This window comes from Corylus avellana, chromosome 2, assembly GCF_965113065.1.
Source record: "Corylus avellana chromosome 2, dhCorAvel1.hap1.2, whole genome shotgun sequence".
In the NCBI taxonomy this organism is placed as follows: Eukaryota; Viridiplantae; Streptophyta; class Magnoliopsida; order Fagales; family Betulaceae; genus Corylus; species Corylus avellana.
Window position 1 is genome coordinate 21,736,519 of NC_142491.1, and position 144,179 is coordinate 21,880,697.

At 37.1% G+C, this 144,179-nt stretch overlaps 7 protein-coding genes, 2 long non-coding RNA genes and 5 pseudogenes across 16 annotated transcripts; 9 read left to right on the plus strand and 5 right to left on the minus strand.

The window, feature by feature from the left end:
• Positions 1 to 17,974: 17,974 nt before the first annotated feature.
• On the minus strand, positions 17,975 to 18,811 carry LOC132167071 (germin-like protein subfamily 1 member 11). The gene is made up of 2 exons (XM_059577964.2): positions 18,673 to 18,811; positions 17,975 to 18,510 (listed from the first exon to the last, which is right to left on the minus strand). Exons 1-2 carry the CDS (start codon positions 18,809 to 18,811, stop codon positions 17,975 to 17,977), a joined length of 675 nt encoding a protein of 224 aa, XP_059433947.2.
• An 11,501-nt stretch (positions 18,812 to 30,312) lies between these two features.
• Positions 30,313 to 31,187, plus strand: LOC132191306 (germin-like protein subfamily 1 member 7). The gene is made up of 2 exons (XM_059606258.2): positions 30,313 to 30,451; positions 30,638 to 31,187. The coding sequence occupies exons 1-2, from the start codon at positions 30,313 to 30,315 to the stop codon at positions 31,171 to 31,173; spliced, it is 675 nt and encodes a 224-aa protein (XP_059462241.2). The 3' UTR covers positions 31,174 to 31,187.
• A 1,361-nt stretch (positions 31,188 to 32,548) lies between these two features.
• On the plus strand, positions 32,549 to 36,167 carry LOC132167677 (uncharacterized). Its single transcript, XM_059578687.2, has 5 exons — positions 32,549 to 32,829; positions 33,371 to 33,607; positions 34,026 to 34,109; positions 34,842 to 34,971; positions 35,573 to 36,167. The coding sequence occupies exons 1-5, from the start codon at positions 32,558 to 32,560 to the stop codon at positions 35,834 to 35,836; spliced, it is 987 nt and encodes a 328-aa protein (XP_059434670.2). The 5' UTR covers positions 32,549 to 32,557; the 3' UTR covers positions 35,837 to 36,167.
• A 1,947-nt stretch (positions 36,168 to 38,114) lies between these two features.
• On the plus strand, positions 38,115 to 40,216 carry LOC132187043 (protein DMR6-LIKE OXYGENASE 2). Its single transcript, XM_059601200.2, has 3 exons — positions 38,115 to 38,640; positions 38,939 to 39,266; positions 39,663 to 40,216. The coding sequence occupies exons 1-3, from the start codon at positions 38,177 to 38,179 to the stop codon at positions 39,918 to 39,920; spliced, it is 1,050 nt and encodes a 349-aa protein (XP_059457183.2). The 5' UTR covers positions 38,115 to 38,176; the 3' UTR covers positions 39,921 to 40,216.
• A 6,246-nt stretch (positions 40,217 to 46,462) lies between these two features.
• Positions 46,463 to 49,076, plus strand: LOC132183250 (fe(II)/2-oxoglutarate-dependent dioxygenase 4). Its single transcript, XM_059596656.2, has 3 exons — positions 46,463 to 46,991; positions 48,108 to 48,435; positions 48,587 to 49,076. Exons 1-3 carry the CDS (start codon positions 46,519 to 46,521, stop codon positions 48,839 to 48,841), a joined length of 1,056 nt encoding a protein of 351 aa, XP_059452639.1. The 5' UTR covers positions 46,463 to 46,518; the 3' UTR covers positions 48,842 to 49,076.
• A 3,917-nt stretch (positions 49,077 to 52,993) lies between these two features.
• Positions 52,994 to 59,271, plus strand: LOC132183260 (fe(II)/2-oxoglutarate-dependent dioxygenase 4-like; annotated as a pseudogene).
• Positions 59,272 to 63,749: 4,478 nt separating this feature from the next.
• On the minus strand, positions 63,750 to 65,405 carry LOC132173624 (uncharacterized). The gene is made up of 3 exons (XR_015911367.1): positions 65,285 to 65,405; positions 64,083 to 64,154; positions 63,750 to 63,951 (listed from the first exon to the last, which is right to left on the minus strand). It is a non-coding gene; the product is annotated as an uncharacterized LOC132173624 (long non-coding RNA).
• Positions 65,406 to 70,085: 4,680 nt separating this feature from the next.
• LOC132167508 (fe(II)/2-oxoglutarate-dependent dioxygenase 4-like) lies at positions 70,086 to 71,785 on the plus strand. Its single transcript, XM_059578502.2, has 3 exons — positions 70,086 to 70,558; positions 70,996 to 71,323; positions 71,443 to 71,785. The coding sequence occupies exons 1-3, from the start codon at positions 70,086 to 70,088 to the stop codon at positions 71,695 to 71,697; spliced, it is 1,056 nt and encodes a 351-aa protein (XP_059434485.2). The 3' UTR covers positions 71,698 to 71,785.
• Positions 71,786 to 72,101: 316 nt separating this feature from the next.
• On the plus strand, positions 72,102 to 78,706 carry LOC132166246 (histidinol dehydrogenase, chloroplastic-like; annotated as a pseudogene). Its single transcript, XR_015911316.1, has 12 exons — positions 72,102 to 72,158; positions 73,243 to 73,372; positions 75,307 to 75,428; positions 75,544 to 75,596; positions 76,079 to 76,151; positions 76,300 to 76,393; positions 76,453 to 76,571; positions 76,700 to 76,771; positions 76,846 to 76,908; positions 77,029 to 77,070; positions 78,102 to 78,161; positions 78,293 to 78,706. The product of XR_015911316.1 is annotated as a histidinol dehydrogenase, chloroplastic-like (transcript).
• Positions 78,707 to 82,796: 4,090 nt separating this feature from the next.
• On the plus strand, positions 82,797 to 85,881 carry LOC132167987 (fe(II)/2-oxoglutarate-dependent dioxygenase 4-like; annotated as a pseudogene).
• Positions 85,882 to 87,143: 1,262 nt separating this feature from the next.
• LOC132167072 (histidinol dehydrogenase, chloroplastic) lies at positions 87,144 to 97,774 on the plus strand. 7 transcript variants are annotated; one of them, XM_088513416.1, is made up of 15 exons: positions 87,144 to 87,271; positions 87,890 to 88,005; positions 89,980 to 90,101; positions 90,218 to 90,270; positions 90,408 to 90,480; positions 90,629 to 90,730; positions 90,811 to 90,912; positions 91,055 to 91,126; positions 91,201 to 91,263; positions 91,385 to 91,426; positions 93,004 to 93,063; positions 93,189 to 93,299; positions 95,937 to 96,107; positions 96,308 to 96,398; positions 97,211 to 97,774. In XM_088513416.1, exons 3-15 carry the CDS (start codon positions 90,009 to 90,011, stop codon positions 97,492 to 97,494), a joined length of 1,317 nt encoding a protein of 438 aa, XP_088369542.1. In that variant the 5' UTR covers positions 87,144 to 87,271; positions 87,890 to 88,005; positions 89,980 to 90,008; the 3' UTR covers positions 97,495 to 97,774. The 7 variants fall into 7 exon arrangements, with proteins under 7 accessions (XP_088369542.1, XP_088369543.1, XP_088369544.1 ...); XM_088513417.1 differs by having other exon boundaries at positions 87,894 to 88,005; XM_088513413.1 differs by having other exon boundaries at positions 87,191 to 87,271; positions 87,876 to 88,005.
• Positions 97,775 to 110,810: 13,036 nt separating this feature from the next.
• Positions 110,811 to 112,045, minus strand: LOC148587485 (uncharacterized; annotated as a pseudogene).
• A 12,840-nt stretch (positions 112,046 to 124,885) lies between these two features.
• On the minus strand, positions 124,886 to 125,974 carry LOC148587486 (class V chitinase pseudogene; annotated as a pseudogene).
• A 2,072-nt stretch (positions 125,975 to 128,046) lies between these two features.
• On the minus strand, positions 128,047 to 128,958 carry LOC132168121 (uncharacterized). Its single transcript, XR_009438760.2, has 2 exons — positions 128,817 to 128,958; positions 128,047 to 128,375 (listed from the first exon to the last, which is right to left on the minus strand). It is a non-coding gene; the product is annotated as an uncharacterized LOC132168121 (long non-coding RNA).
• Between the last annotated feature and the right edge of the window lie 15,221 nt (positions 128,959 to 144,179).

Here is a 144,179-nt window from a genome sequence, read left to right on the forward strand (position 1 = left end):
GAAGGGGGAGGTTGTGGAGTTGAATGGAGTTTAATTGGCATATATGATGCAGTAGGTAAATGAGAAGGTATCATGACTAAGGAGTTACTTGGAGAGGCAGTGATCTTGCAGGAGCTTTGTGAGAGAGACATACCCTTGGCTTATATGATGCAGTAGGTAAATGAGAAGGTATCAAGACTAAGGAGTTACCTGGAGAGGCAGTGATCTTGTAGGAGCCTTGTGAAAGAGACATACTCGGATCAAATGTCACTCTCCTCAATGTCGACAAAATACTAGGCCTCAACACCTTAAGCATATCATTGGCTCGCATTGACTTTGCTTTGTACGGCCTAAATCCTCTCCACATTCACCCTCGTGGAACCGAGATTCTTGTAGTCTAAGAGGGTACTCTATTAGTTGGCTTTGTCACATCCAACCCAGACAACCGCCTTTTCTCCAAAGTTCTAAATGTGAGAGATGTCTTTGTCTTCCGAATTGGTCTCATTCACTTCCAATTTAATGTAGGGAAAAACAATGACATTGCATTTGCTGGTCTCAGTAGCCAGAATCCTGGGCTCATCATCATAGCAAATGCTGTGTTTGGATCTAATCCTCCCATCAATCTTGATGTTCTCGCCGAGGCCTTCCAACTTGACAGGAATGTGGTCAATTATCTTCAGAAAAAATTCTAGTGGGACAATAATTATAGAAATATTTGTAATACCCAATAATGAATCATTAGATGGTTCGGATCCGAGTTTGTTATTATTTAATTCCCTTATTGTAACGTCATAGCAATAAATTAATTGAAATAAAATGATAATTTCTTATATTTACTCTCTCTCTCTCTTTCTCTCTTTGTCATTGAGTAATAATGGGGGAAGAACAATTGCACGATTGGGTCACGACCTGACCCATGGCAGGGTTTGGTGGTGACCCCGATGTGGTTCTGCTTCATGACCAGACCTACAGCGAGGCCTGGTGGTCACCACATTGTGGGTGTACTGAGCCATGAGTCACAAGGTGGGTATGGTTATCCACTAGGCCATTCTCTATAGTTTTTAAAAAAGAAAAATTAAGCGTATTTGTAAATTTCACACCCCTCCATTAGGATTTTTTAGAAGTCCTTAATAGATAGGTGACATTGCAAAAAATTAAAAGTACGATGAGAATTTTTAAACTTTTGGGGGGAACATGCAAAAGTGATGGAAGGTAAGGGGTATTAAGCGGTTATTTTAATAGCTATGACATCTTGGTAGCAAACTTTGTTCCAAAAACTCTGTATAATGACATTTGTTATTATAAACATTGATTAAAGGTATTTTTAAGTGAGGGCTCATTTATAAAAATTGTTAGTATACTTATATTTATTGAGTCATGAACTCACACATCTACTTGTAAAATTGGGGTAATTTAACAAATGTCTCTTAAGAAAGCGAAAACTAATAAGTGTATTTGGACTTTTGTCCGAGGGACTAGAATGAGGCCACTATCTTTGAAAGGGCTGACTTGAGCAAAGTCAATTTTTACTATAGATGTGAGAATATATATTCCTCACGTGGCATGTTTTGATAGTTATGTATAAACAATATGGTTTAATTTATATAATGACATTATGTTATGTATTAGAAACTCTGGTATATTTTATAAGTGAGTTTGTAGTGCCAAAAAGAAAGGAAAAAGTTTTTACATGATTTGTTTAGTGAGTATTTAGTAAGTAATCGACTCACGTGGAAAATTCAAAGTTTTCCTACTGACGGCTTGTAAAGTGTATCCAAATTCCTTTGATGGGTCTAAAAGGTGATTTGCTTTTGGCTTGGAAGCATGGAATTGAGCTTGAGCCTATTGATCAGGACTCTCATCAAATTTCTTGTTTAATTTATTCAAATCCTCTACATTGCCCTTGGTTGTTCTTGTTTATTTATGCTCCTCACCTGAGCCATAAGAGAGTGGTGTTTTGGGAGAAGATTACGGGGGTTGGCTTTTCCTTCTAGGGTTCACGACTGCTGCTAGGGGATTTTAATTGCATCCTATACCCATCGGAGTCCTTTTTTATGTAGGACATGAATAGTTACCCATATTTTCGGTGAAAATGAAAATAAGAAAAATATCTAAAATAATGCTGGAATAGCGTCGCTTGATCAGAATTTTACATATTCTAAGACAATGGAAATACAAAAGGAAAGATTGTCACAATTTTCGCTGATTGTCAGTTATATTTGATTTTTTATTTTAGAATTAGGATTTTATTTTTAGAAGATTTTATTTGATTTCGACTTTATTTTTTTCCTTATTAGGATTAGATTTACTTTAATTATTTCATTTCCTTATTAGGATTATGTTTACTATTACTACTAGTATTTGATTTACTTTCTCTACAAGTATACATGTGTGTGTGTGTGTGTGTGTGTGTGTGTGTGTGTGTGTGTGTTTGTAATGTAAAACAGGGAATCAATTGAATTATTATCAAGTTAGATAACTTCTCTCGAACACTCTGCGAAGCTTATGTTTATCTTTATTTTAAGGCTACGGACTCTTTTGGTCAAAATACACGTACGCTTCTGATTGTGGTTACTTAGTCTTCCGCTATGTCACTTTTGGTAATGCTTCCCATCAATCCTTTGAAGATTTTTTTCACACAAATGCTTTGTTTGCTTTGGGGTTTAGTAGGAATCATTTTACTTGGAGTAATCGTAGAGGTGGCTTAGCCAGCATTTGAGAATGTCTTGACAGAGTACTGGCGAACCAAGGTTGGATTCATCTTTTTCCTAACTCTATTATTACCCATCTCCCTGATATGGAATCAGATCATTGCCCTTTCATCCTATATTCGGTTGGTTCTTATCATAATCTTCGCAAAACCTTCAAGTTCCATAGCCGCATTTCCCAGTGAAGGAGGTTTGCTCTGGATTAAGTTGATGTCAAACATAAGAGACTTGATTCATGACTGAGTCCTCCCAAAATTTTGATGGTTCCATGCCAAGTGCTTGCGACAATGTCATGACTTAAGAGATTTTATGGAAACAGAGTCTAGGGAGCTTTGACTTACTTGTACTGATCTAAATACCAAGTTTTTCCATGCTTACTTCCACAGCATGTTGAAGAAGGTATAATTCTATATCTTTCTTAAAAATTTATGATAGTGCTATTCTTAATGGCAGGAATGATATTGGCTTGAGTAATGCTATGAGTCTTCCTAGAGTCTTCATGGAGTCATCCTAAATGTGATGTGGCTTTTAAAATCACCAATAGATCAAAGCTCAATATATAACATCTCAAATTCAACGGTAATTTTAAAAGTCACATCACATTTAGGAGGACCCTAGGATGACTCTGGAAGGACTTATAACATTACTCTATTGGCTCATATAAGGTGAATCACTTTACAAATTTGTTTTCAACTATTAATCATGTGCCGGATGATTCCTTAAATGATTTGCTTTGATGTCGTTATTGTTAAATCACTTTTCCCACAAGTTTAAGTAGATAGAAATAGGTAAATTTAATTACTTAATCATTACTTCCACACCCACCTCACGTGTGGTTTCAAATTCTCTTTTAATAGGTGAGATGCCCAATACGTGAAATAATTAATTGAAATGAGAGGTAAATGACAGAGTCAAAGTTCGATCTCTGGACCTTCGGCTATGATATCATATTAAATCATCACTTTTCTAAAAAACTTAAGCTTTTGAGAAAAGTTAAATTTAATTACTTAATATTAATTTATCATTGATGAGGAAAATTCTGTGTCATGTGCTATCCCTAATGAGGTTGAGATTTTCCAAGCCATTTATTGGGATCCAAATCTTCCTCAGTCCATTTTGGACCGGAGAATATCCAGTTAATGGCGTCCTGAGGCCATAAATGGGACATCTATCCCATTAATAAAAAATAATAATAAAATATTATATATATTTAAAAAAAATAATAAAAAATTACAAAATATATTAAAAAATAAAGCTGGGGCTGTGGGTGGCTTCGGCCACCCTATGGCCGTTAAGGGTGGCCGGACCACCCCTTTAGTTTTTTAATATGTTTTTTAATATTTTTATTATTTTGTTTTTTTAATTATTTTTAAAAAAATATATAATATATATTTTTTATTATTATTAATGGGATAGATGTCCTATTTATAGCCTCAAGATCTCTCTAAAGAGATTCTAGCCATTAACTGGATATTCTCTAGTCCATTTTGGATTGGAGAGGATACTATTGAGGGAGCTAATTAAAGCATTAATGATAAATATATTATAATCAAAGTTTGGCGATCATTTATCACAAGCATTAGCTTCCGAATTTTGTGCAATTTCTTTTGAAAAACTATTAATGTAGTATGTTGTTCTATAATCTACAAATAAAATTGAACGGTCACATTATAGATATACTCGCACAAGGAATAATAAAATATAGTACAACTTTAGGATGATTTTGAGGAAGATGCTAAATCATTAAGTTGTTCGTGAATGGGTCAATTGTATTTTGAAATATCAAATCATTAAACTATGAACTTCTGAATTTTATAAACAAAATATTTCTTAATCGAAATGTTGAAGCACAGTTTTCCTGATGATGACATGGCACGCCTGCTGAGTCTGAGTTGACCAACACACAAGTGGTTTGACTGCACAACAAAGAAGAAGAGAAGGATCGAAGAGACCGGGGGTGAGCCGGCGGGGACACTCCGATGCCTAAGTCAGAATGAGAGATAGTAGACAACGGAAGAAGTAAATGACAAAGTTGCACTTACCCCCTTATGAAGAGATCATAGGTCTTTTATAGACATGAAGTAGTGGAAGTCCCTTCACCAACGAATCACTCTTCCCTGAGTTTCTGCGATGCAGTTACTGACAAGGGATTTTGGTGATCATCCTCTTCGAGATCTTAGGGGATCAAGATCATAGGGTTTGGTGGTTGCATGTACCACTTGATTTGAACATTTGTAAATGATTGTTGGATAATATATTTCATTTGCATTTTAGATAGATATGGCAGCTTTTGAATAAATAAGATCACTTATCTATTAACGGCTATATCTTTTAAGATACCCGAGTTATCCTTGTAGGCGAGACCTGTGTGTCCTGAGCTAATCTCGGACTTAACGATCTCGGCTTAAGGGTCTCGGATCCCATGGGTCTCGGATTAAGGGTCTCGGATCCCATGGGTCTTGGTCATGAGGGTCTCAGATATGTAAGCTCAGACTTGTTTCCTCGAATCCTTACTGGGCATGGGCCGTTCCATGATTAAGCTAGACCCGAGGATTACCGGGTATTTAATGGTTTGATCTATGACCCAACAATTACCCCCCAATTTCCATGTTTTTAGAACCAAGGAAATTCCATGTCTGTAGGAATAGGTTTATCTTCCGAGGCTGTCCCTCATATGGAGCCATCCAAGACGACTTATGATTTTCCGGGTCTCGTCTTGGACGACTGAGGCGGGAAAAACTTTTGAAATTTGAATTTCAAATTTTTGGCGGTTCAATTTTTAGATCTTGACGGGAAAATTTGAATTTCAAATTTTGAGTGGTGTCGGTTGGTATTCCCGAGACCCTGTCGGTTCATTAAACCAGGTACTCGAGTACCTTCGCATGTCACCTGCAAAGGCGTGCTCCTCTAGGCGCATTTAATGCGCATATTGCCGAGGTCAGTCTTTAAAAGGCGGTAGACTTCCCTTTTTCCACCTACTTCCTCTATTTCCTGGTCAGAGCTCTAGCTTTCTGCTTTCTCTTTGTTCTCCGAGAGCTTTCTCTCTTTCTTCTTTTCCTTACATCATCATGTTTGGCAACGAGGGATCAGGTTTCGACGGCCTCGGCGGCAACACCTATCTAGCCTGCTGGCGGCTAGCGTTAACCAAGGCCGATGAAGCCAGAATCTGGGAGGAGTGTTTTATTCCCAAATCAGTGGAGCTGCAATTTGACGACAAACAGGTGGGCGCTATAGTGTGTTTTGATGCGCACGAAGTTTGTCTGTACGAGACTATGTTTCGCGTTGGTTTCTGACTGCCCTTCCCGTCGGTAGTGCGAGAATTGCTGAGCTATGTGAACCTGGCTCCACATCAGATTGTGCCCAACGCATGAAGGGTAATCTATGCCTGCATGTTGCTTTGGCCTATGGCGCTCAGACCGGGGCATTATCTCTCTTCCCTAGAATTTTTATGGGTATATCGGCTCCAAAAAAACCCAAAGTGCGAGGGCTTATATAACTTCCAATCACGATGGGGGAAATTCATCCATGTAGATGGCAAGTATTCCAGCAACCATATGTGGAAAAGTAAATACTTTTTCGCTACAGGTCAGTGGGAGTTCCATCCTACTGAAGTTGCCAAAGGTCCGAGAGTGCCTCGGGAAACATTCGTTCCTATAGGGAATGCGTCCAAAGATGAGCAGCGCCGTGTGAACGATGTTTTGGCGTGGACTCAGAGACACGAGAGTCTACTAAACTATTCCTTATTAATTAGTACGGCCTCGGAAGAGAGAGGCCTCGTCACTCAAGGAGGTGCCGGTGGAGCAAAAAAAAGGCTTTCTTCCGTGATCGTCCGGGACCCAAAGCTTGTTGTCTCAGACCCTCTGGCAGCTAACACCCGAGGAGCTACCCCGCGTAAGCCCAGGCTTGATAAAGGGAAAGGCAAAGTAATCGAGCCACCTAAATAGAAGAATTTCCCACTTCGTACAAGTGGGGCTTTGAAGATAAGTGGGGAAGTGGTCCAACCTGCTGCTCCACAATTATGAACTACAGGGCCCTTGAAAATGGAAAATGGATGCTAGGGCTAAAAAACTCAACACTCCTCCTCGGGTAGCCAGGGCTTTGCGCTTGGTAGATGAGCCCGAAGAGCCCGAAGCCCCTCAACTGAAAAAGAGAAAGCTGATAAAAGCGGCAGAAGCAAGGGTGCAAGATCAATTTGCCAACTTCTTGGCTGCCAGGTGAAAGACCGGTCCTGGACCTGTGGTGAAACCAGTGGCAGAGGTTGAGGCCTTCCTTGCAAATGAGCCCGTCCTGACGCGGCCGTGAAATGCTACTCCCTTGGCCTCGGCTAGAGCTGTGGCTGGGACCGCTATTCCTATTAGGTCTATATCACTTCAACCCCTAGGCTCAAATATCCAACATATCTTGGATGAGATAGAGTTAGAAGTGCATTCAGATAGTTTCGTAGGGATGGTGCATGAAAGCACCCAGGGGCCTATTTGCAGCTGCCGTGGAAGCTCGACCTCTACCCCCCAAAGCTGAGGAGGTACAGGAAGCTCGTGCTTCAAAACCTGCAAAGGCTCGGCCGCCGACACCCAAACGTGCCAAGAAGGTTGCTGCTGCGGAGAGGGCCTCAGCTGTTGAGAGAGCATCTGCTACCGAGGCCTCGTCTTCTTCCATCTCTCCAATAAGGCCTCAAGGGGTGGATTGGACTGTCGGGGGGCCCCTTGCAAAGTTCAGTGGTGACCTGAAGGGCAGCCCTTTTTTAGCATTGGTGGATTTGATTCCACACGAGAGTCTTACAATGGAACGTGACACATCTGCTCGAAGCATGACTGAGCAGATGATTTTCTTCCAACTTTTTGTAAGTATAATATCTTTCTCTTTCTTTCTCTTTATATATATGTATGCTAATGAAATTCTTGTTGCAGAGCATCATGAAGTTGCTGATCTTGTATTGCTACTTTCGGAATGCAGAAAAGGACTCGGCCACCAAGACAAGCAGTCTCGAAGACAAGGTTACTGATCTGGAAGCTGAGAATGCCAGGTTGAAAGAGATGGTAGCTACGCAAGATGAAGAGTTGCTGCTCTTAGGTCAACAACAGTCAATAATGCAAGCCGAGACTTCCGAAGCGGCTGCGGCTCAGGCAAGGGCTGAGTCAAAGGTCACAGAGCTATCGGCTGAGATTGAAAGTCTTCGAGCTGAAGTAAACCGGCTTCAGGAGGACAATTCTATCTTAAAAGAAGACCTAAACCAGCTGGAAGAAATGCACGCGGGGGTCTTGGATCAGCTGAAATTGGCTCAGGATGAGATCTTGGATAAGAGAGCCTTAATGGTGAAGGCGAATGAAGCCAAGGTGGTTGTCGAGGAGAAACTCAAATTCTTCAAAAGCAAGCACGTCTAGGTGAAGGCTCAGCTGAAGGAGGCCAAAACCCGAGCTGTCAATTATCTGCGTCAATTATCCTTTGCCTCATGGGTTCGAAACTCTGCCTGGGCCGACAGGCTTATCCTGGGCTTCGAAACCTTTCGAGCATGAGCTAAGGAATCGACCCGAAGAATAAATCTTGACAAGGTGAAGATCGAGGACATTCCTTGTTCAGATGCAGCTATGGCGCAGCTGGTAAACCTAGGCCAAGAACAAATGCCTGATGCAGCAGGGATACAAGAATTTTTCTATGACCCCGTCTCGGATCAACAGTGCCAAGGTACTGAGTCTGCCCCGGGTAATGCACAATCTGCTGAGGCCAATACTGCCGAGTCCACATCTGTCGAGGCCCCTGAACTTGCTCCTACTTCAGTCCCCAAAGAAGAATGATGTAAAACCTTTTACGGATTCTTTGTATATATCAAATCTTTTAATGAAATGAGTTTCTGTGAATACTTTTTGTGTTAAAAGTTCGGAAGAATAACATAAGTCTATCATAAGGTCTCAGAATGATAACCTTTTGATGTTCGCCTGTTGGTTAAGGTAGTTTGAAAGAGCCCATAATTATTTTTCTCCGAGTTAGGTCTCGGGAAATTTGATTTAACCTTAGTTATGCTTCTCTGAGTTAGGTCTCAGGAAATTTGATTTAACCTTAGTTATGCTTCTTTGAGTTAGGTCTCGGGGAATCCCTTGGGTTTTTTGACTTAACCTCAGACTTAACCATAGTTATGGTACCCTGAGTTAAATCTCGAGGAATCCCTTAGGTTTTTGATTTTTGGGTTTTGTTTAGAGAAAGCTTCTTTCACTTGCATCTCTTTAGAGCTCGGAAAAGCCTTTTCAACTGTATTTTCCGAGACTCATAAAACTTTTTAATTTGTACTTATGAACATTGAATGCTGCTTAACTCCAAGATACTTTATTCATCGAAATGAAAAAGAAACCACACATTACAGCATTTTAAACATAGTACTTTTTGAGGTGCTCAATATTCCAAGGCCTCGGAAGAGCCTTACCTCTGGAATGCTCCAAATGGTATGCTCCTACCCTTTTGCACTCCATTACCCTGTAGGGTCCTTCCCAATTAGGAGCCAGCTTTCCCTCAGCTGGGTTTTTGGTTGCTAGTGTGATTCTACGTAAGACCATATCCCCAACTTTGAAGCTTCAAGGTTTGACTTTCCTATTAAAATACTGAGTCCCTCTTGCTTGATATTCTGACATAGTCACTTGGGCTTGATCCCGCTTCTCTTATAGCAAGTCCAGGTGGAGCTGTAAACCCTCGTTGTTACTCGGGCTGGAAGGTCTCTACACGATAGCTATCCAAGCCTACCTCGGCCGGAATGACTGCCTTGGTTCCGAATGCCAAGGCATATGGCGTCTCCTCAGTTGGAGTTTTTCTGGTTGTCCGGTATACCCACAAAACTTCAGGAAGATCTTCAGCCCAATCTCCTTTACGATCATTCAGTTTTTTCTTCGAAATTTTCAAAATTGTTTTGTTGGTAGCCTCCACTTGCCCGTTAGCCTGGGGATGCCCCTGAGATGAGTAGTAGTTCCTTACCCGGAGCTTGGCACACTAGTCTCAGAATGAGTCGCAATCGAATTGCCTGCCATTATCCGTGATGAATGCATGGGGAATGCCGTACTGGCATATGACGTTCTTCCATAAAAACCGTTCTATTGCCTTGGCAGTGATATTTACTAAGGCTTCAACCTCCGCCCATTTAGTGAAATAATCCACAGCGACAACCGCAAACCGTACACCTCCCCTGCTTTGAGGCAATGGTCCCACTATATCTACCCCCCATTGTGAGAAGGGCCAGGGTGAAGAGATTGCACTCAGGTCTTCAGGGGGTTGGTGAGTGACATTAGCGAATCTCTAGCATTTGTCACAATTTCTGACTAATTCTGCGGAGTCCTGATTCATGTTGGCCCAATAGAAACCCGCTCGAACTGCTTTGTGCGTCAGTATTCTAGCTCCAAAATGGCTTCCGCAGATCCCTTCATGGATCTCTCTGAGAATATAATTTCCCTCTTCTTTCGAAACACACTTGAGGAGTGGTAACATGAAACCCCTCTTGTAAAGAATTCCATTTACCATCGTAAACCTTGCAGCTCTTATTTTCAACTGAATAGCCGACTTTCGATCTGGAGGGAGGACTCTTTTTTTCAGGTATTCCACGATTGCCAGTTGCCAATTGGGTATGGTCTCGGTTGTCGAGACCGACACCGTCTCGGTAATGGATGACTGTGGAAGAATTTGGACAGGCGTCTCATCTTCAATCTCCCCATTTGCTGTCGAGGCTATTTGGGCCAATCTGTCTGATCTCTCATTCTCTAGTCTCGAAACTTTGACAATACTGAACTTCTCAAATAAACTCTGCATTTCTTGTACTTTAGAAAAGTATAACTTCATCTTTTCTCCCTTGGCTTCGAATTCACCGCGAATATGACCAACGATGACTTGAGAATCACTTCGCACTTCTACGAATTTAGCACCCATTTCACGAGCTAAAATGAGTCTTGCCATAACTGCCTCATACTCGGCTTCGTTATTTGTAGTTTTAAATTTTAACTTCAAAGAACAGCATAGCTCTTCCCCATCCGGAGTAATCATCACTATTCCAGCTCCACCGTGCTTCTTTGTAGATGATCCATCTACATAAATCACCCATGTCTCATCATTCAGCCAACCGGTCACATCTGGCAAATTAGTGAACTCTGCTAGAAAATCAGCCAGTGCTTGACCTTTGAAAGAATTCCGAGGGAGAAACTCAATGTCAAATTCTCCCAGCTCAATTGCCCAGTTAGCTAATCTTCCCGATAGATCTAGCTTTCTTAATACCTTCTTCAAAGGATACTCAGTCAATACCCTTATAGTATGAGCTTGAAAGTAGGGTCGGAGTTTTCTAGACGTTATAATCAAAGCGAAAGCCAGTTTCTCCACTTGTGGGTATCTTCCTTCAGCGCCCCTTAAGGCTCTGCTGATAAAGTACACAGGCCTTTGAATTCCTTCTTCTTCTCGGATTAATGCCGCACTCACAGTCATGGGAGACACAGCTAAGTATAGATATAGTACTTCTCCAAGTATCGTTTGGCTTAGCAAAGGTGAGCTCACTAGATACTTCTTTAGCTGTCCGAAGGCTTCTTCACATTCATCCTTCCATTCAAAGGCCTTTCACAAGACTTTAAAAAATGGAAGACACTTATCGGTTGATCGTGAAATGAACTGATTTAGTGCCGCTATCCTTCCCGTCAATTGCTGGAGCTGTTTCAAATTTTTTGGAGACTGCATATCTAAGACAGCTTGTATCTTCTCGGGGTTAGCCTCTATTCCTCGGCTCGACACCATGTAACCAAGGAACTTTCCCAACGAGACTCCAAATGCACATTTCAAGGGATTCAACTTCATCTCGTACTTCTTCAAGGTTGCGAACGTCTCTTGCAAGTTGAGTACATGGTTCTACGGTAGCACACTCTTGACTAGCATGTCATCAATGTATACCTCATATTTCGTCCGATCTGATCTCGGAACATTTTGTTAACCAGCCTCTAGTATGTTGCCCCTGCGTTCTTCAAACCGAAGGGCATGACTTTGTAACAGTACAAGCCTCGGTTGGTTATACATGCGGTTTTCTCACGATCTTCTAGATGCATATATATCTGGTTGTAACTAGAGAAAGCGTCCATGAAGCTGAGTAAGCCATACCCAGCCGTTGAGTCCACCAATGCATCGATACGGGGTAATGGAAAGCTATCTTTTGGACAAGATTTGTTGTGGTCGGTAAAATCCACGCACATCCTCCATTTTCCATTGGATTTTTTAACCAATACTACATTGGCTAACCAATCGGGATAATAAACTTTCTCAATGAAACGAGCCTTGAGAAGCTTCTCTACTTCTTCAGCTATAGCAATATTCCGTTCAAGAGCGAACTTTCTTCTCTTTTGCTTCACTGGCTTCATGCTCGGATCCATGTTGAGTTGGTGAAGAATGTCTTCAGGACTAATTCCTGGCATATAGTCATGAGTCCACGCGAAAACGTCTAAGTTCCGTCGAAGGAAGGTGACAAGACTGTCTTGGACCCTGGGACTAATTTGTGTCCCAATTTTCAAAATTTTGCCTTCACTTTCACTGACCACTACGTCTTCTAAAGGCTCGGCTGGCTCCCCCTTAGGCTCATTTCTACCCTTACCACCTACTATTCCAATTACAATAGGAGTCTGGTCCGAGGCCTTCTTGAGAGATGTATTGTTACATCTTCTCGCCTGAGTATGATCTCCCCTTACTTCTCCAGGTCCTTCCTCAGTTGGGAACTTCATCATCAAGTGGTACATTGAAGTTATGGCCTTCAACTTATTCAAAGCGGGACGACCTATGATGGCATTGTAGGCACCGGGTCTGTCAATGACCAAGAAGTCTACCATTACAGTCTTCTGCTTGGTGCCATCCCCGCTGTTACAGGTAATGAAATAAGGCCAATTGGCTGGACTTGCTCCCCTGCAAATCCGACCAGGGGAGAATTAAATGGTTCGATCCTGTCGCGATCAATACCCATTTGCTTAAAGACCGACCAATACAGAACATCGGCCGAACTTCCATTGTCCACCAAAATTCGATGGATCATATGGTTGGCCACTGTCACTGCCACTACTAGTGGATCGTCATGCTGCTGCATTACCCCCCTAGCATCCTCTTCAGAGAAAGAAAGAGTCATTGAATCCTTCCTTGGAACCTTAGAAGGTCTTTGCACAGTAAGGACCTCTTCAGTCTGTATTTTTCTCACATAAGCTTTTCTGGCCGAGTTGGATTGTCCTCTACCAGCTATTCCTCCGGCAATAGTGTGGATTTCACCTACCACTCCTTGGTCCCGAGGAGCTCTCGGATCCTCTCTCGGACCATCCTCCAGCTCACGTCTCGGCTCTCGTCCTCTTGCGTCTTGGTTTGCATCCAACAGGAGGGGTTGTTGGTGAACCGCATCTCAATTCCTCTCTCCTGCAAGGAATCTCACAAGCCTTCCATTTCTTATGAAGGTTTCGATCTCCTGTCGTAGGGTTATACAATCTTCCGTCAAATGCCCATGATCATTATGATACTCACCGAACTTTGTTCGATCTCGCTTCCTCGGATCACCCCGCAACTTACTCGGCCACCTGAAAGCTAGGTCCCTTCTAATCTCCATGAACACTTCGTTGACCCCAACATTCAAGGGTGTGAACCTTCAATCTTCACGTCGCCGAGGCTCTATCTTTGAGAAGGATGGTACAGTCTTCTTCACCACTTTCTTTTGGAATTTCCCTTCTTTCGGAGTGGACGTTAAAGGTATCTTCTTCTTGCTTTCCTCCTTTTCTCAGTCTTCTTCCTCCTGACCTTTCGTTAAAGCCTTAATCATTTCCTCCTGATTGATTTATTCCTCCGTCTTACTGATAAACTAGCGAAGAGTTATCTCTATCAAACTCTTTGATACTTCGGCCATCCGAGGCCCATTTGGCCTGACTCCGTGCCATAATGCGGATAATACCGTTTGATCACCTGGGTTTTCCACTAACAGCTTTTCTTTATTAAACCTGAGCATGAAATCCTTTAGACTCTCTTCCTTTCCCTAACGAAGGGATAGTAGACAAGCTAAAGGCTTCTTCCTCTTCCGGGTTGCTAGGAATTGGCTTAAGAAGAGGCACCCGAGTTCTTTGAAATTATCCACCAACTTGGCGGGAAATCTGGCGAACCAATCCTTAGCAACTCCTTCTAAAGTAAGGGGAAAGATTCTGCATGCGGTTTCATCCGGAAATCTATGAAGGGAAAAATGAGCGCTGATGCTTTCCATATGTTCAGAAGGATCGCCATTACCGTCAAACTCCTTGACACGAAGCATCTTGAAGTTGTCAGGCAAGGGGAAACCCAACACTCGATCAGTGAAAGGCAGGTCGGTGTTGTCCATAAGCTCTCCAGCAGGGCTTTTCTCCTTTTTGGCAGCCAACTTGCGAGTTAGCTCTTCGCACTTCTTTTTAAGATCTTTCATGTCAGCATTCATCTGGCCCTCATTCCGCCCATTATGGTGGTCGTCGTGGTGAGGTTGCTCCCGTCGAGGCCTAGTATGCTGAGACCTCTTTGGGTTCTCCTGCTCACGACGTTCCTCATTCTGGACAGTCGGTTCAAGCCAGCCATCATACGACTGTCCAGAACAAGGAACGTCGTGAGCAGAAGAACCTAGAGAGGTCTCAGCATACTAGGCCTCGTCGTGAGCAGGAGAACCCAAACAGTCGTATGACGTTCTCCTGCTCACGCCTTTCTTCACGCTTCTTTGCCCGCCTTCCCTCGCGCTCTTGGTCCCTCCGGCTATTGTGGCCTTCAGCAACCGTGAGCCTTGTGGCGAGGTCTTCATTCTGCTTCTTCAGGGCCTTCATAGACTCGGTCATCTGCTTCATGAACTCAACTAGGTTGGATGGTACTGGTGCATTGGAGGCTCCGGTAGTAGAACGAGTGGTCACCATAATGGATTAATGGATGGTAAGAACTGATAAAAATCGAGTTCCCACAAACGGCGCCAAACTGTGGAAGCACAGTTTTCCTGATGATGACGTGGCATGCCTACTGAATCTGAGTTGACCAACACACAAGTGGTTTGAATGCACAACAAAGAAGAAGAGAAGGATCGAAGAGACTGGGGGTGAGCCGGCGGGGACACTCCAATGCCTAAGTCAGAATGAGAGATAGTATAAGCAACAAAGGAAGAAGCAAATGCCAAAGTTGCGCTTACCCCCTTATGAAGAGATCATCTGTCTTTTATAGGCATGAAGTAGTGGAAGTCCCTTCACCAACGAATTACTCTTCCCTGAGTTTCTGCGATGCAATTACTGACAAGGGATTTGGGTGATCATCCTCTCCGAGATCTTAGGGGATCAAGATCATAGGATTTGGTGGTTGCATGTATCACTTGATTTGAACATTTGTAAATGATTGTTGGATAATATATTTGATTTGCATTTTAGATAGATATGACAGCTTTTGAATAAACAAGATCACTTATCTATTAACGGCTGTATCTTTTAAGATACCCGAGTTATCCTTTTAGCCGAGACCTGTGTGTCCTGAGTTAGTCTCGGACTTAACGGTCTCGGCTCAAGGGTCTCGGATCCCATGAGTCTCGGCTTAAGGGTCTCAGATCCCATGGGTCTTGGTCATGAGGGTCTCGGATATGTAAGTCTCAGACTTATTTGCCCGAATCCTTACTGGGCCTGGGCCTTTCCTTGATTAAGCTAGACCTGAGGATTACCGGATATTTAATGGTTTAATCTATGATCCAACACAAAACATCATGAATTAACTGAGTGTTTGCGTGCAGAGCAAATTTAACACCAACAGGCAGAAACAGTAACATATGTATAACAGAACAACAAAAAAGGGTGTATGACTCATCAGTATTCATCAAATAAAAACATTCCGTGTATGCAACATCATGAAAGAATATTGTAAATTATATTTCTGTCTCAAACCTGGTCGTTGGAGGAATTTATCATGGTGTTATTGGAAGACTTCCCTGGAATTTATCAAAACGACAAGGATTCGTGGCTCTTATATATATATTCTAGTTTTAAGTAATATTTTTTGTTACAAAAGGTTGGTGAAAGCAACATTAGAACTACACTGTTCCATTAATTGAAGTGGTCGGATTTGGCTGAATTTATAAACGAGCAAATTAAGTGGATAAATAAAAACTCGATAACTTACTAAGTCTTGCAGCCTTGCCGGCTCCATCTGGTGAAAAGCACAGACCAAATCCCTATTTTGCCAATTTTAAAATTTTGAATCCACAAAGCGTTTGGGATGGTATCTCTAACTTCTCTTGACACGTGGCCATCGCTTCCTCTTTTCTTCCTCTTATCTAAAAAAGTAAATTGATAAACATTGAAATAAATTAATAATAAAAAGGAGAGAGAGCATATCGGAAAGCTTGCAAGTAGTAGGTCAAATCACAACAAAAATAAAAGGAAAGTCTGCATTTCTGCCATTTAATTCCTGCTGGTTACTAAATACCACGAGGTGAGAGTAAAAAAAGTATGATCCTAGCAGATAACATGTGTCAGGAAGTGGTGACAATCTCTCAAAAAAAAATTTTATTTTCCCTCTTTTATTAAAAGTTTTTCAAAGAAAGTTAACTTTAATATTTAATCTTGACCATTATTTACACTACAACATACATGCTGTTATTTTAATAAAATAATAACATGTAAGCTAGATCCTACCAAAAAAAGAAAATGTGTGCCAATATGCACATAGCTCGTGTGTCAAAAAGTATAAAAAATAACAATCTAAAATAAACTTCCCGGCACATGACAAATGCCTAGGTAATTTACACCTGAAATGACGTTTTTTTTTTTAGCGAATATATATATACAGTATTTATTAATGGTAAAAACTACATTTTTATATTTCAAAACTATCCAACAATATTGACAAACTCTTCAATTTATCACCGTTAAAAAAATAAAAATCTAAGGGTTTGTTGAGAACCATATAATCAATATTGTTTGAATAATTCTGAAATAAAAATATAATTTCTTACTGCTGTCATCTTTATTTCCTTTCATTCCAAAAGTGTCAACTTCTTGTGTCGATCATTTCTTCGCTTTTCCTCCCCAATATCATAACTAGCAGTTAGGATCAAAACATTTAAACAGCTTGCAAGTGTGATATAAATTTTTAATTTATTTTTTTATCAATTTTTTGAAATGAATATATATACATATCAAAATAGAGCATGCTTTTCTATTAAAACAATACCATAGATACATGCGCAGCAGAATTTGCCTCCGTTAGAAAACCGCCAATTACACATCATATTAAGAATTCCTTGAGAATCATCCAAAATTTGGCTGTACCTACTCCAGTGCTATCTCTTTCCACTATGATTTGTCGAAGGCCTAGATCTCTGCAACATGTAGGGCTCCCAAGGCTTCAGCTGCATATGGTTCTAAGGGTTCTTGATTCCCCAACCTGGAAAGCAGTTTCAGAGCACGGTACGATCACCTAGCTGTGAGCTCATTTTCTTTTTTTTGGGGTCAAAAAATCCGTCATTTTCACCTCTAAAACCTTATTTTAACCTATCCATTCCCATTTTCCGAAAATACTTATTTCTTTTACTTACTACCCCACATATTTTGCCGAAACACCCTCACTTAACACACAGCCTATGTGAACTTTCTTCGATACCCTACTTTTCCTTTTAGTTTATAATTTTCTCAGGCGCTACAATACAAGCGAGAGTGTAAAACATATATATTCATAATAATATGTACACTACATAATAAAAACCATACATACAGAACATAAGTACGTAAAAATAAAAGGTGCAATGCAAAATATTTTTAATACCAAATTTGGAGAAGTGATTAGCAAGATGAGAGGAACTAAAATGAGAAATAACAAAAGATGCGCCATTTCTTACTCCAACCTGATCCTTGCACAAGATACTCGTGATGAACAGCCCCTACACTGAGGATATTGCCAACTTATTAAATAATAATGGAGAAGACTCTGGGTCTTCTCTAACAACATTAATTCACCCTGATTATTATTGAAGATGCCACGAGATAGCTCAGTTAGAATTAAGAGAAGATTGTACCATAGGTTAACTGTTTGATTTAATGATTTAGGAGTTTGGAGTTATATCTCGAACATTGTGGATTCAAAACTTTAATCGTGCAATTGTTCTTCCTCCATTATTACTCAATGACAAAGAGAGAGAGTATATATAAGAAATTATCATTTTATTTGAATGAATTTATTGCTATAACGTTACAACAAGGGAATTAAATAATAAAAAAACTCGATCCGAACCATCTAAGGATTCATTATTGGCTATTACATATATTTCTTTAATTATTGTCGCACTAGAATTTTTTCTGAAGATAATTGACCACATTCCTGTCGAGTTGGAAGGCCTTTGCAAGAACATCAGGATTGATGGGAAGATTTGATCCAAATACTGCATTTGCTATGGTGATGAGCCCAGGATTCTGGCTGCTGAGACCAGCAAAGGCAACAGCATTGGTTTTCCCCACATTAAACTGGAAGTGAATGAGACCAATTGGGAAGACAAAGACGTCTCCTGCGTTTAGAACTTTGGAGAAGAAGCGGTTATCTGGGTTGGATGTGACAAACCCAACTAATAGAGTACCCTCTAGGACTACAAGAATCTCGGTACCACGAGGGTGAATATGGGGAGGATTTAGGCCGTACGGTGCAAAGTCAATGCGAGCCAAGGATATGCCTAGGGTGTTGAGGCCTAGTATTTTGTCGACATTGAGGAGAGTAACATTCGATCCGAGTGGATTTGAGGTGTCTCTGGGAGTGTCTAGCCCTGAGAAGAAGAAATCATTGGCAGTGGCAAGCTTGGGGTCCTTGCAAAACTTTCCGTTAACAAATACTGCAATAGGAAAAAACACAAAAAAAAAAAAAAACCAATTGTTATATATCGCAGATCACAAAGGGCTTTCAAATGATCAATGGTTGAAATATATATATAGTATGTAAAGTCCTAAGATGCATGAGGGGAAAAGAAGAAGATCAAATGAGTGATGATATATACCAGCATGATCAGAAGAAGTATCGTTGATGGCAACACAGAAGTCTTGAAGAGGACTGGGGTCGAAGGCAGAGGCAAGGGAGAATGCCCAAGCCAACAAGGCCACAGTTAGTAGCAACGTCTTAGGAACACCTTTCATCATTTTTGAGGTTATCTCGATCACCACCTTAATTTGAGTGTATATGCTATGTATTCGATCTTGCTGTGAGAAATGTTGCATTGGAAGACGCCTATTTATAGATGGAGGGGAGTCACTGATATGAGGGAAGGGGTCTTATGTTTTGACTTCAACGGAGATTGAAGATTTCTAATTAAGACTTGGTATGTAAGTCTTCATCAATGGATATATAATTAATTAATCGGTGAACCATTCTTTCAACCACTATTGACATTTTCTATTAAAAAGCCATTTCAAGAGAATGATAGCCCACGATTCGACATCTAAGAACTCAAGAGAATCATGCATAATCCAATTATTCCAATACTAGCATACTATTTTTGACCTTTTCTTTGCATCACACAAAATTTAATCGGCAAAGTTAAACAAAACGTACATTCCAAAATTTTGATATCGAATTAATGTGCGGTTGTAGGACAAAACTGTTATTTTGTATGTGTAGCACCAATCCTAAAATGGCCCATGGTTATAACTTATTTGATTCCTTAAGTTGTCAGCTTATGGACTTAATGTTGTAAGTGCACTTATGAGTATTGAGTCACACATTAAAAAATTATAAAAAAATAAAATAAAATAATACTTAATATACATAAGTGAACCTAAGCCCATTAGCTTAAACTTTTAGGTTCGAGTGGTGTTCAATATGTATATTAATATACTCTTAGTAAAAACTCCCAAATCATTTATCTCTCCAACACTTAGTCATGGAAGTTTCTCATTGTATGAGAGAGCGGACATGAAAAGCCAAGGGAAATGTTCGGTTTTCTCTTGGTCTTAAGTAGATATTATTTTTTTGAAAAAATATGCGAATGCTAATGCATATGCGGTCAGTAAAAGTTTTCTATCCATACCTTTCTATATAATATATTTTTTTATATATTATATTTAATAAATTTACCAAATGAACATTATTTTTTTTTTCTAAGCAAATAAGAGAAAGGTACATGGATTAAAACACTAAAAAAAGGGATGGGTTTTCCCACAAAAGACCCAAAAGAAAATTACAATGCAATATATACATGCAAACAGTAGGCAATGGGTCATAAAATGTCCCGAGCCTCTCCAAGGGGACCACATAAAGCGGTTTAAACACCAAAACATAAAAAATGGGTAGCTTTAACACTACCCAAAATCCTGCAAGGTAACGACAACTTCTGGAAAGAGGTTGTGGAAGAGTAAGCACTGTAAGATCAATAGGATCCAAAGTTAAAGAATCATTCCATATTTCAGTACAATAATGTTACAATCCTCCTCAAGCTAGGATTAGAGGTCCTAGTTTTACTCTGCCACGTGAGTTTTAATAATAATAGTCGGTTAAGGATGATGAGTCCTAAGTACCCTAGTAGGTTTTCTATTACTAGTTGGTTTCTATTTCAATAAAAGCCCTTCAAATCTTACAAGTAATGGGAGGAGAAGTCCTATGTTAAGTTGTAATGATTTTGCCTATTTAAAGGCCCCCATGTTATGAAATAAGGCAGAGAATATTTTAGCAATATTGTTGGTGATATTCGTGAGCTTTTAGCTGCCATGACTACCCGCTTTGAGCAATTATCAGAAGACCGATGTTCTGGCACGGAGGTTGGGTCCAATAACAAAAACAAAGGGGCAAGGAACACGAGAACAGCAGCAGGAACGAGTGGGTCAACAGCCCCAAAGATTACCAAATTGGATGTCCCAGAAACTGTGGAAACAAAGATCCAACGAGTTGGGTTTGTCGGGTTGAGCAATTTTTTGAGTTTCATGGTACTATCGAAGAGGAGAAACTGCCGCTAGCCACCTATCATCTCGACGGGGATGCGCTGCTATGGTACCAGCTATTCCGGGTTGATGAAACAGAGGAGTTCACATGGGAGGCACTAAAGAAGGCCCTTCACGCAAGGTATGGTCCAACTCTCTTTGAAGATTTTTTCAGAGACCTTTCCAAACTTAAACAGGTCGGAACTATCCGTGATTATCAAGTGCAATTTGAACGACTATTAAGTCAGGTGGGGAAATTGGCACCTGAGCACCAACTTGGGTGTTTCATTAGTGGGCTCAAGGAGACGATACGGACGGAAGTGCAGGCAGCAAGACCCAGCAATTTCATGGCTGCAGTGGGATTAGCAAGGCTATATGAGACCAAGAACCAAGGTCAGTGCCGATCAACTCTGACGGACAACCGGCGACCCAAGAATGAGCCCTCCATGCCCTCGCCGGCGCTAACCAGAGGCCGAACTCCCCAATTAAAGAGGCTCTCGGCGGAGGAGGTCAAGGATCGACGGGAAAAAGGTCTTTGCTTCAATTGTGATGAAAAATACACACCAAGCCATCGATGTGCAAAGCTTTTGTGGATGGAGGTAGTCACTGCCAAAGATGGACTAGCATTAGACGAATTGAAGATGGGAACCCTGGAGCTCTTAGTTGAGGAAGAGGAAGATATAACGTCATCTCTCTACATGCAATTTCTAGATTGCAAGGGCCACGCACATTGAGGGTGAATGGATGGATTGGATGCAGCAAGGTGATGTTGCTAGGGGACAGTGGAAGCACCCACAACTTCATTAGCCCAACCACGGCGAGAAGGGCTGGCTTGATTCCAGCAAATGAGAGGAACCTTGATGTCGTGGTGGCCAACGGAGAGAAGATGACTAGTGGGCGAATTTGCAGGGGCGTCTTTATCCGTTTGGGAAAGGCTTTCTTTCAGGTAGACTTCTACATCCTACCCATTGAAGGATGTGAGGCAATTTTGGGGGCCATATGGCTCAAGTTAATGGGACCCATACTTTGGGATTTCAAGGCTATCGATGGGCTTTATGTGGAAAGGAGTTACAATTGAACTCAAAGGGGAACATGCACCACGTGACAAATACATTGAAGGGCCCAAGGCCATTAAGGCATTGCGTGGAGGATTGTGGGGCAAGCTGAGAGAAAATAAGGTTGAGTTAGAAGAGTTGACTCCCGAATTTCAAGGACTATTGGATCAGTATGCCATGCTATTTTAAGAACCAAAGGGGCTACCCCCTGCCCAAGACCATGATCACAAGATCCCAACTCTACCCGATCAAGGCCCTATTAGCGTCCGCCCCTACCGATACCCGTTTTATCAAAATAATGAAATTGAAAACAAGTAACAAGATCCCGACTCTACCCGATCAAGGCCCTATTAGCGTCCGCCCCTACCGATACCCGTTTTATCAAAAAAATGAAATTGAAATACAAGTAGCAGCCTTGTTGGATTCAGGAGTTGTGCGAGCAAGTACTAGTCTGTATTCTTCCCCAGTACTACTAGTTAAGAAGCATGATGAATCTTGGCGTCTTTGTGCCGATTATCGAGCCCTTAATCATATAATGGTGAAGAAAAAATTCCCTATTCCGGTGATAGATGAGTTGTTGGATGAGTTAAACGGAGCTCAAATCTTTCCCAAATTGGATTTGCGCTCAAGGTATCATCAAATAAGGGTCCACCCACCAGATGTGGAAAAGACGGCGTTTCGAACCCATCATGGCCATTATGAATTTCTAGTGATGCCACTTGGGCTTTCCAATGCCCCGTCCACCTTCCAAGCCCTCATGAATGATATTTTTCAAGAGGTAACTCGCAATTTGTTCTAGTTTTTTTTTATGATATTTTAATCTATAGCAAGACACGGGCTAACCGTCAGGAGCATGTGGCCCATGTGCTTGAAATTTTGAAGGTCCATCAGTTGTTTCTAAGAAGAGATAAGTGTCAATTTGGCAAATTTGAAGTTTGTTATTTAGGCCATATAATCTCACAGCATGGAGTTGCAATTAACCGAGAAAAAATCACAGCTATTTTGGATTGGCCTCATCCCATCACTTTGAAGGCCTTAAAAGGATTCTTGGGACTCACTGGGTACTACCGCAAGTTTATTTGCGGTTATGGGGCCATCACCAAATCATTGACAGATTTGTTAAAGAAAGACGCATTTGAATGGTCTCCTAGAGTTGATGAAGCTTTTTCGGCATTAAAACAAGCTATGACGCAAGCACCGGTCTTGGCATTGCCCAATTTTTTCAAGACCTTTATTGCTGAATGTGACGCCTCTGGCTCTTGCATTGGGGCGGTATTATTACAAGACAACAAGCCCATCGCCTTTTTTAGCAAGGCCATCAAGGGTCGTGAATTAGGCCTCTCTACCTATGAGAAGGAAATGATGGCTTTAGTTGCTGCTGTCCAAAAATGGCAACCCTACCTATTGGGCTCAAAATTCATTGTTCGTACTGACCAACGAAGTCTCAAATTCCTCATGGTTCAAACTATTTCCACTACGGCCCAACAACGGTGGTTAGTAAAATTGATGAGGTACGATTAGGAAATTGAGTACAAAAGGGGCAAAGACAATTCTGTTGTAGATGCCCTGTCCAGAGTTGGGACTCCTAGCGAACTTCTTGCCCTCTCATACCCACTGCCCCATTGGGTGGAGCCCATTCAAACTGAAACTCAAACAGCCCTAGAAGCACAAACCTTGGTCAATCGCATCCAAGAAGGCGAAGCCGGTAGGGCCATGGAAGTACAAAGATGGTCTCATATTTTTTAAATGGCACATTTACTTATTTCCAGGATCTTCTTTAGTGAGGCCTATCATTGCTGAAGTTCATAATGGCACACATGAGGGTTTTTTTAAAACTATGAAGCGATTAAAACCTGTCTTCTATTGGGCTCACATGAAGGAATCCATCAAGGAGTTTATCCACCAATGCGATGTATGTCAAAGGCATAAGACGGAAACTACACAACCATCCGGTTTACTACAGCCATTACCAATTCCAACCAAGGTGTGGGCAGAGGTCTATATTGACTTTATTGATGGCTTACCCAAGTCTAATGGGAAGACCACTATACTAGTGGTAGTCGACCGGTATACTAAGGGCCTGTTTGGGAGTGCGATTTCAATAAGTGCAATTTTAAAAATTGCGTTTTTAAAATCGTTATTTTTTAAAATTGCATAGGCGTTTAGTAAAACATATTAAAAAGTTTTTTTTTTTATCAATTGAGTGTTTGGATAACATTAGCATATAATTGCGATTTCATGACCAAATTACCAATAAGGATGAACAAGACAGAGAGGATGAAGAAAAAAAAAAAAGGTTTTAATATATTTTAAGTGGGTATTCTTGGTATTTTTTTCATTCCCGTTCTAAAAAAGGTAACTATTGCGCCAAATATCTTTTTAATAAAAATCGCGATTTTGTTTTAAATTCGCACTTTTTCAAATAAGCACCCTCTAATCAACTTATGGAAATCGCAGATTTTTTTGCAATTTTAAAATTTGCGTTTTTAAAATCGCAATCCCAAACACCCTAAAATTGTGATTTGGTTTAAAATCGCAGATTATTTTTTTAAAAACGCACTCCCAAACGCACCCTAAGTATGGCCATTTCGTTTTGTTGAGTCACCCATACACGGCTACTCAAGTTGCTAAAATATATTTTGAGAATATTTTTAAACTCCACGGCATGCCAAAATCCATTGTTTGTAATCGTGATCCTACATTCACAAGTCAGTTTTCGAAAGAGCTGTTTTTCCTCCATGGGAATAAATTCAACTTTAGTTCCGCTTACCACCCACAAACTGATGGACAAACTAAAGTGCTTAATCGAACGATGGAAATGTACTTGAGGTGTCTCACAAGTTCTAAGCCCAAGGAGTGGGTCTAGTGGTTGCCATGGGTAGAGTACTGCTACAACACTAGCACTCATTCAACACATAATATGACTCCCTTTGAATTGGTATATGGAAGACCTCCACCCACCTTAATATCATATGTCAAGGGCACAGCACAGGTGGAATCGGTAGAAAGAACTCTGTTGGAGCGAGACCAGTTACTCAAAGAAGCTAGAACACGTCTACAGCAAGCATAACAACGTATGACTCAGGTCTACAATAAGCATCATAGGGACAGGCAATTCAATGTTGGTGATTGGGGTGAATTTAAAATTGCAGCCGTACAAGCAGCTTTCGGGATCGCCGCAAAAACGCCAAGCTTGCTGCCAAATATTTTGGTCCCTTCAAGGTTTCGAAAAAGATTGGACCTGTGGCTTACCTACTTGACCTTCCTAAAGAGTCCAAGTTACATCCAGTCTTCCATATTTCAGTTCTCAAGCCTCATGTGGGTCAGGACACGCCTGTCACTTTGGCTTTACCAGAAGATTTCAGTCCTCAGATTCGTCCGCAAGCAGTCCTTGAGCAACGCCAGCAAAAGGGAACCAAAGAGATTCTGATCCACTAGACCGGTTACTCACCTACAGATGCTACATGGGAAAGCAAGGCGGACTTTGTTTCTCGGTTTCCGGAATTTACCCTTGAGGACTGTTAGAATATATTATTTCCTTTATTAGAATATTTTATATTTCTGTTATTTAATTTGTAATGTAGGGTTTATTTCTTTCCTTATGTATTTTAGGGTTTAATTTGGGTTTCTTGGTCACTACTCATTGTCTCTCTATAAATAGAGAGTTATGTAATATTGATTGATACAGTGAATATACAAGATGTAGCCCATACATCTCTATCCGCTTCCGCTCTCTTTTCTTTCTCTTTTATATTTTAGTATTTTATATTCTATATATATTTTAACATGGTATCAAAGCTATATATATTTCAACATGGTATCAGAGCCATGTTTCTGTTTCTGTGGCTTTCAATAAAAGTCTTATGACGTTTCTATGGTGTTTTCTAGCATTCTCTTCTGATGATCTCTTAATTTTGTTGTGATCCACGGCTTTATTCATTGGCGAATCTTGGCACAATGCGGTTTTGGCCCTTCACGGGAATTTTAACGGCTAGTTTTCGTTCTCCGGCCTCATTGTCAGTTGCGGCTTGGCCCTTCACCGGATTCTTTTAGTGGCTTGTCTCCGTTCTCCGGTATTTCTCCAGCCGTCACTTTCAGCCTTTCTCTTCTTTGTTATTGGCGAACCCTGGCACAATGTGGTTTGGCCCTTCAAGGGATTTAATGACTAGTTTTCGTTCTTCGACCGTCATTGTCAGTTGCGGCTTGGCCCTTAACCGGATTCTTTTAGCAGCTTGTCTCTGTTATTCGGTATTTCTCCGGCCGTCACTTTCAGCCTTTCTCGCCGGCATTGTCTTGATCCAACCATCGACTTCAGATGCCTTCAATTTATTCTCTTTTCCAAACTCAAGCTTACACCTTGAGTTTGAGGGGGGATGTTAGAATATATTATTTCCTTTATTAGAATATTTTATATTTCCGTTATTTAATTTGTAATGTAGGGTTTATTTCTTTCCTTATGTATTTTAGGGTTTAATTTGGGTTTCTTGGTCACTACTCATTGTCTCTCTATAAATAGAGAGTTATGTAATATTGATTGATATAGTGAATATACAAGATGTAGCCCATACGTCTCTATCCGCTTCCGCTCTCTTTTCTTTTTCTTTTATTTTAGTATTTTATATTTTATATATATTTCAACAAGGACAAAGGTATTTCTAAGAGAGGAGGGATGTTACAATCCTTCTCAAGCTATGATTAGAGGTCCTAGTTTTACTCTTCCATGTGAGTTTTAATAATAATAGTCAGTTAAGGATGATGAGTCCTAACCCTAGTAGGTTTTCTATTTCAATAAAAGCACTTCAAATCCTACAAGTAATGGGAGGAGAAGTCCTATGTTAAGTTGTAATGATTTTGCCTATTTAAAGGCCCCTATGTTATGAAATAAGGCAGAGAATATTTTAGCAAATCGACACGTTGTGTTGTGAGGTCGTGGGGTCTCTCTAACGATCCCTATTTTCCTTTTTTCCAGCAACCATAGGTAGGAAACACAGGTCTCCTCCTGTTCTCCTACGTGCCCAAGGTCTAGTTACGAGGTCCCTTACTCAGGCTCGTAACAAATAACCCAAGTAATAAACAAAATAAAAGCAAAAAAAACCCAAAAATCAGCAGCTGCATTAGAAGGCGAGACGGAGGAAGGATGCGTGTGGAAGCTAGCGGCTGGTGCATTAGCCGGTGGCTACGGGAAGCTGGAGCGACGTTGTAGGTGGTGCAATGGCGCGTTGATTGTTGGATCCATTGGAAGAGAGTAGATCTAGATTTAAAGAAATCTGATCTCAAACCTTTGATAAATCTGACTAACGACACGAAGGAGAAGGCGGAGAGCATGGCGGAGAAGAAGACTGGTGCAGATATGAAGCCTTGATGCAAAGATTGAGGTTTTGGGCTGGATAAGTTGCACAAGACGACGGATAAAACTTAAAAAAAGGTTTGAAAAGCAAGAGAAACCTCTGGCCATGTAAGAAAAATAAGAAAAAAACTTCATTTACAGGAAGAAGAAGAAAAGGGGGAGGAGGGACACCAAAACAACATCATTTTGGATTATGTATACGTTATGCTTACTTACATTGTTTTAGATTTTTTTTCTCCACAATTCACTCATTCTCTTGGGCAAAAGGGCAAAAATTATGTGAAATCAATATATTTTCAAAATATTTGGGCTTCAAAAAAAATTAAAACAAGTCCAAAACACTAGAAACTTGCCTAAATTATTTTCAAAATTGCTTAAAATATGTCGTAAAAAGTGATATCCTCATTTTGCGAATGCGGACACTACAAAAAAACAAATTTTTTTTACTGGAGATTTCTAACGTTTTATGGTGTCCGACGCGTCAGAAAATTTTTCTGACCTGTCGTTTCTGATGCGTGTAGATTGTCAGAAACATAGGTGACAGGAAAAAAAATTTCCTGACGCGTCAGTGGGTAACATGTCAGAAAATTTTCTGACGTGGTAGTTCTGACGCGCGTCAAAAAATTGAAAAATTAAATAAAAAATTAATTTTTTTTTTAATTTTTTCTGGAATTTTTTTTTTCAATTAAAAAATTTATTAATTTAAATTAATTTTTAATTAAATTATTATTTTTTTTTTTTTTGGAATTAATCCTCTGCACGGCAGCTCCCTCACGCTGCTGTGCAGATCTGTGTTTCATGGTGCAGATCTACACCGGTGCAGAGATCTCTGCACCATGAAACACATTTCTATTGTGCAGAGATCTAGATCCCAATTTTCTCTCTCTCTCTCTCTCTTCTTTTCTCCCGCTCTCACTTTTCTCTCTCTCTCTTCTAATCTTCTAATCTTCTTATCTTCTCTTCTTCTTCTCTTCTCCTTTTTTTTTTTTTTTTTTCTTCTGCTTCTCTCTTCTTCTCTTCTCCATTTCTTTTTCTTCTGCAGCTTCTCTTCTTCTTCTCTTCTCCCTTTCTTTTTCTTCTTCTCTTCTCCTTTTCTTTTTCTTCTCCTTCTGAAGAAATTTCTTCTATCTACCGTGGAGAGAAGGGAGGATATTGAGAGAGGAGAGAGAGAGAGTGTGGGAAAAATAAATGAGGAGGGAAGAATAAAAAGAGGAAAGAAGTTGAGGGAAAATAAGAAGAGGGAAAATTTTCAAAATTTCGGCCATTTTTTTTCTGACGTGCTATTTTTGGCACATCAGAAAGCATTTTCTGACGTGGCAAAACTCTTGTACTGTTTGCCACGTCAGAAAATAGCAATTTTTTTGTAGTGGGATGAGAATATTGCAAATAACTACATTCGCATCTGCATGTACACCCCTAGTCAATGTATACTATACACCGAGAAATGATTCTCGGCATTTTTTTGCTATTTCTCGATGTTGCGGGATAATGGTCAGTGATATATTCTCCTCTTATGAGTGTCCACTAATAGAGTACAACCTTAGAGCACTCCCAGCAGACTCCCTATAAGGGGGTCTGTTCCCTAAATTTAGTGAATATGTCTAAAAAATCACAAAAAACACCCCACAGTAGATTCCCTATATGATTCCTTAAATCATCAGCTGCTGCAGTTGAACCCAATGTTTGGGGTTCAACTGTAGCAGTCCTTGTGATTATTATAATCATAAAAAAAACACTCTCTCTCCTCTTACACCTTTTCACGCAGTCATCTCTATTATTTTTCTCCGTTCTTTCTTCTCCGCCCTCTTCTTCTTCTGCACTTCTGCACTTAATCTAGTTCAAGTAAAGCAAAATTACTAGCAGAAATAGAAACCCAGTTGATTTTTGCCCTCAAGAAACCAAATCTCCATATTCAATACTCCATCTTCACTCTCACGGCCACTCAAAGGATTTACACCCAAAATTAACAACAAATAAAACCCACAAAATCAATCATCCCCAAACAACTTAAATCGTTCCAGAACTCACCAAAACTCAACCAGAACTCAACCACAAGCTCCACAACAACCCAATCAAAAATCATCAAGAACACAATTGATTACCCAAATAAAAATACCTAGAGAATCAACCCCATCACAATCAAATACCCATAACTCTCTCTCTCTCCCTCCCTCACTCTCACGTTTTCTCTCTGTTTTCTAAAGCTGGTTTCGCTGCAGATAATGATTGAGAGGATAAGAATATAAGGAAGATAACCATTCGACATAGCAAAAATTCTCCCTTTCTGTCTTCGTGAGCGAGAATCTACTGGGGGAAAGTGAGGTAGAGAGTGAGATCTAGAAAGGGAGAGAGGTGTGGCTGGTGTAAAGAAAAGAAGAAAACAGAGAGTGAGAGAGGGAGATGTGACTAGGGAAAGAAGACGGGGATGAGAGAGATGAAAAAGAAAAATGTTTTTAGAATAAAAGCATATATTATTTTAATGAAAATGAAAATAATATTTTAATGATGTAGGGAATGATAAAGGGAAGTTATTGTGGAATTTTTGTATGTAGGAAAGCAAAAAGTGGTTTGGATCCTTAAATATAGGGAACATGGTTAGGTAGCTGCTGGGAATGCTCTTAACTAGGGGTCATGCTGAACCCTTCGCCTATTGGTAGGTTAATTAGGTTTGTAGCTAGATTCTGTATAAAATTCTACGCTTCCTATTACTAGTTATTGTTGATTTCGTCAGAATTAATGTTTTGCTGAAACGTTGTCTCTAGGACTCCACTTACGTGTTCAACCTATGCATTAATTTTTGTTGAAACGTACGCCACATACACGCATATTGGGTCAATTACATATATATAATATGAACTCTTCACTATATATATATATATATATATATATATATATATATATGAGATCTTCAGCCATTTCAGTTTCAAAGAGATGTATCAACGTTAATTGAAATGTGCATTTTTTAATTGGCAAATAAATTAAAGAGTTGAACTATTCCAATATTAATCAAAGCCGTCAAATTTGACTGCATCGTCTCTTATTTAGCGTGTATATATGTATATCTGCGTGCAGTAGTAGTTAAAGAATGGTTCACCCATTAATTAATTAAATATCCAATATTGATGAACACTTAATTACCAAGTCTTAATTAGAAATCTTCTTTCTTGATCGGTGCGTGGAAGTTAAAACAGAGGACCCCTTCATATCATCAGTGACTCCCCTCCATCTATAAATAGGCGTCCTCCATGGAACATCAATTCTCACAGCACGAATTAATACAAAGCATATACACTCAAATTAAGGTGCTGGTCGAGATAACCTCAAAAATGATGAAAGGCGTTCCTAAGATGTTGCTTGTAAGTGTGGCCTTGTTGGCTTGGGCATGCTCCGTTGCCTCTGCCTATGACCCCAGTCCTCTCCAAGACTTCTGTGTTGCCATTAACGATACTTCTTCTGATCATGCTGGTATATATCATCACTCACTTGATCTTCTTCTTTTCCCCTCATGCATCTTAATTAGGACTCTACCTACTAATATATATATATATATATATATATATATATATATATATATTACAACCATTCATCATTTGGAAGCCCTTTGTGATCTGCGATATATAACAATTGCTTTTCTTTTTTGTTCTATTGCAGTATTTGTTAACGGAAAGTTTTGCAAGGACCCCAAGCTTGCCACTGCCAATGATTTCTTCTTCTCAGGGTTAGACACTCCCAGAGACACCTCAAATCCACTCGGATCGAATGTCACTCTCCTCAATGTCGACAAGATACTAGGCCTCAATACTTTAGGCATATCCTTGGCTCGCATTGACTTTGCACCATACGGCCTAAATCCTCCCCACATTCACCCTCGTGGAACCGAGATTCTTGTAGTTCTAGAGGGTACTCTATTAGTTGGCTTTGTCACATCCAACCCAGATAACCGCTTCTTCTCCAAAGTTCTATATGCAGGAGACGTCTTTGTTTTCCCAATTGGTCTCATTCACTTCCAGTTTAATGTAGGAAAAACTAATGCCGTTGCCTTTGCCGGTCTCAGCAGCCAGAATCCTGGGCTCATCACCATAGCAAATGCAGTCTTTGGATCTAATCCTCCCATCAATCCTGATGTTCTCGCAAAGGCCTTCCAACTCGATAGGAATGTGGTCAATTATCTTCAGAAAAAATTCTAGTGGGACAATAATTAGAAAATTATATGTAGTAGCCAATAATGAATCATTTGATGGTTCGGAACAAGTTTGTCATTTTTAAAATCCCTTGTTGTAATGTCATAGCATTAAATTCAATCAAATAAAATGATAATTTCTTATATATACCCACTCTCTCTTTTCTTTTTCTTTTTTTCTTTCCTTTTCAGTGAGTGATATTACCGGAGGTAGAACAAGTGCAAGATTAAAGTAAAGTACTTTTTCCAAAATGTTTGGGATATCACTCCTAGCTTTTCTTTTTTTGATGAATTAGCTTTCACTACCACTAAAACAAAGCACTCCTAACTTCTCTTGATACATGCCCTTCATATATTCTTTCTTTGAAAATATAATTCAACTACAAATAAATAAATCATTAAATCCACAATAAACCTTTAGTCATATTTTCTCTTTAATCTAACTGAGTTATCTTGCGGCATCGTCAATAACAATGAGGGGTGAATAGATGTTAGAGAAGATCCACAATCTTTTTCATGATTTTTGAATAAGCTGACTATATTCTCTCTGAATATTGTAAAGATATTACATACAAGGTAGTCTATCCTTAATTAGAGCTCTATATAGAATGAGACAAGAGAAGAGATACATTGGATTTTTCATTAATTTGACGAGGCTAATGAAGAGCTTTTACGGCCCTTCCAGCCATGTGATGTAAATACTCTAAATTACTTGAATTTATGCCTCGTTTGGTAATAGATAATGTATGTACGTGGTTTTTGGTTTAAAAATCATTAATGTTATATAAAGTAGGTAAAAGTTTAGAATTTTTTGTGGCTATATTTGATAATGAGAAAAAAAAAAAAAAAAATGGCCCCCCATATTATTCATCTAATTTAACTTTTAGCATTCTTATTTTTTACATCACATCAATCACTTTTTATTACTATTAAAATAAAAAAAAAATCATTATAAAATAAAATTTTCATTTTCTCGTACTAAACATTTTTACATTTTCCCACGTAAAGGCCAAGCAAAGACCAACATGGCAATACCAAATAGAGCGGGTATGAAAAAGTTCAAAAAATTTGTTTTGATGGGAATCTTTTATTTAAATAATAATAATAAGAAGTAATTGATATAATATATATAAAAAAAATAAAAATAAAATAGTTCAAAATTTTTTTAAAAAAAATTAAATTAAATTAAATTTTTGGCATGGGCATTGCCAAACAAGGCGTAAGCATTATTCGGGTTCCTGTCAGAAAATCCTCTTCTAGAGAATAATGGTGGGGCCTGGGGGCGCTGGACCCTTGAGGCCGTGGACTATGCATGTCTTTTCATTTCAGTCGACCGTTTAAAAGGGATAGTCTCACTCAGAACTCAGAGACTGACACAGGGATTAGCCACAATGCCTTGGAGAAAGAGAGCTCGGGACACCAATGAACAGGACAACAATGGAGAATCTACGGGGAATCGGACCGGAGAGGCTTCAGGGTATGAGAATTTCAGGAACCAGAGGATCAAAGAGAACATGGAGAGAATGCAGAAACTGGGGATTCCCGACCTCTCTCAGAAGCTCAAATCCAAAACTGCCCTTCCCAAGCCTACTCCAAAAAACCCTACTCAAAGAAAAACCCAGAACCCATTGCCCCTTCCCGACTCCCCAAGGCGCTCTTCAAGGTATTTTCTTTGTTCTTTTTCTTTTGTTCTTCAGAATATGTTTGGTTGGTGGGAAAATGAGGAAAGGAAAGCTTTCGTCCTTTTGGCTGGGTTTCTTGAAATGAGTAAAAAGTTGAGAGAGAGAGAGAAGTACAGAGCTTTCTAATGCTGTTGTGGGTTTCTTCATATTTTGTGGTTTACCCTTTCATTGGTTACTGAGAAAATGAAGGAAAAGAAAAGAGAAGGACCGTGCTTATGTTCTCCATTGCTTTGGCCTCTAAAATTGAATATAAATTTCTCATCTCTTTATCATCCTTTTTTATGCTGTACTGGGTTTCATTTATTTTAATCTCTGAAAAAATATGTTTAAGACCTCAGATTCAAATGCTGATTTGTTGTATCCTGTTACTTTTTATCAGCAATTTACCAGAGCATTGTGGATTTTTTTGGCCTCCATACACGTGATTTTTCTTGTTCTTGATTGATGTTGTTCTGATCCTAAATTGGTGAAAGTCGCTGGGCATATGTTTTAAACTTGTTTGAAAATGATTATGGGTTTTAGGTTGAAGAGTTTGACTCCTGTTAGCTATTCGGAAATCCGTGATAAAAAGAAGAGGAACTCCTCGGAGAATAATGAGATTCACATACGGGAAGGTTCTGAGCCAGAAATTTACTCAGAAGAACATGATAAGCTTCTGGGAGATTGTAAGGAAAATTGGACACTGTTTGTGGATGGATATGGCGAGGATGGGAAGCGCATATATGATCCGGTCAAGGGAAAAACATGCCATCAATGCAGGTACATTTTATTTCTCCTTCATTCTAATCTATTATAATGCTTTCTTAGGATTTTGTAGCAAATTCCTTTTTTCTTAAGATTAAAGTTTAAAGACTTAAGTAGCAATAAGTAACATGTTGTTGCTAACCCTTAAGCCTCCAACTAAATGCTCAGCTGGTTTGCAAATGATTGTGGTTGTAAATCGAGAAATGGTTTGAAGGATTACTGATAATTCAACAAGTTAACTCAAAAAATTTGTTATACCGCTGGGAGAATACCCTTCAAATCAATAGCAGAAGTTTTCAACTATATTGTTTTTCTATAGTGGGTGATTATCCAAATTGTATCAGATATCTTGTGTTATAAGATCTTCCTTCTCACTAATTACTTGGTTGTACTTGGTAAAGCAAGCTCAATGAGATGGCCTGTTTATTTGCAGACAGAAAACGCTTGGTCAGCATACCCATTGCATCAAATGCAACTTGGTCCAAGGGCAGTTTTGTGGGGATTGCTTATACATGAGGTAATTAATTTTAATTTGCACTGCTTCCTTTTTTACTTTGCTTATAGAAAAGGTACTCTCACGTGACTTTAAAGCACAAAAGCCTTTGTAAACCGGTTTTTAGTGGTGAGTTTTACCCAAGATTTATATAGGGACCACCAACGGCAAACAACAGCTAGTAGATATAGTTGCTATAATCCTGATCCACAAACGGACAAACCTATATAATTAGTTAGTTATCAAATTTCTTTTAGATAATATTGGAGTCAAACGTAAATAGCAAGTTCTGAATGACGATTAGTATACGTAATAGCATAAAGCGTTTATTTGTGCTTTTATTAACGTTTACGTTTATTAACTAATAGTGATTTTATAGTATAGCTTTAAAGCGTTTATAAGCGTTTATTTAAAGCACAAACATATATGTAATAGCGTTTATTAACATTCCTGTTTGTGCTTTAAGCTGAAACATTTTGTTACAACCATTTGTAGCATTCCAAATATGGTAGATAGATTAGTAAACTACGACCACCTTCCTGTCCAAATCTTTTCTCTCTCTTTCTTCCATCACAATATTAAAATAATATGGTGCTATTCAGTAAACGTGGAGCACCTTATAACAATAAAATTGTAACAAAATGACTTTTATGCTATTGAAATTCCTGACTGTGTCACTAAGCATGCACTACTAAATATTTTAAGTGGAACCTGTATTACCCATAAGTTATGTTTGAAATATATTATGTTGTTCAGATATGGAGAGAATGTGATAGAAGCCAATCAAAATCCCAATTGGATTTGCCCTGTTTGTCGAGGAATTTGCAACTGCAGTCTTTGCCGTCAGGGAAAAGGGTGGATGCCCACTGGTTCCCTCTACAGGAAGGTTAGCACCATCAAGCCTGTATATGTGCATGAGTGTGAGAATCTTTATGCTTTCCCATTTATTTTGCGTAAACAGACAATAATCTCCTCCATCACAGCCCTCTTGCTTTCGTTAACTTAACAATCCCAGTGTCTTGTATTCTTGCTCAGATGGGTGCTATAAATTCTTGTCTTTTGGTCCACTTGAGGCCGAACAGGCCCATTGAGCCTATGGCTATTCAACAACCCTCCCTTTTCCCTGAAATCCCCCCTTCCTTAGTGTTGGTGGGATCAATTCTAGCTTCCATGTACAATGGTAAGAGGCTTTTGGAGTAATGCTACCCACCAAACCCCATCCCTCCAATTCCTATGTGGCGTGGTCTGCCATAGCATTACTAGAGGCTTTAGTAATTGAGTCAGCTGATGCCTTTCGATGCTCTTATCCTATCACTGAAAAGGGTTTATCAGTATATTTCATTTTCTATTTCTGGCTGGTAATACGTCTCTATCACTCAACTTGTACTGGTATGTGAGCAGTCTGGTTTAGTATGTGGTGGACATATTAGGCAGATTTAATTAGCATCCGGAGTAAAAGGAATGGCTAAATTTTGTTTGCCTTTTAGGTTTTAAGACTGGGCTTCAAGTCTGTGGCACACTATCTCATTCAGAGCCGTCGCTCTCAAACCAACTTGGAAGACTCAGGTAATGAAACATTGGCTTCTCCAGAGGGATCGCAGCTTTCTGAACTTCTTGACACAGACAAGAGCCCTGATGGAGGACTCTCAAAGCCTCAACCTGAAGATTATATATTTGACAATTGTGACAAAGATGATGGTGTTGATGAAAATGATGAGTTGAAGAAAAAGCAAGAGGGCATCTCTGATTGACTCGAGGTTTACATGAAGCCTAAACTTTCCACCAAACTGCTTTTGAATCCATTGCTTGAAGATTGAGAAACTGGTGCAGTTTGAGACAAATGTACCCTCCTTTTGATAAAATTTTGTGCAGTTGTATACATAGCACAAGAAATATATAAAATTTTGTTAAGTGCTGATTTTGCCAAGGAATGATTCCCTTAAATGGGTCTTCTCCTCTGCATCCTTGGCAGTATCGGTGAGTTTTTGTTGTGGGCAAGTTGCATTACATTTTATTTTCTAGTGCCAAAAACATTTTACCATGTTATCAAATGTCTTCGACATTAATATCCATCTCAATTAAAGGGCAAGCAAGCTTCTGTACTTTAATGCCTTGGTTCAAATTTAGGTGAGCTCATGCGGTCATGCCTAAATAGGTGGTTTTAACTCGTTTCAATCAAGCCAATCTCATAACTTTTAGAACTTTCTCACTAATGATAGGATACATTTGGGGTTGTTAAAAGAACATAGCTGTTTGCAAACAGGCTTGGGTTTGCTCGAATAGAGTCGATTTGCTCTCGGTTCATTAAATAAATGAGCTAACCGTGGACACAGAATTTATCCCGATTTTAAAATGAGACATTCATATAAACTTGGCTTGAATCAGATTAGGCTCACGAACATAATAGTTTGATTTTTAATGGAGAAAACAAACTGAAAATTTGTATTCACAATGTTCTGCATCAATTAATGTCTCTTCGTCATTAATGAAGTTGAAAATATAGTAATATACAAAGGGAAATGACAACTAACAAGAAGATGCAAATAGAAGAGACAAAAACAACATGCAATGATGCAAATAGATTGAATAATTTGCTAACAAAGCAACGGAATATTAGAATGCTCTTAATTGTTAAGGTTGAAAGATGGAAATAAGAATTAAATGCTCAAAAGTGAGAAGATGGAAAATTTGGAAAGTCTTAAAGAAAGCAGCACCTTCAAAAAAAAAAAAAAAAAAAGGACAGAAATTTCTTCCAAATTAGTTTAGAAGAAATATCCTTTAACCCATTTAAAATAGTGTCAAGTGTCTATATACATTTAAAACGAACATTAAATTTTTAAGGTCATTAATAGCAGTTTACTAATTTAGATTAACGTTTTAAATGTTTATAAACACTTGGTCACTATTTTAAATGAGTTTGAGGATATTTCCTTCATATTAGTTTGAAGAAAATTTATGTCCATAAAAAATAATAATAATTAAATGCTCATGCTTTATATATATATATATATATCCCCACACAAGAGGAGAGGAAAATTCGAACTAGTGACTTCCGCTTCATAAGGCGTGGTCACCAGCCGATTGAGCTACTCCTTGGAAACAAATGCTTATGTTTATACCAAAAAAAAAAGGTTTTTCAAAATTAAATTAAAATTAATAAAATCGAACTTAAGATTGACAATGTAACAGAACAAAATATCAATTCAAAATGAGATCTTAATCTTTCCCAAAATTTCATCAACAAGTTTTCCTCGTCACCTTTATGGTGCATCTACAAGTTTTAACATTGGACTGGAACACTTTTGTCATCCATGAACCAAGAATCACTCACATTCTTCAAACTGTGACGTGGACAATGACGTGGACTGGAACACTTTTGTCATCCATGAACCAAGAATCACTTACATTCTTCAAACTGTGACGTGGACAATGACACGCCAAACACTGTCTCGATGAAACCAACTAAGCCGTTTTCTCTGAAAAAATGTTAAGGATCAATAAATTCTTCATAATTTATTCATATTTTCTTACAAATTTAATATATCGACTATTATATTTGTAGAGTTTATCATTGACTTATATGAGGTCTCCGTAAATCTACAAATTTAATTGTTGATTTATAAAATGAGATTGATCAAATATATATATATATATATATATATATATATATATATATATATATATATATAATTATAACATTTCTCTTTTCTATGCCCCAAACTCATCTAGGTTCAATGAATCTAAAAAATTGAAAATTAATACTTCAATTATTTCTTCTTGTAATTCACCAATAGTCATTCAATATGTAAAGGATGAATTTTATCCTTCAAAATTACGCGAATAACACAGATATTAGCATTTGCCACTTACATTTCTCCACCCTCTTTTGTCTTTCAATCACAGCCATGGGACAGGTAGACAATGACGTGTCAAACACTGTCTCCACGTATCCAACTAAGCCTTTTCTACTTACCAAAAAACCAAAAAAAAAGACGTACATGATTACGAAAACAACACAAATAGTTGCGTTCTTCTGCATATATTTAGCCGCTTACATTTCTCCACCCTCTCTTGTCTTAAGAATAACAGCCATGGGAGAGGTAGACCCAGCGTTCGTCCAAGCCGCCGAGCACAGGCCGAAGCTCAAACCCGTCGAGGTGGTTGATGAAATCCCCGTCATCGACCTCTCCGACTTCCTCAACCCCCATCACAAAAACACCCAACAAGTTATTTCCGATGTCGGCAGCTCGTGCGAGAAATGGGGATTCTTCCAAGTGGTGAACCACGGGGTTCCGGCGGAGCTGCGTAGAAAAGTGGAGGCGGTGGCGAAGAAATTCTTTGATGGGCCGTTGGAGGAGAAGAGGAAGGTGAAGCGGGACGAGGTGAACGCGATGGGATACTACGAAAGCGAGCACACTAAAAACGTGAGGGACTGGAAGGAGGTTTTTGATTATTTGGTCCAAGATCCGACACAGATTCCGGCGTCGCATGAACCTGATGACAAGGAGTTGAGGATTTTGACCAATCAGTGGCCCCTGTTCCCGGCCGATTTCAGGTAATTTATAGCTAATTTGTCCACTTTTTTCAAGGTCTTGTTCACTAGAAACATTTTCTCTGTTTTTTATTATTATTATTATTATTACTACTTAAGTCAAATCCAAAAAACAGAGGCCTTTACTTTGAAATAGGAGATTACTAGTTTTTTATTTTTTATTTTTTATTTTTTTATGAATTGCATGAATCAACTAGCTTGTTTGCAGTATAATTGAATTTTACCTAATCAATAGATAGTGTTGGTATTTGATGTAAGACTTCATTTTATTAGATTCTCTCTTTAAAATGAAATTTTCTAGGGAAGCATGTGAGGAGTACGCACGAGAAGTGGAAAAACTGGCTTACAAGTTGCTGGAACTTATTTCCCTGAGTTTAGGCTTACCAGCTAATCGTTTGAATGGCTACTTCAAAGACCAAACCAGCATTCTCCGTCTCAACCACTATCCACCGTGCCCTTTCCCCCACCTAGCTCTTGGTGTTGGCCACCACAAGGATGCCGGTGCCTTAACCATCCTTGCCCAGGATGATGTTGGAGGGTTAGAAGTTAGGCGGAAATCAGACGGAGAGTGGATTCCGGTGACACCTACCCCTGATGCCTATATCATTAATGTTGGTGATATGTTTCAGGTAATATGAACGTCAGACATTCTTATTAAATCACTACTTATTATTAATGCCCAACACGTGAAATATATAACTAAAATGGAAAGTAATTATGGAATTAAGGTTCAAAATCATGACATCTATCTTTGATAACATGTTAAATCTTCGCTTATTCCAAAAATTTAAGCTAATTACTAATGAAAAAGGGTATGAATGTCGTCCAACATCATGTATGCCGCCATCCTTATGCAAAAATTGAGCCATCAGTACAAAATGATTGTGCTTATAGAAGAGATTGACATTGATGACATACCAAATATCTGCAGCAAGGGGACCTCCCCCCTTTTCCCCTCCCTTCTCTTTTGGTCCAAATTCCTTTAGAGTTGAACAAATAGTGAGATAATGGGCATGTTTTTACAGGTTTGGAGCAATGACAAGTATGAGAGTGTGGAGCACAGGGTGGTGGTCAATTCTACGAAGGAAAGGTTTTCAATTCCATTCTTCTTCTTCCCATCCCACTATACCATTGTGAAGCCTCTGGAGGAGCTACTAAATGAGCAGAGCCCTGCCAAGTACAGGGAATACAACTGGGGAAAGTTTTTCGCCACTAGAAACCGCAGTGATTTCAAGAAGCTCGATGTGGAGAACATCCAAATTTCGCATTTTAGAGTACTATAAGATTAATTGTGGTAACAGTAACACTATATAGTAGATTGTTATATGATTATAATACAACTGAGATGATGTGGTAGTGAAAATGAGCGTTTAGATTAACAAGAGCTTGTAGAAAAGAAAAATTAAAGGCTGATTTTATTGCTGCGTCATCTTAATTGTACGACAGTAGTATAGCAGTTTACTAAATAGCATTTATTATTGTGGTAATAATGTGATGTTTATGTATCTAGTAGCAATAATGGGCTCCTTTAGCCTCTTGAAATTGCGACATGCTAATAAAAAGACAGGCTTCTGAAATATTGCACAAGACTTTCTTTCATCATGTACTTTGCTTTCTTTTTGAACTTTTCTTATCCTTATTTAACTTAGGTATATTGGCGCTCATTCTTTTTATATTTGTTTAATGTGAGACACAAACCTCACAAGTGTACTCACAACAAATTTCTTTGTCAATTGTTGGTTTCCGCTACATTGAAGACCACATTTTTTTACCAGAGTCCAATCAAGGCACTCGTATCAACATCAATTGAAGCTCACCATGATTCTAATACTAATTGTTAGGAGGAAAACACTGCAAAAGTTAAACAAGAGTAAGTTAAAATACATATTAGGGCATCAAAGCAAAAGGGGGCACAAATAAGGGCAGACTTATATGAACTCTAACTAGAAAATTGCAACAAACACCAGTCCGAAGCTAAAACTGGAAATGCACGGTCAAAATCGGAAACAAGATTCGATGAAGAGGGAGTACTATTTTCGGTAGCATAAGGCCCCGTTTGGTTCGCGGATTAGACCCTTGGATTGGACTAGCTAACACTAGGTATAGCTAGTCCTTTGTTTGGTAACACTCTATTCCTGGGAATAATCTATTCCCATGGGATTACTAATCCTATACACACAGGATTAGCTAAGCCACTAAAAAACGAGTGGCTTAGCTAATCCTTTCCTGTGAGATTAAAATTATCGTGTGAATTGCCCACAAAAACCCCACCCTTCTAGCACCCACGTCTCTCAAGGAGACTCTACAAAACGATCTCCATCTCTCAAAGAGCAACGATCTCTCTTCTCTGCGCAATGTATCTCTCTCCTCCTCTCTTCTCTTCGATTTTTCTTCTTTGTTTCTTGGTTATTTCATTATCTCTCTGTTTCTTGATTTTTTTTTTTCTCTGTAGCGTTTTTTTTTTTTTTTTTTTTTTTTTTTTTTTGATTCTCTGTATCGTTTCTCTTTGATTCTGTTTAGGGTTTTTTTTTTTTTTTTTTTTTAATTCTGTTTCTGCATCTCTCTTTCTCTATACTTTCTCAGTTTGATTTTTAATTCAGTTATATATATATATATATATATATATATATATATATATATATATATATATATATATATATATAACCTGTGTTCAAGCGTGTATATATATATATACCCAAAACGTTTCTGAGTTTTTTTTTTTTTTTTTTTTTTTTATTTCTTTTGATTCTCTGTATCGTTTCTCTTTGATTTTGTTTAGGGTTTATTTTTTTTTTTTTTATTCTGTTTCTCCATCTCTCTTTCTCTATACTTTCTCAGTTTGATTTTTAATTCAGTTATATATATATAACCTGTGTTCAAGCGTACAACCTGTGTTCAAGCGTATATATATATATACACGCTTGAACACAGGTTGTTCAAGCGTACATATATATATATATATATACACACGCTTGAACACAGGTTGTTCAAGCGTACAACCTGTGTTCAAGCGTGTATATATATATACACACACACGCTTGAACACAGGTTATTCATACCTGTTCAAGCGTGTATATATATATAAAATTATATATACATGACATAACTAAAAAAAAAAAATTATAGTAAAATTGTTTATCTTTCAATAAAAAGAAAAGAATGAAAGTCCTTAATAATATAAATTGTAAATTGTATTTATATTATAAGGGTATTTTAAAAAATAAGATCATAATACGATTCTATTCATCAACATATTGCATTGTACCAAACGAAAGAATGAGATTAGGTAGTCTATTCCAGCGTTACAACCAAACAAAGGAATATGACTAGTTAATCCATTCCCAGTGGTAGCTAATCCCAGTGGTAGCTAATCCTTTTCCAATGGACTAGACAATCCGCGAACCAAACGAGGCCTAAGTCTCCACAACAAATTCAAACCACAATATCATTAAGAGCCAAACCCAAGAGAAACAACAGGAAAATAAAAGCAAATCATGGAAACACAAAGACAATAAAACAACAACAAATGTACAATTAATGGAGGAGGCAAAAAAGGGACAAAAAAGCCCAACAAACAACAACATGACAGTAAAAGAGGTGGGGAAATGGCATATGAAGTCCTCTATCGGCGCGCGGGATCCACGAGTGCGTTCATGAGCGACAAAAAGATGAACAGAGGAAGGTGGAGAAAGAAACCCAATGCAGCCACCTCCAAAAGCTATTTTTTTGTCATTGCTTAAGATGATGTTGGAGGGCTGTAAGTAATAGCATTTACATTGAGCTCTTTACTTTTAGTTTTTCTTTAAAATATTAACAAAACTCATAAAACATGCAATTTAACGGAAACGGATCATCTCCATTTCAAATGAAATGGAGAGGAACCAGCAAAATGGTGGGACATAATTGTCCTTCTCTTAAAAGATGAGGGTAGTCTTGTCTCAAATTTTACACTTTTTTCGCTAAATGGCTCCTCTCCCATTTCATTTGAAATGAAGAGAGTCCATTTTCCCATTTAACATACTCTTCACATCCAATGTTAAATTTAACTTCATGGCTTCATGCTCCCACCACTCAACCTGGTTTCAGCATCTTCTACATCGCTAATACCTTGAGAGCAAGCTCTCTCAATCTCATGGTCCTCCCCATTAGAAGAAAAATAACTAATAAAAGGTAGTTGTTAAAGAAATCAAACATGAAAGCAGGAAAATGAAATAAGAAGAGAAAGCAAAATAATGGTTTCTTTGGAGTTGGGTTTATTTATAAGGAAAGAAGTCGGGGGGAAATGAAGAGAAAATGGTTGCTAATGGTTGAAAGTGGTAAGAGCACAACCAGATCTGAGGGTGGAAGCCATGCAGATGCAGCTTTAAAGTCCGTAACAAAAACCAGTAGAAAAATATAAAAGGCGACCCTGATGAAAGGAAGGCCTCGTTCCAAGAGGGCTTTAGAAGATTGAACTTAGATGGAGAAGATGGGAGCAAACAAGGCATGAGATACTAGTTAGATAAAGTAAAAGAAATAAAAATGAATATTTAGTTAAAGTAGAGAAATCTTTAGAAAGTTTGATGTTTAATGGTTTTGAAAAGTGGCTAGCTAAATCAACTAAAGTCGATTTTTAAATTAAATTTAGAGAAATTTTGCACAACTCAATGCTAATGTCCTAAACCAACTTGTCCCTCGTGCCAATTTTTTAGACCAGACAGTCCATAAACTTCAAGATGACCTTGTTTGGCAAAGCATTTTTGCTTTTATTACTGTAGCTAAAAATGATTGATATGATATAAAGCTTTGAATTTTTTGTATTGAAAAGTAAAAAAAATTTATTTTGTAATGATCTTTTTATTTGAATAGTAATAAAAAGTAAATGATGTTATATATATATATATATATATATATATATATATATTTTTGATGTTGATTTATTTTGGAAAATGGTGCATAAACAATGTTGAGGGGAGAACATTGATTGGCAAATAAGGTCATTAGCTTGTTAGCTAATTTGGTTAATCCTACTGTAGAAACTAGAAAGAGTCCAAAAAGATGTTTTATCCTCCTAGCCTCCCTAGTATTCACATTGATTTCAGCAAATGCTCAACTAAAATTTAGCTAAAAAACTATTTTTTTTTTATTTTTTAATTTTTTTAGCTACCAACTTTTCTAAAGCATTTACATTCAATTCAACATTTTAGCTATTAATTTTTACTATTGCATTTATAATATTCTTTATTTATTTATTTTCATCATTATACAAAAAAAAAAAAAAAGAATAATATTGATTTTTTTTATTTTTTATTTTTTTTGGGAAAAATACACTTTAAAAAGTAACACTTTACCCCATCAAACTTTTAAATTGGGGATAACTTCAGAAAACCCCCCTGAAGTTCCAGCCGATTTGAAAAGACCCCCCTGAATTTCCAAAGCTCTCACTTAGACCCCCTGAACTTTGGTTTTCTCTCACTTTGGACCCCTTTAACATTAAACTACGTCGTTTTGGATGTTTTATACCCATTTTACCCTTCCTCAAAACTATGTCGTTTTGTGTCCTAAAATCACAACACATATCCAGCCCAAAACGACGTCGTTTTAAGCATAATTTTTTTTTTTTAATTAAAAAAAGTAAAATATATATATAATAAAAAATAAAATTAAAAAAAAAAAAAAAAAAAAAAAAACGGGGTGGCTTCAGCCACCCCCTGGCCGATCTGGGGGTGGTCGAGCCACCCCCATGGCCAAGGGGGTGGTCCGGCCACCTCCTTGGCCCCAAAAAAAAAAAAAAAAAAAAAGGGATGGGGTGTTTTTGGGGGTGGCCGGACCACCCCCAAGGGGCTGGGGTGGTTTCGGCCACCCCATACCGGCCGTATGGGGTGGCCGAAACCACCCCCAGCCCCTTGGGGGTGGTCCGGCCACCCCATATGCACCCCCCCGCCCCCCCGTTTTTTTTTTTTTTTTTTTTTTTTTTTTTTTTTTTTTTTTTTAATCCTTTTGGGGGTGGCCGGACCACCCCCATGGCCAAGGGGGTGGTCCGGCCACCCCCAGACCGTCCAGGGGGTGGCTCTGCCACCCCCTTGGCCAAAAATGGGGTGGTTCGGCCACCCCATTTTGGCCAAGGGGGTGGCTTCAGCCACCCCAGTTTTTTTCTTTTTTTTTTTTTTTTTTAAAAAAAATTTTTTTTTTAAAATTTTTAATTTTTTCTTTTTTTAAAAAAATAAAAATTAATGCCTAAAACGACGTCGTTTTAGGCTGGGTAATTTTAGGACACAAAACGACGTAGTTTTGGGGAAGGGTAAAATGGGTATAAAACATTCAAAACGACGTAGTTTAATGTTAAAGGGGTCCAAAGTGAGAGAAAATGGAAGTTCAGAGGGCTTAAATGAGAGTTTTGGAAATTCAGGGGGGTCTTTTCAAATCGGCTGGAACTTCAGGGGGGTTTTCTGAAGTTATCCCTTTAAATTGTTACAATTCGACCATTGTGATTTTTTTTTTCCCAAAATGCTCTCATCCCAAGTTAAAAAAATAAAAAATTTAAAAAATAAAATTTTAAATTAAGGGGTGGCCTGTCTGAAGTGGTCGAAGCCACCCCAGGCCCAACTGGGGTGGCCGGCCACTCCTTAATTTTTATTTTATTTTATTTTATTTTTTAACTTGGGATTGAGGTATTTTAAAAAAAAATAAATAAATAAAAAATCAGAATGGTCGAATTGCAACAATTTGGAAGTTTTTGGGGGAGTAAAGTATTACTTTTTAAATATTTGAGTTAAAAATGCAAATTAATGAATAGTTCAAGGAATAAAATGTATTTCCTCACCCCCCCTCCCCCCTTTTTTTTTAATTAATTTAACTTACCTCTTGTTGAGCACTGTTGAAACTAGTCAAATCTTTAGTCAAAGTTTTTTTTTTTTTTTTTTTTGGGTTTTTTTTGGTATTTTTTTGTTACAGGAGTAGTCAAAAATAACATTTTTGTTATTTTGACAATCACAAGGTGAATGGTCTGAGGGAGGGTGGTCCATAGCTAGGCCCAACATTGTTGTTATGCCTTTGTCTTCTACAGTTCTTGGCGGCGATCAGGAATGAATTATTGAGAAGAGAAAGTGAAAAGACTATGAAATTCATTCCAAGGTGCTCATTCCTTCATTCTATTGCCACTCTAATTTAAACAGGATACCTTTACACTAAGAACCCACCTCTTTGTTTCCTTGTGTAATTTTGTCCACGTCTCATCATTCATGTTGATGAACTGCCAACTAATGGGCTAAAAAATAAATAATGTTATGTATATAATTTCATCACGCCATTTAATTTTTTTTAGATGAAAATTAAGGTCGGATTACTTTGTGTATCCATTTATGTTGGGCTAATCTTAAACCCGTGTAAAACGTCCATTTTACCCGGAACGGATAGGCGTGACTGTACGTATGAAATTATTTACACTCAAAATAATTCAAACCACATACTTGATGAGAATACCTTCGAGAGAAAGACCCTTGAGCCAAAAATTTTGCTTAACCGATTAAATCAAAAGGTCTTCGTTACAAAAGATAAATAGTACTGTGATATATATTATAAACATTTTTCAAATAAGAACTCCAATTAAAATTCGTATCTTCTTTTAAATACAATTCTCCTAGACTTTACCACCAAATATCCAAGTATCAAACAACTTAGCCATGAAAGCGCAAACGTCACACAACCTTAAAAAAACAGAACCATTCAATGAACAAAGTAACATAGGTACCATCTCCTCGTACAATGCCAAAAACCCGTCCAGGTTCAATGACGTTATAAAACCTACCATTCCTCCTCTTCGTACGGGAGACCAAAAAAAAAAAAAGGATAAAAGAAACCCATCTCTTTGTTATCTCCGTGCACAGACAAAAATCAACAACCATGGGAGAGGTTGATCCAGCTTTCATCCAAGACCCTGAACACAGGCCCAAAATCGCCTTCACCGAAGCTCAAGGCATCCCATTGATCGATCTTTCTCCTATCTCCCCACAATCCTCCGACAAAGTTTCTGCCGTCGACGAGGGCGTTGTTAGAGAGATAGGAGATGCATGCAAGGAGTGGGGTTTCTTCCAGGTGATCAACCATGGGGTGCCTTTGGAGAAGCGCCAGAGGATCGAGGATGCGTCGAGGAAGTTCTTTGCGCAGAGCCTGGAGGAGAAGAGGAAGGTTAGAAGGAACGACAAGGAGGTGTTGGGTTACTATGACACCGAGCACACCAAGAATGTCAGGGACTGGAAGGAGGTGTTTGATTTTACAATAGAGGAACCCACCATAATCCCGGCTTCTCATGAGCCTGATGACAAGGAAGTGACAGAGTGGACTAATCAGTGGCCTGATTACCCAACTGAGTTAAGGTAATTTAACACGATCTTGTGGATTCTTCTCAAATCTTTAGACATAATTCACAATAGAATTTGTTGCTTCTTGTATTCGTTGTTCATATATCAAGGTAATAGAAAATTTTAAATTTAAATTTTTAATTGAAATAGAATATGATTAATGGAGATGACAAGTTTTGAAATCTCTAGTCTCATATTTTATTAGATCATGAAACGGTTAGAAAATAGTAAATTTAATTGACTTGTGAAAGACAAATGTGTTGTTTTCTTCAAATGTGGTGAACAGCTCAACGATTTTGAACTTTTCAATTAACATATGGCTGGGCAAAAAACATCGATATATTTGTGAATTGTGATGAGTATAAATTTAGTACTAAGAGCTAGCCTGGCTTCTTTGTTTTAGAAGTGTATTTTTTTTGGCTTTGTTAGCACTTTGCAAGATTTATTGAGGCAATAGTACAATAAAAAGGTGATTTTTTTCATTGATGTGGTTAAAGTACTTATCTTTTTGGTGAAGAAATTCGCATCCCTTGTTCCAACAGTACCCACCATGCTAATATACCCTCATCTTTATTGAGATAATAGTAAAATATAATAGTGATGAAATATTTGCATCACTTCTGCATGCCAACAGTACTCATCATACTTTCCTATCATTTGATATCTTGTCCATGGTGAGAAGCACTCTTAAGGGGTTGAGGTTCCCAATTCATGGGCCTACAGCTCTAAAGATCCATGTCAATTATTCAAAATAAACTACTTAGATTGAGCCACATAAGATGACACATGCCATCATTTCATTGGTGTTGATGACGTGGCACATTAACAGAATCCGTAAAATGTATTGACGGAATTTAACTGCATAGAATTATAAATTGTTATTTGTGCCTATCTTGGGGACTTCTAATTTTTTTTTTTTATACCGCAATGAGCAATTTGTAATTTACACCAACCACACTGACTAATTTTGCATTTATCGTTATAATTAATACTACTACCAAAAAAATATTGATGTTTTTGAAGATTTTTTTTTTTTTTCTTTTAATTAAAAGAACAATGAAATGTTTGGTTTGAGACCCAATCCAAGTAATAAACTTAAATGTATGTGATTTGATGGACTCTCTTGACCAGGGAGGCATGCCAGGAATATGCTCAAGAGATGGTAAAACTAGCTTACAAGTTAATGGAACTGGTGGCTCTGAGCCTGGGCTTGCCAGGAGATAAGTTCCATGGCTTCTTCAAAGACCAAACAAGCTTTATCCGCCTGAATCACTATCCACCTTGCCCTGCCCCTCACTTGGCGCTTGGCGTTGGTCGACACAAGGATGGCGGTGGCTTAACCATCCTTGCTCAAGATGATGTTGGAGGATTAGAAGTCAAGCGGAAAACTGATGGAGAGTGGATTCGGGTCAACCCTACCCCGGATGCTTATATCATCAATGTTGGTGACATCATTCAGGTACCACTTTCAATCTCCAAATGAAGTACATATCATTCAGATGTCGCTATAATAGCCAACATTTTTCTGTCAAGTAAAAACCCAATGAACCATTTACAAGCAAATTCCATGGCAAATTTATAATATTATCATATAATATAATATTACTTAGGTTTGGAGCAATGACAAGTATGAGAGCGTGGATCATAGGGTGATGGTGAACTCAAAGAGGGAAAGGTTCTCCATTCCATTTTTCTTCAACCCGGCACACTACACCTTGGTTAAGCCCTTGGAGGAGCTGACAAATGAGCAAAACCCTGCTAAATACAGAGAATACAGCTGGGGAAAGTTTATAACCAACAGAAAGCGCAGTAATTTCCAGAAGCTCAATGTTGAAAATATCCAAATCTATCATTTCAGGATCTAATTAAGAGTAAGCTGATCATTGGAGGCAGTATTTTGTATTATATGCCAAGCAATAATATTCAGCTTCTTGTAGTACTATGTTATACAATGCTGTAAGTATGATGTTGTTCATTGCGTAGATAAGCAATGCTGTAAATAAGAATAATGGAATATGCTTCAATGGCTTGTCTCATAAAATCCTTTGTGTTATTCTTTACGAGATGATAATATATGAAGTACAATAGCAGGACATAGAAGTTCTCAATGTTTGTGCCTCAACAATATCCATTGAAGATGGTGGTCTAGTGGCATTCCGGCTAACTTCAAAAATTACTACATCCCATAACATGAATATGAATGTTATATCATATCAGAGATCATTATCATGTAACAGAAACATCTAAACATTACACAGTGAATAACACGTAGAGTTGACTATATTTTAAACTTTAATATTGTATCATTACATAACAAAAGAATAGTTATACAAAAGTGTCATATGCGACACAATACCATATACATGTAATGGAGTTTATAGACTTAACAAAAGATGTACAAAAGGTAGCCTACTTTTGTCTGACAAAAAACACATCAGACATTTTGTGGCCTCAGTTATAGTAGCCCAAGTACATGGCTACTGGATCGTCGTATGCATCAACAACATTATCTGTGCGATTATGGGGTCACCACATGCGGATGTATGAATCCACAATTTTAGTAAGTACAGAAATTACTGACTTTTCACAATGAGCCAACGTTTCATTTACTACCATGAGTTTATAGCAACACATGCATTTAACATTTCTTTTAAAGACATATTTTGGCAAAATGCTAATATGCCACTAACCGGACATTAGGAAATTTGACGAAAAAATCACGGAGAGACCTATTTTGAATTCGTAAACCCTCATGCATTAAAAATCCAAAATTAAAAAGCGTAGTACCCCAAGATATTACTAGGTTGTGTTTGGCTTAAGTTGAAGGGTTAATGGGTCTACCAAGTTCATTAGGATTCATCAAGAATAAGAATTTTGACTTTTGGATTCGACCATGGACCACTGAACGTCCAATCCAAAACCCTAGTGAAAAAACATTCGTATAGGGAGCATTGAACGTTCGAACTACCGAACATTCAACGCTGGACCACCGAACGTTCGACTTGCAACTCTACAATCGTTAGGTAATAGTACACCGAATGTTCAACTGTCTGCAAATTCGAGAAAACAGCATCCTCAGCTTTTTCAACCCTATAAATACCTTCTCCTTCGACCCTTAAGCCTTCATTTCGCCCATGTTGCTCATTGAAACCCCTATTCTGTGTGTGTGTGTGTGTGTGAGTTTTAAAAGAAAATGAGGTGTTCTTGTTGGTTTTGCTCTACTGGTGGTAACCCTCTTGCTGTAATTTATTTCTTACCTTGTTGTTATGCTGTGTAAATACTTTTCATAGTTTAGTTTGTAAGTTTTAAGCTTGTAGTTATGTTATTGGCTTTAATATTCGTTTAAGCACGAGTTAACATTTTGATAATGTTAGACGTAGTTTCTTTTGCATGGGGATGTTATTTGCAGTAGGACTCTATTAAGAATCATGTTCAGACCTTAGGACTTGCTTAGAAGTTGCTTAGTAGCTTTTTAGCTCGAAATGGGTTTTCTGCCCAGCACCAAACGTTTGAATTTCTCTGTTTGGATGTTCGATGTTGTGGCCGAACGTTCATACCTCTCTGTCCAAACGTTCGATGGTTAGGTAGAAAGTCCGTTTTGAACATGTTTAGGTCTAGAGCTGGTTTTAGCTCAAGTTTAGAACTAATAATAAGTATTTTCTCATATTTTGAGGGTATGAAACCTTTGAAGGAGTTTGTGGATGAGCTATACAACCTAAGTGAGTACAAACATAGATGGATACTTGTTTTTATTTTTCCGGCATAGAATAATTATTTTATGTGTACCAAACGTGCATCTTTATAACTCTCATGAAATTTTGGATTACTATGAACTCTATTATGTAAAAATATGTGTTGATTAGGTAAAGATAATGAAAATTATGAGATTTTTTTTTTTTTTTTTTTCTATTCAAAGGGGGAAAAGAGTGTTACAAAGGGGAGTAAAAAAAACTAATAAGACTTATATAAGCATGCATGTAAAAGACAAACAAACTAATTGCATCGTATGACAATGACTATGGTACACCGGTACATGCGGGATAACAATCATAGGCTTACTATAAAAATTAATCCTATGGTCAAAAGAAGTTTATGTTTATATGGGCTTTGGATCCAATGATTATTCACGACCGGCGTAGGCATGTTTGATTGGCGAGTCACTACAGGATGTACATCATTAATAGAGTGGGTCACTCGAGGCCTGGTCACACTCGATCGAACTATTAATGTTATAGACGGTAGCGTTTAATTTCTTGAGCATCGATATTGTATTATAGGTCCCTCAGGACACTACCAACCTTGCCGAGAAGGGACAATATCTCAGGTAGGGGTGAAAAGGCGGGCGGTTATTACCGCACTAACAACTAACCACTTTTGAAGGCGGTTAGCAAAAACTACTAACCGCCTATATATATATATATATATCATACTACATATGACATGAAACGATGTCGTATGTAGTATGATATTATTGTATTACCATAAAGACGACATCATTTTGGTTTTTTTTTTTTTTTTTTTAATAAATTTATAAAAAAAAAAATTATTTGAAAAAGCAGTTAGTGGTTATTAGAGTTACTAACCGCTAACCCTCGGTTAACTGCCTAGCGGTTAGATGCAGTTAGTGGATTTTACTAATCGCCTAGCTAGGTGGTTACGGTTAGTAGTTTTAGCCAATAATTACTAATCGTAATCGTCTTTTCATCCCTAATCTCGGGTAGACTATGTTAAATTGAATTATGATATGATTTTCATATTATGTTAAATTGAATTATGATATGATTTTTCATATTACAGTATGTATTATATCTATATTTCATTCATGATAAACTATGACTTCATAGTGTTGCATGTGATTTATAAACAACCGAATTCACCATATAATGATGTGTACGTCATATACATTAATACTCACTAAGTTCTTGAACTTACTATTGTATCTTTCCCCTATATGTACGTACATGTGTTATTATAGATAGTTTCACAAAAGATGGATCCTGAGTGGCATCCAGTTAATGTGAAAGACTTGATCCTGATCATTTTTTAGGACCTAGATCCCGTGTGGCTCAAGTTTATGTGGGATTCCAATGGCGCCACCATCCAGGATATGATTGAAATAATTTTTATGATGCACCTTATTAAATGTATGCTTTAATTATGTTTCAGAAAAATTAGATGTGATCTATAACATATTTTAATGATTAGTCTTTTACCCCGAAATTTGAGAGTTTATCCATGTTATGATACTTTAAGTTTCACTCTATTCATTTATTGATTGTGGGTTTACATTATAATTATCTGTTGTTATAAGTTTAAAGTCTTCCATTGCAGACTCTCTTCAGAGAGGATGAGATTCTTGAATTTTGTTTCCTGTGAAATAAGACTAGGAGACGAATCGTGACGTCAATTACAAGTTAATTAATTTAACTGGAGCGTTACACAAAGTGAGGGAATGATTTACACAATTAGTAGTTTAGGGGCATTGACAATAGAGTGGTAATTTAATTTATGGGAGTATGTGTATAATATACTGTACCCTTTCCAGTTTTCTGCCCCAAGAGCCGCCAGGTAACCCAGCTCATACACCAGCTAATCAATTCCTTTTGGCTTTTGCTGTCTTGTTATTAGTCTCGTCCTCTACATCCTCAAATTGAACACATCTTTGTTGTTGTTGTTGTGTAAGACTTGTGTGGCATTTGATTGATTGACTGGTTGAAGGTGGTTTTCGACAGCTATCTTCTCTGCTTGAACCGGACCATCTCTTCACTTCAACCCAACCCAATCCCAATTTTTCAACAATTTCAAGCCGGTCTTGTCGCTTCCCTGCAGCTCTATTAGAAATTTACTACCCATCTCCTAAAACAATTTCAAGCCGGACTTTTCCACCAAATATCCAACTTAGCCATGCAAGCGCAAACGTCACATGCACAACCTACACGTACAGCAAACTCAATCTCACGTTATAAAACCTACCATTCCTCTTCGTTATCTCATTGCACAAACAAAAATCACCAACCATGGGAGAGGTTGATTCAGCTTTCATCCAAGACCCTGAACACAGGCCCAAAATCTCCTTCACCGAAGCTCAAGGCATCCCATTGATCGATCTTTCTCTTATCCCTACACACTCCTCCGTCAAAGTTTCTGACGTCGAAGTTTCTGCCGTCGATGAGGGCATTGTTAGAGAGATAGGAAATGCATGCAAGGAGTGGGATTCTTCCAGGTGATCAACCATGGGGTGCCTTCGGAGAAGCGGCAGAGGATCGAGGATGCATCGAAGAAGTTCTTTGCGCAGAGCCTGGAGGAGAAGAGGAAGGTCAGAAGGAACGACAAGGAGGTGTTGGGTTACTATGACACCGAGCACACCAAGAATGTGAGGGATTGTAAGGAGGTGTTTGATTTTACAATAGAGGAACCCACCATAATCCCGGCTTCTCATGAGCCTGATGACAAGGAATTGACAGAGTGGACTAATCAGTGGCCTCACTATCCACCTGAGTTAGGGTAATCTCTCAGTATTATTTCACCCTTTGAAGGAGTGGCCAGTCATACAATTAATACTACCAACAACAACAAAAAATGTTTTTGAAGAAAATCGGTTTTTTCTTTTGATTAAAAGAATAATGAAATGTCTGATTTTGAGGCTAATCCAAGTATTAAACTTAAATGTATGTGATTTGATGGATTCCCTTTGAAAAACTCTAAACAAATAAATATCACAGTTTATGCGGAATTAACAGATATTTATCAAAGCAAACAATCACCAAAATATAAACAATCTCATACAAAGATTTTGATGACGAAGAAGAAACCTTTTAGAAACCGATCTAAAAATAAAACCTCTCCGGGGCAACCAAACCCAGAAAATCACTATCAAAAGATCATCCAGAAATTATAGACACTAGGAACACTTATAACCCTTTGCAAGACCTTAGCTCTGTAAGATCGACAAGCCTACAACTCGTCTCCTTGCTCACAATCTTCTTCAACATGATTCTCTTTTACCGGACCCTTCCGATAGACTTCTCAATAAAGCTCAATGAAACTAACAATAATCCTCTAAGAGGAATAATTAGGCTCACACATATTTTCTATCTAAGTACAGCCTCTCAAAAAACCTATGGTAGAATTTCGTCAATCTCTCTCTTTATAAAGATGTATATATACCCCCGACAAAACCCTAGACCTAACACACTTAAAATCACGTTTTTTGGCCAAAAATTTATGGGGTGTCCGGACAGGTTAATGGGCTGTCCGGACAGGGCCTTGAGGAGCAGAAACAGAGTTTCTGAAAATGCTATCCGGACATGGGGAAGGCCTGTCCAGACAGGGCATGCAATGGGTGAAATTGCATTCTGGAAATGATGTCCAGCCTTGATCAACAGCTCCGATCAATGGGCGTTTGTGGTCCAATTGAGCTGAAATTTTGCAGGAACGTTCATGACACATGAATCTACATTATGAACGGTGGAGATTGGATTCTGAGCATTCTATATCAATGTTTGAGCCCATAAATAGTAGTCTCTGCATTTTGGAACTGAATTAAGCCAACACAAGAACTAACAAACTCTCCATTTGGCAATTCGGTGACAAAACCAAAATGCCGAGCCAATCCCATCATCTCCCCATATTTACTTCCCCTTTTTGTCAAAAAATGACAAAATGTCTTTATGTTTCCTAAAACACTTCACAAAAAAAAAAAAAAAAAAAAATATCAAGGCATTTGTAGAACAGGAATAACACGAGAAAAAAAAAAAAACATGATTACATAGAAATGAAAAATGCATGAAGTTTAATACAGATTATGAAGGCCATAAACAAAACTCCCCCTCAATGCATGACTTAATAACAACAAGAAACTTGAAATGAACAAAACATGTTTCTCCCCTTCAAAAGTCAAATAAACACACATGATATAAACATTAATGACTCATGTATTGCACAATGAATATCCCAAACATGCTCCAAATATGCAAAATATACGTGAGACTATAAATGGCAAGAAACTCATATTGCTTAACCCAAGCAAAGAAAAATGTTTCATTCAACCCATGCTCGTGTGATGTGCGTGTAAGCTATCCAAAGAAAAAAAAATTCAACTTACAAAATGAGGAGAAAGTTTCACCACCATGAAGTTTTGACAAGCATATCAAATCAAAAGTCAAACCTTATCATACTAGAGCCTAACCACTCTCATCCTATACATTTCTCTTTGTAAGACATTTTACACAAGTTTGACAAAGTGAAATAAATTCCTTTTGGAATATGATCTTTTGATTTTATTTGTTTCACTATTTTGTTTATTTTTCTCTTTGAGAAAGTATCCTTAAACTTTTGGTGCTTATCACAAAAGAGAAAGCATGAATTTTTAAGCCTTAGGTTCAACTAGCATATGGTCAATTTGAAGAATATGACTAGTCAAAAACCTCATATGGTTACCTAACAGACCTCACAAATAAAGTGAAACAAAACCTCAATTTAAGCTTAAATGTGCACAAGAGATAAAGCATAGGCAAAATGTACCACATAAGCTCAGGCTTTAGGTAACCACAAAAACAAGTCCATTGACACAAATTTTCATCTCATGCATATTAAGAACATTCCAAGACGCAAGGAATTAAATCCATAAAAAGCAACATGAGAAATCAATGAACTATCTAGGTGCATAAGACAAAATAAAGAAAAGAAAAGAAAAAACAACCACAGTAAAATATTTTTGTCTTTTTCTTATTTTTCACAAAAGAAATGCACACAAACAAAATACAATTTCAAAACAAAATAAAACAAAAATGCAATGCAAAACAAAAAACAACATGCTCTAGGATATGCAAAGATATGCAAGAAAATCAATCTTAGGCATGTGGGTGACTCACCTAACATAAGGTGAGATCATCACCACTCTACCTCAAGGGGTGAATGATATCATCCTTCCTAACCCAAACTCAAGAAATCTTAGGTCTAGACTTATGACTTTGCTCAAACTTATCTAGCCTAGATATCACTTCTCTCATCATTATGGCCAAACCCTCACTTTCTTTCTTAGAATAGGAATTTTCATTTATATGCACATGAGGTTTCAAATTAAAACAGTGAGGTCGAATGTGACCCACTTTTCCACACTGATGACATGTAGAGACAAACCTTTGAGAAGGTAATTTTCTAAGAGGATGTACGACTCTAAGTATAGGGTAAGATGCATAAGGCTCAATGTAGATTTTCTTACCTTTCTTACCTTGAGGAGTCGGAGCAATTGCTTGCTTTTCTTCACTTGAAGATTCTTCTACTTTCACTAGTTTAACAAAAAACACCTTTGAAGTAGAAGCACGGTTAAAAGACAAAAAAACAATTTTATCAAATCCTAAGCCAGATCTGTCACTAGAATGCTTTTGAATATGCAACATTTTATCAAGCTTTTCACTCGAGAATTTACTCAAGTGATTTCTAGATGCAATCAGATCATTTTGAAGGGATTTATTTTTAGCAATTAACACATGATTTTCACATTTGAGAGTATTGCAAACAGCATGTGAATCACTCAAAGATTTCAACAAATTATCCATTTCAAGCTCAATATTCTTAAAATCTTTAACAATTTTCAAGTTAGTATTTCTAAGCATAGAAAACTTTTCCATTAAATTGTTAAAAGAGTTTTGAAGATCATTAACCCTATTTGATTCATTACCAGAGGCAGACTGAACATCGGATTGATTAGAATCATCAAAATCATAGAATACAACAAATGCCACATAATTAGGAGTTTCTTTCTCATCAGTGTCACTCAAGGTAATATTGAAGGCTTTTTGACCTTTTGGCTTATTACTCTTGAGGTTAGCACAATCCTTTTGCACATGACCATAGCCAGAACACTCATAACATTTTAGACCACGTGGGTCTCTTTCATTTTTCTATCCTGAGTACTTTTTTTTTGTTTTCCAAATTTCTTTGAAATTCTATGTTCATTACTAAAATATCTTCTAGCTATCAAGGCAAGTTCCTCATCATCTGGTGAATCCTCATCAGATAACTCATCAGAGTTCTTCTTAAGAGTTCTAAGGGCAATATCCTTATTTTTCCTAGGTTGAGGCAAGGCAAACTCATAAGTTTGAAGAGCACCAACTAACTCTTCTATTCTCATGGTATTAAGATCAGTGCATGACTCAATAGCAGTTACCTTCATTTTGAATCTTTCAGGGAGTGATCTCATAACTTTTCTAATAAGCTTAGTGTCAGAAACTATCTTTCCTAGATTTATCATGGAATTTCTAATTTTACTAAGTTTACCAAAAAATTCATTGAATGTCTCATCCTCTAACATTTTAATATCCTCAAACTGAGAAACTAACATTTGAAGTTTTAAAGTTTTAACAAGATTAGTTCCTTCATACGTACTAGGATCTCCCATGCATCCTTGGCACTATCACAATTTGAAATTGTGGAGAACTCAGTTTGTGAAATTGCTAAGCATATAGCATTCATAGCCTTGTCATTCGATATACGAGTTTGTTTTTCAACATTAGACCATTCAGCAGTCGGCTTATCTTGAGCTTTAAATCCAGATTCAATGACATGCCAAACGTTTATAGATTTTAAGAAAAATCTCATACGGAACTTCCAATAGCCATAATTTGATCCATCAAAATTAGGCACAGTGTTAAGGGTTTGAGACATCTTAAACAAGATACAAAAATCATACTTAGGAATTCAATCCTTCATGGAGTGAACCCGCTCTGATATCAATTGAAAAACTCTAAACAGATAAATATCACAGTTTATGTGGAATTAACAGATATTTATCAAAACAAACAATCACCAAAATATAAACAATCCCACACAAGGATTTTGGTGACGAAGAGGAAACCTTTTAAAAATCGATCTAAAAGTAAAACCTCTCCAGGGCAGTCAAACCCAGAAAATCACTATCAAAAGATTATCCAGAGATTACAGACACTAGGAACACTTACAACCCTTTGCAATATCTTGGCTCTGTAAGATCGATAAGCCTACAACTCGTCTCCTTTGTCATAATTTTCTTCAACGTAATTCTCCTTTACTGGACCCTTCCGATAGACTTCTCAATAAAGCTCAATGAAACTAACAATAATTCTCTAAGAGAAATAATTAGGCTCACACAGATTTTCTCTCTAAGTATAGCCTCTCACAAAACCTATGGTAAAATTTCGTCAATCGCTCTCTTTATAAAGATGTATATATACCCCGACAAAACCCTAGACCTAACACACTTAAAATCACGTTTTTGGGCCTAAAACTTACGAGGTGTCCAGACAGGTTAATGGGCTGTCCAAACATGGGGAAGGCCTCTTCGGACAGGGCATGCAATGGGTGACACTGCACTCTGGAAATGTTGTCCAGCCCTGATCAACAGCTCCGATCGATGAGCGTTTGTGGTCGGATTGAGCTGAAATTTTGCATGAACGTTCATGACACATGAATCTACATTATGAACGGTGGAGATTGGATTCTGAGCATTCTATATCAATGTTTAAGCCTGTAAACAGTAGCATCTGCATTTTGAAACTGAATTAAGCCAACACAAGAACTAACACTCTTTACCAGGGAGGCATGTCAGGAATATGCTCAAGAGATGGTAAAACTAGCTTACAAGTTGATGGAACTGGTGGCTCTCAGCCTGGGCTTGCCAGGAGATAAGTTCCATGGCTTTTTCAAAGACCTAACAAGCTTTATCTGCCTTGTCTTGCCCCTCACTTGGCGCTCGGCGTTGGTAAACACAAGGATGCTGGTGCCTTAACCATCCTTGCTCAAGATGATGTTGGAGAATTAGAAGTCAAGCGGAAAACTGATGGAGAGTGGATTCGGGTCAACCCCACCGTGGATTCTTATATCATCAATGTTGGTGACATTTATCATTCAGGTACCATTTTCAATCTCTCCAAATGAAGTATAAATCATTTAGATTTTGTTATAATAGCCAAGATTTTTCTGTCAAGTCAAGACCCAATCAACCATTTACAAGCAAAGTCCATGGAAAATTTATAATATTATCATATATAATACTACTCAGGTTTGGAGCAATGACAAGTATGAGAGTGTAGAGCACATGGCGATGGTAAACCCAAAAAGCGAAAGGTTCTCCATTCCATTTTTCTTCAACCCGGCACACTACACCTTGGTTAAGCCCTTGGAGGAGCGGACAAATGAGCAAAACCCTGCTAAATATAGAGAATACAGCTGGGGAAAGTTTATAACTAACAAAAAGCGCGGTAATTTCCAAAAGCTCAATGTTGAAAACATCCAAATCCATCATTTCAGGATATAATTAAGAGTAAGCTGATTGGAGGCAGTATTATGTATTGAATGCCAAGCAATAAGATTCAGCTTCTTGTACGTAGTACTATGTTATAGGAATCGAGACTTTGGAAGCATGCATGATGTGGTTCATTGGAGAGATAAGCAATGTTGTAAATAAGAATAATGGAATATGCTTCAATTACTTGACTCATAAAATCATTTGCATTATTTATTTTTTACGAGATGATAATATATGAAGTACAATAGCAAGACAAAGTTCTCATTGTTCATGACCGCTACAGCCATGTTTGATTAGCGGGTCACTACATGACGTACATTATTAGTAGCGTGGGCAACCCGATGTCACACTTGATCGGACTTATAGTATTATGGACGATAGCATGCAACATATGGGGCACTGATATTGTATTATAAGTCCTTCGGGACACCAACAACCCTGCTAGGAATAAGTAATATCTCGGGTAGACTACATGGAATTGAACTATAACATGATTATCATAGTACAAGATGTACTAGATCTCTATTGCATCCATGATAAACTGTGACTTCATAATACTACATGTGATTTATAAACAACCGAGTTCACCATGTAATGACGTGTACATCATATACATTTATACTCATTAAGTCATCAAAAGTACCCTTGTATCTTTTTCCCTTATATGTGTGCGTGTATTGTTAGAGATAGTTTAGTAGAAGATAAATTCAATGAGACATCCGGTTATTGTGAAAGACTTGATTTGAATCATTTTTTCGAATCTAGATCCCGTGTGGCTCAAGTTTATGTGGGATTCCGATGGCGCCACCCACCAAGATATAATTGAGATAAATTTTATGATCTACCTTGTTAAATGTAGCCTTTAATTATGTTTTAGAAAAATTAGGTGTGGTGTGTAACATATTTTGACGATTGGTATTTGAGTTTTGTCTCATGTGAAATAATACTGAGAAGTGAATCATGAAGTCAATTACCAGTTAATTAATTTCATTAGGGCGTTACACATAGTGAGGGAGTGATTTATGCAATTAGTAGTTTTGGGCATTGACAATGGAATAGTAGTTTTATAGGAGTATGTGTATTTTTTCCTTTTGAATATGAATAACGGAGTACCTTCAATTATTAAAAATTATGAGAATTAATAAATCGCATTATTAAAAATAGACAAATTTTTCATCCAAACCGAGTTGAGGAACTTCCCCCAACCAGGTTTATAAAAATGTTACGTGTCCTTTTGCATGTAAGAATCATATGTTTTTTTAACAAAATTTATTATAACTTTTTCATTACAATTAAAAAAAAGCATGTACTTCTTACACGTAAATGAACACATGACATTTTTATAGATTATATAGGAGGAAGTTTCTCCAACCCAATTTGAAGAAAATCTGTATCCATTAAAAATACAAATAAGAATCTCGTGTTTAATTCATCCTGTAAGTTTGGAAGAAACCTTGTGCTAGCTACCAACTATTCTAACTAGGGCTGTGTAGATTTGCCGCCTGCCGCAAATCATCTATCACCGCACCGACACCGAGCCGCCACAGACAACCGGCGGCCACTAGACAGCACAAAATCTCCCTACTGACATCAGGTCGGTCGATAGGAAAAATGAATTCTTTGAAATCGGGTGTCGAATCTAATTGAACCGCTAGTATTGTTATTATATATATATAATCAAAATGACATCGTTTTGTGTCAAACAAACGAACTCTAGATTCTACATCTCTTAAAAAAGAAAAAACCCTAACTTAACTGGAAATGCTGAAAGTTACTTCATTTTGCTATTGTCGTTGCCATTCAGAAAATGCAGTAAGAAAGTCCAGATTCTATCTCGGTCTCTTGTAGTTGTCGACGTTCTCTCAAGCTCCAAAACTCACGTTCTTTCTTAGTCTCTCTTATCCAGGTGTGACTGAGTTTAAAATAGTAACCAATTTTATTTTTTAGGTTGGAGTGCATTAACCTGCTACACACTTTTTCTGAAAGTAAATGTCTTAAAGCACTAGCAGCAGACTTCCTATAATCCATTCCCTTCCCTATATTTAAGAAAAATCTCAAAAAAACCACAAAAAAGTACCTACATCAGAAGCACTAAATATAACCAACATCAAATGGCATCTACAATGTTTCCCAATGCATTGGGAAACACTGTAGATGCCCAATGCATTATTAACTTATAAAAAACTGATTCTCTCTCTCCTATCTCCTTCACATGTCCCAACAATTCTCTCTTTTCTCTCCTTGATTGCAATAAAAAAAAAAAAAAATAGTATTTAATTCTTATAGGAAAAAAATAAGGAAATCTATGGTGAAGTGTTTTTTTATAAGGAATCAAAAAGTAGTTTTATTCCTTAAATTGAGGAAAAATGGTTGGGAAGCTGTTGGTAGTGCTCTTATCTTTCTTTTTCTCTTATCTTATGAGGACAAGTCTGAGCTTTCATAGCATTGAAGTGTCAGATTATGTATTAGTGATTGACACTGCATCTTTGCTATTTCAAAAAACAAGGACATAGCTTGCGCAGTATTATGCAACAAAAAGCTCTTTGTTTTTAAATTATTTAGTTTGTATACAAGTTTTCTAGTTAATATGCAACCAAAAAGTAGCTTCCTCGTTAATATACACAAGCATTCGCAACAACTTCCTTGTCATTTTCTCTAAATTTGAGGATCAAAACTATTTCTTACTTCCCTATCTAAATACACTTCACAATAGCTTCCATTAACATATCCTTATATCATTAAAATAATATATTTTTACTTTTGTGATGTGAGAGGAGAGAGAATCGAATTTTATTTTTATTTTAATAAGCATAAGAATTGCTACAGTTGAACTCAATACATTGAGTTCTACTATATCAATCATAATGTTTAGGACTTATTTAATGACTATTGTGGGTGTATTTTGTGACTTTTTTGACATTTGCCTTAAATTTAAGAAAGTGAATCACATTAAAAAAAAAAAAAAAAAACTGCCGTGAATGCTCTTTGCTTTTCCTACTTCACAATGCGAATTAAGAGGCTATCTCTTTTTAAGGCATATCTTTACCATATCTTCTCCTTGTGTACAAAGAAGAAACCTTAATTGATACAAGGCATTAAAAAAAAAAAAAAAAAAAAAAATCACATCATGACTTTCTAATTCCACGTGACTTCCATTAACTACATTACCATCTGAAAGTAATAATTTTAACTACATTTCTAAATATTATAATTTTATTCATATTTTCACAGCTATCCACTATTCAAAGTCCGGCCAGAAAAAAATTAAATAATTTCCCTCTATAATTCGAACCAAATTAAAAAGATGCATATGCATATTGTTTTTGATTTATTTTAGTGGTTTGATTTTTGAAATAATTTTACTATGGAAATAAGAAAAGCCCTGTCAATTAATGGAGTAGTGTCCCCTCATAATTTATCCCTTTATATTATTTTTAAATCTCCACCACAAAAAAAACAAGGTTTAGTGACATGGTTATTTGGGGCATTTTTGGTTAAAAAAACGTCCCTATTGATTTCGCAACGCTTGATTAGGGGCACTTGGGACATGTCGGTTTTTATGGCGACTAGAATTTAAGATTGAGACGTTTTTTTACGAAAAAACGCCTCGAAAAGGGGACGTTTGGAACAAAGCGCCCCCCTTTTTAAAAGGGGGTGCTTAGTTGTGAAAAACGCTCCCTTTTTTAAATGGGGGCGCTTCCTAGGCAAGCGCCCCCTTTTTTAAATGGGGCCACTTCCTAGGCAAGCGCCCCCGTTTTTAAACGGGGGCGCTTGCCTAGCAAGCGCCGCCATTTAAAAAAGGGGGCGCTTTCTAATCAAGCGCCCCATTTTTAGAATAAGGGCGCTTCCTAGGCAAGTGCCCCCTTTTTAAAATAAGGGCGCTTCCTAGGCAAGCACCCCATTTTTTAAAAGGGGTCGCTTGCCTAGGAAGCGACCCCTTTTTAAATGGGGGCGCTTGCCTAAAAAAGGGGGCGCTTACCTAGGAAGCACCCTCATTCTAAAAATGGGGCACTCAGGTGGGCAAGCGCCCCCTTTCATAAATGGGGGCGCTTGCCTAAAAAAGGGGGCACTTACCTAGGAAGCGCCCTCATTCTAAAAAGGGGGCGCTCAGGTGAGCAAGCGTCCCCTTTCATAAATGGGGGCGCTTGCGTGTAAAGGGCCCCTATTTCTATATGGAAGCACTTCTACGCTGCGAAGCACCTCCAATAATTAATATTTAGAGAAAATATTTTTCTCATGCAATCCATATATATTTTTTATTTTCTTCTGATATACAATATGCAATACAATATTGTATTGTGTATTTTCTCCATAAATATTGGATTAATCCATAAATATTTTCTCCATTCATCAATCTCATACAATCTTATACATATATATCTCACAATACATATCTAATCCATATATACAATCTCATATCTCATAAGACAATTAAATCCAAAATGATGATATCATAAACACAAAGTGTACGTACCACATCTTAAAGAGTTAACAAAAATTATACCATACATATGAAATAAAATATCCAAAACGATATCATAAACACAAAGTGTACCACCTCTTAAAAGAGTTCACAAAAATTGTTTATTACATATGAAATAAAATATATCAACGAGTTCGCTTAGCATTTGGCGTCAAATACGTACTCAACCTAACAGGTCAAGTATACGTACGTCACTTAACGATTACCTGCAAATGATAAAACCAAAAAAAAAAAAATATATTAAATTACAAACCTATATCTAACTATTTTGAAAGTTCAAACCTATATATAATTAGATTATATTACAATTGACTAAGATATGAAGATCTACACATACTTTGTGATGATCCACAGTGGTCGCCTTCTGCATCAGCTGCATCCTCATCTTCATTTGTTAATTCATTCTCACCTATATATAAATAGATGCAAATGTATATTATGCAATCATATATATGTTCTTAAGTCAACAGTAATGAATTGTGTTTGAGCAGCTAGTTCCCCTATAAAAGGATAAAAGATAAAAGAAGAACAGCATAAAATAATTTTTATTGTGTTTAAGTTATATAAGCCAACATTAAAGGATAAAAGATAAAGGATGAAAGATAAGCCAACATTAGAATTTCAAATTTTATGTTGTTCTTCCTTTATCTTTTATCATTTATACAGCAATAAAATAATTTTTATTGTGTTTAAGTTATATAAGCCAACATTAAAGGATAAAAGATAAGCCAACATTAGAATTTCAAATTTTATGTTGTTCTTCCTTTCTCTTTTATCATTTATTGTGTTTAAGTTATTTTTATATAACTTAATGTTTGAGCAGTTAATTCTCCTATATAACTAAAAATAATTTTGATGCGTCTGCTATTCAGGCGCCCTTAATTAAGTGCGCCTGGATAACAAGCGCCATTAATTAGGGGCGCCTGCCAGCTAGGCGCCCTTAATTAACGATGCCTGGCTGGCAAGCGCTCCCCTAATTAAGGTATATTCCGGACTCCAGAAGATCATCATGTTTCTTCCATAATGGTATATATACAACTTTTCCAAAGAACTTACATTAGGCAATTAAAATTCAAAAAATGGCACCAATCTCGACGAGTAATTTTGGATAGTAAAGTGGACTATTCTGGCACTACCAATAAAGAGGAAAAACAAAGGAACATGATAATAAAGGATAAGGAAAAACAATAAATTTTTTTAAAAAAAAAGAAAAGAAAAGAGGTATTCCGATCCACTTAATTCTGCAATAATAATTCAATACTAAATGTTAATATGAACGAACTGCACAGTGAAATCAAAACTGAATTAAATTTGAAAGAACACTCCTGGACAACCATGGAGATTCTTCAAAATTGTGATTGTTGCATTCAACAAACCAACTACACCCTAAAAGTAGAGAAAACTTTGTTGAATTTGAAATTCCTAATTCTCATAAAAATCATAATACATAAAAAATCTGACTATTAAAATCCCAAATCGACAACTTAAAGAGACAGCAGATACAAAGAAAAACAGAGACAGAGACAGAGAGAGACTCACTAGTACAGGAACATAGAGAGAGGCAGGCCGGTTTCGACTGGAGAAGATGGCCGGTGGGTTGGCCAAACGTGTGGCTCACTGGGCGCCGAAGAGAGAGATAGGAAAATCGAGATTGAGAGAGGGGCGACTAGCGCCGTAGAGAGAGATATGGATCGATATATATTGAGGGAGAGGGGAGAGGCTAGGGATCTAATATATATATATATATCCTGATGCAGAGAGGGGGGACAGGCGGGCCGCGCGGGGAGAGGTTAGGGAAAATATATATTGAGGGAGAAATTAAGTCTTAGCGCGGGAGCTGAGGAATCAAAAGGAAAATTAAGTTCCCGCTCGCAAAAACAAAAAATATAAATATATTAAAATTAAAAAACACTTATAAATTTATTTATAAAAATAAAAAGTAAATACTAAAAATTAAAAAACATTTAAAAGAGACTTAAACTAAAAAATATATAAATGCAAAATTAGTTAATGTGGTTGTCTAGATTAAAAATTAAACTATGTGATATAAAAACAAAAATAATACTAATTCAGAAATTATCGGGATAGGCCACAATAATAATTTAATTCCTGTAGGCACCCTTAATTAAGGGCGCCTAGCTGGCAGGCGCCCCTAATTAAGGACGCCTAGATGGCAAGCGTCCTTAATTAGGGGCGCCTGCCAGCCATGTGCACTTAATTAAGGGCGCCTAGCTGGTAGGCGCCCCTAATTAAGGGCACCTAAATGGCAAGCGCCCCTAATTAAGGGTGCTTGGATAGCAGGCGTCCTGAACTAAGAGCGCTTGCAAGCCAGGTGCCATTAATTAGGGGCGTTTGCCAGCCAAACTCACTTAATTAAGGGCGCTTGCCAGCCAAGCGCACTTAATTAAGGGCGCTTGCAAGCCAAGCGCCCTTAATTAGGGGCACTTGCCAGCCAAGCGCACTTAATTAAGGGCGCCTGCCAGCCAGGCGCCCTTAATTAGGGGCGCCTGCCAGCTAGGCGCACTTAATTAAGTGCGCCTAGCTGGCAGGCGCCCCTAATTAAGGGCGCGTGGATAGTAGGCGTCCCGAATTAAGGGCACTTGCCAGCCAAGCCCCCTTAATTAGGAGCGCTTGCCATCCAGGCGCACTTAATTAGGGGCGCCTAGCTGGCAGGCGCCCCTAATTAAGGGCGCCTGGATAGCAGGCGTCCCGAATTAAGGGCGCTTCCCAGCCAAGCGCCCTTAATTAGGAGCGTTTGCCAGCCAGGCGCACTTAATTAAGGGCGCCTAAGTAGCAGTCGCCCCTAATTAAGGGCACCTGGATAGTAGGCGTCCCGAATTAAGGGCGCTTGCCAGCCAGGTGCCCTTAATTAGGAGCGCTTGCCAGCCTGGTGCACTTAATTAGGGGCTCCTAGCTGGCAGGCGCTCCTAACTAAGGGCGCCTAGATAGCAGGCGTCCTGAATTAAGGGCGTTTGCCAGCCAAGCACACTTAATTAACTAAATTGGGGCATGTCCTATTGGAATGTCCCGAATTAAGGGGACGTTTTTTTGCGCAGGCGTTGCAAATTTTATTTTGTGTCGTTTACACAATAAAACGTCCCTATAAGGGGATGTTTTATTAAAACGCCTATATTCTAAGCGTTACTAAACCTTGTTTTTTTTGTAGTGCTCTTAACTACTAATAGAATCATGTGAGTGATACAAATAAAGCTTGTTATGATAGAAACATTACCAACTCCGACCAATCAACAAATAGCGTTTTGTTTAATATTTTGGCCTTATTGTGTTTATTCCTTTGAGTTGTTTTTGTGAATGCAATCAAATCATGATAAAAGTCAAATACAATAATGGTCCAAAACCTTGATGGATACTATTTCACAGAAACTTAATCGAAACTTAATCAAATATATATATATATATATATATATATATATATATATATATATATATATATATATATATATATATATATATATATGCACCTGTCGGAGAGAGATAGCTAGACAGCTAGACTGCCAGAGGGAGAGAGAGACCACCGGAGAGGGAGAACGATTGGCGCTGGAGAGGGAGAGAGAGTGACGGCTGGAGCTAGGGTCGTCGGAAATGGCGGAGAGAGACTGACTGAGAGAGAAAAAAAAAGAAGATAAGAAATTTATGCAACTGGTGGAGGGGCTCTGGGTGCGCAAGAGAAAGAAGAAGGAGAAGAAGAGAAAAAAGGGAGAAGAATAAAAAAAAAAGAGAAGAAAAAAGGAGGGAGAAAAAGGGAGCTTTGCGCACTCATTCTCCATGAAAACCATTGGTGACGTGTGGGAAACCAGCACAAGTTACCAATGGGCCGGGTGGCGTGCCACAGTGGCACATCACCAACTGTGTCAGTGGCACGTCGCTACTTGCTGATATGCCACTACAGAACGTCACCCTATTGGTGAAGTGTCATAGTGGCACGTCACTAACGAGTGACGTGTTAGTGGACTACGTTAGCCTACTGGTGACATGTTATTGTGGCATGTCACCTAACCCATTAAGACGTCACCCATTGGGTGACGTGTTCCATTAACACGTCACCAATTGGTGACATGTTAATGGAACACGTCATTATATTTGTTTTATTTTTTTTCTTTGTTTTAAAATTGGTGACGTGTGAACAATAACACGTCACAATTTATTTTATTTTTGTTTTGTTTTTTCCTTTCTTGAATTTTTTTAAGAGAGCCCCTACTATCAGGTCCATTCTGATAACACCAATTTTGCAATCTCTAATTACTATGTGACACATCATCAATTTAAGAAAAGTGCAAAAAATAAAAGTGAGAATAATCACACCAAATCAAAGAACAAAAAACTCGTAGCTGGCAAGACCCAGGCTAGACCCACAGCGTGGGTCCGTGGGTCTCGCGAGACACACTTGTGGGTCTGGCCAGACCCACGGACCCACGAGTCTGGCCGATGGTGAACGCCTCAAAACCCGTTTCTAATGTCTCAAAACTCGTTTTTGGATTCAAAACTAAAACTTAGATGTGAAATGTTAACCCTTTAGGGATTTTATCACCCTAAAATCTAGTGTATTTTGGTCCAACTTGTTTTTGTGTACTTTTTATGTTTTTGCTTATGTGTCGGTTATTGATTGATGGCTGTAAAATGAGTGTTATCAGGATGATCCTGATAAAAGGTTTTATCTTTTTTTTTTTTAATAGTTTTTTAAGAAGGTGACGTGTTACAAATTAACACATTTTTAAAAAAATCTGTAATGTAAACACGTTACAAACCCCTGAATTTTTTCTAGTGTAGGGTCCATTTGAGTTTAAGATTTTAAAAATTGAGGTAAAAAATGGCGACTTTAAAAATTGCGATTTGAAGTTGTGAGATTTGAAAATGTGATTTGTACAAATACGGTTAAATATTTAGTAAACTCGCAATTTGACCTTTAAAATCGTCATTTAATCTTTAAAATATTTGAAAACACAATTATTATTTTTTAATGTTTTCAAACCATAATTTTTAGAAAAATGCATTTACAAAGCTATACAGTTGATACGATTTGGTTTAACATCATGTGTTTTTTAGTCTTGTCCTCTACATCCTCAAATTGAACACTTCCTTTGAGAAAGTTGTTGTGAAAGACTTCTGTGTCATTTGATTGATTGACTGGTTCAAGGTGGTTTTGGACAGCCAGCTTCTCTGCACTTAAACCCAACCCAATCCGAATTTTTTCACCAATTTCAACCCGGTCTTATCGCTTCCCTGCAGGTCTATTTCTAAAACATCTGATTTGCAAAAGGAAAATAGTGTTAGAAATTTGCTAGCTAGACTTTACCACCAAATCCAATTTAGCCATGCAAGCGCAAACGTCACACAACCTACACGTACAATGCCAAAAACTCGTCCAGGATCAATGTACGTGTACAGAAAACTCAGGGTCCGCCCAAACCGGCCGGCGCCTAGAACCCTAGATTTTTAAGGCTTAAAAAAAAAATTTTAAGGCTCAAAATATTTTTTAATAAAGCCAAAAAATTATATAAAGGCTCTCAACATGCTTTTTTGAGACCCTCGACATACTTTAAGAAAAATATTATTATTTGTTTATAATATCAAGGCCCCAACATGCTTTCTTGGGGCCTTTAACATGCTTTAAAAAAATAATAGTATTTTTTTTTATAATATGAAGGACTTATCACAACGACCAAGGCCTTCAACAGTCAACATGTTTTTTAAAAAAATAATATTATTTGTTTATAATATGAAAAAAAAAAAAAAAAAAAAAAAAATCTGAGAATCCCACATACTTGTCTGTTGTGGTTATTTTGCAGAAAAAAAATGCTACACATCCCAAATTTTCTTCTCATTTTCCATGAGTTGGCCACACACTTTCCAAAATAATAAATCTCATGAGATTGTGACACATCATTTAGGAACTCATTTTAAGGAAAAAAAAATTTTGGGATGTGTAGCACTCCTTTTGCAGAAATCCAGCCCCTCACAAAATGTTAAAATGTTCAACTTTTCACATTTCAAAAAGGTTAAAATGGTTATTTTGCAATCTACGAAAATGCTGAAAAATAAAAATAAGCCTGCTTAATTTAAATATAAAGAACAAAGAGTAAGAGCAAAATGGTAATTTTAGTTTCAAACAAAAAATCACTTCGTGCGAAATCGGTGCTTAGGTAAAGATCTCTTGCAATATTAAAATAAATATTATTTAATTAATATTTAAATATTAAAAAAATATGGCCCAATTTTAAAGTTTTGCCTAAGTCCAAATAGATTGGGCCGGCCCTGCAAACTCAATTTCACGCTATAAAACAAAACCATCTCCTTGCACAAACAAAAATCACCAACCAATATGGGAGAAGTTGATCCAGCTTTCATCCAAGACCCTCAACACAGGTCCAAAATCTCCTTCACCGAAGCTCAAGGCATCCCATTGATCGATCTTTCTCATATCCCCACACACACCTCTTACAAAGTTTCTGCCGTCGATGAGGGCGTTGTTAGAGAGATAGGAGACGCATGCAAGGAGTGGGGTTTCTTCCAGGTGATCAACCATGGGGTGCCTTCGGAGAAGCGGCAGAGGATCGAGGATGCGTCGAGGAAGTTCTTTGCGCAGAGTCTGGAGGAGAAGAGGAAGGTCAGAAGGAACGATAAGGAGGTGTTGGGTTACTTTGACACCGAGAACACAAAGAATGTGAGGGATTGGAAGGAAGTGTTTGATTTTACTGTAGAGGAACCCACCATAATCCCGGCCTCTCATGAGCCTGATGACAAGGAAGTGACAGAGTGGAATAATCAGTGGCCTGACTACCCATCTGAGTTAAGGTAATTTACCACCATCATGTGGATTCAAAGGATTGAGATTTCCTCCGGACTGGTTTGAAAAAAATTTCCTTCCACCTACTCTAACAAGTAACAATCGTCATCATTCACATGTTTTCTTTAATATTTTAATAGTTATTTATTGTCATTTCACTAATCTAGGAACCCAAACATTAATTTTTTAGAAATTTAAAAATGTTGAATGACACTTGTCACTTATTAGAGTTCGGGACAAGTCTCTCACATGTTTTCTTTAATATTTTAATATTCATTTATTATCATTTCACTAATTTAGGAACCCAAACATTAATTTTTTAGAAACTAAAAAATGTTGAATGACACTCGTGAAGAAAATTTTCTCTAAACTAGTTTGAAGGAAATTTGTATCCATCGTTAAATATATGTGATTTGATGGACTTCCTTGCCACTTAATTTACCAGAGAGGCATGCCAAGAATATGCTCAAGAGATGGTAAAACTAGCTTACAAGTTGATGGAACTGGTGGCTCTCAGCCTGGGCTTGCCAGGAGATAAGTTCCATGGCTTCTTCAAAGACCAAACAAGCTTTATCCGCCTCAATCACTATCCGCCTTGCCCTGACCCTCACTTGGCGCTCGGCGTTGGTCGACACAAGGATGCTGGTGCCATAACCATCCTTGCTCAAGATGATGTTGGAGGATTAGAAGTCAAGCGGAAAACCGATGGAGAGTGGGTTCGGGTCAACCCTACCCCGGATGCTTATATCATCAATGTTGGTGACATCATTCAGGTACCATTTTCAATCTCCAAATGAAGTACATATCATTCAGATGTTGCTATAATAGCCAACATTTTTCTGTCAAGTAAAAACCCAATGAACCATTTACAAGCAAATTCCATATTACTCAGGTTTGGAGCAATGACAAATATGAGAGCGTGGATCACAGGGTGGTGGTGAACTCAAAGAGGGAAAGGTTCTCCATTCCATTTCTCTTCAACCCGGCACACTACACCTTGGTTAAGCCCTTGGAGGAGCTGACAAATGAGCAAAACCCTGCTAAATATAGAGCATACAACTTGGGAAAGTTTATAATTAACAGAAAGCGCAGTAATTTCCAGAAGCTCAATGTTGAAAACATCCAAATCTCTCATTTCAGGATATAATTAAGAGTACGTAAGCTGATTGGAGGCAGTATTATGTATTGAATGCCAAGCAATAATATTCAGCTTCTTGTAGTACTATGTTATACAATGTTGTAAGCAAGATGTTGTTCATTGCGTAGATAAGCAATGCTGTAAATAAGAATAATGGAATGTGCTTCAATGACTTGTCTCATAAAATCATTTTCGTTACTCTTTATATATATATATATATATATATATATATATATATATGTGTGTGTGTGTGTGTGTGTGAGCATGACAAAATGTTTGTGCAGCAGCAACCACTGAAGATGATGGTCAAGTAACATTCGGGCTAACTTCTAAAGGATTTGTGGGATTACTTTCGACTTGGGTGTCATTAGTGTGCCTGGTGAGGCTGTATTTTTAGCTAAACCGGCTTAAATATGATGGAATCTATTTCAATAATTCGTCATGTTGAGTTGTGGCTAGAAATATTTATGGTACGTAATGGGCTCAACATTATTTTTTATCCTCCTTCAAGAAGGAAATGATTCATTTTTACCATTGCTTCTGCTGTCTTATTATTGGTCGCGTCCTCTACATCCTCAAATTGACCACATCTTTGTTGGGTAATTATTATTGTTGTTAAGTTAATCCTCTCAATTTAATTGAACCGAAGAGTATTCAGCTAGTTACTTTAGGAGTATTATTGTATTTTTACTTGTTGAGAAATAAAAATACTCTTTCAATATAACTAATTGAATATTTGAAAATCCTAATTCGTCGTAGAGAGTACCCACAATGAAATAATTAAATGACACTTGTATCTAAAATGGATAATCAAATTTGTAAAAAATCCTAAATTAAATTAGACAAAAAAAAAAATGTAAAATAGATATTTTGAGCATTTGTAAATACTAAACAGTATCTCGCTACATGTAGCGGGACGTTCACATAGCCGTTTTTTTTTTTGATTGTGATAGATTTTGGTTTGATTGTTTGTAGATTGGGTATGAGTTTGTACACTAGTGGATGCTGAAATTGACACTCCAGGTTGTTCTGTGTCAAGATTAAATAGAGTTGATGCATTATTTCTGTTGAGAGATTTATTTGATTGAGATTTTCTGCACTTGTGCTCAGCTTGTATGGGTGATAACATCATATTTTTAATTAAAGTAATTTGCTAGATTAAATAGAGTTGATGCATTATTTCCGTTGAGAGATTTATTTGATTGAGATTTTCTGCACTTGTGCTCAGCTTGTATGGGTGATAACATCATATTTTTAATTAAAGTAATTTGCTAGATTAAATAGAGTTGATGCATTATTTCCGTTGAGATTTTCCGCACCCGTGCTCAGCTTGTATGGTTGATAAAGTCAGATTTTTAATTAAAGAAAGATAGAATCAATAAAGAGTAAAGAAATAATATTTAAATAATATAGATAAAAATATAACTAATCAGACGTAGAAGAACTTTAAAAATTTATTAACTAAACTAAACTAGATAGAATGAGTTTTGACTATCCATTTTGCATAAACCATTGTTTATGCTATTACACATTTGATTGATTGATTGGTTGAAGGTCGTTGTGGACAGCCAGCTTCTCTGCTTGAACCGGACCATCTCTTCGCTTAAACCCAACCCAATCAGAATTTTTCACCAAATCAGTACTCCGAAAACAATTTCAAGCCGGTCTTATCGCTTCCCTGCAGGTATAATAGTTTTTTCATTTTGATTCTGTTTCTATTTCTAAAACATCTGATTTTTGGTTCTAATGCTGACTTGAAAAATGCTTGGAATCCTGGAAATGATTGCTCATTTTCGTTTGATGGGATTGTATACATTTCTAAAGAGTACCTAAGATGGTTTCAGATTTCACTTTGTGAATATGGGAATTGGGTGATGGTAAAATATTTTAAAGTGAACATTTTTATGATCAATGGATCGTTGAGAACGCGGCTTTTCCTTCTGTGAGTTCTCAGTGGTGTTGTGTGTCGGTTTGATTTTTCCTTCTACTTATTGCTTTTGGATGATATGTGGAATGACCTCTTGGAATTTCTTTGTTTGAATGGGTTTTGGATGCGTATCTGATTGCTTTGGGTATGTCATTGTAAGATTTTATTATGATTGATTTTACTTTATTAATTTTGCTTTTTTTTTTTTTTTTTTTTTTTTGTTGGTGGGCGTTGTGGATGTGGGGGTCAAGATATTTTGATAGTGGATGATTTTGACATTCTAGGAGACTTTTATTTTGATTTCTTTTTGGACATATAGGGTTCCCAATTTGCCATTTGGAGGTCTAAGGCTCATTTGAGGGTGACTTTCTTCACATGGATAGCATAGCATCTTTAGGAAAAATCCTCACTTGGGATAATTTTCACAAGTGCCACATCATAGTGATTTTTTGGTTTAGTATGTGTAAAAAGGGTGGGAAAACACCTGATCAACTCCTTCAGTGCGACATTTCGAGGGAGTTGTGGGATTTGATTTTGTTAGATGCTTGGAATAGAGTGGGTTATGCCTGGAAAAAAAAAAAAAAAAAAAGTGCGTGAAATGTCTGTTTGGTGTAGATGTTATTTAGCATTCAGCTCTAGTTGATTTTATGTTTGTACATGTATGTTTACTTTTATTAAAAAAAATGTCTGTATATGTATGTTCTGCAGTTCTTGGTGGAGTTGCCACTCAAGCATGTGTGAGTGTGGGTGCGTGTGCGTGCAATGTGTGCGAGTTTTGAATTCAATTTCTGATTTTTTGACTTATGATTGGAAATGATACTCAAATGTCTATTGTGTATATCTTATTTAGCATTCAGCTGTAGTCATATGAAACACACATGGTGATTTTTATTCTTTTTTATTGAAGACTTATTGATATTATGGCATCTAGGGCTCTAACCTTGTTAGGAAAGTACAAAGTTTCAAGATATCCATGGTGTGGTGTGATAAAGATCTAGGTGTGGGTATAGTTTAATGTACCTCAAACTTGAGCACCAAAACGTTTGTGTTTGGATATGGTGGATAGTTGTAGATTATCCCTTTGCTCTGTCTAACCAACTAATTTAGTTTGTAAAGGTACAACATCAGTAGACATCTATGATTAGATGTGGAAGGAACTATAAAAAGCATGAGTAGGTAGTGATAAATAATGAAATTAACTTCTTTTTGATATTTGTGTGCTCCTTTATGCTAATGACATGTAATCGGCAAGCTAGTAAGTGACATGAAGTGGTAAATATCCATCAGCAATACTTAGAAAAGTTTTTCACTTTTTTTTTTTTTTGATTGTCAATATTGATGCCAGGGGGCATTCCAGTGTACATGCATAACTTACCAATACTAAAAAATTGATGCATGTGGGGAGAATTATCCTTAGATTGTAAACATTTGATGTGACTTCTTCTCCCACTAAAATAGTTTCTCTATGTATTATTGTGTGTGGGAGCACCTGTGGTGGACAAATTTCAAAAAATAGGCTTTTGAGGTTTATATAGTTTTGTTTTATATGAAGTTAGTCTTGCTTTGAAAGTCTTACTCTATTTTAAGACCCCTCAATAAAAAAGTGTCCCATCTCTCTGTCAACGATGGATAATGTGTCTTTGTATGCTTCTTCTTTTTCTCAATTTCTTACAGGTTATTACTGATGACAGGATTCATTTGTAACAGGATAAAGTGCTCAATGAAGTCTTACAAGTTATCAGAACTTACTCAAACTGAGGTTGAACGCCTAAAGGCTCGTCCTTGTATAGATTTCTCTTCCATTTTCAGCACAGTAAGCTTTTGGCTTTTTTCTAAATTCTGAATGAAAGTTCATTAATAACTGAAGAACTTGTTTTTGGTTGCGTCCATTATGAGGTGCTTGATAGATTGATTATATCTACTATCAGGTCCAGCCCATTGTTGATGATGTTCAGAAAAGAGGCGATGCTGCAGTTAAGGAGTTGATGCTCTTCATTCCTTTTTGTTACTTTTTATGGTTTTGCTTTACGCCATGTAGGGCTGAGCAAATTACCGATTAACCGACTTTCGACCAATTTCGACCGACACCGACCGTTACCGACTAAATGGCGGACAATAGGCGGCATGATATTTTTTATTCCGAATTTTTCGCTTTGGTAGGCGGAAGAGGTTTTTTAACCGAACCGACTTTACCAACCGACTTCCGACCGACACCGACTTTACCGACCGCATTTGGTTCAAAATGCGAAATAAAATAAAATTTGATGGAATAAGTCGGTGAAATAACCGACTTTACCGACATTGTTGGTTCGAAAGGCGAAAATAAAAATTTTCTACTGAAACCGACATTACCGACTGACGCTCAGCCCTAACGCCATGTTTCTGTGTTATCTACCAAGACTTCACTTCGCTCTGTAGCTCCTTTAGTCATGAGGCAATTTGATGTTTGTATTTGTTCTGCAGATATACTGCAAAGTTTGACAAAGTTGAACTGGAAAAGATAATTGAAAATGTCTCCGAGCTCCCAGATCCAATGGTATATGAAATAGACACTCTTCATGCAAGGAATTTTTTAATCTTTATGATCTAATATCAAGTCACTTACATATGATTTAAGTTTCTTGTTAAAATAGTGGTTTTGTTGTTTTTAATGTTTACACATTATAGTCTTTGTACAATTGCAGCTTGATCCAGCTATTAAAGAAGCATTTGATGTGGCATATGACAATATATATGCGCTTCATGTTGCTCAGAAATCTGTTGAGAACATGAAAGTATGTCAACATTGCTTATTCATTATTGCAGTTACCTTACTCTCTGTTTATGTAATTCTAAAGTATTCTGAATTTCTCGGGGTGTCAAATGCAAACAAGTTGCAAGAAGCATCTCATCTGTAGGTCTTTATGTTCCCGGGGGAACTGCAGTTTTACCTTCAACAGCTCTGATGCTTTCAGTTGTAAGTTGATTGGATGGATTGTTTCAATTACTTTTTGTTTTTTTTAATGGTTTTCAGCCTATAATTTTATTATTGTGGCCATCTAGGTCATCAGACTTGTTTGACATATACTTTATTTTGTATTCCAGCCAGCGCAGATTGCTGGGTGTAAAACTGTTGTTCTTGCAACTCCTCCTAGTCACGATGGTAACATATCCAAGGTATTTGTTTACTTTTGATGAAAATGCCTGACAATGAGATTTCATACCGAGTGCTGATGAATGTTTTTCTGTAGGAGGTGCTCTATTGTGCCAAGAAGGCTGGAGTGACTCACATCCTTAAAGCTGGAGGAGCTCAGGTTTGAAAGATCTGAAATTGGCCCATGTGTGTCTATAGTTTGTTTGTTTTTTCTTCTATCACACAGGCTTATGTTTTTGCATACTTTGAATTGTAAAGCCTTACAATTTTCTCTTTATAGGCAATTTCTGCCATGGCTTGGGGGACGGAATCTTGCCCTAAGGTACTCTATTGTTTTTGTATGTTTTTGTTTGTTTTTGGAACTCATCCCTCCACCGCTATCATCCTGTGCTGATAATATGTATGCTGCTATTATCCTGTACTGATAATATGTATGGTTGTCCTTTTATTAATCATTTATAGATAATTGAAGTAGCATTTATGCTTTTTCGTTAACACATGCAAGTGTAAATGGCATTGGTAGGACCTTTGTGCATTGAGCTTGTCTTCTTTTGTTTTTTTTCTTTCTTTCTTTTCCTGGGCGTGGGTTGAGCTTGTCATGTAAGCTGTTTGGGGTTTATGCTTATCAAGCTGATGCTTAGGAAATACTATGTGGGTCCTGTGCATAAGAGTTACAAGTGAGAGAATTTTAGTTCCAGGGGAGAAAAATGAGACTAGGTGGGAAAAGAAATCATGAAACTGACATTAGGAGGTTCATGTGCTTAACTGTCCATACACCAATACAGAACACAGACACGCAAACACATTTCACTTCATAAAATGTATTCATGTGTTATTTGTTTATGTTTTAGTTGAGCTGCGTCAATTTCGCCTGGAAATTTGATTGCATTGATTAGTAGAATAGGAATGAGTTTGTCTTAACTCCTACGTTGCTTAGCGATGAATGTGGCACAAATGGAGGCTAGATGAGATAAGTTGGCTAGATTTCTTATGTAGGAGTTTTGATGTAATGAGGTAGTGGAGATAAGATGGAGTGAGGTAGTTCCACAAGCAAGACAAGTTTTTCGTTCTACCTTACTGTTTGTCTTCATTTCTTGATTTTCCACGGCTGTCACCTCCAACTGGTTATATCCTACCAGGTTGTAAAATATAGTTCTAATATTGCATTGCAAAATCAGAATACTATATCTAATGAGTTCTTTTGGATTGATAATTCTGTTATTTGCACAAGACAGTTGGTCCATTCTAGTGAAAACTCCAAAAGCATTTTATATTTGTAAGATTTCTTTAATTTCTTTAAATGTAAGTTTTAATGTTTTTTACAGTTCCTGTTCCCTTCCTTATAATTTGCAGGTTGAGAAGATTTTTGGCCCTGGAAATCAATATGTCACAGCTGCAAAAATGATTCTCCAAGTATGCATACTTATCATGGCTGCAACTTGTATAAATTTTGATAATTAAATAGAAGTGAACTCCCCCACTCTATATGAAAATATTTCTGATCTCAATTTACTCTCTCTCTCTCTCTCCCTCTTCCCTTGCAGAACAGTGAAGCCATGATTTCAATTGACATGCCCGCAGGCCCTTCTGAAGTGTTAGTCATTGCTGACAGAAATTCCAATCCTAACAAAATACAAATAAGAATCTCGTGTTTAATTCATCCTGTAAGTTTGGAAGAAACCTTGTGCCAGCTACCAACTATTTTAACTAGGGCTGTGTAGATCTACCACCTGCCGCATATCATCTGTCACTGCACCGATGCCGAGCCGCCACCGACAACCGGCAGCAGCTAGACAGCACAAAATCTCCCTATCAACATCAGGTCGGTCAGTAGGAAAAATGAATTCTTTGAAATCGGATGTCGAACTAAACCGAACCGCTAGTATTGTTATTTTTTAAAAAATATATATATAATCAAAATGACATCGTTTTGTGTCAAACAAACGAACTCTAGATTCTACATCTATTAAAAAGGAAAAAACCCTAACTTAATTGGAAATGCTGAAACTCACTTCCTTTTGCTATTGTCATTGCCGTCCTGATTCTATCTCGGTCTCTTGTAGTGGTCGGCGTTCTCTCAAGCTCCAAAACTCACGTTCTCTCTTAGTCTCTCTTGCCCAGGTGTGATTGAGTTTAAAATAGTAACCAATTTTATTTTTTTGGTTGGAGTGCATTAACCTACTGCACACTTTTTTCTGAAAGTAAACATCTTAGAGCACTAGCAGCATACTCCCTATAGCCTATTCCCTTCCCTATGTTTAGGAAAAATCTCAAAAAAACCACAAATAAGTACTCACATCAGAAGCCTTAAATATAATTAACATCAAATAGCATCTGCAGTGTTTCCCAATGCATTGGGAAACACTGTAGATGCCCAATGCATTATTAAATTATAAAAACTGATTCACTCTCTCTTATCTCCTTTACATGTCCTAACAATTCTCTTTCCTCTCTCTTCTCTTATTGGTTGCAATAATAAAAAGAAATAGTATTTAATTCATATAGGAAAAAAATAAGGAAATCTATTGTGAAGTATTTTTTTATAGGGAATCAAAAAGTAGTTTTATTTTCTAAATTGAGGGAAAATAGTTGGAAAGTTACTGTTAGTGCTCTTATCTTTCTTTTTTGTCTTTTCTTATAGGACAAGTCTGAGCTTTCATAGCATGGTTGTGTCAGATTATGTATTAGTGATTGACACTACATCTTTGCTACTTCAAAAAAACAAGGACATAGCTAGCATGGTATCATGCAACGAAAAGCTCTTTGTTTTTAAATTATTTAGTTTGTATACAAGTTTTCTAGTTTATATGCAACCAAAAAGTAGCTTCCTCGTTAATATACACAGGCATTCATTGTAGATTCATCGTCATTTTTTCTAAATTTAAGGATCAAAATTACTTTTTACTTCTCTATCTAAGTACACTCCACAATAGCTTTTTTTAACACTTCCTTATATCATTAAAATAATATATTTTTTTACTTTTGTGATGTGAGAGGAGAGAGAATCGAATTTTATTTTTATTTTAATAAGCATAAGGATAGTTACAGTTGAACCCAGTACATTGAATTCTAATGTAGCGATCATAATGTTTAGGGCTCATTTAGCGACTATTGTAGGTGGATTTTTGTGACTTTTTTTTGACATTTTCCCTAAATATAAGGAAGTGAACCACATATAAGAGAGCTGTTGTGAATGCTCTTTCCTTTTCCTATTTCACAATGCGAAGGCTATCTCTTTTAAGACATTTCTTTACCATATCTTCTCCTCGTGTACAAACCTTAATTGAAACAAGCCATAAAAAAAAATAATAATAAAAAAATCACATCATGACTTTCTAATTCCACGTGGACTTTCATTAACTACATTACTATCTGAAAGTAATAATTTTAACTACATTTCTAAATATTGTAATTTTATTCATATTTTCACAGCTATTCACTATTCAAAGTCCGGCCAGTAAAAAATTAAATAATTTCCCTCTATAATTCGAACCAAATTAAAAAGATGCATATGCATCTTGTTTTTGATTTATTTGAGTGGTTTGATTTTGAAATAATTTTTCTATAACATATGGAAATAAGCAAAGCCCTGTCAGTTACTGGAGTAGTGTCCCCTCATAATTTATCCCTTTATATTATTTTTAAATCTCTTAACTACTAATAGAATCATGTGAGCAGTGATACAAATAAAGCTTGTTATGATAGAAACCTTACCAACTCCCACCAATCAACAAATAGCATTTTGTTTAATATTTTGGCCTTATTCCGTGTTTATTCCTTTGAGTTGTTTTTGTGAATGCAATCAAATCATGATAAAAGGCAAATACAATAATGGTCCAAAATCTTGATGGATACTATTTCACACAAATGCAGGTTCAATGTAATACATTTAACTAATGCTTGAGTTTAGTGTGTAAATAATTCACAAGTGAGATAACAATCCACCCGGCCATACAACAAAATTAAACTAAAAATTAAATATGAAACAAATACATAAAACTTTAAAAAATTAATAAACTCAATCAAAATCTATATGTATATATGCACCTGTCGGAGAGAGATAGCTAGACAGCTAGACTGCCGGAGGGGGAGAGAGATCACCAGAGAGGGAGAACGACGGGCGCTGGAGAGGGAGCGAGAGTGATGGCCGGAGCTAGGGTCGCCGGAAATGGCAGAGAGAGACTGACGGAGAGAGAGAGAGAAAAAAAAAAAGGTAAGAAATTTATGAGATTGGTAGAGGGGCTATGTGTGCGCAAGAGAAAGGAGGAGAAGAAGAGAAAAAAGGGAGAAGAATAAAAAAAAAGAAGAAAAAAGGAGCTCCGCATGCTCCTTCTCGATGAAAACCATTAGTGACGTGTGAGAAACCAACACAAGTCACCAATGGGCCGGGTGGCACGTCACCAATTGGTGATGTGTCACAGTGGCACATCACTAATGGGTGACGACGTGCCACTATGGAACGTCACCCTATTGGTGATGTGTCATAGTGGCACGTCACTAATGGGTGACGTGTTAGTGGACCACCTCACCCTATTGGTGACGTGTTATTGTGGCACGTCACGTCACCCATTGGGTGACGTGTTTCATTAACACGTCACCAATTGGTGATATGTTAATGGAACACATCATTATCTTTGTTTTATTTATTTTTTTCTTCGTTTTAAAATTGGTGACGTGTTACTGTTCACACGTGACCAATTGGTGACTTGTGAACAATAACACGTCACAATTTATTTTTATTTGATTTGATATTTTTTTTTTTTCCTTTTTTGAATTTTTTGAGAGGGCCCCTACTATCAGGTCCATCCTAATAACACCCATTTTGCAACCTCTAATTACTATGTGACATATCATCAATTTAAGAAAAATGCAAAAAATAAAAGTAAGAACAATTACACCAAATTAGGAAACAAAAAACCTGTAGCTGGCAAGACCCAGGCCAGATCCACCACACCCACGGACCCATGGGTCTGGCTAGCGGTGAATGCCTCAAACCCTACCTCAAAATCCATTTCTAATGCCTCAAAACCTGTTTCTAATGCCTCAAAACTCGATTTTGGATTCAAAACTTAAACTTAGAGGTGAAATGTTAACCCTTTAGAGATTTTATCACTCTAAAATCTAATGTATTTTGGTCCAACTTATTTTTGTGCACTTTTAATGTTTTTGCTTATGTGTCAGTTATTTATTGGGGGCTGTAAAAGGGGTGTTATCAGGATGGTCCTGATAAAAGTTTTTTTTTTTTTAATAGTTTTTTAAGAAGGTGACGTGTTAATATCTAACACGTCACAAAAAATTTAGTGATGTGTTACAAATTAACACATTTTTAAAAAAATCTGTACTGTAGACACGTCACAAAACCCTGAATTTTTTATAGTGTAGGGTACATTTGAGTTTAGGATTTTTAAAATTGAGGTAAAAAATGGTGACTTTAAAACGTGTGATTTCAAGTAATGAGATTTGAAAATGAGATTTGTAAAACTATAGTTAAATGTTTAGTAAACTCGCAACTTGACCTTTAAAATCGGAGTTTAACCTTTAAAATATTTGAAAACGCAATTTTTTTTTGAATGTTTTCGGACCATAATTTTTAGAAAAATGCATTTACAAGCTATACACTTGATACGATTTGGTTTAACATCATGTGTTTTTTAGTCTTGTCCTCTACATCCTCAAATTGAACACCTCTTTGAGAAAGTTATTGTGTAAGACTTCTGTGTCATTTGATTGATTGACTGGTTCAGGGTGGTTTTGGACAGCCAGCTTCTCTGCACTTAAACCCAACCCAATCTGAATTTTTTCACCAATTTCAACCCGGTCTTATCGCTTCCCTGCAGGTCTATTTCTAAAACATCTGATTTACAAAAGGAAATAGTGTTAGAAATTTGCTAGCTAGACTTTACCACCAAATAGCCAATTTAGCCATGCAAGCGCAAACGTCACACAACCTACACGTACAATGCCAAAAACCCTACGTGTACACCAAACTCAATCTCACGCTATCTGTAAAACAAAACCATCTCCTTGCACAAACAAAAATCACCAACCATGGAAGAAGTTGATCCAGCTTTCATCCAAGACCCTCAACACAGGCCCGAAATCTCCTTCACCGAAGCTCAAGGCATCCCATTGATCGATCTTTCTCTTATCCCCACACACACCTCCGACAAAGTTTCTGCCGTGGATGAGGGCGTTGTTAGAGAGATAGGAGACGCATGCAAGGAGTGGGGTTTCTTCCAGGTGATCAACCATGGGGTGCCTTCGGAGAAGCGGCGGAGGATCGAGGATGCGTCGAGGAAGTTCTTTGCGCAGAGTTTGGAGGAGAAGAGGAAGGTCAGCAGGAACGATAAGGAGGTGTTCGGTTACTTTGACACCGAGCACACCAAGAATGTGAGGGATTGGAAGGAGGTGTTTGACTTTACTGTAGAGGAACCCACCATAATCCCGGCCTCTCATGAGCCTGATGACAAGGAAGTGACGGAGTGGAATAATCAGTGGCCTGACTACCCGTTTGAGTTAAGGTAATTTAACACCGTCATGCGGATTCAAAGGAAAGGACAGAGATTTCCTTCAAACTAGTTTGAAAAAAAAAAAATTTCACCTACTCTAATAAGTGACAAGTGTCATCTCTCACATGTTTTTTTTAATATTTTAATAGTTATTTATTATCGTTTCACCAATCTAGGAACCCAAACATTAATTTTTTAAAAATTCAAGAATGTTGAATAACACTTGTCACGCGTCTCTCACATGTTTTCTTTAATATTTTAACATTCATTATTGTCATTTCACTAATCTAGGGACCTAAATATTAATTTTTTAGAAAGTCAAAAATGTTGAATGACACTTGTAACTTATTAGAGTAGGTCGAAGAAAATTTTCTACAAATTGGTTTAAAGGAAATTTGTGTCCGTTCTTAAATATATGTGATTTGACGGACTTCCTTAACCATGCCACTTAATTTACCAGGGAGGCATGCCAAGAATTTGCTCACGAGATGGTAAAACTAGCCTACAAGTTGATGGAACTGGTGGCTCTTAGCCTGGGCTTGCCAGGAGATAAGTTCCATGGCTTCTTCAAAGACCAAACAAGCTTTATCCGCCTTAATCACTATCCGCCTTGCCCTGAGCCTCACTTGGTGCTTGGCGTTGGTCGACACAAGGATACTGGTGCCATAACCATCCTTGCTCAAGATGATGTTGGAGGATTAGAAGTCAAGCAGAAAACCGATGGAGAGTGGATTCGGGTCAACCCTACCCCGGATGCTTATATCATCATTGTTGGTGACATCATTCAGGTACCATTTTCAATCGCCAAATGAAGTACATATCATTCAGATGTTGCAATAATAGCCAACATTTTTCTGTCAAGTAAAAACCCAATGAACCATTTACAAGCAAATTCCATATTACTCAGGTTTGGAGCAATGACAAATATGAGAGCGTGGATCACAGGGTGGTGGTGAACAGTGGCGGATCCAGGATCTTCACTCATGGGGGGCATTTTTTTATGAATACAAAAATAAAATTAATTAAAAATATTAAAATAATAGTTAAATATAAAAAAATAACAAGCTCTTATTTATAGATATGCTATTCGGATTTGGTCTCTATCACTAGGATTATAATTGCACTTTTTTTTTTCTTTTTTTTTTTTCTTTTTTTTTTTTTTTTAATTTCTGGGCAAATTTGCTAAATCTACTTCAACACTCATTTAAAATTTAATTTGAACTCAATAGAATCGTTGTTTTTATTTATAATATCAGATAACTACAATTATATATTTATATAATTGAAATATGAAACAAAAAGCCAAAAACTATATAAATTCATAAATAATTAAATATAAAAACAATTATCAAGAAGAAGCTGAATTAATAGCAATATAAAAATTAAAACAATCAATTGAAAAGAACAATTTAAATCTAAATCTAAAAATTTGATTCCATATTTACATGATTACATGCTTCAATTTTTTGTTGAAGTTATTATCAAGAATAGGCTGAATTACTAGCAATATAAATATTAAAATAATTCATTGTAAAGAATAATTTAAATCTAAATCTAAAAATTTAATTACATATTTACACACCTCAATTTGGTGAAAAGTATAGTATATAAGAATATATTTCATACATACAATTAAAATGTATAACAAAAATTATATATATTTATAAAAAAATTAATTTAAAATAGAAATTTAAATATAAAAACTTAATCAATGTAAAAGTTGTCATAAAAATGTAAATTTACAAAATCAAAAGTTTCACAAATCAAAAGTTACTACTTCATCTCCATTTCTCTCCCCTTATAAGTCGTGCTTATTGGTTGAGGACTATACTTTAGGCTTTTTTTTTTCTTTTTTTCTTTTTTTTTTTTAAAGTTGTTTGTTTGCTTTATTTATTTATTTTTAGAGAAAAGGCTTTTGTTTTTAATCATTTATTTTCCTAATTAAACCAGCCGAGCCACTGGCCCATAATCCTATTGACATTTTTTTTTTCTTCTTTCCAAAGCCCACTTACTTGTAAACAAGAAAGAAGCTAAATTTTTTAACTGGTCCACAAAGAGTCCAAATAGCAAGGACATGATTGTCAATTTGCCTACAAACAGACCAAAGCTCACTTATTAAAACGGTGTGTTTAATTAAAGGGCATGGTTGTCAATTTGCCATCATCTTCTTCCTCATTTCATCCTATAACTGAAAGTCTGAAAACTACAAGTGCAGTAGAAAAATTTCAACGTCCCAACACTACATCAATTGTTTGCCCCGGATAACTGGGGCATAATCATGGCTGAAGGGGCTAAAATGGGGCATCATCATGGCTAAAGGGGTATAAGAAATTTTTTTACCAAGGGGTAAGAAGAACTTTTAGGGGTCGAGAGGAGGCATATGCCCCCTCTCGACCCCCCCTGGATCCGCCCCTGGTGGTGAACTCAAAGAGGGAAAGGTTCTCCATTCCATTTTTCTTCAACCCGGCACACTACACCTTGGTTAAGCCCTTGGAGGAGCTGACAAATGAGCAAAACCCTGCTAAATATAGAGCATACAACTTGGGAAAGTTTATAATTAACAGAAAAGTGATTTCCAGAAGCTCAATGTTGAAAACATCCAAGTCTCTCATTTCAGGATATAATTAAGAGTACGTAAGCTGATTGGAGGCAGCATTATGTATATATTGAATGCCAAGCAATAATATTCAGCTTCTTGTAGTACTATGTTATACAATGTTGTAAGCATGATGTTGTTCATTGCGTAGATAAGCAATGCTGTAAATAAGAATAATGGAATGTGCTTCAATGACTTGTCTCATAAAATCATTTTCGTTACTCTTTTTATATATATATATATATATATATATATATATGCGCGCGCGCGAGCATGACATAATGTTTGTGCAGCAGCAACCACTGAAGATGATGGTCAAGTAACATTCGGGCTAACTTCTAAAGGATTTGTGGGATTACTTTCAACTTGGGTGTCATTAGTGTGCCTAGTGAGGCTGTATTTTTAGCTAAACCGGCTTAAATATGATGGAATCCATTTCAATAATTCGTCATGTTACCACAAGGGTGGTAGTTGAGTTGGTAGAAGGATCTTTTCATCCTAGTGGTCGCGTGTTCGAATCCGCTTGCGGTAGTAGATGCGTGAACCAGATGCTACTTTGAAGGGGCTCTACTGGCTCACACCTTTGTGGGGTTGTGGTGACGGGCTCGCCTTCCCAAGCAGTAGCTATGGCTCAAACTGGACATTCCACAGCGGGTGAAAACCCCGATGGTAATGCCCAAGGGGAGAAACTACACTGGTCGCCCCTTCCTACCTTTCAAATTAGGAAAAAAAATATATAATAAAAAAATAATAATAATTCGTCATGTTGAGTTGTGGCTTGAAATATCTATGGCACGTAATGGGCCCAACATTATTTTTTATCCTCCTTCAAGAAGGAAATGATTCATTTTTACCATTGCTTCTGCTGTCTTATTATTGGTCTCGTCCTCTACATCCTCAAATTGACCACATCTTTGTTGGGTAATTATTATTGTTGTTGTGTAATCCTCTCAATTTTAAATAGACCGGAAGGTATTCAGTTAATTACTTTAAGAGTATTATTATCTTTTTACTTTTAAAAAGACAAAAATATCTTTTTAATATAATTAATTGAATATTTCGTCACATAGAGCACTCACAATGAAATAGTTAAACCTAAAATGGATAATCATATTTGTAAAAGACACTTGTATCTAAAATAAATATTCAGAATTATAAAAAACCCACATTGAACTGTTCACATAGCGATTTTATTTTATTTTTTATTATTTCCCTCACTTTTAATTTTTTTCAAAACTTCTTCCCACTTTTTCTGTTCTTTTCTTTTCCTTTTTTTTTTTTTTTTTTTTTTCGTTCTCTCTCTCTCTCCCTCGGCAGCCTCTTCTTCCCACCTCTCCAGCTCTCTCTCTCTCTCTCGGCAGACCACGGTTCCACACAGCGTCTCTCTGTGCAGATCGCTTGCCTCCGTCGTGCTCAAGGTAAGCTACTCTCTCTTTCTCTTTCTCTTTCTCTCTCACTCTCCCGTCTACCGTTTTATGCACATCCCCTCCCCTGTTTCCCCTTCTTGTAGGCGAGATGGATATGGGTAAGGCTGGGAGTGAAGATTTTGGTTTGATTGTTTGTGGGTTGGGTATGAGTTTGTACACTAGTGGATGCTGAAATTGACACTCCAGGGTTGTTCTGTGTCACGATTAAATAGAGTTTATGCATTATTTCCGTTGAGAGATTTGTTTGATTGAGATTTTCTGCACTTGTGCTCAGCTTGTATGGGTGATAACATCATATTTTTAATTAAAGTAATTTGCTAGATTAAATAGAGTTGATGCATTATTTCCGTTGAGATTTTCTGCACCCGTGCTCAGCTTGTATGGGTGATAAAATCAGATTTTTAATTAAAGAAAGATAGAATCAATAAAGAGTAAAGAAATAATATTTAAATGATATAGATAAAAATATAGCTAATCGGATGTAGGAGGCCTTTAAAAACCCATTAGCTAAACTAGATAAAATGAGTTTTGAGTATCCATTTTGCATAAACCATTGTGAATGCTATTACACATTTGATTGATTGATTGGTTGAAGGTCGTTATGGACAGCCAGCTTCTCTGCTTGAACCGGACCATCTCTTCGCTTAAACCCAACCCAATCAGAATTTTTCACCAAATCAGTACTCCGAAAACAATTTCAAGCCGGTCTTATCGCTTCCCTGCAGGTATAATAGTTTTTTCATTTTGATTCTGTTTCTATTTCTAAAACATCTGATTTTTGGTTCTAATGCTGACTTGAAAAATGCTTGGAATCCTGGAAATGATTGTTCATTTTCGTTTGATGGGATTGTATACATTTCTAAAGAGTACCTAAGATGGTTTCAGATTTCACTTTGTGAATATGGGAATTGGGTGATGGTAAAATATTTTAAAGTGAACATTTTTATGATCAATGGATCGTTGAGAATGCGGCTTTTCCTTCTGTGAGTTCTCAGTGGTGTTGTGTGTCGGTTTTGATTTTTCCTTCTATTTATTGCTTTTGGATGATATGTGGAATGACCTCTTGGAATTTCTTTGTTTGAATGGGTTTTGGATGCGTATCTGATTGCTTTGGGTATGTCATTGTAAGATTTTATTATGATTGACTTTACTTTATTAATTTTGCCTTTTTTTTTTTTTTTTGTTGGTGGGCGTTGTGGATGTGGGGGTCAAGATATTTTGATAGTGGATGATTTTGAAATTCTAGGAGACTTTTATTTTGATTTCTTTTTGGACATATAGAGTTCCCAATTTGCCATTTGGAGGTCTAAGGCTCATTTGAGGGTGACTTTCTTCACATGGATAGCATAGCATCTTTAGGAAAAATCCTCACTTTGTATAATTTTCACAAGTGCCACATCATAGTGATTTTTTGGTTTAGTATGTGTAAAAAGGGTGGGAAAACACCTGATCAACTCCTTCAGTGTGACATTTCGAGGGAGTTGTGGAATTTGGTTTTTTTAGATGTTTGGAATAGAGTGGGTTATGCCTGGAAAAAAAAAAAAAAAAAAAAAAAAAAAAGAAGTGAGTGAAATGTCTGTTTGGTGTAGATGTTATTTAGCATTCAGCTTTAGTTGATTTTATGTTTGAACATGTATGTTTACTTTTATTAAAAAAAATGTTTGTGTATGTATGTTCTGCAGTTCTTGGTGGAATTGCCACTCAAGCGTGTGTGAGTGTGGGTGCATGTGCGTGCAATGTGTGCGAGTTTTGAATTCAATTTCTGATTTTTTGACTTATGATTGGAAATGATAGTCAAATGTCTATGGTGTATTTGTTATTTAGCATTCAGCTGTAGTCATATGAAACACACGTGGTGATTTTTATTCTTTTTTATTGAAGGCTTCTTGATATTATGGCATCTAGGGCTCTAACCTTGTTAGGAAAGTACAAAGTTTCAAGATATCCATGGTGTGGTGTGATAGAGATCTAGTTGTGGGTATAGTTTAATGTACCTCAAACTTGAGCACCCAAAAGTTGGTCTTTTGGATATGGTGGATAGTTGTAGATTATCCCTTTGGTCTGTCTAATCAACTAATTTAGTTTGTAAAGATACAACATCAGTAGACATCTATGATTAGATGTGGAAGGAACTATGAAAAGCATGAGTAGGTAGTGATAAATTATGAAAACTTCTTTTTGATATTTGTGTGCTCCTTTATGCTAATGACATGTAATCGGCAAGCTAGTAAGTGACACGAAGTGGTAAATATCCATCAGCAATACTTAGAAAAGTTTTTCACTTTTTTTTTTTTTTTTTTTTGATTGTCAATATTGATGCCAGGGGGCATTCCAGGGTAGGGGGCAAGGTCTTGGGTGCAAAAATCATGTAGTGCATGCATAACATACAAATACTAAAAAATTGATGCATGTGGAAAGAATTATCCTTAGATTGTAAACATTTGATGTGACTTCTTCTCCCACTAAATTAGTTTCTCTATGTATTATTGCGTGTGGGAGCACCTGTGGTGGACAAAATTCAAAAAATAGGCTTTTGAGGTTTATATAGTTTTGTTTTATGTGAAGTTAGTCTGCTTTGAAATTCTTACTCTATTTTAAGACCCCTCAATAAAAAAGTGTCCCATCTCTTTATCAATGATGGATAATATGTCTTTGTATGCTTCTTCTTTTTCTCAATTTCTTACAGGTTATTACTGCAGGATTCATTTGTAACAGGATAAAGTGCTCAATGAAGTCTTACAAGTTATCAGAACTTACTCAAACTGAGGTTGAACGCCTAAAGGCTCGTCCTCGTATAGATTTCTCTTCCATTTTCAGCACAGTAAGCTTTTGGCTTTTTTCTAAATTCTGAATGAAAGTTCATCAATAACTGAAGAATTTGTTTTTGGTTCTGTTCATTATGAGGTACTTGATAGATTTGATTATATCTACTATCAGGTCCAGCCCATTGTTGATGATGTTCAGAAAAGAGGCGATGCTGCAGTTAAGGAGTTGGTGCTCTTCATTCCTTTTTGTTACTTTTTATGGTTTATGCTTTACGCCATGTTTCTGTGTTATCTACCAAGACTCCACTTCGCTGTGTAGCTCCTTTAGTCATGAGGCAATTTGATGTTTGTATTTGTTGCAGCTATACTGCAAAGTTTGACAAAGTTGAACTGGAAAAGATAGTTGAAAATGTCTCCGAGCTCCCAGATCCAATGGTATATGAAATAGACATTCTTCATGCAAGAAATTTTTTAATCTTTATGATCTAATATCAAGTCACTTACATATGATTTAAGTTTCTTGTTAAAATAGTGGTTTTGTTGTTATTAATGTTTACACATTATACTCTTTGTACAATTGCAGCTTGATCCAGCTATTAAAGAAGCATTTGATGTGGCATATGACAATATATATGCATTTCATGTTGCTCAGAAATCTGTTGAGAAAAGTGTTGAGAACATGAAAGTATGTCAATATTGCTCATTGGTTATTGCAGTTACCTTACTCTCTGTTTATGTAATTCTAAAGTATTCTGAATTTCTCAGGGTGTCAAATGCAAACGAGTTGCAAGAAGCATCTCATCTGTAGGTCTTTATGTTCCCGGAGGAACTGCAGTTTTACCTTCAACAGCTCTGATGCTTTCAGTTGTAAGTTGATTGGATGGATTGTTTCAATTACTTCTTTTTTTTTTTTTTTTTTGTTTTTTTAATGTTTTCAGCCTATAATTTTATTATTGTGGCTATCTAGGTCATCAGACTTGTTTGACGTATACTTTATTTTGTATTCCAGCCAGCGCAGATTGCTGGGTGTAAAACTGTTGTTCTTGCAACTCCTCCTAGTCATGATGGTAACATATGCAAGGTATTTGTTTACTTTTGATGAAAATACCTGACGATGAGATAACATACCGAGTGCTGATGAATGTTTTTCTGTAGGAGGTGCTCTATTGTGCCAAGAAGGCTGGAGTGACTCACATCCTTAAAGCTGGAGGAACTCAGGTTTGAAAGATCTGAAATTGGCCCATGTGTGTCTGAGAGTTTGTTTGTTTTTTCTTCTGTCACACAATCTTATGTTTTTGCATACTTTGAATTCTAAAGCCTTACAATTTGCTCTTTATAGGCAATTTCCGCCATGGCTTGGGGGACGGAATCTTGCCCTAAGGTACTCTATTGTTTTTGTATTTTTTTGTTTGTTTTTGGAACTCGTCCCTCCACTGCTATTATCCTGTGCTGATAATATGTATGCTGCTATTATCCTGTACTGATAATATGTATGGTTGTCCTTTTATTAATCATTTATAGATAATTGAAGTAGCATTTATGCTTTTTTGTTAACACATGCAGTGTAAATGGCAGTGGTAGGACCTTTGTGTGTTGAGCTCGTCTTCTTTTTTTTCTTTCTTTCTTTTCCTGGGTGTGGCTTGAGCTTGTCATGTAAGCTGTTTGGGGTTTATGCTTATCAAGCTGATGGTTAGGAAATACTATGAGGGTCCTGTGCATAAGAGTTTCAAGTGAGAGAATTTTAGTTCCAGGGGAGAAAAATGAGACTAGGTGGGAAAAGAAATCATGAAACTGACAGAGGGAGGTTCATGTGCTTAACTGCCCATACACCAATACACAACACAGACACACAAACACATTTCACTTCATAAAATGTATTCATGTGTTATTTGTTTATGTTTTAGTTGAGCTGCGTCAATTTCGCCTGGAAAGTTGATTGCCTTGATGAGTAGAATTGGAATGAGTTTGTCTTAACTCCTATGTTGCTTAGTGATGAATGTGGCACAAATGGAGGCTAGATGAGATAAGTTGGCTAGATTTTTTATGTAGGAGTTTTGATGTAATGAGGTAGTGAAGATAAGATGTAGTGACGTAGTTCCACAAGCAAGACAAGTTTTTCGTTCTACCTTACTGTTTGTCTTCATTTCTTGATTTTCCACAGTTGTCACCTCCAACTAGTTATATATATTTTTTTTGATAAGTAATAATGATATATATCAAAAGCGCAGAGGGGCGCAACCCACATATACGGGAAGTATAAAAAGAGAGCGCTTAAGAGGGAGATAAATGAAATAGGAAGTTAGAGAAACTAATTTCTAAAGGAGCTAGCCAAGCGGCCGTCCAAGAGTAAAGAGTAAAGAAGAAAAGACGAGTCAATTCCTCTATAGTCCTAGTGGAGTTTTCAAAACATCTAGCATTTATTTTGTTCCATATACACCACATAAGACACAGAGGGATCATCTTCCACACTACCGTGCTTCGAGAACGTCCTCCCGGCCACCAGCAATCGAACAAGTCTCTCACCCTGCAAGGCATGACCCAATGCAACCCAAACTGACTAAAAATAGTTAGCCTAAGAGCGCTTGCGATCTCACAGTGGAGAAGAAGATGATCGACTGTCTCTCCAGTCTTCTTGCACATACAACACCACTCCACTACCACAAGGTTCTTCTTGCGTAGATTACTGTTTGTCTTCATTTCTTGATTTTCCACAGCTGTCACCTCCAACTGGTTATATCCTATCACGTTGTAAAATATAGTTCTAATATTGAATTGCAAAATCAAAATACTATATCTAATGAGTTCTTTTGGATTGATAATTCTGTTATTTGCACACGACAGTTGGTCCATTCTAGTGAAAACTCCAAAAGCATTTTATATTTGTAAGATTTCTTTAATTTCTTTAAATATAAGTTTTAATGTTTTTTACAGTTCCTTTTCCCTTCTTATAATTTGCAGGTTGAGAAGATTTTTGGCCCGGGAAATCAATATGTCACAGCTGCAAAAATGATTCTCCAAGTATGCATACTTATCATGGCTGCAACTTGTATAAATTTTGATAATTAAATATAAGTGAACTCCCCCACTCCATATGAAAATATTTCTCATCTCAATTTACTCTCTCTCTCCCTCTTCCCTTGCAGAACAGTGAAGCCATGATTTCAATTGACATGCCCGCAGGCCCTTCTGAAGTGTTAGTCATTGCTGACAGAAATTCCAATCCTGTTCATGTAGCTTCGGATTTGCTTTCTCAGGTGCTTACCTTTCCTTTTTCTTTTTCTTTTCTTTTTTGTCTTTGAACTTCCCAGGTGCTTAGTTGCTTTGAAATGCTTTTGTTCTTTTCTGATGGAGCACTTTCATAGTGAAAGGTTGATGCTCTTGCTTTGGTTTTTTTTGTTTTTTGTTTTTCTTAAATTATTTAAACGTTGAATCTATAAGGTTCAATTGCATGAAGACCTTCAGTCTTCATGCATTATGAAGTTCTACGTTATGGCAAGTCTAGTTTTAGTTAGAACCTAAGTTCAATAACATCAAGTTCACTCCGTTTCAGTTTTCCTAATCAAGAAAATTAAGTTTCCCTTCTTCTTACTTACCTGGGCATCCAAACAAGCAGCACAATATCAAAGTCCTATAAAATCACTTCTTACCTATCACTTCACTTCTCTTCCCAATTAACTTAAATTGCCAAACACACTGTAATGTTTCCTTTTCTGCTCCTTATATGTGTGGCTGGTGGATTCTCTTTGAACTTCATGTTTTCTTCTTCTTCTTTTTCCTAGACTAAGTTAACTTTCTAAACTTTAGTTTATCTTCATTGTCTTTTCTTGTAAGCTTCTTTTGGACTTAGGCTTTGCCTCCTAGGCTACTTAGTTATGAGAAAGAAAAAGGAAGAGAATGGGGGTGATACATACCCTTTCAACTAGTCTAGGGTAAACAGTTCTTCAAATTTACTAAGTCCTAAAATTTCTGCTTTGTTCCTTTATTGAAGTTCCATTGGTGCCATTTATTATTGCCCAATCTTCCCCACTGTAAGACTTAATGGGTGGAAAAAGCTCAAATGCGTCATTAGATGAGTAATCTACCAAGTTATGGGTGGAATATAGTTTGAACATCCCACAACAACTATGAGATATAGAATGCATGGTTGTACGGAGGTGTGGGTCGCAGATCATATGCTGTTCTTTAATGGAAATTTTCGGTGAAATATATCTTTACCAAACTAGTGCATGATTGGGAGGTGGACTTGGTCACTTCTTTAGATTGAGGCATGATGGCGGATAAAATATGTTGGATCCCCTCCAATAAGCGGAAGTTTGAAGTAAGGTCCTTTTATCATCCGTTGTCCGTTTCTACTGGTTCCCCATTTCTTTGGAAGAGTATTTGGAGAGTCAAGGTCCTTTTGAGAGTGGCATTCTTTGGGTGGACGAAGACACTAGGGAAGATCTTGATTTTGGATAATTTGAAGAAGAGGAACGTTCTAGTGTTGGATTAGTGTTGTATGCGTAAGAGGATTGGGGAGTCAATAACTCATCTTCTTCATTGTGAAGTGGCAAGAGACTTATGGTTTTAGATTTTTCGTCTTTTTGGTGTAGAATGGGCTTATGCCTAGAAGGGTACTAGAGTTGTTAGCAAGTTGGAAAGGTCAGAATGGAAGCTATGACATCTTAAAAGTTTGGAGGATGACATTTTTGTGCTTAATGTGGTGCATTTAGAAAGAACGAAACACAAGGAGATTTGAAAGTTGTGAGATTTAGGTGCTAGAGCTAAAGAACGTTATGTTCATATCCTTATATACATTGACAACGGCGTACAATAGTCCGCATTTTTCTAGTTTTTCTAAATTTTTGGTTTTGTGTTCTTTTCTCCTTATTAGGGTTTTTTTTCTTATACTTATTGTGTACTAGGGTTACGCCCCTATGTGCTTTCTAATGATATTGAATTACTTATAAAGAAAATGTATTTTGAAGTCAGAAACGATTTGGAATGGAAGTTTCACTAAACACAGGAAAACAATGACCAATCATGAAAATGCACGAAGGGACACTTATATATAATATGTTTGAAACTAATAGAGAGGAACTTCAATTCATTCATGATAACAGATATTTGACTTTATAGAGAAAAAGGAATTCTCAGTCTTCTTCTCTTCTTTTATCAGGTAAATACACTCTTATTCCTGCTCTGGATAGTCAGTCTTTTCTGTCTAGGGCTATGGTAATGAAAGGAGTGGTAAATCATATTGCATTTTCAAGCAGATTTTAGATGTTAACATTCAACATTTTCATCATTTCTTGTTCTAACTAAAAAATTGTGACTCAAAAGTACATTGCCTGTACAATACGCCAGAGATTTACAAAGTTCTTATTACATAATTGTTAGGGTAGTAGCTAGACATGGGCCGACAATATTAGATAATAGAGTTCTACTGTTTGAGTCTTTTGGCATTTTTGAATAGCTGGAAGAAGTGCTTTTTTGATTTGGAACCTCAGAGATTGCAACTTGGCTTACTTATTTCACTTTGCTGTATAATATTCCAGGCGTAATGGGGTTGTGCCCCTATAGTTAATTGGCCTTGTATGTGTCTGTAATGTAACTGCAGTAATTAAGTACAGTTGAGGTTGATTTGATTATCAAGAGGTACCAATTTTTTTCTAGATTTCATGTACTTATGCGATGTTTTGTTGTCATGTGCACCATTAATTAACGTTGGATCTCTCACAAAACCTTAAGTGGTTTTTGTCCTGTGATAGACACTCCCTCTTCTCTTCATTTGAATTTATTGCCTGACATGTTGAATTGTGCAGTAGTCCTTTCAGAACACATGCATAAAAAATTGGTCCTGCTTTGGTTTGTTTAATGCTCATACGACAATGCCTTGAGTCAATTTTCAGGCCGAGCATGGTCCTGACAGTCAGGTTGTTCTTGTTGTTTCTGGGGATGGTGTTGATTTAAAAGCAATAGAGGAGGAAATCAGCAAGCAGTGCCAAAGCCTTCCAAGGGGAGAGATTGCTTTAAAAGCATTGAGCCACAGTTACACGGTGTTTGCACGTGATATGGTTGAGGTTAGTCCTTCAGATCATATATATACTCCAGCTAAATTTTGAAACTTAAACTTGCAAAAGATTAGAAATTCTTTACTCTTTTACCATTATTGATTTAAGTGCGCACAATCTTACATGCGTGTGCACTTAAAATTGCTTGTCTGTATTTTTTTAACTTGTAAATTTGATTATTTGGAATGACATTAAATTGACCTTTTCAGGCAATCTCTTTTTCAAACTTGTATGCACCTGAGCATCTGATCATTAATGTGAAGGATGCAGAAAAGTGGGAGAGTTTCATTGAGAACGCAGGTGAACTTTTGTGATTTTGTCATCATAATTGTTTTTACTCTAGTTTTTCACCTTTACAGATGTTCATCCACTTTGGTGCACTAAGGGTTGTTACAAAAGGTTGATTCATTTAAGTGAAGTTTTCGAAGGGATGCTTGGATACAACGCTATCCTTCTACATTTTTTCATGAAGTGGCTGCTTTGAAGACTCAAGCCATTGTGCTTATGCTTGGTAGCCTGAAATTTTTGGCTTCAAATAAACTCCACAATAACTTGTCTTGTCCTTTCCTGATACCATTTAAATATTCTTTAATAAACTTATCTTTCAAATAAATGCTAGGAGAAAAACAGAGGAAAGAGAAAGCCATTTAAATTTTATTTCAAATAAATGCTAGGAGAAACGAAAGAAAGGAAAGAGAGCCTTTTTGTCTTAGTAAAATAATTGTAAGAGAAGCAAAGGGTAGCACTTTTGGTTCCTTTAGGTTTTTCTTGGTTTAGGGAACACCAAGGGAATATGTTGTAGAGAGCTTTTTGAGAGCTTTCCCTACATTTAGTAAAGGAAGTGAGATTTATGAAGTTTGTTGCTAGTGTTCTTCTAAACACGGTTTTCCCATCCGTAAAGAGTGAATTACATTCGTAGATTTTAAATAGTTGCTCGTGCTTGTTCGTTTTTATCACAGTAGTTGAGCATAGATTTCTCATAGGGTATCCTAATTATAGTAAAAGACCATCAATAGATCCTTCATAAACAAGTTAATGGTTTCTAGAAGATCCAAATTATAGCAGACAATGTAACTCTCATAGAATTAATATGTGGTCTACTACTTTTGCAGGCTCTGTATTTTTAGGGCAGTGGACGCCAGAGAGCGTGGGAGATTATGCAAGTGGGACGAACCATGTCCTTCCGACATACGGGTATGCAAGGATGTACGGCGGGGTGTCTTTGGACTCCTTCCTCAAGTATATGACAGTACAATCTTTGACAGAGGAAGGTCTGACGAAGCTTGGCCCATATGTGGCTGCAATGGCTGAAGTCGAGGGATTGGAAGCCCACAAAAGAGCTGTAACTCTTAGGCTTCAGGATATTGAAGCTAGGCAGGTTTCCGGTGTGAGATGATGTGCCATTTCTGAACTGTTCTCGTTTTGGGGATGTGACCTTTATGGACTTCCCTTTATCAAATTCCTTGGCCACATTGTTGCCACCCCTGAGGTGTTGGATTGTTGCCAAGCAGGGTAACAATGGTTCTTTAAACAAATATCTGGTTAAGGCCATATGTAGTTTGATCAAATGTAGGGATAGCTTTGCATTTCTGGGGGTCATATGTACTTTAAATGTGATATATATACGTCTTTTATTTAACATTCAAGGAGCACTGCAGTTGCTTGCCACTTCATTGGTGAGAATGTCCATATGAGAAAATCTTCAGTTTTCGTTTGTGCATAATCACACAAATCCAACCTCAGGGGCTTGAACCCCAACCTTGGAGTATAATGTCACATGGCATGCCCTTTGAATGTCATAGGTCTACTTGGGGCTAATAATTTTTGACGCTACCTGTAAACTCAACTTAAACACGACTTGTAGGCGGTTGAAAAAAACCGCTAACTGTTGGTGATCAGCAGTTTTAGGAGTAAAAAGAGGTAGTTAATAACTGCTAATTGCCTATATATATTAGTGTGCTTGATGTAGGTTTTGAATTTAATGAAATTGATCGTTATTCATCAAAATAATAATTATTATTAATATATTCTTGAGCAGGGTTTTCACAAAATAGTTTATCAAATGTCAGCATGCTTGGCAAATCACATGGAACATAAAGGGCTTATGCATACTTAATATCTCATACTATAAAGCAATCTAACAGTTAAATATGCAAATGTAAAGCACCAATGTATTTCCTGTAAAATAAGCAGCAAGCATCTAAACATAATCAAATATCAAGGATATATATATACACGCACAATCATGCAACAATATATACACACACAACAATAACGTACTGCAAAAGCTCAGCTAATCCTAGAGATGGAAAACCTCAAGCTTGTAGAAAGACTTTGTTGATGGACGAATTCCTTTGAAAAGAAGACATCGGAAGAGAAAAAGTGAAAAATTAATTCAAGAAAAGCCCAGATTTACTTTACCGTTAGGCGTTAGTGAAATTGATACAACGTGACTTAGTGGGCTGTAGCGAAGAACAACAAGAAAAGAACAGATAAAAAATTTCAGATTTTGAGTCTATCAAAGATCTAAGAATTCTTTTCAAAACAATAGAGTCTATCTACAGTTTGAAGGAAAAAGAGGAATAAACTCAACTCTGAGTATTCTCATTGATAAAAACTAATTCATAAACATAAACTTACTTTTTTGGATGCTATAAACATATATTTATAGACCCAAAACACTAACCCTAACCCTAATAAAACACAAAATAAAGACTCACAAAACTCTAAACCTAATAAATATAAAATAAAGTCGGCTAAGCCAAGCAAAGCAAAGCTACGCGTCTGGTGGGGATTGAACTGAAATCATAAAATACAAGGAAAATAACATAATGTCCGGACGGGGCTGCGAACGGGACGCTCTAACTGCTCTTTGTTTGATGTCCAATCTGCATCATCCTCCCCAGGTTGGAGAGAATTCATCCTCGAATTCAGCCAGTTCTTATCATGGTCCTTCGGATGTCGAGTCAACTCATTCACTCGCCGTTCCTCAAGATCAAGGCAAGACAACACCCCACAATAAATGCTACGCTCTTCATCATCAACATACCTTGATGTTTGTCGTGAAAGCTCCACAGCCGTGTAGACTTGTCATGCTTCTCTCGTGCTTCACCCTTCCCATAAGCCATGAGAATTCTCAAAGAACTCACAAAGACCCCTTCACTCTTTGATAGAAAAGTCGTCTCTGCCCCATAGATCTCATCAATACTTTGATTAAAAGATTTTGACAAGATAGCATCTACTCCAAGGAAATCAACTTCCAAATCAAAGACTTCTCTTTTAGGGCTTTCATCAAGCACTTGGTGTATAGAACTCACACCTTCGTCAAGATAGGTGTCATAGATTGGTGGAGAGGCCCAATCTACCGAGCAATCTTCTTCAATAAATCTATCTTTCTCCTCCACAACCGATTGACTCCTAATCTTCGCCGCCTCTCTTGGAATTTTATTTTATTTTATTTTTTGTGTCATAAGGAACTCTTTGGGTTGCAAGCAACCTTGGAATTCCGGTAGATCGAGTTTGAACCTATTCACCAACCAATTGGCATGAGCTTGTGCAAGGTGTTGACGTCCATGCATTCGGTGCTCCGCAAACGGGTTTCCAGATCCATTCCCATTGTGACCACACATGTTGGATATTTGTGTAGTGAGGTCTGCAATTTGATCCCTCATAGCCCTGAATCGATCCTCCACGTGTTGCCAACGTTCAGCGATAGATTTGCCTTTTGCCTCCGCGTACCGCAGTCTTGGAGGGCGACAACAACTGTTCGGCCCACCACCCATGTGCTGCAAACGAATCGCCGATAGCTTCTTACGTGTTGTATCCGTGCGCACGTGCACCTCGTTCATGTCTACACAACAGTCATCCCTCCCCATTCATGGAAAGTAACTTGGGCTTTGATACCAACTGATGCAGCCCGACTTGGTGGGTTGCAGCGAAGAACAACAATAAAGAATGGGATAAATAATTCTAGATTTAGATTCTATCAAAGACCTAAGAATTCTTCTAAAAATAATAGACTCTATCTAAGGTTTAAAGGAAAAAGAGGAATAAATTCAACTCTGAGTATTCTCATTGATAAAACTGATTCATAAACAATAATTGACTTTTCTGGAGGCTATAAACATATATTTATAAACCCAAAGCTCTAACCCTAATAAAACACGAAATAAATACTTACAAAACCCTAAACTTAATAAATATGAAATAAAGTCGGCTAAGCCAAACAAAACTACGCGTCCGGACAGGACAAGTAGCCATTCGGATAGGGGCTGAACTAAAATCATAAAATGCGAGAAAAATAACATAACTTCCAGACGGGGCTGCAAATGGGACGCTCTAACTGCTCTCTGTTTGACGTCCAATTTGCATCAGAAATCAAAACACACGAAAGTCAACTATTACATAAAAAAAAATAAAAAATTGAAGGAAAAATTTTCTCTTAACCTACTAGCTACTCTATTCAATAGATATGTCAAAATTCAGATCTAATTGAAAATATCAGCAGGGACGTCAACACTCATCCATGTCTTATGCATCTCCTTGAGCAATGGTTTCTGACATAGATTTTGTTGAAGGTTTCATGTACTCTCTTAACTGATTAATGATGAGATTTGATGACACTGGTGTTTATTTAGAATGACTATCTCTTCCCCATTCTTAAGAAAATATTTTATCAAGTCTATGTCAATCTTCTATGTTCTTCTACATCCGGTATTCTTCGTCTTCAACGGTGGGAGGTAGGCGTTGGTTAGAATGAATGGGAAAATCATGAAATTGATCTGAATCAAAGATACAATTAAGGATGAAAAGGCGATTACGGTTAGCGGTTATTGCCAATAACCACTAACCGTAACTGCCTAGTTAGTTACTAAATTTCACTAATCACATCTGCTAGGCAGTTAGCGGATAGCAGTTAGCCGGCAGTTAGTAAACATATAACCGCCCGCTATAACCACTTTTCCTTTGGGCCAATTTTCAGTTTTGGGGCTTTTTTTATACACCAAATTGTGCCAAATTGCTTCTAAAGGAGCCCATATTGAAAAATTTAAAATATTTGACCCAAACTTACATTAATTTACATCTACTTGTACTTTTTTTATAAAAAAAAAAAAAAAAAAAATCCTTAAATGTAAATCATAACTTGTTAAGAATACAAGTTATACTAATAGGATAAAAAAAAAATGCAAGTTATACAACATTTAGTCATTTACCAATGTTTTAACAAGGACTTGAATGGAGACTTAAACACAACATATAAATAAAATTCACAATCCTTGTGGGTTAACTTCAACACAACATATGGTACAAATAAAACTTCAACAATCCTTATTCACAACATACTCTCATTTGTTATTATTTAATCATATGATTTAATGATCAACTGATCATGTGATATAATCATATATATTATAATGATAATACATTAATACTTCAATTGTGGCTATAAGTAACACATTGTTTATGAAAATGTTTATGTGGCAAGCTTCCAGTAACATATTGCCCACTAAATAAAATTTGTTACGAATGGGGGTAACTCAAGGAGGCTGTCTGTATTTTTTGTTCCCGAGAGGCTGAATCAACCAGGCATGTATTTGTGGGATTGTCCAGCAGCTAGGGACATTTGGGGGCTTGTGACAGGAAATTTCAGAAAGCACAATTTGGAGGGTCTGATTTTCGTGAAGTTTGGGAAGCTCTGATTCAGCGTTGCAATCAAGAGGAGTTGGAATTTTCGGCCATACTAGTAAGGTGCATTTGGTTTCGACGAAACACTGTTGTGCATGGAGGAGTATTTTCTCATCCAAACAGCCTTGTCCATGATGCAAAGACCTCTATCCAACTGTATTGGCAGGTTAAGCATTCAAACGTTGCAACTAGGGACAAAACTGGTGCAGAATTTCTGGAGCGTTGGCAACCTCCACTGGTTGGAACGTTCAAAGTTAATTGGGATGTCGGTTTTAATCCCAAACTGAAGCGCATGGGAGCTGGGATTATCGATCGTTCGTGATGACCGTGGTAGGGTCCATGCAGCTCAAAGTAAAACACTGAGTTCATACCAGGAGCCGATGGTTGGCGAGGCGTTAGTGGCATTACAGGCGGTGGAATTCAGCCGGGATCTTGGTTTACAAGCTATTCTCCTTGAGGGTGACTCTTTGCAGGTTGTTACCATGATTCTAGTGCTTGAAGACAGCTAGAGTCGGTTTGGGCAAATTGGGGCTGATATTAAATTGGTTTTGGGTTCTTTTAGAAGTTGGGACATTAAGCATGTGAAACGGCCTCAAAATAACACAGCTCATGGTTTAGCCAAGGAGGCAATTAGGGAAGTGATAGATAGGGTATGGATGGAAGAAATTCCATTGTGTATCTATGACACTACCTTTTCAGAGCAGTTTGCTCTGTTTGGTTAGAGTTTTATACTCTAAATTTGATATTTTTAATGAAGATTGTCAACTTATTTCAAAAAAAAAAAAATGTCAATTACTTAATTTGATATTATATGAATCACATTATCATTGTACATGAATAATATGATTAATTATTTGAATTGTCATTGAATCATATAATTTAAGTATTGATCTTATACATTTATATTATTCAATATGCATATATGAATAATTATAATATATAACATACATTGGAACTAAGTCTCTAGGTACTTAATTATTGTATTAGTATGAACTTGTATATTTATGATTTATGTCATATTATATATGTATAATTTGTTATTATATAATCATATGATTTAATGATCAATTGATCATGTGATATAATCATATAAATTATATTGATAATACATTAATACTTAAATTGTGATTTAATTCTCTAAAAAAAAAAAAATTATGACTTAATGGTCAATTGATCATATTATTATTATTATTATTATTGTTATTATTATTATTATAAAGGCGGTTAGAGGTTAGCCAACCGTCAAGATACAGTGTTTTTATCTCTATTATATTTAGTATTTTTAGCTCATAGTGTCAAATGTCTACCAAGAAATCATTGACAAATGTGAGCGCGCTTTGGGGATGGAATACCCAGTAGACCAAGAAGAGCAAGAGAGCCAAGAATCGCAATCTTTTATTGAGAATGTGAAACGAAAAATCCAAGAGTTGATAGAGAAATGCAAGAACCTTGGAGATGGGAAAGAGAACAAGAATAGTGAAGAGGTTGTAGAAGAAAAGAATAGTACTCGAAGTGAATCAAATGAGGAAATTAGGGAAGTGCGAAAGATGACATTTGTTTTGACATAGTTGTAAATAAGCTCAATGCCTTTTCCTTTCTGTTTGTGATGTAGCGGAAGACTTGTAACAACAATTAGAAACATCTGTGTCTTTTGACCAAAAGATAAACCGGCAGGCTTTAAAGAAAGATAAACTCCTGAGAGTGTTTCAGAATAGAAAGTCCTTACTATCAAGTCATTCCTTAAAACCCCTCTTTTATAGCATCCAATCAAATTCTGACACCTCACTTAAAACACCAAAATATAATAAGACTAACCACAAGTGAGTACATCTCCTTCTAACACATCAACCCCTAAACCACCTCACCTCTCTCTCCGGCGGTGACTCCATAGATTCCAGTGGCTGCGTTTGGCCGGAACCCAATCGAACCAACCCATAAAACCAACCCCCACTAGAGTCCAACCCGAACCAACCCGGAAAACCCACCCCCACTGGAAACCAACCAAAACCCATCACCCAACCGGCTACCACCGAGGCATGGCCAGACCCAGTCGTGGGTCTCAGAAAAATATTGAATTCGAACGAACTTATGATCTCATGTCCTATACTACAGATGAGAAAGATTGGATCAAAAATGAAATTCTCACCTCTAACACCAGAAAGCATTCATGTTGTGACTTCAACAAAGAAAATAACATGAAATTTGTGGTTTGAATATTGGCATGCTAATACCGAGTCCCCCAAATGCTTTTCCTGAGCAGATTTACTTCCACGAAATTCCTCATTTTCCCATTTTTGCGCTTCTGGTAGAGCTCGGGACGGGCTAATTGCTCCGGTTAGTTGAAGTTGATTGCTACTGGAATGTAATAACGGCAGACCCAGCCGTGGGTCTGACCAGACCCACCGATGGGTCTGGATCTGGCCAGTCTCGCCGTTTCTCTCTTGATTAAATTCAAAATCTAGCGTATTTGTTTTAGGATATTTTTGTGCAATTTTTTTTGTTTTATCTGAGGTGTCACCATATTATTGGTTGCTGTAAAACACCTTTTTAACCACGTGTCCAAATATAAGGTTTTCCCTTTCAGAATAATCTCTGATTTGATAATAATTCAATTGAGTTTATATTTTATATAAAAAGGAAAATACTTATAGAGAAAGTAAACATAATCCTAAAACAGAAAGGAAAATAATTAAAGAAAATCAAATCCTAGTAAGGGTGGAAAATAAAGTCTTAATAAAATAAATAAGATCTTCATTAAATAAGATCTTCAATAAATAAAATCTTAATCAAATAAAATAAAATCCTAATATAAAATATAAAATTAAATATAACTGACAATCAGCTTGAATCGTGACAAACCTTTTTTTTTTTATACTTCCATTGTTTGAGAACTGATAAAATTCTTATCAAACGACTCTCCTCAAATATTATTTTTTTTATTTTAATTTTCACAGAAAATAGAGGTAGATGTCATCCTACATCAATTTGCTTTAGTTGCCTTCCTATCACCTAAGGGTGTACACGAGCCGAGCTCGGGTGAATTCGGCATGTTCAAGATCGGCTCATTCAGACATTACTTGAGCTCGAGCTTGCCTATTAGCTGAGTCGGGTGCCTTATCAAGTACTCAACTCGCTCGGCTCGAGTAACGACTAAGAACAACACTTTGGATGATGTTTATGAGGAAAAAAACAAATAAAGAAGAAACTCATCGTGAATGACTAAGGAAGAAGACCATTCTTTAATGAAAATGGGCTCCTTGGTGACGGTGCAAGAGACAATGAACTCCTTCATCCTCGTTTTATTGTACTTTTATGTGATTGTCTCAAACAAGTTGAAAGGGAAAAGAAGAAAAATATGAAGAACATAGAAAGGAAATGGTAGAAAAGATAAAGAAGCACTTGCTTTGGAGCTTTCAACAAAATGAAAAGTGTATGGAAAAAATATTTGTGTAGTCTAGCCTGAGCTTTTATACCAATCTCATTTTAATCACCTGATTTGTTTTTTCTTCCATCATATATCATCCACCAAGCCTTTTCCCTTTCCCTTTACACTAGGGGAAGCGTTTGCGACAGTCTCCACCATGCACGAGGTAACATCCTGTACACCCTTTCTCGTAATGATACAAGTAGAAGAAATGATCAACCGATTGAAGTAGGTGAATCAGTCTGCGAGAGAATCTTTTTCAAGATTCTCCAAATTCATTATTTTTCATGAAACTCTACATCACAGTTTTGTACGAATTGGCGACTCTAGAGGGTAACGACTATTCGCAAGTGATAGAGGAGTGCAAGCGGGCTCTAAATGAAGAAGATGAGGGCTCAAAACCAGAGAAATCAAAAATAAGACGGAAAAAAAACAAATCAGGCATTTGTTGGAATACTGCATGCAGATGATTGAGGATAAGGGTCCAAATGTAAATTAGTTCGATCTTGCTAACTATATGTTTTGGTTATCATCTCAACCCAACATTGTGGAGCATTTAGAGGGATGGATTATGCTAAAAGAAGCAACTAAAAACCAAGAAAGGCAGCTTTTCAGGAAAGTCGAACAAGAACTCAACCGTATACAAATTGCCTGGACATCTAATTTATGGTCCGATTTATGCCGCTAGATAGCAGCAACTGTGGAAATTCAAGAGGATGATACACCCCTATCCACTTGCTTTAGAGACATTGTCTAGGAGTTCTATCAGTTGCAGTTGAAGACATTAGACGACTCTGAAAGAGAGATACGTAATCGTTCATATTTTGCTTTTTGGGTGTTGGGCTCTGGTCCAATCAGATCCATCTTGTTATTCTATTCATTTTGCTACTGCCAATGCAATGTTTGTCGCCTAAAAAATGAAAATTGAAAAAATGGGCATTATGCGGCTTGGCCCAAATTTAATCTTGGGTTGTATACTAGGAGCATGTTTTGAATCAATTGCCTTGACCAAAAAATTCACTTGGCTGCTTTTAGATCAATGAGCTTCTATATCAATCTTATTTTAATCACCTAGTTTAACCATTGTAGTCTAACCATTGTAGTCATTTTCAGTCAATCTTTCTTTATCACCTAGTTTAGCCATTGCAGTCATTGGTGGGGTGATATAAGTAGCGGTCAGAGAATTGATGTCATTGCCTATTTTCCTGAACAAAATTTAATTCAGGTAGAAAAACGATTTTCTCTTAAATGTTCTTACTTCCCCTATGTGTTAATGTTATATATTCTAGGACAAAAGTAGAAGTAATAGTCAATAAAACAAAATTCTCCAACAACAAAAATTGAGATAAACATGACAAAGAATAAATTGTTACAAGCAAGATGGGTTTTCGCCGAAGACTGCCATGCTTGCAAAACAGTTTTCGTCGGAGGCTGATAGGGGCTCGAGAGCCGCGTGCGTCTGCTCAGACTTTGCCGATGATTGTCACCAGCAGATCATAGGCCCTTCATCTAAGCCAATGAAGTCTTATCACCACAAGTTTAAGGCATAAAGGGTTCGAAGAGGGAGGTTAGCCTTCATGCGGGTTTTGATTTTGTTGGGTCATTTGGAACTTTGGGTTTTGTGCGGTGGTGGGGGAAAATGGGCTCCCTTCGGTCCTGGCGATTTCGTCTGGTGCCAGAGCTATCTCTTTACTTCCGCTTAAGCCGATGACATCCCAGTTTCTGCTGGGTTTGTTTTCTTTTTATAGCCTCCATCCTTTTCAGTTCTCAGTGTTTTCCGTTGGTCCTCCCTACTGGTGGCTAGTTCCCCTCATAACTTCTATGAGGTGGGTGAATCTTCGAAGGGGGATGTTTTGGTTGGGATGGGGGATGGAGAGAATGGAGAGGTGGGGGTTGATGGCTACTCCGAGGTTGTGCTTAGTGCAATGGGAGCCAATCCCACTCTAGGGTTGTCTTTTGGGGTAATGAGAAAAGACTACTGGATCTATTATATGCCATTGAAGAGGGACAGTATCTTGAAGATGTGGGTTCTGCTTCTAAACTAAAGGGAAAGAGGGAACTTAAAGTGGCAATGACTCTAGTCGTGGTAAAGGGACTATTTTGTGGGTTTATGGCTTCTTTGGGGTGTAAGGTTCTTTTGTGGGTGTTTTGGCGTTTCCTTTTTTTTTTTTTTTTTTTTTTGCTGTTCCTGTTCCTCGTGTATACATTTTTTTTTTAATAATATTTGTTTGATTACCTATCAAAACAAATTGTTACAAGCATAGAAGAAAAAAAATTGTAATGAATGAAACATAATTGAATAATTATCAAAGAAATCCTCACTGCCCAAAGGCATCCCCTATTCCCCTCACATATACACGGAAATAGATTCCCAGCCAAGAACATAGGTTCCCCCATCCTTAGTCAAGCTTGACCAGCAACAAGAGAGAATGAATTATGAAAGCACAAAACAAGTTAGGCAAGCAAAGAAAGCATCCCATGACCAAAAAGATTAGAAAAAAATTCATAACAAAACCAATTCAACAGGAAAAGGCGGTGCCTATAATTGGCCACAAAATAAAATAGAGTTGTGTCAGAAAACATAGGCAAGCAGAGTATGCAAATGGAGAAGAAATGGAGAGGAATTGAGAGGAAAATTGCGGAAACTTTTAGTTCATTTGCATTAATGAAAAATAACACAAGTGTTCAATACTTATACTATGATGATTTACAACGAAAAATAGATTAACTAACTAGCAGTTTTAGTTAGCCAACTATCTAACTAATCAACTAAAGAAAAGTTTTAACAAGCTTAACAAAATGCCTCCAGCTCATTCTCACACGTGTTAATCATTGTTCTAATCCAACTCAACTTGTTTAATAAAACTACTAAATTGTAATACCTCCCTTCAAGATGAAGCATATATGTTGAGAAGATTCATATTGGAAGTGATAGCAGAAAAAGGAGCAAAACCAAGAGGCTTAGTAAAAATATCTGCTAATTGTTGCTCAGTCTTGACATGTAAGGTTCGAACATCACCCTTTTGAATCTGATCACGAACCAAACGGCAATCAATATCTATATGTTTAGTACGCTCATGGAACACAGGATTAGTAGCAATGTGAATGGCAGCTTTAGAATCACAAAATAATAAAGCTAATTGTGAAAATGTAACTTGTAAATCATTGAGCAAAGAGGTAATCCACATGATTTCACAACAAGCAACAGCCATGGCTTAATATTCTGTTTCAACTGAAGATCAAGAGATGGTTTGCTGTTCTTGGATTTCCAAGATATCAAGGAATCACCAAGAAACAAGCAAAAACCAGCAATAGATTTTATTGTGTCACAACAAGCAGCCCAATCTGCATCGCAAAAGGCCTTAAGCTTAAAATCAGAAAAAGCAGGAAAGAACAACCCTTGGCTTTGGGGCAGGCTTGATGTAATGAAGAACCTTATAAGCAACATCTAAATGAGGTTGTCGAGACTGAGACATGAACTGACTTAAAACCTGAATGGAATAAACCAAATCTTGATGAGTAATGGAAAGATACAAGGGTTTGCCAATCAATCTTCTGTAGGGAGTAGGATCATCTAATAACAAGCCTTCATGTTTAGAAAGTCTAAGGTTGGAATCCATAGGGAACTTCGATGGTTTGCAAGCAAGCAAACCAGAATCTTCTAGGATCTCAATAGCATATTTGTGTTGACAAAGTGAAATGCCAGTAGACTTCCTGGCAATTTCTAAGCCCAAGAAGAACTTCAAATCACCTAAGTCCTTGAGCTTAAACTGCTGATTGAGAAGCTATGTAAAAGAGGAAAGGACCTTAGAATCATTCCCAGCTAGAACAATATCATCTATATAAACCAATAAGGCTATGAAAGAAGATCCAACTAATCTAGTAAACAAGCTGTTGTCACTTTTGGATTGAGTGAAACTAAGCTTAATTAAGGTAATGAAAAATTTAGAAAACCATTGTCATGAGGCTTGCTTTAATTCATAAAGAGATTTGGTCAATCTGCATAATTGAGACACCCCTCCCTTATCACCAAATCCAAGAGGTAAATTCATATATACCTCTTCATCTAACTCTCCATGCAGGAAAGGCAATGTTTATATCCAACTGATGTAAATGCCTATTCTTGGCTGCAACCATTGCCAACAAACACCTTATTGTGGTTAACTTGGCTACAGGTGAGAAGGTCTCATAGTAGTCAAGCCCTTCACTTTGTGTATATTCATTTGCAACCAACTAGGCCTTGTACCTCTCAATTGAGCCATCAGCCTTAAGCTTCACCTTATAAACCCATTTACATCCAATAGCCTGCTTATCAGGTGGTAAGGTAGTAAGCTGCCATGTATCATTGGCTTCAAGAGCAGCAATCTCAGCCTTCATAGCATCACAAAAAATGTGATCTAGTGGACCAGCGAAGCAACCTAGATGGAATGGAAGGTTTGTTAGCAGCATAAGAGATTTCAGGAGAAGGAGGATGCTGTTAACACTCAATTTGAGAGGAAGGAGAAACTAAATGAGAATTCCCTTTGGAAGGAATAAATGAAGGAAGAACATTTTGATTTGGAATGGGAGATTGTAACTGGAATTTCGAAGAAGAGTAAGGAAAGATATGCTCATGAAAAATGACATCTCTTGAGACAAAAATTTGTTTAAGAGAAATGTCAAACAGTCTATAACCTTTGACACCAAAAGGGTATCCAAGAAAATTGCCAACACGAGCTCTAGGATCAAATTTGGATCTAACTCTAGTTATTGTAGATGCATAACATAAATAGCCAAAGACACGAAGATGAGAGTAACGAGGAGGAGATGAATATAGACATTCATAAGGACTTTTATTTTTGAGAATTGGAGTGGGAATTCTATTGATGAGATATGCTCCAGTAAGAATACATTCACACCAAAAATGTAAAGGTAGGTTTGATTGAAATCTTAGGGCAAGGGCAATATTCAAAAGATGTTGATGTTTTCTTTCAGCTACTGCATTTTGTTGTGGTGTTTCAACACAAGTAAGTTGATGAATAATGACCTTAGAAGAAAAGAATTTAGTCATGCTAAATTCACTGCCATTATCAGTTCTTAATTATTTGATTTTGGTGTTGAATTGAGTTTCTACTAAATGAAAGACAAACTTAAGAAGAATTCTGGTTTGGGATTTATTATGCATCAAATAAACCCAAGTAAACCTATTGTGATCATCTACAATTGTAAGGAAAAATTTTGAACGATTGGATGAAGGAGAAGAAAATGGTCCCCATATATCATAGGGAACTAGTTCAAAAAGTTGAGTTGAGTGGAGTGTGTGTTGCTATTGGGAAAAAGGGATTCTGTGTTGCTTTGCCAAAGGGCAAACTAAGCAATCTTTATTTGAGGAACAGCCAATAATTACATGATGTAGCAAATGAACTCTAGAATCAGACAAATGACCTAATCTAGAGTGCAAAACATTGGCAGAAACATCAACTGAATTGATAAAATGTAAATTGGAAGCAACATAATTGAAAGGAGGTTTTATTGATGCAGATAGAGGAACTAATACTGGAACACTTGAATCACAAAAACCTTCCAAGTCATGCAGTATTAAATGGTATAGGCCACCTCTCTCTTTACCCGACCCAATCATCCTCAAGCCTAACAGTTGCTAAATGAAACAAAATTCAGCAAGAAATATTAAGCAACAGTTAAGAACTTTGACCAATTTGCTTACAGAAATCAAATTGGAAGAAAATGAAGGAACACATAAGACATTTATAAGAGTTGATGTTGCAGAAATCTTAACCGTGCCTATATGTGTGATAATAGCAAAGTTACCATTTGGCAATTTAACTTGTTTAAAAACAATTGATGTAATTGTTGTAAGAAATGAGATTGAACAGGCCATGTGATCTGTAGCACCCGTGTCAATAATCTATGGAAACTTAAACAGAATTTTTAATAGCCATCTAAAAAAGGGAATTTGAAGAGAAAACATAATGTTTATCTCCTGGAGTGGAAGATTGAAGATTGAAGGAATGGTATGCATTACCTGCCATCTCATTGAACACATGATCCTAGTTATCAGTGGTGACGGTTTTAGCAGAGGAGACATTATCAGGACACTTGGACCTAAGCAGGGTTAGCAGCTACTGGCATTGCTCAGAAGTGATTGGGAGTTGTGGCATAGTAGGTTCAAATACCTGATTTGTTGAAGAAGCATTCCTCTCTTTAGTGAATTTGTATCCCGAAGGGTAGCCATGCAGTTTGTAACACTTCTCAATGGTATGATCAAGGAGGCCACAGTGAGTGCAAAAGGGATGTTCTCTGGGAGCATAACTTTGTGTCCTTGAGCCTTGAGGACGAGATGGATAAGATGGAGTATACTTTTTTATCATTGCAGTTGGGGCATGGCTCAAATGGGAAAAAAATGTAGAGGTAATCTCTTTTGACGCTCTTCTTGCACAACCCTGGAGAAAATTTTGTTGATCTGTGGCAATGGATCCGTAAGTAGAATCTGACCTCTGATGTGGGAGAAGGACTCATTCAGTCCAATCAGGAATTGAAACATATACTCTCGGTGTTGATATTCAATAATAGTGCGTGATGTTCCACAAGAACACAAAGGAAAGGGGCGATAATTGTTCAACTCATCCTAAAAACTTTTTAAAGAGGTGTAGTAGGAACTCATTGAATGATTGTTCTGAGAAAGAGCAAATATGGCCTTTTGCAGTTGGAAAATGCAAGGTCCATTTGACTGAGAAAAGCGTTCTTTGATGTCGTCCCACATTTCTTAAGTATATTCAATGTAGATGATGCTGGAGGAGATCGCTTGAGACACTGAGTTAAGAATCCACAAAAGCACCATATTGTTGCACCTATCCCACGCAAGGTAATCAGGAGTTTCCATTGCTAGTTTTGCCAAAGAACCATCAATGAAACCGAGCTTGTTCTTGGTAGAGAGAGCCATTGACATTAACCTCTTCCATGTATGGTAATTGTTTCCAACCAATGGTTGTGAACAAAGCAAAGTCCCTGGGCTATCTCCATGGCGGAGATTGAAAGGACTGGAAAAATCCACAGCAGAAGGTGCAGAGCTTGATGGAATAGTATCCATGGGGTTAATAGGGGCGTTAACTGGAGGCAAAGTAGTCGATGGCATGAAGGAAGAACGAAGGAATTTTGAAGAACAAACAGAATTGAATGAAGAACATAGGATAATCATACGAGAAAGAGTGGAAAACAAGGAAGCACGATGAAGAACAGTGTTTGCTTTGATACCATAACAGAAAATAGAGGAAAGCAGAGTATACAAATGGAGAGGAGAATTGTGGAAACTTTCAGCTTATTTGCATTAATGAAAAATAACACAAGTGTTCAATACTTATACTATGATCATTTATGAAGAAAGATAGATTAACTAACTAACTAACTAACAATTTTAGTTAACCAAATATCTAACTAATCAACTGAATGGTAGTTTTAACAAGCTTAACAGAATGCCTCCAGCTCATTCTCACACTTGTTAATCATTGTTCTAATCCAACTCAACTTGTTTAATAAAGCTGCTAAATTGTAGTATACTTGACCGTAGAAAGCACATCAAAAAATAGAAAGTATAATGTAAATGAGCATTCCCATGAAAAACATGTTCTTAAAGCATTTGTAAACCAGCCGAAGAAAAACAAGTTTTATGGAAAGAAAGCATAGTTGTGTTATGGTCTAAGAAGTCCTCAATGCCCAAAGGCCTTAGCATGAAACAGAGCACTCATCCCCTCGTGCACTTGACCATGGAAAGCATGCCAAATACAACATATAGTAAATCAAGCATACATGATATACCATTTACAAAAAAATAGTATTGGAAGCCAATTTAGCATAGTCTCTGATTGAAAATGGTCCTTATTGGGGAATTTTTATTACCACGAAGGAATTCTACTACATAGAGGTTATTACTCTCCCTAAAGAACACTCTACTTACATGGCTATTTTGTTTCAGAAGCTAGAAAATTTGAATGCAGATGTCAACAGTAGATAGTAATTGATGTTCGAAGTTGTAATTTAAAGGGTGTTACAAACATACAAGGGCACTCAACTATGCATCCTTGACTGCAATCTATGGTTGAAGACTATTCGCAAGCACCATAATGAGGGACACATGTGGCGAGATAAGTCAATCCAATTGGTGGCAGAACTGTTTTTTTTTTGTCGAGCATGAGGAAGGAGGTGGAAAAGTTTGTGCGATGCTGCCGGGTATGCCAAGTGTCCAAGGGAACAACTACTAATGCCAGATTATATATCCCACTTCCCATTCTGGAAGGTCGATGGACCAACGTGAGCATGGACTTCGTGTTGGGTTTAGCACGGACCCAAAAAGATAATGATTGCATCTTTGTAGTAGTTAATAGATTCTCTAAGATGGTTCATTTCATTGCTTGCAAGAAAACCTTTGATGCTATGAATGTGGCGCAATTGTACTTCCTGGAGGTCTACCAACTCAACGGCTTACCATTGGCCATAGTATCCAACCGTGACACATGGTTCGTTAGCCACTTTTGCCAGTGTTTGTGGCAGTTGTCTCACACGAGACTCGATTTTAGTAGCACCTACCACCCACAAACAGAGGTCGTCAATTGGTCGTTGGGGGCATTACTTCAGAGCTTGGTGGGGGAGCACCTCAAGTCATGGGATCAAAAGTTGTATTAGGCCGAGTTCGCCTTCAACCAATCAACCAACTAGAGCACTAGCCTTAGCTAATTTACCATCATTTATGGGAGTAATCCTCATGCCCAGTTGGATTTGGCGCCTATTCCCGATTTGAAGCGAACACATACCAAAGCTGAAGACCTTATTGCCTAGATACAAGAGGGCAACAAGCAGACCATCAAGAATCTACATGAGTAGACGGCAAGCTATGAGGCGGATGCAGACAAGAAGTGGCGTGCCCTAGAGTTCGAGGAGGGGGATTTTGTATGGCATGTCCTGACAAAAGACAGGTTTCTTGTTGGGGAGTACAACAAGTTGGCTACTTGTAAGATTGGTCCGGTTGAGATTGTTGAGAAGATCAATCCAAATGCCTACCGGTTGAAGTTTCCTAGCCACATCAAGAAGTCTAATGTCTTTAATGTCAAACAACTTGTTCCGTTCACAGGGAGACTCCTCGGATGAGCATGTGAATTCAATGGTGAATTCTCTCCAACCTGGGGAGGATGATGTAGATCAGAGTGCTTGGGATTTCCTGCGGCAGACCCATGCGGATGTAAGTGTGGAGGCACCCCGAGGAGTCATGCCAACTAGAGTCAAGACAAGATCACAGACTCGTGCGGAAGCTGAAGCTCATCTGGAAGAGGAGATGCAGTTATCCGGACGCAAGTAAACCTGAGAACCTTGTTCGGAGTCTCGTCCAAAGCCCGTCCGGACGAGCCTAAACCCAAGACCCTCATCTAGAGTTTCGTCTCAAGCCCGTATAGACGAGCCTACACCCGAGAGCCTCGTTTGGAGTCCTCATCCAAAGACTGTCCAAACGCCTACGTTATTTTATTATTTTTCACGCATTATTTCAGTGACTGTCCAGACAACATTATGTTCCGTCCAAACGGCCATTGTAGAATCACAAACCGACTTTATTTCAGTTTACTATTAGGGTTAGGAGTCTAGGGGCTATAAATACATTCTTATGACCCTGAGAACGTAGCTTTTGATATTATTTGATTTTTGTTCAATAAGACGCCTCAGAGTTGAGCTTTCTTCACTTTTTCCTTCAAACCCTAGATAGACTGTAGCGTTTTGAGAAGAATTATTAGATCTTTGATAGACTCAAGATCTAGAATTATCTATCCCTTTTTCTTGTTACAGTTTTCTTTGCATCCTACTAAGGCACGTTGCATCAAAAAGCAGTCTAAAGAACCTTGTATCTATAGTAAAAGTGAACAACTCAAAGCTTAGGCATTGAGGATTGTAGCCCTTTCTTTCTTCTACTTCTTTTTTTTTTTTTTTTTAATAATTCCCTAACTTGTAATCTGAAATTGGCTATGTAGTTAAACCATCATCAAATGGAAAGACTCAAAATCAGCTGACCCACAAACTCTCTCAAAGTTGGCCCAAAGATACATTACCTCATCATCACTATCAAGCTTCTTCCCTCTAATCATGCCAATACCCACAACAACAATTGCTCTAGCAAAAAAACACATCTTTTACGAACATACACTGAGGATTGTAGCCATTTTTGTTGTTGTTAGCACACAACAAATTCCTACTGCTATAGCAACAATAGGCTACATGAATGCCATTGTGATGCTAGTATTGAACCGAAGCAACTAGAATAACTCCTGAAAAAATTAGCATTTTGAAAAGCTCCAAAATTGCAAGATTCGGACGTCTAAAATCCCGACTCTATCAAATCTGGGTTAAAACAATACCCATAACCAAAATTCGAAGAGAGAGAGAGAGAGAGGGAGAGGGAGAGAGAGAGAGAGAGAGAGAGAAATAACATTTGAATAGAGACTCTGATTAGGAAATGGAAAGACAAAAGAGAAGAGATTTCAATAAATGGAGTAAGTCCAAATTCTAGAGTGAAACAAGGAGAAGGAGAGGGACGAAGTCGGTTGGTGGCAGCATATTGTATGGGAGACTCCGGTGGCAGATATAAAGGGGGCGGGTATAGAAACACATAATATGATAAATATAAAAGCGGAATACTAATAATAATAAAAGAAAATAGAATAAACACAGAGATTAAGTTGGTTCTGTATATAGCTTACATCCACACATTACAGCCTTATAGGCTACATATTTCCTTGATTTTGAATAAAGAACACAACTCTATTTATAAAGCTTTACATGTGATTTAAAATATTTTAAATACATGCATATCCCTTAAATTAGGTTAAAAAATATCATATAAATCCATCGATTTAAAGAATACAAAATCTACCTTTATCACAAAGGATTTATATCCTTAATAGCGGGCAAGGGTGACCGCCCCTCCAAAAAAAATTTTAATTTTTTTTTTCTATGGGTAATTGTTTTAGTTTTCTTGATCCTAGATCCTAAACCTCCTTCTCCCGCCCCTACTCCTCTTCTTCTTCTTGACCGTTTGTAAGGGTTACGAATAAATGGGGATAGATTGCTGGTTTGGTAAGAGGTAGCCATATAAAGGTTCAAAGCTTGAAGAAGAAAGCTATGAGAAAGAAGAAAGAAGATAACTGCTGCAACGGTAACCAAGGCAGAAGTCTTGATAAGGGAAAAATCTTGAGAAGAGAGAAAGCCTGAATTGAAGGACCTCACATAGGTAAGATAAACCTTATTCAAAATGGTTAGTTTTAGAAGGAAGTCACGCGATGCGTTTTGTGGGTAGCAGCACAAGTGACGTGGACAATCAATTAAGGCAGCTAGAGCAATTAGTTGGACTAGCTGATGGTCTAAAAGTTGTTGGGGTTAATGTCAAGTTGGTTAGCAATTTATAGGGTTTTATTAAGGAAAGCACTTTTTTTCTTTAAAAAAATTCAAAACTAATGTATTTTCTAAAAAGTTCTTTCAAGCTTTTTCTATGATAAAAACTATATTTCTAAACGCAATCTCAAATATGTTCTTGATAGTGCACACTAAAAGGCATTGCAATTTTAGACACTTTATATTTGATATTTTTGTACTAGTTCTTACATATTAACTTATTGATATATCAATTATGACATATATTTATGAAGTCTGATAAATATTGTTTTTGTCATACACATATTGTATTATAATTTATATTTTGAATTGTGATTACCATATTTTTATATTATAATAAAATAATAAATAAAGAGAAAAAAATAAATGGGGAAACTACCTCTTGCCCCCATGAACTATAACGCCTTCGCACTTTCTCCCCATAAACTGCTAATTGTACTACGTTGCCCCCATGAACTACCATTTTGTGCCCAAAACCCCCTTCCATTAGTCAAAGCCATTAATTCAGACGGTCAACCTGTTACTTTGCATCACTTTGCCCCCATGAACTATAACGCATTGTCACTTTGCCCTCATGAACTACAACGCATTGTCACTTTGCCCTCATGAACTACAACGCATTGTCACTTTGGCCGTCTGAGTTAATGGCTTTGACTGACGAAAATGAGTTTTGGGCACAAAATGGTAGTTCATGAGAGCAAAGTAGTACAGTTGGCAGTTCATGGGGGGAAAGTGCCAAGGCGTTGTAGTTCATGGGGGCAAAAGGTAGTTTCCCCAAAATAAATTATCATTTTATTTTGTTAGTTGAGTTTCCTCCCAACTAAGACAAATTTCTAGATCTAGAGAAAGAGACAAGGGAGAGACAGAGACATGCACGTGAGCGAGAGAAAGGTGGAAGCTAGATTAAGGGTCAAACTTTAATGCCAAAACAACGCCATATAGAAGTTTGGTGTGGAATTTTCAGTTTAGTGCCATTTGTTCCCGCTTTTTTATTGACAAAACAGCACCGTTTTAATTACTATTAGCGGGCAATGGTGACAAAAATAGGTCGCCGCTAATAAGTGACCAAAATTTTGGGGAAACTACCTTTTGCCCCCATAAACTACCAATTGTGATACCCGACCCCCATGAACTACCATTTCGTGCCTAAAACCTCCCTTCAGTCAGTCAAAGGCCCCTTCCGTCAGTCAAAGGCGTTAACTCAGACGGTCAAAGTGACAATGCGTTGTAGTTCATGGGGGCAAAGTGACAATGTGTTGTAGTTCATGAGGGCAAAGTGACAATGAATTGTAGTTCATGGGGCCAAGTGACGGGTAGACTATCTGAGTTAACACATTTGACTGACGGAATGGGCCTTTGACTAACAGAAGAGGGTTTTGGGTACAAAATGGTAGTTCATGGGAGTCGAGTGTCACAGTTGGAAGTTAATGGGGGGAAAGTGCCAAGGCGTTGTAGTTCATGGGGGCAAAAAGTAGTTTCCCTCAAAAAATTTTAACAAAATTTTAATGTATGTATTAATGTTAATATATTTCTTTATTAATATTAAAATATATGTATATATCTTATTATTAATATTAAAAACATGTATCACGATCAATTGGACTAATGCACCATGATCGATATTGAACTAATGTACTACAATCGATTGATTAATCTTATCATGATTGATCGAACTAATGTACAAGGATAGAAAATACAAAATTTATAGAGTTTAATCAATCAGAATAATGATCAAACATTCAATTGTGTCAAGTTTGATCGATATAGGCATAATCAGTTACAAAGATACAAATAAAAACAAGGAATATAATTTGTGATTTTTTTTTTCTTTCTAATTCTTATGGTTATCAACTTTTTGTAATTTATGTATAGTACCAAAATGTGTATGACATGATTTAACAAAAATAATAAATGCATTCACTTGGAAAAATAATAAGTGTGTTCCACTTGATCACAACAAAATGATTGCAACACAAATTTTTGCAAATAATATTTGGTTCACATAGGTATAAATATCTTGTAGTTTTATAGATATGTAAGATGAAGGTTTTAAAATGCAAAATTTTATTTACAGAGTTTTAATGTTTACCTACAAACTTGATTTATTGGAGGAAATCAAATGTTTGTATGACAAGTTCAATAAGCCAAAGGGTATAAGAAAGGTGAGAAAGTATAGGAAAATATTTCTGAATTTTTTTTTTTTTTTTTCTAAATGAAAGGAACCTCATATTACCTAAAAACGGATAAAGAAAATATAAAAATTTATTAAGTTTAAGAAGCTCTGAGAGATTTTCTCTGGAAAGTTAAATCAGCATAAAATTAAAACTAAATTCGGTTTTTCCTTTCACGGTTAGGATAATACTAGCTTTTCCTTTTTAGTTCTCTGAATTCTAGTATAACCAAGTTTTTCTACGATCTCTCGTAGAATATGTTATGAGAATACATAATGGGTCGGGTCACTCCCTGTCAATAGGAAAAAGAAGCCAAATTTAACCTCTTTTTATTGCTTATTTTGCTAAAAGAGATTTAAATGGGACAAAGTTTTCCTCCAAACTGGGTTGGAGGAACTTCCTTCAATCCAGTCTATAAAAATGACATATGTCCATTTTTTTAATAACATGTGAGTTGCACATGAGTTTTTAATATTATTTATTTCAACTTTGTCCTTACTATTAAAAAATATGTGCATCTCACATGTTCAAATGACACATGTCATTTTTATAGACTGAGTTAGAGGAACTTCGTCCAACCCAGTTTGGAGGAAAATAATGTAGAATAATAGAAGATACAAAGCCTAACTCAACATACTCTTTTAATTTTTAATAATGAATCATCGTTTAAATATCATCAACCAACTGAACCTACAGTCTTGTGATAATATAGATTACAAATATTTAAGATGTTCAATTTTACAATATTAATTAAATGTTTAAATTTATTGTCTTTTATCATCTCTGTTGAAGTCATTCATTCCGTACCTTTCTGTTATTCTGTATTATGATGTTATTGTAATAAATCTCTCAGGCACATGTGAAAAATGTAAAAGCCTTAGTTTATCTAGTTGGTTTCAACTGAAGAAGATTGGGTTTCGAAAATTTATTACAAAGAAGGTGATAATGTAAATGGAGAGTATAATCCAAATTGGTATGTTGAATCTGACCAAATTTATTCTTTTGCATCTACATCAAAAATTCAAGGATGGTGTTCATGCAAGCACAGATGATGATTTAAAACGACCGAGTTCTCCAGCAAAGATGATGTTCAAGCACGAATTTTAATTTATTTTTAACTTTTCTGTCTCTGTCTCTCTTCTTCTATTTCTATTTTTGTTTCAGATCTTAAACACTGACTCACTGAACACGCACTTTAGGTCCCTTCATTATTTATTGCCAGTAACTCTCGATTCACGCGCATGTTAAAATTAGGCTGCCCCAATTTTACCATTCTAGTAGGCTCAATACCCAATTCTCCAATATTTCTATCAGATAAAATTGCGAAAAATTTCCATCTATTATTACCCTACAGATAAATGTTATTTACAAAATTGTCATATATTCTTCTATAATTATCTAGAACTAATTTTAGATTTTGCCTAGGAATCGCGATATGGTCAATATATCACGAGTTTCATGTGGTTTCACCTTAACCGTACACATAAACCATGGTCATGTTCATGTTTGTGTCGTCCAAGGTCAGGTTTAGTTCACCATGGTCATCGGTCAACACCAAGGCTCCCTTCACAGGTTTGTTATGTGTGTTTTCGACTTTTTGGTTGGGACAGTATTTGGTCGTGTGCTATTTCTGGATTGAAGTTTGTGAGTTATTGGAATTGGATATTTGGTAGAGAATAACTTATATAGGGAGGTTGCACAAAAGTCACCTTTTGTGCAACCAATCAGAATGTGACAACTAAGTTAAATTTATCAAACTTAAGTTTTTTTAAAAAAAGCCTAACTACACTAGATTATGAATAAAAATTAATTGTTTCTTTTTTTTTTTTTTTAAAAAAAAACAAAAACAAAATTGCCAGCCACCCCTCCCCCACTAGGGGTGGTCGGCCGCCACCCCCAGGCCATGGGGGTGGCTGCACGGCCACTCCCATGGCCTGGGGTGGCTCGCCAGCCACCCCATTGGCCATGGGAGTGGCTCGCCGGCCACCCCATTGGCCATGGGAGTGGCTCGCCGGCCACCCCATTGGCCATGGGAGTGGCTCGCCGGCCACCCCATTGGCCATGGGAGTGGCCGTGCGGCCATCCCTAGGCCGCCGCCACCCCCGATCCAGATCTGGGGTGGCTGGCTGCCACACCCAGCCCATGGGGTGCACAGCCACTCCGTGGCCTGGGGGTGGCTCGCCGGCCACCCCATAGGCCATGGGAGTGGCCGGTGAGCCACCCCCATGGGCTGGGGGTGGCAGCCAGCCACCCCAGATCATGGCCTATGGGGTGGCCGGCGAGCCACCCCAGGCCATGGGAGTGGCCGTGCAACCACCCCCATGGCCTGGGGGTGGCGGCTGGCCACCCCTTCAATTCTGTTTTTTTTTTTTTTTTTTTCAATAAAAAAAATTAATTTTTTATTTTATTAGAGTATAATTTGGTGTGATTGAGTTTTTGTTTTAAATATAAGTCTAATAAAATTGGCTGATGTATCAACTTCTTATTGATGGTACAAAAGGTGAATTTTGTGCATCCTCCCTATATAATTTATTCTCTGTTTGGTATTAATGGCAAATTTTGATTGGTTAGGCAAAGACTGCTGATGTGTTAGCTTTTACTACAAATTAATGTGAAATTTATCATGTAAACTATTAAAATGTAGATTGTTATATAAAAATTCATTTACAAAATGAAAATGGCAGTACTAATTTTTAAAAAATATGGAATATCAGTTGAGTTTGTAAGAAGATTTGAATAAAATTTCTGGACGGTTGGACGTCTAATAACAGTGCTCCTACATAATAGAGATAAATTCACTAGAAAACTGCTATTCCCAGGAGATCAGGGACACTCTGATGCTTAAGTGAGCTTAGGAAGACAGAATGATAATAGCTTATTTTTAGGATGTGTGCTCTTAATTAATTTTAATGAGATGTTCCTTTGAGATGGTCACAAGATGCTTAAACATGGCGAACTTAGAATTTATTTAAAAAGATTATATTTTTTGAAAATAAGTGTTATATGGACGGTTGGATAGGAATTTATATTTTAATAGTTGACATGATAAGTACTATTTAAATTGTTACCTCAATTTGTAAACATGATAAACACTACATGAATTGAAACCGCCACATATAAGAGGCTTGTAGTGTAGTAACCTAATGCTGCTGTTTATTTTATTTATTAAAAGGAAAAAAAAAATAAAAAAATAAAAAAATAGGAGCTCTTTGTCGGAACTTACTCCTTTATACCTTTATAAAATAAGATGACAATTTGCATTTTTCGTTGAAAGAATACAACACAATATGGAGAAGAGAAAGATGCATTTTGTTAGAACAGTTTCTGGTACGGTGTGAACACGTTCTCCGAGCTCGAACCTGAAAAAGGCAAACAAGGTAAACACGAAGAGAAAGTGCCATGTGTTGAGCGTAATCTTTCTCCGATGCTTAAGTAAGTCAAGTAAGGTTTCTGAGGAACTCTATGTAATCTCTCGAATAATTCAGCGTGTTATTGATACCTGGGGTCTAGCCTATAAATAGGCTGATAGGTTCACCCGATTTAGAACTCTTCCATCGATCTTATCTGAGCCTTGTGGCAATCTTATCCAAGTCTTGTAATTTGGTTTAGACTAAGAGTAGTAGCCGTGTGTAAACTCTAACATGATGCTTATGATACTGACTAATCACGAATGTGAATCTTTAACTCAATGAGAGTTAATCATAGAGTATTAGAAGTTGGTTTGGCCACTGTATTTGATTTTAGTTGAAAAGCTAAACAGACTCCAACACACACTCAAATAAGGATAATCTGAGTGTTTAACCAATATATGTGGAATTAATAATATTAATCAATAAGCAATCAATCACCAAAATAAGCAAGACAGTAAATCAATCAGACACAAAGATTTTGGTGACGAAGAGGAAACCTTTTAAAAATCTTTTTAAAAGTAAAACTTCTCTTGGGCAGCCAAACCTAGTAAATCACTGTAAGAAAATATTCCGAGATTACAGACACAGAGAACACTTACAACCATTTGTGAGTCCTTGGCTCTGTAAGATTAACAAAGCTCCAACTCGTCTCCTCGTTCACAATCTTCTTTAACATAATCCTCCTTTACCGAACATTTCCGATAGATTTCTCAAACGTAACAACAAATCAAACTAACAAATACTCTAAGAGAAACGATTTTGCTCACAACATAAACTCTCCCTTAACACAGCCTGTCACGAACTCTAAGGTAAAAATATGTACCTCTACAGTTCTATAAAGATGAATATATATCATCTCTGAAAAATCCTAGACCTGGGCCCACACATTTAAGCGTAAAGAAACTTAAATTGTACTGGGCGTCTGGACGGGCCTATACCCCATCTGAACGAAACAAGGTAAAACCTAGTTCTATGGCACGGCGTGTCCGGACAGCATGCAGACGGGCATGCAAATGGAACTCTTTGGAAAGCATGCAGACAGGCTTGCATATGGAACTCTCTGAAAATCGTGTCCGGATGACAATGCCTCTTGTTTGGACAACCTTCCATGAAGATGAATATTTCTCTCGGGATATCGCGCTCAAAAGGCCTTGCATTGGAGATGGGTCTTGGTACTTTGAAGCATCTGTTTTGATCACCGAATTAGCCAACAAAAATACTAACAATAGTAATAAGATAGTCCCCATGGAATCGAGGGATTGGCAGCCCCAAGAAATATATCCCCGGGTGACCAATTCCCGGGTGACTGTGTCTTGGTGATATCTTTCTTCCTTTCACTGATGACTTCCGTGGGCTGGGCCTTTAGCAACTTCGGGTTATGTTAGCCACGACTTGACTATGATCTTATAGCCCACCAGGCCTTAAGGGGAAGGATATTTTCCCAATACTTTTTTTTTTTTAATTTCTATTCAAAATGATGGGAATGGGCGACCAGTATAATTTTCCTTCTTGGGTGTGGCCATGGGTTCCCACCCATTGTAAAATGTTCGGTTTGAGCCATAACTATTATTTGGGAATGTGAGTCTGTCACCACAACCCCACAAAAGTGCAAACCAATAAAGCTCCTTCTTAATAGTATTTGGTTCACGCAACTACTACTGCAAGCGAATTCGAACACGCGACCACTAGGAAGAAAGGAGGGGACTTAACCCTTGCTGCTTTACCAACACATTTCATGTCCATTATTTCTTTCTTTATCCTTCTTTCATCCATTGCAATAATTGAGGCTGCTCTGGAGTCAGCGCCACCTAACAAGCACTTTGTGCTAGTCCATGGATCATGCCTTGGAGCCTGGTCCAGGTTCAAGCTTTTGCCACTGCTAAGATCTTCCAGTCACAATGTTACTGCCCTGGACTTAGCCGCTTCTGGAGTAAACCCATAGCCGGCAATTGTTCTCCGATCAATTTCTGACTACTTTAAGCCCTTGGGGACTTCGTGGCAGCTCTTCCTCTTCATGAAAGAGTCATCCTCGTTGGTCATAGCCTTGGTGGGTTGGCGATATCTAAAGCCATGGAGTATTTTCCGACTAAGCTTTCTCTGTTGCTGTTTTTCTCACTGCCTTAATGCCCGGGCCGGCCCTCAATATTTCCACCCTCAATCAAGAGGTACTCCCAGACTTCTAATTTTTTTTTTTTTTTTTTTAAAAAAAAACAAAACAAAAAAAAAAAAAAAAAAAAAAAACTACTTATCCAAAAGTAATTAACGTTTTTACAATCATAAACTCAAATTCAATTTTTATAATATGAGAATCTAAAGTTTCATCCCTTTTAATTTCACCCCATGCCACCTTTAAGATTTTCTGTTAATTCTTACAAAAGATGCCAAAATAATCATTTAAAAAAAAAAAAAAAAAACTACAAATTCCTTGGCTAACCCACGGCCAAATTTTAGTTTTAGTTTTCAATTGTTTAATTATGAAACACCATCAATGCCATGAGGCCTCATAATTTGCCCAAAGACCTCTAGAAGTGGTTCAACCAACTCCAGTGACCAAATATTCTTCCGTTTTTTTTTTTTTTTTTTTTTTTTGACTTCTACTCTTTACGTCAATGGCAAACTATAGATGCATGCATGATGATTTGGAAAAGATATAAATGAATGATTGAATTCATACTAACCTGTGCTTGAAAGAATCCCCTGCCTGTCGCCTCCCACATCCCATGCATAAATAGTAGCCGAGCAAAGTGTTTTGCCTAGCATATGTAAGCTTAGTAGTGATACTCCTGGTATCATTATAACCAATCCAAGTATTCTCGGCTCTGAAATAGTCTAAAACATAGTCGGCACTGTATTCCCCATTGCCTTTGGGTTGTGTCTCTATGAAATACTTGATTTGGTTATAAAGTATGGTCCCATCTGAGGGATCAATATATACTCCACCAGCCTGTCCATCAGCCGGTCCATCGGCGGGGGCAAATATTTCAGTCCTTGCAGCATCTTCTAGACGCCACGCAGCGCCACAAAATGGAAGAGTCGGGCGGTCACTGGTGATTGAATCCAAGCATTGACGCCGTGATCTGCAAAACGTGGGGTTCCTTCATGGATATGTCCATTGTGCAATGCAGCAAAAGGTCCAGTAGCATTCCATGAGATAGCGGGGTTATAGAAGTCATACGCCACTAGGTTGATCCAGTCCAAGCTCCTTGCAATAGCATCAACGGGATACTCCAACGACGTCCTATGTATTCGTGGCCTGTAATGGACCGCTGCGACTAGAAGCAACGGGCCATTGCCGGTCAACTTGGACTCTAGGTCCACGGCATCTCGCCAATGATCGAGGAGTGAGCCAAGGTTGGTCATTTCTTCCTCCGTGGAGGGGTACAGCCAGTGGAGGCTAAGGCAATGGAAGTCGTTAGACCTGGCTAGACTTATTGAGGAATGTATGAATGTTTCGCGGGTATTGGGGTCGCTAGCCATTGAAGCAAAGGTGGAAGTGCTAGAGACTCCACCGATGGATAAAAGGGTTCTGACATTTGGGTTTCTTTGTTGCACGGTTAGGGTGAAGGTTGAGAACTGCACCCTGTGTGCTGCAGGAAAGGTGACTTCATAGGTGGTGGGGTTGACCTCCGCAAAGGCAGCGAAAAGATGGGTGAAAAACTCGGAAGGTATGCTGGCCACCGGGGTTGGGAACTTATTATTATCGCAATACCAGTATCCACCTTTCACTACACGATTATCATTAGGCGAAGGCTTCGAAGCCATTGAAGGGAAGGCGAGCTAGTAGCTAGCCAGGCTCTTGATTGCGATAGGCTTATAGGCTTATAGCTATGAGAGGTATTGCTTGGAGGTTTGAGAAGAGAGTGGAAGCGTATATATAGGCTTTCCTTTTTACCCTTCAATTCCCCCTCCCTCTTGGAGTAATTTATCTGAAATATATGATTGATTAATAAATCCCATTAATTGTACGTTGTTCCATTAATCATGACCACCGCCATTGTAGCTATCTAGGATCGTGACGAATATGTGGCGGGCGTCAGGCTTCCATGCCATGTGCATGAGACGAAATGATAGGGGCTAACAAGGGATGTTTCATTATATATATATATGACCATCTGATCATCTGTACGTAGCTTCCTTAATCCATCCCATTGGTTTTTCCAACGAAATTTCTATCCAAAACCAAAAGAAATTTATTAGAATAATTATAATCAGTTGGCAAGGCCAGCTATATTATGCAGTTGAACATCTGCTCCAATGCATTAACAACACATGCATGCAATTAAACAGCATCAGAAGATTAAAAAAAATTAAAAATTAAAAAGTAAATAAATAAGAAAATGCAGCCGATTTCATCAAGTTGAGTAGTACTGAAGATAATTATAATATACAGCTACAAAAGTGGCGAACGTACGTAGTCTCTTTCATTGGTTGGGTTGGATGAGCAAATTAAATATCACTTAATTAATTAAAAGATAAATTTAACTACTTAATTCAATGAAGAAAGATTGACCGGCCGATAGGAAGAAGAAAAGATAATTAGTGCTTAATTATTAGGCCAAGAAGCCCATATTCCAGCTTATGTAAAAATTTATTTTATATTTTACATAAATTTCTACAGATTGCATAGTCATCCCATCCTAACATCATGGCGTGAAACCCAAAATTAGAACAACAATCACATCTTGCTCATAAATTTCTGCAGATTGCATAATCAATTTTATATGATTTGACTTAAAGTCGCTCTTTTTTATATGAAATATTAATGCCGAATGCACTTTTTAGTCTGTAAAAAGAGATGGTTAGTCGCCGCGTTCTTTGTGTGCGTGAAAAGACGTTGCAAAACAGTATGAGAAAATGCAATTGAATCTCTCTTCTATCTCTCTGATTTTTCTGTGTAGAGAGGCATTAACACTGGGAATCGATTGTACGTGGGCACAGGATTGAGCTCAAAACAGTCTTTTAGGACAAGCCAACTATAACACCCCCAAAACTGCCTTTAACCATTTTGGGCTTTTTCTCCAATTAGTTAACTCGTAACTTACCGACGGAATCACCCATCTAGCATAATCAAAGTAAATACTAAAGGAATGTGAAAATGACATATCTAAGATATCTTAAAATCATAAAATATGCATGTATTATAACCAATCATAGACTTGGAGCGACTAAATTTAAATATACTTACCTTAATCAAACCTCGTACTACAAACGAGACTCTTGACATCCGTCCCTTAAAAATGGGTCTTCTTAAAATAAATAACTTGACAAGCCGCAAATGCTGCGTAAGTCTAAGACTTACAGTTGACTATGAAATGAGCTCTTATTCATATGCAGAAATAAAAATGTATTTGTTGTAAGCAAATAAGTGGTTTCCTCTGTTATTACACTATAAAAATATAGTTTTGGTTTGTGAGAAGGTTAAGTATAGTTCCAACGCCTATAAGTTTTAATTGATGTAAAAAATTAATACTTTAATAGGTCATAACTATCATGTATGCTCTACCCGATGTAATAAATCCAATATTTTCAACTAAACATTTCATGTTTTCTTTTCTTGTCACTACTTGAAATGAAGAATTTATTTGGGAAAGCATCAATGTTAGGAACAAAATATTTTCAACTAAATTTGCGCGAGTTTGCCCAACGTACGTATAGTTGAGCCCAACCAAATTCCGGCATGTATTTTTATAGCCTGGGATTGTGCCTTAGTTGAAACCCCTATGTGAACTTTTATGGATGATTAATATTGTTCTTATCCTTGATAGCACAATATTTACAAATTGTACAAATTATCTGATTATTGGCTTTATCATTGCCAGTACAAGTTTCTATGATACAAATAGCACAACTTATTGCCCTTAATTATTATCGGTAATACAAGCTTCAATATATGTTCCAAATAATACAACAAATCTGATTCTTGGCCTTACAACACACCATATTTGATAATTGGCCATATTGTAGATAATACAACCTTCTTAACACGGCCTATATTTGATTACAGGCAATATTATTGATAATGGAAGCTTAACCAACTATGGACGGGTCGCATCGCTGTTGGTGACGTTGCCGGCGGTGGCGTTGCCGAAGTGGGTGCTGCTGAAGTCACCGCCGGTGACTGTTTTGGTGCCAGTGCAAGCCGGTGCCGATGCCGGTGCCGTTGCTTTACGAGGACATCCAATATAAATTGCAACAACAATAAGAATTACGAGTTAGAATGATGAAGACTTACAAATTCAAATTGGAAGAGTCTAATTTCAATAAGAATGAGGTAAAACTCTTATTTTACACCCTCCAATTACATGCTGACACATCAACATTTCAAAGATAGCAAAAAGACTCTAGCACACCCAATAACTACCTTAAAACATCAACAATCACCCCAAGCTGGTTATAAGAGGCGGCTGAACCACCATAAGGCCATGAGGCCTCATAATGCATGGGCCGAAGACCTTTAGAGGTGGTTCAACCAATCAAGTGATCAAATATATATATATATTCTTCTTCCTGTTTTCCATTCATGCATGACAGACTCATGCCTTACAAGAAAATTAGATTTAAACATAAATAATAAGTTAGAATGATGGAAGATGCATGCACTTACAAGATGCATTAAGCGAAGCCATTGAAGGGAAGGTGAGGTAGTAGATAGCTAGGCTCTTGCTTGCGATGGGCTAATTATAAGGGCTTCTAGCTATGAGAGGTATTGCTTGGAGGTTTGAGAAGAGAGTGCAAGCGTATATATAGGCTTTCCCTTTTACCCTTCAATTCCCCCTCCCTCTTGGAGTAATTATCTGAAATATATGATTGATTAATAAATCCCATTAATTGTAAGTTGTTCCATTAATCATGACCCCCGCCCTTGTAGCTATCTAGGATTGTGACGAATCTGTGGCTGGCGTCGGGCTTCCATGTCATCTACATGAGACGAAATGATAGGGGCTAACAAGGGATATTTAAACAAGATTTCAAACAAAAGAACATGTACCCATTTATTTTTGTATTTATTTTTTCAGTTCCTTTTTTTCATCATCCTTAATTAAATCCCTAATCAAGTCTTAAATACAAAAAAATTGATTAGTAATTTGTCGTATCAAAAAACATTCTAGTAAAGTCATACTTCTTTTAACGGCGGGTTACATTGTCACTAGCTAGTTATTTGATACCATGTTCTATATCCTTTTTTCCCATTATATATATATATATATATATATATATATATATATATATATATATATATATATATATATATGACCATCTGATCATCTGTACGTAGCTATTAATCCATCCCATTGGTTTTTCCGACGAAATTTCTATCCAAAACCAGAAGAAATTTATTATAATAATTATAATCAGTTGGCAAGGCCAGCTATATGCAGTAGAACATTTACTCCAATGCATTAACAACACATGCATGCAATTAAACAGCATAAGATCGAAGATTTAAAAAAAAAAAAAAAAAATTCAGCCAATTTCATCAAGTTCAGTCGTAGTACTACTGAAGATAATTATCATATACAGCCACAAAAGTGGCGAACGTAGTCTCTTCGTTCCTTGGGTTCAGTTGGATGAGCAAATATCACCTTCTTAATAGGTAAATTTAATCACTTAATTCAATGAGGAAAGATCGACTGGCCCGGCTGGAAGAACAAAAGATAATAAATTTCTACAGATTGCATAGTCATCTCCATCTTAACATGTTGGTGTGAATTGAAACCCAAAATTAGAGCATTCACATCTTGCTCATAAATTTCTGCAGATTGCATAATCAATTTTGAAAAACGCTTAACTGACTCCAAGCTTTTGTTTATCACAATTTATTCAGAATTAATAATAGGAAGCAATAAATAATTCAAGCATCAAAATATGTAAAGTGATAAAGAGGCCGACACAGATATTTTGGTCACGAATAGGAAAGATTTTAAAAACCGATCTAAAAGTAAAACCTCTCTGAGGCAGCCAATCTCGGGAAATTACTATCAAAAGATTATGCAGAGATTACTAACAATAGAAATACTTACAACTCTTTGCAAGAACTTAGCTCTGTAAGATCGACAGGCCTACAACTCGTCTCCTTGCTCACAATCTTCATCAACGTGATTCTCCGTTACCGGATCCTTCCGATAGACTTCTCAATCAAAGCACATAATCAAACTAACAAATATAATATAAGAGTAACGGTTTATAGCTCATAACATATGATCACTCTTAACTCAGCCTCTAACGAACTCTGGGTAGAAATTCGTACATCTAACTTTTTGTAAAGATGTATTTATAATTGCCCCACAATCCCTCCCTTTTTTCCCTCTTGGAGTAATTACTAGCTAGTAAAGTATCTGATACGATTGAATATTAATGTTGGTTGCTCCATTAATCGCCGCCATTGTAGGGTCGGGAATTAAGAATCTGTGGTTAGCGTCACGCTTCCTTGCGTGCATGAGACGAAATATATAGTAGGGGCTTTAGGCCGTGACGCATTGTCGATGATATCAACTCCCATTTGAGCAATATACCAAACTTCCGTATGATTTACAATTAATGCTTCCAAACGTATTAATTCCTCCCTTCAAGAGGTACGAATTAGGATGATTTTGAATTGGGAATATCGGATTAGTTATATTTGAGTAGTATTTTTGTCCTCTCAAAAAGTGAAAAGACAAAAATACGTACCCATCTAATATAATTAATTAGATACTTTACAGTTCAAATGAAATGGAGAGATCATGTTCCGTACAAGTACTACTGCATGGTAATTAGGAGTTTCTAATTATTAAAGGCATGATGCATGGATAAGTCCAATAGTAGATCATTGTCACTAATAAAAGAAATTTCAAACTAAAAACCAGCTAATTTTTCTCCATTCAAATTGCTAGTATTGTATTAGAGTTAGTAATATTACTATTCACACTCATTTATTACACTGATTGACTTGATATATTTTAGGTGGATAACAGTGATTTGTCTTTTAAGTGTCTGACATAAAAAACCACTTAAAATACTCCTTGTATATATTATCAGTTCTAACTAATTAAATGACAGCATCTAAATTAATTTAATATTACATGAACTATAAAAATAGTCAAATAATAAGAAAAGCTAGCTACTTAATTATTAAAACAATTATACACATCTTGATTTCATACAATATTGATATAGATTAGGAAAATGCAAGAATTACTACAACTTTTATTGCAATTCTGACCTTACAAACTCATGTGGCAATATTTTAATGGTGAAAAATTAAATAACAAAATTTAATAGGTAAATTTAATTATTTGGTAGTTGATCACGTGATAAATGTCATATGGACTATCATGTCAGTTTGTAAGAAACTTGTAACAAAAGTTATAGTACATCTAACAACATTTTTTTGGACAGTATTCAACCCTAAAAGTGGATCACATGCATCATGCATGAGCAGTTAATTTATCTAATATGATTCAAGGAGCACAATACTAGCTCCAACCCTAACAATTCTAATGAGTTAAATTAATTGAAGCTTAAATATATGGAAAGACCAATAGAGAGCTAGTATGATAATACAAAATGACAAGAAATAATTAAGAATATAATATAAAATATTTAAGAAATTAAAACTCCTAGTTCATAATCGAATCCAAGATATTTGATTCTACGGCTCCTCTCGGCTATATGGCTTTTTGTGGGGCCTAAAAGTTACAAACAGAGTAAATTTTTTGGAAAAATGCAAAATCATTCCCTGCAATTTACAAGATTTACAATTGGCTCTATGTAGTATCAAAATGAACTTAGAAGTCCCTGAAATATGCAAAAAGTATATATATATATATATACTCCCAAATTTTGTACACTAATTTATGTCTGCATGATAATGTATGTCTGCTTAAGAGCTTTAATATTTTGATTGTTAAATACATGGATGATGAAATGAGCTATTGATCATTGTTAAAGTGGAAAATGATTTAGACCAAACTACAGCTTATATAACAACACTTGAATAATTGAACGATGAATTTTCAACTGAAATTTTGTCTTCAACTCATCAGTTTCTATTAGCGAGCTTATTAGTACTACAAAGGCATACATGAGAGGAAAGAGGCGTGTTGAATTGGCCAAACATTTGGATTTTTTTTTTTTTTTTACATGTCGGCATAAGAGAAAAGATATTCAAACTTGTGACTTCCGCTTTATAAGTCATGGTCCCCAACCAGTTGAGCTACTCCTTTATAATGCACCAAAATAAATATATACATTTATTCAATAAATCGTGTATTATAAACCAACACCCAAATTATAATTAACATTATATATTGTAATCTCATAAAATAAACAAACTGATTTACCCATAAATAACTTGATGTTGTACCCATCTTCCGAATTCCGAACGTTCAAGTATCTCAATGGAACGTTTAATGTATTCCCAATGGCCGTAGCTATCAAGATATATCTTCTAAGACCTACCCATAAAAACTGCAGCCTTCGTCAATAGCTTCGACGACAATTTTCATCCGACAGATCTTTGAAAACAGACACACACGTTTCATCAGATAATTTTCAATGAGGTGTTACAGTGTATGTATATGCATGATTATCAAAACCCTACTAATTTGATCGGCTTTTTCTTCCCATCTTTTGCTCATTGGAGTCTCTTTCTGATCCAATGGAATGCGACTGCGTCCTCGATCTTCGACTAGATCATACCACATGTCCAATAAATATATATTATTTTGAGACATGACCAATACCTAATTGTAACTTACAATTAATTAAATGCCCTACAGCACCCAACTACAGCTTTGTCCTATATATAGCCAATGTTTTCTATTTTCATAGCTCTAGTTTTCATAAATTAGACCGGAAAGCTAAATATTCTATAAAAAAGAGCGATGATTCGCACTTGATTAGTCTAACTAAAAGTTTTATATCTAGAGTTTCATACATCAGATTGAAGCAAGCTTGGTAGCGTTAGAAAGCTAATGCAAACATGTAAAAATTCATGTTTCACGTGGTTCAGCTAATTCTAATATTTACTAGGTCAAAATGGGCCATAAATCGAAGACTATAAAGATGGGCAGAAGGGTTCGTGTGCAATCTCGTTCGGACGAGATTGCAACCGAGGAGCAACCAAAGAGGCTCGTCTCTAACTTCGTCCGGACTCTATTTCAGACGAGAGATCACTAGGAGTCACAGAAAGGCTCGTCTGCAATCCCGTCCGGACGAGATTGTAGACATGCCGCACAGTTTTGCTGATTCCGACTTTATTTTGTATTATTATTAGGTTTAGGGTTTAGGGGCCTATATATATATATAGACCTTAGAACGTAGTTGTTGATTATATATGAGTTTTGTTCAATAAGAAGCCTTAGAGTTGAGCGTTCTTCTGTTTCCCTTCAAAACTTAGAGAGTATCTAACGTTTTATAAAAGATTTCTTAGATTACTTGATAGAATCAAGATCTAGAAATAACTATCTATTCCTTACTGTTGTTATTCGTTGCAGCCCATTAAGTCACGCTGCATCATATCATGACCAGATTCTTAGAACCTTTAGGCTATGTTTGCCGATGGCCTTCTACTATTCATCTCAAAATTAACACCCAACATTCTTATTTTTTAAATCATATCAATTACTTTTTATTACCATTCAAATAAAAAAATCACTATAAAACAATTTTTTTTTTTTCACTTTTTCATACAAAACATTTTTATTTTTTTTTCTCACATCAATCAAATATGTTACAATTTTAAGCCACTTCATTTTTTAAGGCCAAACGGTAAAGAAAAATCAATGGGTTTAACAACTCATGATCAAAAAACGTATGGAAAACATAATAGCCTTTAATGACCAACGGTCAAAAAATTATTTTTAAGAAAAAAAAAAATACACTAGGAGATATTAAACAGAGAATAAAAGGGCTTATGAAAAAAACAATAGTTTGTAACACACATATTACAACAATCCCCCACATGTTACAAACATTAAAATAGAATGAGATTCAAAGCATGCATCGATGTGGTACCCGAAGATTTTAACCGCATCTAAGATAAATAAGTAGGAAATTAATGAATCGTTGTAGAGTTAGAATCTTTTAACCAAATCCACAAGTTGACCAAACTCATCACCCAGATAACGCTCTCCAAAAAAAATTTAAATATAATTAAAATTAAAAAAAAAATTGGGTTGTTCTATAACGGGTTGGCGCTTTATACAGGCCATGCGCCTCTGGGTTTCATGATTGCTCTAGATACTTGCCAAAGTCTCATAGGAGGTGGCACCACCTCCACACTCACATAAGTGGCATCCATCAAGAATGTGTGCAGAGAACACTCCATCCCAAAAGGTAGGGACTATGGAGCCATTAAGAGTTGTAAACTCATCCTCACTCACTCTGCATCTTTTATACCATAGAAATGGCTTTCATGAGCGCTCTAGAGACCTACCCAAGTCTCATACGAGAAAGCACCTCCACATTCATGTAGGTTGTATCTATCAGGAGTGTGTGCAAGGGCACCCCATCCCAACAGGTAGGGACTATAGATCCATTAAGTGCTTTAAGCTCATCCTTAATCACTATGCATCTTGTACTGTCTTACACCATAGGGATGGTGATGCAAATCGGGTCACTGAAGAATTCGGACAGAAGCATCCGTTCGCAGGGGCGTTCGGACGGGAACTCTTGACCGACTCGATCTGCATCATCCTCCCCTGGTTGGAGAGAATTCGACCTCGAATTTAGCCGATTCTTTCCACGGTCCTTCGGATGCCCTATCAACTCGTTCCACGCGCCCTTCCTAAAGATCAAAACAAGGCAACACCCCACAATAAGCGTGGTGTTCTTCATCATTAAAATACAACACCCCAAAATCCTTTGAATGCCCCACACACCACTTGACAATTCTATGGATTTGCCGTACTCCTCTCGTCTCTTCTCCCTTCCACGTGCCATAAAAATACTCAAGAATGGGTGAGCTGTTGTTTCCCTTGTGAACATATAGTTTTCCTCTCGGGGAATGGACCTAAACCCGCAAAAGGGGCAGGCCCCTCTCAATCCCTCTTGACAAAGCGGGAGTTCATTACGGAGATGTTCGCATCAAAGGTGGTCTATTTTCTATTGGGCAAAGGAGGCGACAACACAGAAGAAGTGTCGAAGGTAGCCAAGGGGTTAGAGGAGGACTTTGCCGATGTGTTTCCAACAGAGTTACCCGAAGAGCTTCCTCCTCTTCGTGATATACAGCATCAAATCGACTTGGAGCCTGGGTTAAGTCTACCCAATCGACCCCATTACCGCATGAGTTGCAAAAAGCATGAAGAGTTGAGGCGACAAGTGGAAGGATTGTTGGCCAAGGGGCACATTCGAGAAAGTTTGAGTCCCTGTGCAGTTCTAGCTTTGCTCACACCAAAGAAAGACGGCACATGGAGGATGTGCGTGGATAGTCGGGCCATCAACAAGATCACAGTGAGATACTGATTCCCTATTCTCCGGTTGGATGATTTATTGGATTAGTTGAGTGGAGCCACCATATTCACTAAACTAGATCTAAGGAGTGGGTGTCATCAAATTCAGGTGCGGCCAAGTGATGAATGGAAGATAGGGTTTAAAACGCGGGAGAGATTATATGAATGGTTGGTGATGCCATTCAGGCTATCTAATGCCCCTAGCACTTTCATGAGGGTGATCAACCAAGCCTTTTTCCCTTTCATTGGGAAGTTCGTAGTGGTTTATTTTGACGACATCCTAATTTACAGCCTCGACAAGGAGACACATATCCATCATGTGAGGGAGGTACTTAGTGTACTTTGAAGGGAGAAATTTTTCGCATCACCTGCCAAGTTGTTGTGCAAACTTATTTAACTCGCAAGTGCACGAATCGATTGTAGTTTAATGGATTGCAAGTGCGAGGTCGAACCCATAGATAATTGTATTTTTGAAGGAGCAATTTAAATCTAAACTGATTAAATCCTAACCTAGTTCCAAAAGGATTTTGAATTTTGGTTTTAAAAATTAAAAGACAAACATAAACTAATTAAAATAAACTAAGAGATAAAATACTAAGGTTTGGGAATTCACACTCACCGAATCATAACATCATACTTCAATGTTTATCAATATTAATCTAAAGTTCTCACAATTAAAATCTTAGATATGTTTTACTACGCTTCAAACAATTAATCAAAATCATCCCCTGTATCCATTCATTGCACAAATCACAAGAAGAATCCAATATCAATTAAATCAGCAGATGTATCCGTAAATCACAAAAGATATTCAATCTTAATTGAAACACCAAATGTATCAGTAGAACAAATCACAAGGGATATCCAATTATTTAGGCAAATAAAATCAAGCAATCAATTATGTGAATTATCTTAAATCCTCAAGTGTATCCTTAAATCACAAAAGATATCCAAGAATCACTCCACACATTGAAAAGAAGTAAAACAATTGAAATATTAAACCCAATAAAATCAGACAGATAAAGACTTACATGAAAGTATTGATGTTCTTCATCGGTGAGGCTTCATCTCCAACCTTAGTTGGGAATTTAGTTCCACATAAAAATAAAACCTAAATCTAAAGAAAACCTAAGCTAAAAAGAGAAAAACTGTAGAATTTTGCTATCTGGAATTCTTTCCATTTTCTTGAATGCAAAGAAGTCTATTTATAGGCTTAGGGAAGTCCTAGAAGCCTTATTAAACCTAGATAATTCAGAGGTCTGTCCCCCAGTCAAAATAGAAGTCTGAAATCGGAATAGGATTCGTCCAGATTTGTGTCCTTTAATTACGGGGCGATTTTGGCATAGTAAACATCCGAATTAGGAAAATCTTATTTCACAATGAATTGTATTATTTTGAGTTAGCTTTCCAATGTAATTTGAATCACTTCAATCCAATATTTGAACAGAAATTTATAGTCAAAATACTGAGATATGTACAGAATCTGAATTTGAATCCAATCCGAAATCTTATCCAATCTGAACTTTAATCCGATTTAACCTTTTCTTGGATTTGGTTAAACTTAACCACATCATCTAGATCTTCTCAAATATGCTTTCTTTCAAACTTTGCATTTTTTCCTTTAAAGCTGTAGTTTTTCTTCAATGACCTACAAAATACTGAAAACACAAAACTAACACAAAACATTAAATAACGACACACCTAAATGATTAACTAATGTAAATAAAAGGGTCTAAATATGCAATATTTGGCACTTATCATAAGTGTTCATTCATGAAAGATTCGGTTCTTTTCATTAGTTATGTGGTGTCTAAGGACGAATTGGTGGTGGATGAATCAAAGGTGGCAGTTGTGAGAGATTGGCCCATTCCCACTACACTACATGAAGTCCGAAGTTTTCATGGGCTGGTTTCATTTTATAGGCGTTTCATCCATGACTTTAGCATTATCATGGCACCTATCACAGAATGGACGAAAGTAGGGAAGTTTTCTTGGAGTGAAGCAGCTACGGAGGCTTTCGGATTGATCAAGCCCAAGCTAACGACAGCCCCATTGCTTGTGCTCCCAGATTTTGAAATACCATTTGAGTTACATTGTGATGCTTCCAAGGTAGGCGTTGAAGCGGTGCTGAGTCAAGGAGGGAAACCGATGGCATTTTTTAGCGAGAAGTTGAATGGTTCAAGACTCAACTACAGCACCTATGACGTGGAGTTTTACGCATTAGTGCAATCATTGAGGCATTGAAGTTCTTACCTAGCCTACAGTGATTTTATCTTGTACTCAGACCATGAGGCCTTAAAGCACCTCAACAGTCAAGATAAGCTCTCTTCTCAACATAATAAATGGGCTGCGTATGTCCAACAATTTTCTTTCACCATTAACCACAAGTCAAGAGCCCTAAACAAGGTGGCCGACGCCCTCAGCCGAAAGTCGACACTTTTAATCACTATGCAAAATGAGGTACTTGGCTTTGAATTTTTGAAAGATTTGTTGATTACTGATCCTTTCTTTGGCCCCATTGTTGGAGATGTAACCTCGAGAGTGAGGAGCGACTATAGATTGTATAATGGGTTCCTATTCAAAGGGCATCAATTATGCATTCCAGACTGTAGCCTACGGTTGAAGATCATCCAAGAGTGCCATAATGAGGGACATATGGGGCGAGACAAGACGGTTCATCTAGTTGCGGAACAGTTTTATTGGCCGAGCATGAAGAAGGATGTGGAGAAGTTTGTGCAATGTTGCAAAGTGTGCCATGTATCGAAAGGAGCGGCCACTAATGCCGGATTGTATATGCCTCTGCCTATTCCGGAGGGCCCATGGACCAACGTGAGTATGGACTTTGCATTGGGTCTAGCTCGAACCCAAAAAGATAATGATTTCATCTTTGTGGTTGTTGATCGATTTTCTAAGATCGATGACTGCGATCGATCGCACAATTGAGTACACACGGGAGATGTTATGTTATTTTTCGCATTTTATTGGCTTAAACCGACTTTATTTCGTATTTTATTAGGTTTAAGAGTCTTAGGGCTATATACATGCTTATAGCCTCTAGAAAGTCAGTTTATATAGTTTATCAGTTTTCTCTAATAAGAATCCTCATAGGTGAGTTTTTTTCATATTTTTCTTTGAAACCCTAGATAGACTCTATAGTTTTGAGAAGAATTCTCAAATTTTTGATAGACTCAAGATCTAAGAATTATTTATCTTTCTTCTTGTGCTGTTTTATTTGCTTCCCACCTAGTCAGGTTGCATCAGTGAGACACTTAAACTGCATTATAATGTATTTGCAGAAGAGCTTCTGATTATGAATGAATGAGTTGCAAGAAAAGTGGATTAAATGAGCAGTACTTGACAATTTATCTAGCATTAACAACCTTTTTAGTACTTAGGTTTTCACTTTTTTTTTTTTTTTTTTCTCATATAGCTAGGTTTCAAATCATATCACAGATGATACCTCACTTACAGGTAAAGACTAATTTAATATCTTCATCACATTCCATCAACCAAACTAATTTTGGCCACCTCATTCCGACCCTAGGGGTGGCTAATGACCAAAATGGGGTGGCCAGGCCACCCTATATTTGTCTTTTTTTTTTTTTTTATAAGTTTTGATTTTTGTAATTATTTTCATTAGTTTGATGAGTGTTTTTTTTTTTTTTTTTTGTTAGGACACGTAACATGTTTTTATTATAACATATGTCAGTCCGTTAGTTTGATTGACGGAATGGTGACAGGGTACTAAACCGGTATTAATTTATCTATAAGTCAGATATCATCTGTGATATGGATTAAAGCCCAAGTAAAAAATAAATAAAAAAAAAAGTGAAAACTTAGATACTTAAAAAGTTATTAACTCATTTATCTAATATGATTCAAGGAGCACAAGGCTATAAACCTGACAATTCTATTTAGTTAAATTAGTTGAAGGTCGGATGGAAAGACCATTAATGAGGAGCTAGTACGTACGATGATACAAATTAAAATGACAAAAAAGAATAAGATTATAATAGAAAATATTTAAGAAACGTAAAAGAGATCACTTGCAAGTTCTCGTGGAAGAATCTAGGCAACTTTTCAAACCAAGAGGCCTGTGGTTCATGACTTCAATATATATGGAGCGCGTAACAATTTTTTGGGCTTTTGTTCTGTCAAGGTGAAAGAGTCGTCCAAGTGCCCAGAACCCCATTAAAATTAATTAATCCATTCACTACAAGAAATTTGCTCATTAGCGGCGACCCAAAGTCGCCACTAATGAGCAAAACGTCGCCGCTATTGATCAATAGCGGCGACCCTTGGCCGCTATTCAGTTGCTGGTATTAATCCGCCACTGATGATCAATAGCGGCAACATTTGGGGTCGCCGCTAATGACTTTTTTTGTTGTCACAAAAAAAGCTTGAAATGGGCCGAGTGTCGCCGCTGATGATGGTCAATAGCGGCGACAAAAATGTCGCCACTATTGACAGTCAATAGCGGCGACCATCTAGGTGGCTGCTATTGACTATCAATAGCGGCGACCTAGATGTCGCCGCTACTTAGTATCAATAGCGGCGACCTAGGTCGCCGCTATTGATAGCCAGTAGCGGCGACATCTAGGTCGTCGCTATTGATAATCGTAAAAAAATAAAAAAATCATTAGCGGCGACCTCGCTAATGATATTGAAAAAAAAAAAAAAAAAAAAAAAAAAATAGACCTGCTTATAATAGATGTTATTATATAACAGTTATGAGAATTACATCAAGCCTATTTATAGTCAAATCGCTCGAGATAACTAAAGTTAATTGGTGCAAGCATTGCATATATATGAAAGGACAAGTGGATTCAAGGATTCACTTCTTATCATGAAACAAAAAGTGAAAAGAGGGAAACAACAACACAAAATAATGACATGTTGGGACGTTTGGACAATAAGGTTATAATCAAAAGTAAACTCATGCCAAGTCAATCAAACTAAACCACCCAATCCAAGGCTTGCCTTTGAATTGTGGACTCTAAGAGCAACAAACCTTACATATATTGAAGGGTTTGAGTCCTCACCTATGAGCACAAACTATGTCCAAAAAAAAATAAAGGACTTCATCTCATCAAGCAAATGAATAATAGCTAAACCATTAAAACAAGTTGGTGCAAGCATTGCATATGGAAGGACAAGTGGATTCAAGGATTCACTTCTTATCATGAAACAAAAAGTGAAAAGAGGGAAACAACAACACAAAATAATGACATGTTGGGACGTTTGGACAATAAGGTTATAATCAAAAGTAAACTCATGCCAAGTCAATCAAACTAAACCACCCAATCCAAGGCTTGCCTTTGAATTGTGGACCCTAAGAGCAACAAACCTTACATATATTGAAGGGTTTGAGTCCTCACCTATGAGCACAAACTATATCCAAAAAAAAATAAAGGACTTCATCTCATCAAGCAAATGAATAATAGCTAAACCATTAAAACAAGTTGGTGCAAGCATTGCATATGGAAGGACAAGTGGATTCAAGGATTCACTTCTTATCATGAAACAAAAAGTGAAAAGAGGGAAACAACAACACAAAATAATGACATGTTGGGGACGTCCGGACAATAAGGTTATAATCAAAAGTAAACTCATGCCAAGTCAATCAAACTAAACCACTCAATCCAAGGCTTGCCTTTCAATTGTGGACCCTAAGAGCAACAAACCTTACATATATTGAAGGGTTTGAGTCCTCACCTATGAGCAAAACTATGTCCAAAAAAAAATAAAGGACTTCATCTCATCAAGCAAAGGAATAATAGGTAAACCATTAAAACAAGTTGGTGCAAGCATTGCATATGGAAGGACAAGTGGATTCAAGGATTCACTTCTTATCATGAAACAAAAAGTGAAAAGAGGGAAACAACAACACAAAATAATGACATGTTGGGGACGTCCGGACAATAAGGTTATAATCAAAAGTAAACTCATGCCAAGTCAATCAAACTAAACCACTCAATCCAAGGCTTGCCTTTGAATTGTGGACCCTAAGAGCAACAAAGCTTACATATATTGAAGGGTTTGAGTCCTCACCAATGAGCACAAACTATGTCCAAAAAAAAATAAAGGACTTCATCTCATCAAGCAAAGGAATAATAGGTAAACCATTAAAACAAGTTGGTGCAAGCATTGCATATGGAAGGACAAGTGGATTCAAGGATTCACTTCTTATCATGAAACAAAAAGTGAAAAGAGGGAAACAACAACACAAAATAATGACATGTTGGGGACGTCCGGACAATAAGGTTATAATCAAAAGTAAACTCATGCCAAGTCAATCAAACTAAACCACTCAATCCAAGGCTTGTTTTCAATTGTGGACCCTAAGAGCAACAAACCTTACATATATTGAAGGGTTTCAGTCCTCACCTATGAGCAAAACTATGTCCAAAAAAAAATAAAGGACTTCATCTCATCAAGCAAAGGAATAATAGGTAAACCATTAAAACAAGTTGGTGCAAGCATTGCATATGGAAGGACAAGTGGATTCAAGGATTCACTTCTTATCATGAAACAAAAAGTGAAAAGAGGGAAACAACAACACAAAATAATGACATGTTGGGGACGTCCGGACAATAAGGTTATAATCAAAAGTAAACTCATGCCAAGTCAATCAAACTAAACCACTCAATCCAAGGCTTGCCTTTCAATTGTGGACCCTAAGAGCAACAAACCTTACATATATTGAAGGGTTTGAGTCCTCACCTATGAGCAAAACTATGTCCAAAAAAAAATAAAGGACTTCATCTCATCAAGCAAAGGAATAATAGGTAAACCATTAAAACAAGTTGGTGCAAGCATTGCATATGGAAGGACAAGTGGATTCAAGGATTCACTTCTTATCATGAAACAAAAAGTGAAAAGAGGGAAACAACAACACAAAATAATGACATGTTGGGGACGTCCGGACAATAAGGTTATAATCAAAAGTAAACTCATGCCAAGTCAATCAAACTAAACCACTCAATCCAAGGCTTGCCTTTGAATTGTGGACCCTAAGAGCAACAAAGCTTACATATATTGAAGGGTTTGAGTCCTCACCTATGAGCACAAACTATGTCCAAAAAAAAATAAAGGACTTCATCTCATCAAGCAAAGGAATAATAGGTAAACCATTAAAACAAGTTGGTGCAAGCATTGCATATGGAAGGACAAGTGGATTCAAGGATTCACTTCTTATCATGAAACAAAAAGTGAAAAGAGGGAAACAACAACACAAAATAATGACATGTTGGGGACGTCCGGACAATAAGGTTATAATCAAAAGTAAACTCATGCCAAGTCAATCAAACTAAACCACTCAATCCAAGGCTTGTTTTCAATTGTGGACCCTAAGAGCAACAAACCTTACATATATTGAAGGGTTTGAGTCCTCACCTATGAGCAAAACTATGTCCAAAAAAAAATAAAGGACTTCATCTCATCAAGCAAAGGAATAATAGGTAAACCATTAAAACAAGTTGGTGCAAGCATTGCATATGGAAGGACAAGTGGATTCAAGGATTCACTTCTTATCATGAAACAAAAAGTGAAAAGAGGGAAACAACAACACAAAATAATGACATGTTGGGGACGTCCGGACAATAAGGTTATAATCAAAAGTAAACTCATGCCAAGTCAATCAAACTAAACCACTCAATCCAAGGCTTGCTTTTGAATTGTGGACCCTAAGAGCAACAAAGCTTACATATATTGAAGGGTTTGAGTCCTCACCTATGAGCACAAACTATGTCCAAAAAAAATAAAGGACTTCATCTCATCAAGCAATTGAATAATAGCTAAACCATTAAAACAAGTTGGTGCAAGCATTGCATATGGAAGGACAAGTGGATTCAAGGATTCACTTCTTATCATGAAACAAAAAGTGAAAAGAGGGAAACAACAACACAAAATAATGACATGTTGGGGACGTCCGGATAATAAGGTTATAATCAAAAGTAAACTCATGCTAAGTCAATCAGACTAAACCACCCAATCCAAGGCTTGCCTTTGAATTGTGGACCCTAAGAGCAACAAACCTTACATATATTGAAGGGTTTGAGTCCTCACCTATGAGCACAAACTATGTCCAAAAAAAAATAAAGGACTTCATCTCATCAAGCAAAGGAATAACACTATCTTTAATTCAAATGCTTCTAGTATTTGCTATTTACATGCTTGCAAATTCTTATAAAAAGAAGAGCAACTCACATAACGGTGGAACAAACAAATGTTGAAAATAAAATTCACCAGAAAACAGACAAAAATTAAAAAAAAAAACATCCAAATGAGACCTTCTTGGGGTGTCAAACTAGTTGTTAGATCTAACTACAAACTGGGTATAGCTCACTGATCTGAAACAAACATTCATATGAACAAACTAAAAAAAAAAAAAGAATTAACTAAGACTAAAAGCAATTCTTTTTTCCTGAAACAAATAACGTAAGACAAAAAAAGATCGTCGGCCTTAATTACCACAATCAAACACAAACATAAGCTTATATGATTAATGAGGTCACAAATGCAAACCAACAAAC

Coding starts and splice junctions, on each gene's coding strand:
- LOC132167071 (XM_059577964.2), bottom strand. CDS start 18,811: ATGATGAAAGGTGTTCCTAAGACGTTGCTACTAACTGTGGCCTTGTTG. Junction 18,511..18,672: donor TACTTCTTCTGATCATGCTG/GTATATATCATC, acceptor TTCCTATTGCAG/TATTTGTTAACGGAAAGTTT.
- LOC132191306 (XM_059606258.2), top strand. CDS start 30,313: ATGATGAAAGGCGTTCCTAAGATGTTGCTTGTAAGTGTGGCCTTGTTG. Junction 30,452..30,637: donor TACTTCTTCTGATCATGCTG/GTATATATCATC, acceptor GTTCTATTGCAG/TATTTGTTAACGGAAAGTTT.
- LOC132167677 (XM_059578687.2), top strand. CDS start 32,558: ATGCCTTGGAGAAAGAGAGCTCGGGACACCAATGAACAGGACAACAAT. Junction 33,608..34,025: donor AAAACATGCCATCAATGCAG/GTACATTTTATT, acceptor GTTTATTTGCAG/ACAGAAAACGCTTGGTCAGC. Junction 34,110..34,841: donor GGGGATTGCTTATACATGAG/GTAATTAATTTT, acceptor TATGTTGTTCAG/ATATGGAGAGAATGTGATAG.
- LOC132187043 (XM_059601200.2), top strand. CDS start 38,177: ATGGGAGAGGTAGACCCAGCGTTCGTCCAAGCCGCCGAGCACAGGCCG. Junction 38,641..38,938: donor CTGTTCCCGGCCGATTTCAG/GTAATTTATAGC, acceptor GAAATTTTCTAG/GGAAGCATGTGAGGAGTACG. Junction 39,267..39,662: donor ATGTTGGTGATATGTTTCAG/GTAATATGAACG, acceptor ATGTTTTTACAG/GTTTGGAGCAATGACAAGTA.
- LOC132183250 (XM_059596656.2), top strand. CDS start 46,519: ATGGGAGAGGTTGATCCAGCTTTCATCCAAGACCCTGAACACAGGCCC. Junction 46,992..48,107: donor GATTACCCAACTGAGTTAAG/GTAATTTAACAC, acceptor TCTCTTGACCAG/GGAGGCATGCCAGGAATATG. Junction 48,436..48,586: donor ATGTTGGTGACATCATTCAG/GTACCACTTTCA, acceptor AATATTACTTAG/GTTTGGAGCAATGACAAGTA.
- LOC132167508 (XM_059578502.2), top strand. CDS start 70,086: ATGGGAGAAGTTGATCCAGCTTTCATCCAAGACCCTCAACACAGGTCC. Junction 70,559..70,995: donor GACTACCCATCTGAGTTAAG/GTAATTTACCAC, acceptor TTAATTTACCAG/AGAGGCATGCCAAGAATATG. Junction 71,324..71,442: donor ATGTTGGTGACATCATTCAG/GTACCATTTTCA, acceptor CATATTACTCAG/GTTTGGAGCAATGACAAATA.
- LOC132167072 (XM_088513413.1), top strand. CDS start 87,882: ATGGACAGCCAGCTTCTCTGCTTGAACCGGACCATCTCTTCGCTTAAA. Junction 90,913..91,054: donor CAGCTCTGATGCTTTCAGTT/GTAAGTTGATTG, acceptor TTTGTATTCCAG/CCAGCGCAGATTGCTGGGTG. Junction 93,064..93,188: donor CTGCAAAAATGATTCTCCAA/GTATGCATACTT, acceptor CTTCCCTTGCAG/AACAGTGAAGCCATGATTTC.